We start from the raw sequence: 142034 nt of genomic DNA, 5'->3' as shown, positions 1-142034 counted from the left end.
TTGATCACTTCATGGGATTGTATCTTGATAAGATTTCATCCACATGCATTTACACATGGTAGTCAAATGCGTCTCTGGTTAGTCAGACTGAAATCTGATTGAATGTGGACTGGAATATGCAAATCCACTTGTTGCATGACAGTTATTATTGGTGTTTTGGTTGTACTGGGAGGGGTTTCGGTCGACGAATGAGTGTTGGAGAGACGGATGCATTTACACTGCTATATCATGTGGCTCCATTGTGTCTCAGACTGCTTCCTGTAGTGGTTTCAATGATGCGTTTACACTTGCGGTGGCTTGTGGCTTGGCCTTATCCAGATATAATCCAGATATAATCTTGATATTCAAGATACATGAAGTGACCAGGTGTAAACAGCAATGAAATGCAATAAAAAATGTCACGGCCATCAAGTTTATATTTTAAGTGCATGCCACTCCACTCTCTACCATCTCATATAAACCTGAATCTTTACGTTTGACCCACCTGATAGGATCACAGTTATTATACATCATAATTTACTGACGGCCACACCACTGACCAAATAAGGAGGTTGTATAGATTGTGACTCACAAATATTAAAGGATCTGTTTTAAAGGGTTTCAATCGTGGAAAACTGGAGTTCCCCTGCTTTATTTAAACTGATGTTAAATAAAGTTTGAAGTAGCATGTAATCATTATTCAAGTTTTCGAACACACCATTCACTCCCCATTCCGTACAGTCTGTATATGGACACTAAGCTGTAAAAACAGCTTTGGAATTCACTGTTTCTCTAATGTCGCAACAACCAGCTCATTTACAGATCTCCGCCTATTTCCACCATTTAGCCGCACCTATTCATATTGCAGTTCTCCGGAGTGTTTCAGCTCTGAGTGTCCAGGCACAGGACCACCAATCAGAATAGAGCTCATTTAAATATACGATTAATAAGGGTATAGTAACATGAAACAGTCATGTCAAGTTTAAACCTAAGTTTAGATGAATTGGGAAAACCGTGTAAAAATGAATGATTTGAAACATAAAGCTACATAAACATAAAGCAGCATTATGTAGCATCTTAAGCTTAAAATAACAGCTAAAATGATTGTGATGCTCCACTGACCTGTAATAGGCAGAGTAGCACCATTATCGTTGCTACTCCAGGAACAGCATGCCAGAAACTGGGGAAGCGGGCAGGGTAATGCATGTAAGAACTGTGGAAGACTGTGAAACCCGAGTCATATTTGTGTAAAATTCTGTAATATTACTCTACTTGCATCAGTCCACATGCTTCTTTCACTTTCAGTGATGGTTCCCTCAGAAATGTGTGTCCTTTAGTGGGGGCTCGAAGTGTGAATTGCACTGTAGGGGAGCCCAGGACCTGCTTTTAAAGTGGACAAGAAAAAACAGGATATGGGCCTAAAATGATTACTATAGATGAGATGTATTATAAATAAGAAAGGGGCTGTCATGGGTGTATCGTCGGGTCAGTACTTATGTGAGAGGCCCAATAAAGAACCCCCACTTTCAAATAATTGATAGGGAGCTGCAATGAAAAATATTAGGCCATGTCCAGACTGAGCTGTAGATGATTCCAAAATGACTTGTATATACAATAACACGGCTTATCTATATAACAAGTGATTCCAAACTTTTGAACAGTAGTATATTATAGAAATCAATGACCAGATGCAGAAATACCTTCCCATCAAATGGGTTGTCAGTCTACTGTTTTTTAACTGTTTTCTGCAAAGAAACACACTAAATGGGTTGTCCCTGCTAATGGACCGTGTGCCACAGATGCGGTGGATGGATATTAGGCTGAAAAGCACTGGAGCATTCCTTTAAATATAAGTCATGGATCTCAAAGTAGCAGCTAATATTTTGAGGCTGTCCACAGTTTTATTTATTTATTTATTTATTTATTTATTTATGTATTGTGGGTGGGAGCACACTCAAATCCAAATGATGGAATAGCTTTGTTTTCTTAGCATTTTGTTGAGTCATGTGCAGCTGCGTTTGTGGGGAAGGTTGCTCCGAGCAGAAAGGGACAATTACATGTTTGAGGCTCTGGGGACTGTTACTAACACAAAATTACAGTGTAACGTCCTTTTGTGTGCATGTTCCGACCTACAACCACATACCAACAGCTGTAAATACTTTTATTCTGGTAGCAAAGGCTGATCATCTCCACAAACGAGTTCAGAATCGTACAATCACTGCAAAGCTTGTGAATGCAACACCCATATAGACTTGTACAGTCTAACGTAACCTTTAACCTCATACAGGACATGTGTAAAACATGATGATATATTCTTCTTAACGTATTTATATTTTTTAGTGTACTTTATCCATTCGAGACCATACTTTTGAGGTTACACTGAGGTTGCAGCAGAGCACCAGTGATGCAGGATCAGCTGCTGGTCCTTCTTTTAAGGCACTGGTAATGAAATGAACCACGTGGGGGCGCAACAGACTACTGTAAGGCGAAAGGACTATTTTGTAGGTCCAGGCTGAAGATTTCGTGGCCTATTTGCAATATCCGATGAAATACATGTCAGTTTATTCTTCATTTTGTACAGCTCGTTCTACACAGACCTTTTATGCATGTCTTTCTACTCTTTCTCTCTCTGTTATTATAAGTCGTAACACGAACCACTGTTTTTAAAAACTGTATAATGTGCGTCCTAATCAGTAGTAGAATCAGGCTAACTTCAGGAAGCTAACCAAGACAACCCTCCTCCTTTGTTTCCTGTGATGTTCGTACATCCTACACGTTTGGTCAATGTTTCCTTTTCTCCCGCTTTATTTCGTTATTATAAATATCAGATATAATACCATTGTAATTTTATGAGCTGTATAGTTATGTATTATACTCTTCCCCAAAACGGAAAGGAATTTCTAAGTGTACCAGCCTCGCTTCTGTGTTCTGTACCTCTAACGTCCTCTTTACGACTATTTTGTCTTGGTGATGTGAATAAATACTCTTCCAAGCTACTTTTGCACTCTTTCTGCCAAGAATTCAATAAAAAAAAAAAGGTAGACTGTATCATATTGGCATTATTTTGTGTGCTGTTCCTGACTTGACAAGACTTCGTCCCCACGTTGCCTGCGTCCCAAACCACACACCATCAGTACTGAACCCATGTCTATGTATCATATAGTAGTTTGTGCTTCTGGACGCAATCTTAGGCTTTAAAGCTGTTTTTCTTAAACATGCTACTGACAAGATTTTAAAGTGTGCAAAAAAAAAAAAAGTAGACTTAGCAAATTTGGTAATACCGAGTGGGCCAATTCAGGACCCCCCCACACACCACCAACATTTTTACGCACCAGCAGCGCATGTCTATTTTAATGTATGAAACATGTACATATATGAAATACATATAGTTTAAGGGCCCAGTGCAGCCTCATAGCATCCAAATCATCGTCAGGAAACTGACACGTCCTGAATGAGCAGCAGATTATTCCCAAATGACACTGACCGGCCAAACTGCACAAAGGTACATTAGAGGTGCCTCTTCGTGCTCCATCTGCGCTCTAATATGGCAAGGAAAACGCTGGATGTGCCATACGTTCGGTTTTGGCGCTGTGGGTGTGTCTTTCACCGCATGTGAAGTCGTGTTTACAACCATCTGGGTTTGTACAAGCTTCCGAGGGGCTGCAGAAGTCAACATTACACAACAAACAAACTCAAAAATGGAGCTTTCTCGCACTGCGTTTCCCGCCGTGCATAGCGCCAATGCAAACTACGGGACTACGGGCGAGCTTATTTCAAGACACGCGGGGGTGTTTGCAATAGTTCCAGAAATATTTGAGCCCTTTTACACCACGTTTTTAATGTAAAACAGGTGCAGTCTCATTTCTTGACTCTAATATAACCTGTAGAATTCGCGCTTTTGAAGATATCGACGCCCGTTGAGTGATAAATCGACGTGTGCTTCGTGCGGACACCTCGTACAGTCTGCCGCTCCTGACTCAAACTCTGCACATGTTGCTGCTCCGCTCGTGAACAACTGAAGAATAGAAGTGAGCCCTTCTCGCGCTCAGAGCTGTTAACGGTAGCGGTAACGGTGCGGTCGGTGGCCGGTCAGGCGTCAGTCCGTCTTCTCAGATTGGAAAGTCTAGGAGCTCCCGCCTCTTCGATACATTGATCCTTTAACGGTTCGACTAGTTGTTTTTGCCTTTTTGTCGCCTGAAAAGTATTTCTGTGTTCAGTACCGTGGAAAGGCCCCGGTAATATCGGATGTGGTGAGTTCTGCATACTTATGTGCCTGGCTAATGCTAACTAGCTAGCTAACGCGTACATAAGAATAGATCTGGGCATCTTGCTCGCTTGCTAGTTAGCTAGCTAGCGCGCTAACTAACTAACCAACTAGCTAGCTAGCTACCTCAGTAAGTACGTGCTTCAGAGACTTGCCTGTAAATGTACGTAGCGTTACTTAGCTGGCTAGCTAGCTACCTGTTTTGAACCCTAGCCCACTGTTTCCACAGGGCAGTGCATTATTCTGTGTCTCCAGGATTAAGATCCTTTAACTTAGCTATCTAGCTAGCTAAAGTCATTCTCTAGAACTAAGTTGACAACTCCTGTATTATGATTTGTGGTGAACATCTAGATATCTATACTTTCTGAGGTGGATAAGTAGGCTAAGCTTACCCAGTAAGTCTTTTTTTTTAGTGACGAAGGCTTCAGTACTGACTGTGGAGCCCGCTGTACTACATGTAGCTGTTCAGCTATAGCTAACAGGCTACTGCAAGGCATGCTTTGCTTCCCTTGTTGCGCTCGCGCATCGTTTGGCAGCTATTAGCTCGGTTAGCTAGCGCTGCGAATTTCTCCAGCAACCCAGTGAGTCTTAGCTATCTAAATGGTTAGCCACCGGGTGTCTCTTCTGGTCTACGGGAGCTAAAGCTACATCGGTTAGGGTTATTTTAATCAGCGGAATGTGAATGAAATTGGATAAACGTTGGAGGGGGGGAAAGAGTCAGCAGGATTGCACCATTGACTGTATTCTTAGAGATAAGCAACCAGCCGTGCTACACATTATTGCCATCATTCGCGCCACTGGTTTGTGCTGGTGGTCTGATATTGTGGTAGATAGCAAGCTAAATGTGTCGCCCATTTTTCGACTACAGTAGCTAGCTCCAAGGCTAGCACGCCGCTGTTTATTTTGTCTTCCTAAGTGGCAGAGCTGGCTCTCTGGCTTGGCAGTTCACAACGAGCGAATCAATATTCGCCCATTAACGCGCAGATGCTGGGGATACCTGTGCAGAGCAGCGGTGTGAGGTGTGAGGTGTGGAAGTTGCACATATCGTTTACTCGGGGGGAGAAAGCCGGTAACAGCGAGAGAGTGTGAGCTCCAGTCTTGGCCTCAATTCCCCCACACAACCAAGAATAAACGGCCCTCTTGGGCCTTTGTCACAAGGCATCACCCCCTCCCCCCAACGTTTATTCGCTTTATGTATTTCATATTATTTCTAGAGTGTGAAGCCATCAAATGCTTTGTTGGGAGTCAAAACCACTCATCATGTAGTCTTTCGTTTTTGCACTGAGGGCAGGTTTGATGAAGCTGTGAATTTTAGGTTCAGGCTTGCTGAAACCCACCAGAGACAGTTAGGTGGTTGTGCAAACTGGATTCTGGAAGGAGTCTTTAGAGCAACTTATATGCTCGCAAATAAAACAAGAAAATGCTTAGACTAATTTCACATGCAGTTGTCATGTGGTATCAGTTTCTTTTGTTTTGTGGGATTCTTGCCTTTAAAACCCCAGTCATTCATTCTTGTCATTGGGAAAAAAAAAATTTTCTTTACATGGTGAAAGTAGGCTGCTTGCTTAAACATATTTCTCTAATGTTGGTATGTTGTATAAAAGTGTTGGTGAAATCAAACAAGCCATCTTGGCATTAACTGATGCCAAGGCAAGTCAGTGCACAATATCTTATAAAACAGCTTAAGTAATGTTGATCAGTATTTCTCCTAGTTTAGAGTTTAACTAACAGTTTTTATCCCCCTCTGAAACTATTCAGTTGTATCTAAGCTCTTTTAATGCATATATGTCCTAAAAGTTCAGTAGTTACTCTCAGTTTGCATGAACAGAGCAAGGAAACCTCTCTATGGGACAGATTGTCAGTAGTAAAGTTTTTGTGAAGTGGTCCAGTCTTACATTTGTTTAGTGAATAAAACAAACTTGGGAGACATTAGATGTGTTTTCAATAGAAATATGAATTAATTTTTTAAATCATAGGAGTACATAGCTCCCTGAATGAAACTGAACATTTGACCGTGCTGTATCGTGTTGCTTTTTGTGTTGAGTAGAGCAGGAATGGTCATTCCTGAAACTGTAGCTCCGCCACATTGAAGTGTTCAGATTTAACACGTCTGATACATCCAATATTTAGATGCCCTTAAGGCTGTCTTTACCTGGATCAGGTGTGTGTTTATATTAGGGTTGATGCGAGACCAGGATTGAGGCAATGCACAACTCTTTATATAGCTAAATGTGCAACTTTGCTATAGTAGTCGTCAGTCTAGTGTTTAAAAAAAAAAATCCAATTCATTCTTAAACATGTGTGGCTTCACATTTACCCAAATGTAGCTTATTAGGGATTTGCAAACATAACACCTGTTTTATGGATTGACTGCACACTCTTCTATTGTACTATTTTCTGAGCAGCTGTTTTGGGTCACATTTTAGTCTAAGCTCTAGTAGGCTTAACTCTTTAAAGAATCAACATTGGGCAGATGTTGAGGTTTGACCAATACTTGATGTGTATTGTTCTGCTCCTCTGGAATTTAATGTTTAGGGTAGTCTATGTTGATGTTGTCCCAATTTACGTCTCTTATAAATGTTTTGTATTTGCATCTGCAGGTATGGGGGGGGGGGCTCCCCATTTCCCACATCTCCCATATGCCTGTTTAATACTGCAGATCAAACCCCAGATGAAAAGGTTAACCTTATACTGCCAATTTGAGCTGCTATCACTTTGTGACCATTAAATATGTTGTTATTCATCTTTATTCTTTAGCTCAATCTGGGGTTTGTATTCATTTATTTAGGGACTGCTGTTTGACCTGCAGTAAGTGTTTAGAGCTCTTCGAGACATTTTTATTAATAATTAAAATCTAGGTTTCATTACTGGATTTAATTGCTGGTCACAGTCCTAAACTGAATCAAGAGAGAGCCTTGTTGAAAAGTTGAACTTGTTAAGGTAAGCATTTGAGACTTTGAAAAAGCTTATGTCAGCATGGGCCACATGGGCCAATCCAATTTTGTTCAGTGCCATTAGGGCTAAAGTCAGTTCTCTTTGAGCAAATACTTAAATATATTAGCACTGACTCTAAAACGTGCTCTAGCGTGCTTTTAGTATTTATTAAAAAAAAAAAAAAACTTTGACCGACGGTATAACCATAAGGATGAAACTTGCAAAGCTTTTCGATACATGGGAATGTAGCACAACAGCCATGAATAAATAAATGGACAGTTAAAATGCAGGGAGAATCTACTTGGCATGTCTGTGTTTGATAGATGTATTGTAATTAGTTGTTCTGGGTTTAGTGTCTACTGTTTCTGTTTTGTGTGTAATTTTGATTTGTGTGTATCTTTTTAGTAGAGGGCTTTAGTGGAGCTGCTTTATGCTTTACTAATGCTGTGCTAATGCTTTTTTTTTTAAATAATGCTTTTTTTGGGGGGGGGGTCTCCAGGTCACTACTACTCTGCAGTAGTCTGAGTGTGTTGGTCTGGTCGACTGCTTTTGTTCTCCATCAGTAATAAAATAGCCTAACCCCTGCTTGTTCTCTCTCTCTCTCGCGCGCGCGCGCACACACACACATGCACAAACTCCCAGAGGTTCTCACGTGAACTCCCAGCAATCAGTCTGTGGTGCCAGCAGATTATCAGCCTCTCTACTTTCCTACTTTTTGTAGGACAGTGTGCAGCTCCCGGTGTGTACGAGTGTCTGCACTTTCAGAGGCGGGTATTTCCGCAGGTTCCGAACTGATGGCCAATGAGTGAACGGCTGGCCGGCAAGCGCTGAGTCCTCCTTTTCCTGTTGAATATATGAGCAGCTCCGCCCCTGCGCTGCAGCTGCCATTTTGGTTTTGTTCCGTGCGCTGTAGCGAAACCCTGAAGGCTGCGAGTGCGGGGCGCAGGGCGGACCACAGTGACTCGGCAGGATAGCGAGGGGGTGCTTTTCCTCACAGCGTCTCCTAAGGCAGCGGGACCGTCGCGCTTTGTCGCTTCTCCCCTTTCTCCCCCTCTCCGTAATCTGATTCACCTGCCCGCGATTCGCTCTGTCGACGTTTGAAGTTTGTTTCGCACGAGGGAGCGGTTTGCCGACACTGAGAGAGTGGACAGAGAAGGGTTATTGGTAAGAGCGAAACCTCGTAACTCCACAGCCCACCTCGCTAATAGGACCCCTCAGTCCAGCCTCTTCATTTATTCGCTTGTGTGCTGATTTCTCCGGCTGCGGTGCTGCTGCTGCTGCCGCCGCCGCCGCCGCTCATTGAGATGCAGCTCGGTCTCGCGGATGGCTCGGAGTAGGCCACCTGGAATAGCTGGAGGATTGGTGTCTTTAACTGGGAAACTGTAGCTAACGAAACGCTTTCGTTTTCATTATTGTGGCTAACAGTCAGCAGGTCGCTGGCTAATCCGGTTACTGTAAGTGAGCGAGCTAGGCCTCAGACCAGGGGCACAGAACTGCATGTAGCTATCCCAAACGTAAGGGGCTAGCTAGCTTAGCCAGCGCTTTTATCGGTCCATTGGCGAAACGGAAATCAAAACCACTAATGTTCAATCCGATCAGCTGGCTAGCTTTCCGCGATCTGGTTAACTTTAACACAGGCTCGTGTCTGATGTCTGATTTTTATAGCTAGCGCTAATAAACGCCAGCCTGCGGATTATCACAGAGTCTCACTGTGACAAGGAAGTGCTCGGCAGGAGTCGTTAAAATGAAAATTACGAGGTTTAGCAGAAGAAATGTCGCTATAGCAGGTGTAATGAATGCTGTGCGACTATGTTTTTACTCTGGATTGACAGATTTCATGTTCACTTTTGTTGGTTTAAAAAAATAAATAAATAAATCGGCAGCTAATCCAAGCTAGCCTCGTGATGAACAGTAGCTGTCTTTTCTCCCACAATCTGCTTTTGTGCTGATCTCTGTATCGTTGGTCTAATCGACACATTGACTGACTCTCTCCTCTCCTTGTTTTGTCGCTCGAGGGTTTTCCGCTGTGGTGACAGCGCGGTGCCGCACGCTACCCCTGTAGCTAGCTGGCTAGTGGCGCCCGGACCGAAGGCGAAAGCCACTCATTTCCAGTTGTGTCGAAAGATAATCAGCAGATACTCAGACGCCCGTGTAAGACTTTATAAATAGATTCCCGGATCGCGCAACTCTGAATTTTCTCCGGTTTATGAAAGGCAGCTGAGAGACGGGCTGCGGGGCAGCTGTCGTGAAGTTCAAGTGAGTGGAGCAGTTTTAATGAATCAGCGTTTTTTTGTGCGGCAGAAAGGGCGAGCCGGAGCAATAAACAAAGCGTTTGTGTCCCCGAGCTATTTATAGCGGACCGGTTACCTACAGCTTGCGGCAGAAATGCAGGACCTGCCCATGCTGTGTTGAAGCGAGTGCGCTCGGGTTATAGTCCATGTACTGATTAAATGTCCTTGTGTTATTCTGAAGACCAAGAGTAGGCATTTGGCATTATCATGTCATTGTATAGTTCAAATGTATAAATTAGATGGACTTTGCTGGGCAACGTGGTTGATCACTAAATGATTGGTTGATTAATTTGTTGCTGTTCTCTTTGCCTGTGCCGTACCTTTCTGATATGCCCAAAAAAAAAAAACACACATTGACACCCGTTTCTCCTTCTCTACTCTGATTTCTGCTTGCTTTGTTCATGCTGGCAGTCTAGTCCTAGTTAAAGCCTATCCAACATGGGGATGGCCCTCTATTCTAGGAACTGTCCAGTGCTGAAACCCAATCTGTAGAGGTCTGGATTTTTCTGATTTATGTAGCAAATATGCCTTGTCCCAGATTAGATAGTCACCGCCGTTTGAGAAGATAAATTCAAGTTTGTTAAAGCCTTCGGCACTGTTTCAGTCTTGATGGGGAGGAGGGGGAAAGACTGCTGATATCAGGATCAGTATGCTGATGTTCAAAGCTATGCCATCTGATTAGATTTGTGATTTAAGATTAGCCGATTAGCCTTCTGTAACCTTTTCATTAAATATAAGGATGGTCATTTTGAAAACATCATCCTGTCATCAGGTTTTGCGTTTTAGTGTTGTGGTGCGTGTGTGTTTTCTGCCTTGTTTGCTAGTGTCATCGCTTTTTATACCTAACCTTGATTTTTAGCATGATGCATTAAATGAATTTGGACGAGCTTTGTTACTGACATGTTATTTGAGTGCTAAACCAGACTTTTATTGGAGATTGCGTTCTTTGATACGTTTCTTATGAGGTATTTGGGAAGCTCTCTGTACCTATTGTTTTTCAGTTTTGTCCTGAATAAGTAACCATGAAAATGTGAAACGTGCCTGTTTTGTGGTGGTAGTTCCTAAACATGGCATAAGATAATGTCATGTTTTATTATGGCTTATGTTGCTAAGCAGCCTTTAAGTCTGATGTGATTTTTCTGTAGATGTCCAGCTCGCCGCTGTCCAAGAAGCGCCGCGTGTCCGGATCAGAGACGAAGACGGGATCCCATTGCTCCTCCTCAAACTCTGTCAGAACTGAACTATCCCACACACCAGCTAACGTAAGTACCAGACTTGGTGAGCAGACCTGGTCAATGTTGCCAGCTTCATTCAATTCACATAAATACATTGTTTGTTTGTTTTTTTGTTTTTTTTTTTTGTTTTTTTAAATTTGGTCACAGTGCTTTAAAGCTGTTAATCTATAGATAACTCGGTGGCAGATCGTTGCAATGCAAACTAGGCAATGTTTATACAGCAAGCTCTATGCTAAAAACAGGGTTGTTCTTTGCTTTATATGAGCTGTATGCTTATGATTTCCTAAAATATAATACTAAATGCATAGTAATTTAGTAAGGGAAAGTTAAATCTTAAGATGGTAAAATAGCCTGTGGTAAATGTCAGATTTCAGTGTTTGCAACTCTAAAGGCTAACCCATTTGGATTGGGTAGAGAAGCAGAAGGTGGCAGCCTGGTGTAACAGAGTCTAATTTGGCCAGTTCAGTATATGGTGCACTAACTGCTGTGTTGTATTCCCACAGGGCATGGCTAAGAATGGAAATGATGCTGAAATTGATGAGGGCCTGTACTCCAGACAGCTGTAAGTTCTGACACTGAATTTTTTATAGTTTGGTTCATTTTTGTCCTCCTGACACATCCTCAGTACTTTTGATGGAAAGAAGGGGGGGGACTGTACTGCTGTATTAAGGCTAAATGTAGCAGTTTTGAATAAAACTAAATTATGACTGAAACCGGGTCTCTGAGGATCAGGTTCATCTTGTGAAAAATGTTCTTGGTTCAGCTCTGCTCTATTTGAAAACATGTGGAAGTTGCAGTACAAAATCCGTACAGATTATTATTTTTTTCAACTGTTTGATGTATGTCTTGCTCCAGTGTAGTTGTATTAGGTGTACATGTTGGTTAGGGGGAGTCAATAAAACAATCTGTCGTTTACCAGGTACGTTTTGGGTCATGATGCAATGAAACGCATGCAGAGCTCCAATGTGCTGATATCAGGACTGCGTGGCCTTGGTGTGGAGATTGCTAAGAATGTCATCTTGGGTGGGGTCAAGAGTGTCACTCTGCATGACCAGGGTGTTGCTGAATGGCAAGACCTCTCCTCACAGGTCAGTGAGCAACTCTCACCTAAATTGTAGTTTAACCAAGCACAATGTGTTTAGAATATGTTGTATACAGGCAGTGACCGAGCTAAGCACGGTTAGAAAGGGGGTCTTGTCTGTGGTTGTGAATAGTTGTGGATATTTTGTCCAGGCATAACAAACATGCAGAGGGAAGGAAGCTATTAAGTGGAATATGAAACTGATGGAAATGTTTTGCTTGTTGTAGTTTTATCTACGTGAAGAAGACCTTGGAAAGAACCGTGCTGAGGTCAGTCAAGGGCGGCTGGCAGAACTTAACAGCTACGTGCCTGTCACGGCCTACACTGGAGATCTCACCAATGACTACCTGACAGATTTTCAGGTACTGCATAATGCTTTCTTAATCAAAGTTCTGTGTAGACCCCGCTTGCTTCATGGTAGATTCTAATTGTGGATGCATTGTGCTAACATTTGGGCTGTGATGTGGTGGTAGCAGTGTTGATGAATGATGTGGTCAAAGCTTAATATTTGCTAATCTTGTTTCACTTTCTCGTTCATTAAATGTATGTGCATTTATTGTAAACCCTGCATCTGCTTTTAAGATATGAAATCATATGGGGATGGTCTAATCATCAGGATATTCTTTTGTGAATGGCAAAATGGCCATAGCTTAACTGTTTAAGCAGCACTTTTCATATAATCACTGAAGTGCAGCAGTAACCACACAGTTTGATAAAGGGTTAAATGTGGCACTATCAGTGTAGCAGTATTCAAATCAATTTCAAAATGATATATTTATCCATCTTTTGAAATGAACGTTCTGGTTGTTAGCTGACAAAATATCCACGGTTTTTCAATGTGTCTATTTGTGCTGGTTCAGGTTGTGGTGTTGACCGGTTCCACACTTGATGAGCAAACCCGCATTGGTGACTTCTGCCACAGCAAGGGCATCAAACTGATCATTGCTGACACGCGTGGACTGTTTGGGTGAGTGTGGGAGGAATAGCATGCATTTGATTGCGTTCCTGACATTTTTTTTTTTTTGTCAGTTTTGCCGATTTACACTTTGACCTTAACAGTTGGCCTTTCCTTTAAGCTTTCATGATGGCTCAATAGAAATGATCCAAAATTATTCAGAACGCACTTAAGAATTTTTGTTCTTCTGTATAGTCGTCCGACATCAGTGTGACCATGACATTGTGTTTGTGGGCTTTTTTTATATCATAACACAATGTTTTGTTTCTGGGCAGGCAACTTTTCTGTGATTTTGGGGATGAGATGATTGTATACGACACCAATGGAGAGCAGCCTCTAAGTGCCATGATCTCCATGATCACCAAGGTAACCACTGACTGCTTGATTCATTAATGCCACGCAATAAGCAGCATACATATTTTGGAATAGTTCGTCTGATATGTGCCGTATCATTAGTGTGGTGTGTTTTTTTTTTTTTTTTTTTTTTTTTTTTTTTTTTTTTTTGTTATTATTATTTTTGTATAAGTTGTCAAGCATTCTTTACAGGTTCAGTTTGTTTAGTGACTGATTTTGTGGCTGTATGTTAACAGGACAGTGCTGGTGTTGTGACCTGTCTCGATGAGGTGAGGCATGGCTTTGAGACGGGAGACTTTGTCACCTTCACAGAGGTGCAGGGTATGACCGAGCTTAACGGCTGCCAGCCAGTTGAAATCAAAGCCCTTGGTGAGTCTGCATCCACTCAACACATCTTGTTAGTGAATTTTTAAAAACACTGTGCATAATTTATGATAATGAAGGGGTTTAATTATAGCTAATGGCAGGAAACGTCCTGCACATAGTGGAATGTTGAAATGCTGCTAGAATTTTAATGGGTTTATCTTGACAGATGTAACCTCCTGGTTAAAAATTGCCATGTCTTTCTGCAGGACCCTATACCTTCAGTATCTGTGACACCACATCTTTCTCTGACTATGTGAGAGGAGGTATTGTGACGCAAGTCAAGATGCCTAAGAAAGTTGCCTTTGTAAGTGCAATTCAGTTAATATTGTACAATAAACTAAAAGGGACCATGGGTCATAGTAAGAAATCCATCATTTAATTTTTCATGTTTTCTCCCTTTTTACAGAAATCTTTTCCCTCCTCGTTATCTGAGCCTGAGTTTCTGCTGACCGATTTTGCCAAGTTTGATCGTCCCGGCCAGCTACACGTGGGCTTCCAGGCTCTGCATGCCTTTAAGAAGAAACACAGTCGTTCCCCCAAGCCATGGAATCAGGTTAGCCTGCTATTCATAAAGTCACCCAGTACATTTATGTATTTGTTTTCTATTGATTGAGAATGTGATCATTTATACAACTCTGCATGATTGAAGCTTGTTTGGTGCACTTCCTGTTGGCTTCTGTTTGAGTCTGAGTGTGCTGCGGTGTGCCTTACTGACTCAGCAGTGTTGTCCTCTGTTCGCTCTGTACCGCAGTCGGATGCTGACGAGCTGGTGACTCTGGCCACTGAGGTGAACGCAGCACAGTCTGGCTCTGCCAAGCAGGAGGAGCTGGACCAAGGACTTCTTAAAAAGCTCTCCTACGTAGCCGCAGGAGACCTGGCCCCAGTCAATGCCTTTATCGGTGGGCTAGCTGCCCAGGAGGTTATGAAGGTAAACATTTTCCATTGTCTTGTTTTATATGCACTACTGCAGGAGAAAATTGTGTCTAACGTGATAAACTAGTATCTTTACCATGCCAAAGTGTGTGTGAGTGTGTCTGCTTGGCACAGCCTGTTTCTAATCCCCGTGTCTCTGCATTTCAGGCATGCACAGGCAAGTTCATGCCCATCATGCAGTGGCTGTACTTTGATGCTCTGGAGTGCTTACCTGAAGCTGAGGATGCAGTTCCCACAGAGGAGGATTGTGCTCCTGTAAGTTTTATTCCTGAATATTTTGCCATACGTTCCAGTTGTCACTCTTTTCAGTAGAGAAACATCTGTTACTTTTTTATAAAACTCTGACTTGTCTTTCCTTTCTCAGAAAAGCTGTCGTTACGATGGACAGATTGCCGTTTTTGGGTCCAAAATGCAAGAACTGTTAGCCAAGCAGCGCTATTTTTTGGTGAGATTTTCTTTGGATGTTTTTCAGTGCCCTCGTTTTCTCATCTTCCATATGGCCATTTTTATAAAGGCACCAACAGTCTTACAAGTGCTGAAACTGTGCCACCTTTTTTTGTTTCTCTATAGTTCTCTATAGTAACTGTGGTTACTTTCAGGTTGGTGCAGGAGCCATTGGGTGTGAGCTGCTTAAGAACTTTGCTATGATGGGTCTGGCCAGCGGGGAGGGAGAGGTCATTGTCACGGACATGGACACTATAGAAAAATCGAACCTCAACCGTCAGTTCCTCTTCAGGCCATGGGATGTCACGGTAAGTGCAAGTGCTAATTTGCAAGTCCTGCTAATTTATAATTTTTTTTTGTCTACACAAATTACTTTTGCTTTCATTTGTTCAGATATACATTTAGTTGTCTCTTCAGTACCTTTCTCAGAAGTTTAAGTTTTGAGAGAGAGCTCTCTTGTGTAAATGTACAAAGAAATGCTTTAGAGCTGTAGTGCATAGCCTGTGGGTTGTTTTTATTATCCAAAATAAGATGCTGTGCTGGAGTGCTTGGGATTTGATTGTAATTGTAATGTTATAGCTGGTTTTGCTGAACTGCCAGAGTGGGGATATTCCTCTGATTATGTGGAGACACATTGCTGTACACATATGCCCTGAAGCTTTCCCTGCTTCATGTGAAATGGAAAGTCAGTGTTTTATAGGGCTTTGAACTGTTACTTTGAAAGTGTGAACTACAGGGAACTGTGACGGTAGGTGATGATGGGCTCTTATGTGTCATTTCCTCCTGATGAGCAGAAGATGAAGAGTGAGACTGCTGCTGCTGCCGTGAAGCAGATGAATCCATCTGTCCGTATCACAGGCCACCAGAACCGTGTCGGCCCTGACACAGAGAAAGTCTATGATGATGACTTCTTTGAGAGCTTGGATGGAGTGGCTAATGCCCTGGACAATGTTGATGCACGTGAGTAAAAATTCTAATTTGGAGAATGTTAAACGCAAGTGTTTTAGCTATGTTAAGGTTGTTTATGTTGCACATGGCAGTAGTTTTCTTTTAGTTGGCATTTATTTGGGGGGAAAAAAAATAAAACATTTCCCCCCCTTTCAATGGAGTGACTTGTTACATGTCTGGATCAATTTGTTCGTCTTCCTCAGGTATGTATATGGACCGTAGATGTGTTTACTACCGGAAGCCGTTGCTGGAGTCTGGAACTCTTGGCACTAAAGGGAACGTACAGGTAGTCATCCCCTTCCTCACAGAGTCCTACAGCTCCAGTCAAGATCCCCCAGAGAAATCCATCCCAATTTGTACCTTGAAGAACTTTCCTAATGCCATTGAACACACACTCCAGGTGAGGGTTTTATGCCTTAATTCAAGTCTAATTGTGGATTTTGTGCATGTGCGCATACACATGGTTTTATTGCTGGCCTTTTTGTGCTCAGTTTAAATGCTTCCTCTTACTACTTTTTGTTAGTGGGCACGTGACGAGTTTGAAGGACTTTTCAAACAGCCTGCTGAGAATGCCATGCAGTATCTGACGTAAGACATTTGTGCATTTTCTTTATCTATATTTCTTACTTTGCCATGATTTCAGTTGCCCTTGATGCTGAAATTGGATAATGCTTTTATTAATAGAATGATTTCTTATTTGTTTTTTGTTAACTGATCCATGTTCAGAGACCCTAAGTTCATGGAGCGCACTCTGAAACTGCCTGGTGCCCAGCCTCTGGAAGTCCTTGAAGCAGTGTATAAGAGTCTGGTGACTGACTGCCCTCGCAACTGGGAGGACTGCGTAACCTGGGCCCGCAATCATTGGCAGTGCCAATACAATAACAACATCCGCCAGTTGCTGCACAACTTTCCTCCTGACCAGGTAAGATGTGTCTACTTATTTCTGTAATTTTCTTTTATGCGTGTACCTGGCAGTCGTGAGGTTTAATACATTTCATAATTACACATTTCTATTTCCATTGAAATTATTCTTTCCATTATTAAAATATCCCATCCCTATTGTACTGTTCGTCTTTGTCTGACATGATTACTGTAGAGAAGAATGTTAATTTAATCCTGTTTTCTCTTTATTCCTCTTTAAGCTCACAAGCTCCGGGGCTCCATTCTGGTCAGGTCCCAAAAGATGTCCTCATCCACTAGAATTTAGCACGAGCACTGTGAGTATTATTTTGTTGCATAATGAGCTAACCTAGAATTTCAAAGCATGCCATGCCTTTCGTGCAGAGTAGCACTAACCATTTTTCTTTTGTTTATTGTGTTTCTCATGATCCTTAGGATCTGCACATGGACTACATTTTGGCTGCAGCCAACTTGTATGCCCTGACATATGGCTTGCAAGGCTCCACTGACCGTGCAGCTCTGGCCAAGCTGTTGCAGGATATCAAAGTACCAGAGTTTACTCCCAAATCAGGAGTTAAAATCCATGTCTCTGATCAGGAGCTGCAGAGTGCCAATGCTTCTGTTGGTAAGGAACTTCAGCTTTTCAGTCATTAGTAAAGATAATGCAGACAATGCTGAACCATAATGCAGTGCATCTGTGATTTATACCAGACATTTTGTATGTTCACTAATGTAGTGAGCACTATATGTTGAATGTGTTTTATTGTAGATGACTCTAGACTTGAAGAACTGAAGACCCTTCTGCCTGCTGTGGAAGCTGCATCCCAGTTCAAACTCTGCTCAATAGACTTTGAAAAGGTAGGGTTTTTTTTGTTTTGTCTTTTGTGGTTTTCTTCAGGTTTTAGAAAGCTTTTTTTATTGTGTAAGCTTGATACTTAAACCTTTTCTTCTTCAGGATGATGACACTAACTTCCACATGGACTTCATAGTAGCAGCATCCAATCTGCGAGCAGAGAATTATGACATTCCTCCAGCAGACAGACATAAGGTAAGCGCTCATTATTAGCTGCTTACTGGAAGCTCTCGGTTTCAACTAGCAAATGGTTACTTAATTTCTGAATTGGGTATTGTATTTGATTTCTACTACAGAGCAAACTTATTGCTGGTAAGATCATTCCTGCCATAGCCACAACAACAGCTGCTGTAGTGGGCCTGGTGTGTCTGGAGCTGCTCAAGATCGTTCAGGGCCACAAGAAGTTGGAGGCATACAAGAACGGCTTCATGAACCTTGCCCTGCCTTTCTTTGCTTTCTCTGAACCTATTGCAGCTCCCAAGCACAAGGTATGTTCTTTGAATCCTCTTCAGTTACAATATCCGTGACTGGTAAGGAGTTTGTCAATGTTCTTTTACTTATTTATGATTATTTTATACAGTACTATGAGATTGACTGGACACTATGGGACCGCTTTGAAGTAAAGGGTATTCAGCCAAGCGGGGAGGAGATGACACTCAGACAGTTTTTGGACTACTTCAAGGTATGCAGTTATGGGGTTTCAAAGCCTTGCCTCATGATAATTGGCACTACTAAGTTTTGGTGTATTAAGTCCCTCTCATTCTTTGCTTTCCTCAGAATGAACACAAGCTGGAGATCACAATGCTCTCTCAGGGTGTCTCAATGCTTTACTCTTTCTTCATGCCTGCTGCCAAGCTCAAAGAAAGACTGGAGCTGCCGTGAGTATCTAATGTACATGCTAATAAGTATGGTTTAATTGGTTGAAGGGCAGCACATTTTGAACCAATTATGGGATAGTATTTGAGTAGTAGTTTGAGTAATCTTGCTACTATCTATCCATGGCAGTGAGGACACGGAGTGGTGGACAGCGATGTCTGTGCCTAGTTAGCACTTTTGGGGTTAGGTGCCTCGCTCAAGGGTACTTTTGCCATAAGTTTTGACTCAGACTGTCCTTCTCTCTCTCCCCCCCCCCCTCCTCTCTTTCAGGATGACTGAGATTGTGACCAAGGTGTCAAAGAAGAAGCTTGGGAAGCATGTTAAAGCACTAGTGTTTGAACTCTGCTGCAATGACCTGACTGATGAGGATGTGGAGGTGCCCTATGTCAGATACACCATTCGCTGAGAAGACATCCAGGGGCTACAGGGTCAGGGGTTTTTGGGGGAGGGGGGGCACTAGGGGTTTCAAGAGGTGGGGGAAAACAAGATGGCACTTGAAGCAATGAGAGAGCCCAAAGTTTAAATAAAGATGGTAATAAAACAAAAATAAATGATCACACTGGGGGTTGGTTATTGGCTCCAGAAATCTGTCTCTTTAAACCCTGCTTGACACCAGAGGTCCATACTCCCACATTTTAGATGTCTTAGGCCTGTTGGGCAGTGGGATGAGTAAGTGGGATTTGGAGGGGGTGCAGGTAACTGGGACCTTTTGACCGTAGCTGTTTATTTAAAACTGGTTGTACTGAAGCCTCTGTGTAATGAATTTATCCGTATGCTCATCAGCCCTCTCCCTGTGTAAAAACACGGCCCTCACCTTTTTACAAGTGTTTTTGTTCCTCTCCACTGCACTCTCTCCCTTTCCCTCTATGATGGGCAGTCTTGCTTCACGTATCTTTTTAGCCGGTTTGTAATCGCGACTTCAACATGACAAAACCATTGAATGATGCCAAAAAAACAAACAAACTTGAGATGAAAGTAACATTTAGACATTTTGGTCAGAGTTCCTATTTGTTGACACCATTTGATAAACGTCATGGTCTCGACTTGAAGTACGTGTCCACTATATGATAGTGGTACCTTGCACATGCCAATAAGGGAAGCTGTGGGTGTTACTTCTGGTCAAGGTCTCAAAGTGAGTTGGTCCCCCACACGTTGAACCCCTTCTCTTCATTGAGCCCAATGGGATTGTCCTTCTGCCTCTCCGGCTTCTTTGGGTTGGGGTTGGGGAACCTGCACATAACTTGAGGGTGTGATTTTTGTCTTTTTGTTTTGGGTTTTTTTTTTTGTTTGTTTTAATTTTTACTTTTTCCCCTTTTATTTTCTTTTGGACTTGCACACACCTTGTAGAACATGCTCTTTATTCTTTCTACTTTGTTAAACTCCAGGAAACATTACAGTGGGGAAAAACAAATGATTTTACTCTGTAATGGGAGTGCTTAGTGTGATAGTGAATAAAGTTATAAAAGCTTCCTTGCCTATTTTTGTTTTTGTTTCCATTGTGAATATTAATGAGTGCCTTTTGAACTGCAAGTCAGTATGGTTTTTAGAGCAAAATTACAGTAAACGGGCCACACCCACTTGCTTGTTTTCTCGCTGAAATAAGCCTGTGGGTCATGAGTTGAAGCTGATTATCAAAGATGCTGCTGTGTGTGTGAAACAAGCTTTCAAACCTCAACAACGTTTACAAACCCTTCCATGGTGTTTGGGTTTAAAATGTTTTAATGTATCTTAAAGCTACCTCATATGATGCCAGTGCAAACTGAGGTGTTTGGGTTGTTTTGATGGAAGGAGCTTTTGACCTTTTAAACTTTTTTTTTTAATTATTTTTTTTTTTTTTTTTAATTAAATAATTAAGTAATTAAATTAAAACCTGTGTGGTGTAGTGCAGAGATGGATTGCTACCAAGGAGAGGAAGAGCAGCTTAGGTGTCAAATTACATAAGCATTACACAAAATGTTATTTGGAAAAAAATATTGAATCTGAAAATAACATCTGTATGTGTGTATATATTTATTTATTTATTTCAAAAAAATCGAATGAGTTTTCAAGTTATTGTACAAAAAAATGACCCACTTATACAATTGGTCAGTGGCGGAACTGTAGGCTACCAAATAGGCTTGATTGTCTTTATTTATTTTTTTATTTTTTTAATATTTTTTTTTTTTTTTATAGACCACATGACAGATTGAACTTGTGCTTGGCTTAAGTCACAGTAAAATAGCATCACTGAGCAGCATAGATGATATTTAAGTATTTTATTAAGTATTTTATTAAGTATTTAAACACTGATTTTTCTATCTCAACATTTATATAGATTGAAAGTTGATTAAACCAATTGAATGTCTTCTTTCATGACCCCTTATAACAAAATACTCTAATGTCTCATAACTTCTATGCAGTTTTTTAGCTACATAGTTTACATGTTTAGTTACACAATATACACACAATACAAGTTTTTGGTTCATACAATATGTTATAAGATTTTTATTTCAGAATAGTGACCTCATATCTCATAATGAAAACATGTTAAAGCTGAACATGCTTCTTTTGGTTTTGCAATAGCAATAAACCTAAATAGTGCAGGGGGGCCTTGTAAGGCAAAATAGTCCCTAAAGAACATTTTTGGATTCACCACAAGTTTAGCATTAAAATCACATCTAAAATTTCAGTCAACACTGGTGATATCAGACAGTAATAAAACCCCTTATTTCTGCCGGTGAAGAATTCTGAGTTGCCCAGTTTCTACAGTGAACCATTATGCACCAAACCACTCTGAATGACTGCTTACATCTTAACCACAGAATAAAGCAGAAATTAGTGTTGAATTCTGTATAATTAGTTGACAGGGCGGAAGTCCTCTTTAATGAGTGTGCAAACGAAGTCTTATATAGGTTAAATTCTGCCTGATTTGGGCTGAGAGTTGGTGTTTAGCCAGTGCTTGCTGCCACATTGCATTTTGTCACAGTGCATCATGTGAACAGTCCTTATTTGCCCTTGTTAGCTTGAGTAATGTTAGGTTTGGGTATCCCTACAACACAGTATGTGCATTATTAGCCAAAAGTAAGTAAGTATATATTAAATATTTAGTAGGACTGTCCACAAAACTGTACTCCCTCAGCTGGTCCCTTGTTTCTTTTGGTTTTGTATTGGATTAAATATCTGAATTCCTAAAAGCAAAAATGTGACTAAATGTCATTTTAATGTCCTGCTCAATTACTTTACCTGTGCAGCTTACAGTATATGGACAAAAGTATTGGGACATCTGCTCATTCATTGTTTCTTTCAAAAATGAAGAATGAAAACTGTCTCTGCTGTCCAGGTGAAGGCTTTCTACTAGATTTTGGATTCCCCAACACCCCAACTCATCCCTAAAGTATTGGATGGAGCACCCTTATTGCAGAGAACACAGTTCCACTGCTCCACAGCTCAGGCCTTTCTAACCCTCTAGCTCATGCCTGGCATTAGGCGTGGTGCCAATAGGTACATGTTTATCTGCTCCAGAGAGTCCTATTGTATTGGCAGTACTTTTCTATGGGAACAAGCTGTGTCAGCAATTCTTCAGAAGGGGTGTCCACCACATTTGGACATATAGTGTAAATAGTGTTAGGTAAAAGATCCAGCAAGCTTGCAGTTGCTTTGACAGTTGCTGTAACTGTTTAAACTTTTAAAAACCTCTGTATTGTTTTCTTCGGGTCTTTGAAGTTCACGTTGGACTGATCATTTTGAGCGGTTGTGTAATTTCAGCAAAATGGGTCAGTAGGTTTTAACTTCCTGTTCAGTTTACTCGCCGTTGCTTGTGAACGTATTTTAAAGGCAAGGCTTCATCACAGGCTTGGGACCAGAGAGAGCTAAATTAGTTAGTGTGCTAACAGGAAGCAAGAACTTTTTCACATACAGGATGTGGGTTTCAGACATGCAAGTGTAAGAGGAAGAGAGGAGGGGTAGAGAGTGAGGGTGCACCTCAAAATTCTGCTGTCTTCTACTTTCCACAAAGAGGTGGGACAGGTGCTTTTGAGGGGACCAGACCAACAGATTGCCTAAGTTGTCTTTTATCGTCTCGTTGGGATTTGCTGGTGTGTAGATTGTTACGCCTGAAGATGATATGAAAGAGACAAAGATGGAGCCTGAAGAGACAGAGGCTGATTCATCGCTGTCCTGGTAAAAGATTTTTTTCTTTTTTTTTTTGGATCTGAGTTCATGTAGCGGTTCCTTGGTTTATTCAGTATAATCCTTTCCTTAGATTTGAGCTTTTGAATTAACGACAGTTGCTAATACTTGCAAGCCTGATGTAGTTGGTCTCTTAATTGACTGACACTTTCATCTTCGTTCCCTGAGCTCTTTCTCTTTGGCCCTAATGACAGTGATTTCTTCTCTTAGTAACATTGGGCTATGTTTGAAAGGAGAAATCTGACACTGCTGACCTCTAACTAGTATCTTCTTGTATCTTCTGGATTTCCTAAGGTCTCCCATACAGAGAGATAGACTCCTCACATATGCCAACCTTTCAGACATTGCAGGGGTAAGTCTCTTTTCTACACACACACTCACACAAACCTTAACTGGCAAACTGTGAGGAGTAGGCCTAAAGTGTCTGCTCTTTTGAGGCAACTCACAATGTTGTCTGTTGCTTTCTGAGCAGAAGAAAAGGAAACAGGACCCAAGCAGTGATGCTGAAATTTCAGCCCGAGCCTCAGACGACTATGTGAGTTCTTATGAGTGTAGAATTTCAGTAAATCTGCTGAAATGGCTGGGGAGACTTGATCCAATTCACCTCTTTAACTTGTGAACTACGTTGCAAGTGTATTACAAAAGCATGTCCTTTGTTAGAAGGGTGATTTCCAGATTCCCAGTGCTTCTTAATTCATGTTTAATCCCACTAATCACCAATCCCTGTTTGATGCAGTGACTCTTCCTCCCTGTCAGTTACTCTGCCTCCTTGTTTCGCCTCATTTTGCCTCATTTTGCCTCATTTTGCCTCCTTTTGCCTTTTGCTTTCGGCAACCTCTGCTTTGTAACGGAAACCCAGGCCACAGGTTTTGCTGTTGAGAGCAGGTGTGTGCGTGATTCACAGCACAAGCCGTGGTTTTCACAGTCCTCCTTAGACACCATTTGAATACACCATCAAAGAGTCAAATTACTTAGGAAGAGTGTGTGCTTAATCTGGAATAATCTGCAGCAACAAATCAAGCCATTCTTGCTCATTTATGGCTCTGAAACCTGACATTTTACAACTCTGTTTCCTGTATCATACCGGAAGGAGGCCTCTCTCCATGCACACAGTTATCTGCTCTGCCTCTTGCTTTGTCTCTGCCAGTTTTTTACGCTCTCTCTCACCCTACCATTTTGACTGCCACACCAACACCCATTAGGCTCTGTCATGCTTTTTTTTTTTAACCATAATTACATTGACTAGCGCTTTCACACTGGTCTGTCTGAGTATTAACATCAAGGGTTTTAAGGCATTGTTTGTTTCTGTTAATTAAATCGAATTTTGTTGCTGTCCAAGAAAAAAAAACACCCCCTTCACAATCCCACAATCCCAACAAATTTATTATTTGAACACAGCATTTCTTTTTTTAATGTAACAGTAAAAATCCTGTAGTTCATATTTTAGATATAAATGTTTTGTTTTTGTTTGTTTTTTTCTTGGACAGTTGGCAATGAGTTTGATCCGTCTTTGATCTTGTCTTGTCTCGTAGTTGTTATTGTGTTTGACTTCTCCATCAGCAGATTTACCCCTGATTATGTGTGTGACCCCTTGTGTAATCTCCAGTATCTATCCATGCTCATGTTTATGCTTTGCCATTGACTTTCAGGATGAAGATGACTTTCCCTGTGACCACCTGCAAGACTCTGAGGTACAGTAAGGCTGAAGAGTGTTATGGTCAATGGTTACTGAAGTGTATACAGGTTGACCTTTATCTGAGACAAATCAGCATGTATAGCATGAAGAAATTATATAATTATAAGAAATTTTTATCACATAAAATATGGAACATCTGAGCTTCTTTTTATCACTCAGATAAATCAGTCACTATAGTAGATTTCTACTAGTTGAGAATATTGCTGACATTAGGCCTAGGAGTGATGCAGAGAAACCTGTCCATGCATCTTTGCAGCAGAACTGATTAGGGACTTGTACAAGTCATGTTAAAAAAAAAACTGCACTGGTTACCTGCATCTACTAGGACAGATATTAAGACACAGTTATTTTATTTGCTTTTAAGTTTGAATGACTGTCTTGTTTGTCTGTTCCAACATGTGATCTGAGATCTGCAGAAAGCAGCCTTCTATAGTCATGTCAAAGCAATTAAGACACCCCATGAAACTCATATGCATCTACAAGCTTCTTTCTGAAGGCATTTAGAGGGCTCTTTGGATCTCGCCATGATGATACCACTAACTATTAAAAAGTCTGAGGTTTAAGTAAGACAGGCTCCTCCAAAATCCCCTCTAATGATGTTCTAATCATCTGCAGCTGATGTGCTGCACCTGATTCTTATTGAAGTAGTAATAAATGTGGGGCTGTTCTAGCATTTTCTATTTTTTATATTTCTTAAGCTGTATGTGTTTAGTTATATTACCTCTATGTCTCAATATTATTCATGTGAAAATCAAATGTCCAGAGGTTTGGGGTGTCCAATTTTTTTCACATGACTGTACAGATTCTCTCCATAAATTACAGAATTGTGGAGGAGCCTCTTTGTATTATTAGGCGGAGGCGACTAATGGGGAGTTCGATTTCACCTTTTTCATTAAAAGTTACAGCCTAAAGCACATTATGCAGCTAACCTATGTGAAACATTTCTATAAGCTGCTTATTATTGTACTTCTTATTGTCGTTCTTATTACTGTTCAGTTTTTTTTTTTTTATAGACCTGAGTGTTGTGGTGGTGATCTTTATCTTGTGTTATTGCTTTCATGGCAGGGGCCTTGTAACAAAAGAGTTAAACCAGTGGACAGAAGTGGTGAAGTAACAGGCATTATAACACCCGTGAAGACCCCTGCACTGAAACGCTTGGGACAGTCTATCCAGGTAAGGCTTCCCTGGCCTTGCAACAAAATTTGTTATTAATTTGTCACATTAAAACCTTGTTTCTCAACAACAGCAAATTCACAGTAGAAGGAAAAAAACGTTCAATTATTAAAAATCAATGGAAGTCAGTGTAAAAAGATATTTATTACAATTTATTTATATAATTTATATAACGCACTGGCGCATTTCTATTGGTCCACTCATCATAAAATTTGATAATATACAGATATTATAAATAACTGCACGATTCACATCATGTCAAAAATGGAAAAACAACAGAAACTGAGATACAAGACATTTTTGCATGACAGTGACTTGAATGTAACTTCCATCTCCTTTGAAATCTCCAGCGGTCCATCAGCTTTCGTACGGAAGCCCGCCCGTTGCCCCCCATGCCAATCCGCACACGTCAGAAGGCCTCCTCATTCCCCCGGCGCCGCAGCAGTCAGCTGTGGAGCGACACAGTGGACAGCCTGAGCCAGGACATGAGTGCCAGAGAGATTAAGAGACAAGAGGTATGGCAGGGCTGCTTCTATGGATTAGCACCTAACAGCATGCAACCAGGACCAGCACTTCATAAAGAAGGCCCCTTCACTCTAAATACTACGCTAAGGCCATGAGACTGAGGGAGTGATGAGTTGTTTGTCAGGCGCTCGCTCACTTTACAGCCTTTGTGCGTTATGAAACAGGAAGTGAGCTGGCTTAGGGGCCATGTTCTCTTTTTCAGATTTCATCAGACAAAAGCTCCACCACAGCAGACACAGCACTTGGCACTGCTTATTGTAAAAGTTCACAGCTTTTTAAATGGCCTTTAAAAGTGCTGGCTCAAGGCATAAACATGGCCCAAAAGTTTGGGGACATCTCACCTTCTTTTAAAATGAGGAATGCTCGGTTTTGACAGTTTATTCTGTTAAATAAGGAACAGTATTTACAAAAGGGTTGTTACCATAAAACAGCTGTTTGCTAAGACTTTGGGTGTATTTTGCAACTGCCAACTTCATGTTCATCAAAGTGGATTCCTTGGCATCGGTAGAAGGTTAATAAATAGGTAAATATTGAGACTTTTGCTAAAGTCAGAAAAACTGAATTTCTTTGTCAGTAAATGAGAATAATTGTAAAGCTGGTGTGCTAGGTATGCCCAAATGTTTGGCGGACAGGGTATGATTTTTCGCTGCCCTGAATGCCAGGTTTCTCAACTGCTGAGAGGCAGTTTATGAAATTAACCAGAATATAAACACAACCGCAACTATAGTCAGCTTTTCTCAAAACCAAGTTGTCGTCCATCTGAATCAAGCCATGCCCTCACATGACACACACACACACACTAGCCAGGAAGCCACTGCTAAGATGAAAACAAAACAAAATGCAATACATAAAGACTTTTTTTTTCTTAAACAACCCATGCATTTTGATCATACTGCAATCAATCACAGTATTAAATACAGTATACATACACTTACCAAGCTCCTGGAATGCTGTATTAATACTGGGTGGGGCCTCCTGACGAATACGTGCACCTTTATCCTTTATCCTTTATCCTTATCCTTGCATTCAGATCTGTCTCAGTTCTTCCACAAGATGTTGGAAAAATCCCTTTGAGATTCTGATCTGTGTTTGCATAATGGCGTCACACCATTTCTGCAAATTTCATTAGGTCAGTAGAGCACCTGTTCTACTACATTCCCAAAGATCTCATCTATTATGGAGTGTTAGTCTTGACCACACCGAAGGCAAGGGCCCACTGTTGTTACTTAACCACCTAAAAACTAAACACTCCATCATAAGACCTTCACTCCCATCAGGTAACAGTGGAGTGTGTTACTTCACTGCATCTTTGTCTTGCAGATTTCAGGAGCGGTGTTCGTGTTTTAGAGTTTTTGGGAAATTAGTCTTTCTTCCAGTTGGTGATGGAATTGTATAGAAGACATAATATGGACAAAAGTATTGGGACATATACACGTTACACCCACAAGCCACCGAAATGATATCCCATTCTAAATCTATTGGCATTAATATGGAGTTGGTCTCCCCTTAGCTGCTCTAACAGCAGGTTTGGAGACTCTGCAGATAACGAGTCAGCAGAGTGTTGATGACGTTTATGTGCCCACCACACTCGACGACCCTGCTCTTCAACTTTACGTGGTCTGCCACTTTGTGTTGCTGCAGTACGCAAATGTTTCCACAGTTGATGGTGGAATATCTACAGTGTTACTGTTTATTTCATTTGTAAGTTTGCTTTCAAATCTCATGCAAGTGCTTATACTGTAACCTTATGTTTTAAAGTTCCTGATTTGTGTTGTCCTGCAGGTGATATATGAATTGACCCAGGGAGAAAAACAGCTGATAGAAGACCTCAGTTTAGTCAAGAAGGTATGCTGAATATCATCTTTCACAGGAAACATCATTCCTGTTCTTCTGTTTAACATGGTAAACTCCTCTGCTGTTGCAGGTTTACTATGAGCCAATGTTGAAATTGGACATCATGACTGAAAGTGAACTGGGGCAGATATTTGGAACTCTAGATTCTTTGATTCCTCTCCACGAAGGTAAGCATCAGTAGCTACATCTAATAGCAACAAAAAATTCTGAACTTCCTGATGAAACAGAAACAGAAATTTCTAAATGATTGTATTTTTTTTTTTTTTATCTGCTGGCTCACATCTACGTGCAGATTTTTTGGCACGTCTGGAGGGGCTGCGAGGATCGGAGAAGACTGTGGGGGAGGTGGGACCAACCCTGCTGGATTGGGTGAGTGTTTCCAGGGAAACGCTAAAACGTGAAGATATGATACTTTCAAAAAAACAGACCTTGAAAGAAAAAGCTGTTATATTTAGATCATGTTGTTATAGATGGAAAAAAACCTTGAATCTTTGAGACTTTATAGAAGGTTAAACATTTATAAATTGTCAGATGTAACTTAAACCCAAAAGATTTGCTTTTTTATTTTTCTGTTGGTCCAGTGGTCAGTTTTCAAAAGGCTTCAAGTTAAAGATGAAGGTCTCAGACCTTCTTCTTAGGTTAAGACTGAAGCTTGTTCACAATCATGAAGCCTTAAACACAATCATAAAAGCATTAAACCTTTTCCCAGCAGTCAGCAGCCATGGGCTCCTCTTTCTCAGAGAACTGCAGGTAGAATTTCTAGATTCACCTGACTATAGAGTGGCGGCGCACTGGAAAATTATAGGAAATTTAGCGTCAGCGATTTTCAAAGGAAGATCTGAACAAGCCTAATGAATTTGGAAACAAGTCCTGTGGACTGATAAATTCAACAATAAAACATTTTAGCCACAGTGAGCAAAATTATGTTTGGAGAAAAGGGGTCACAATTGTAAGTAGTATTTTACTAATTTAATCATAATAGCAGAACATTTTGACATGGGATGGCCAAACTTTTGCATGTCATTGTATAAAACAGGCTGATAGCTAATCTGAGCCCAGTTCCCCAAAAGCTCCATTGTATTAAATGCAGGATAGAGTATTTAATGATTCTTGCTTTCCCATTTAACAATGGTAGTGCTAAGAGGCCTCTATTAAAACCTAGCCCAGTTCAGTCTGGATATTGAGAAATGCAATCTGTATATGTTATGTATTCTATATGTTTTAATACCACTCTGTGGTATTCCCCATTAATTCCCCATTACTAGTTTCCTTGCCTGGAGGCCTACATCACCTACTGCTGTAACCAGGTGGGTGCTAAAGCTCTGCTGGACCAGAAGAAACAGGTGCGCCGCGTGGAGGAGTTCCTGCGCCTGTGCCAGGAGTCGTCCTTCAGCAGAAAACTGGACTTGTGGAACTTTCTGGACCTGCCCCGCAGTCGCCTGGTGAAGTACCCTCTGCTGCTGAAGGAGATTCAGAAGACCACTCCACCCGACCATCCTGATGAGGACACATTGCCACAGGCTGTGAGTTCCACCCTGACTCATTCCCAGCAGCCAAAGGAAAATGGACAGACTGCTCACTCTGCTGTTTTAGTGTCCATTAAGTCTCTTCATGTTCCATATCGATCACCGAAGTAGATCAGTTTTGTGCACTCGCTAAGTAAGTGTCCTCCGCATTTCACTGTCTGCAGATGGAGCTGATCCAGAGCATTATTACTGAGGTAAACCAGAAGACTGGGGAGGCTGAGTGTCAGTTTTACAGACGAGGGCTGAGCTACCCAGAAGAAGGCCAGAGAGTTCCTGAGATTCAGGCTTCACGCTTCCTCTACTGCCATGGGGAACTCAAGAACACCAAAGGACAGGTGAATTCACACACTCATAGTGCCTGTTATACACTTGTTATCAGTGTTTGATGCTGTCATAAGACAAGCATTAAAATTGAGCTAGAGGTATAGCTATAGCTACCTGGCTGTCTAGACACCTCAGGTTCGCTTGTTTTTTCTAGCTTAGGGTAAAAATAAAATCCAGTACACAAGCCAGGTGATCTGGCCTTAGCATTTGCCTCTTCATATCTTCTACATCCAGGTATACCGCACTCCAGAGTCATTCTGTGTCTTTAATGACAAAAATGACTTATTCGATACCTAAGCTTAATAAGTAAGTATTTATTCATCTACACATTAGTAGCTAGGCTAGCATTCAGTATTGGTTGAGCACTGCAGGGACTGTTATGTGATGTTTTGCATAATGCATGTAGTTTATTGTTGCAAGCATGAAAACCTATAAACCTGTGAATTCTTTCACACCAGTAACACTGAAGGATATAATATAATGCTACAGGAAGCTGCATAATGCAAAAAGTAACATATTAAACTAGCGTTAGGTCAGAACACCCCTTTAATACCTATTGGTCTCAACTTTAAAGGGCTTATAGATGTATCCTACATATTTCCTACAACAATAATTCATTTTTACACAACCATTTTCCAACCTCTCTGCATCCCTTAGAATAACACAGGCTATTTTTGGTTGCTGCACTTCTAAGACAGGTATAAAATAATTAAACTCCGTTCCGATTGGTTGGTCTGGAGTCAAAAGCCTCTCTTCAATTGCAGTATCAGTTGACTGGGCTAAACTGTGAAAGGCTGAATAGGTGGAGATATGTAACTGAGTTGGTTCTTGTGAAACCAACAGTAAATTCAGTACAGGTTGTTTTTGCAGCTTATTTCCACAAATAGAATGGGAGTGAATTCTTCATTTTTTAGTGTTTTTAAATGTAATAATATAATTTATGGACAAAAGTATTGGGACACCTGTTCATACATTGTTTCTACTGCTATAAGGAGTAAATGGACTTTATCCTGCTTTTGTTAGAGTGACTGTCTCTAATGGAAGGCTTACTTTTCAGATTTTGGAGCATTGCTGTAAAGAATCGATTGCATTTAACGACAAGAGCACTAATGAGGACAGGATGTTGGATGTTTACACCCCACCTCATCCTTAACACCCCAAAAGTATTGAATGGAGCACCATCATTCCAGAGACCACTGCTTAACTGCTCCACAGATCAATGCTGGGGGACTTTTTACCCTTCTAGCCCATGCCTGGCATTAGGCATGGTGCCAACAGATTAAATTAGGTTCTATTCTATTTGCAGTACTTTTCTACAGGGACTCGATAAGCTGTGTGTGCAAATTTGCATATCTCTGTCAGCTATGGGTGCAACCTCAGAAAGTGGAATGCGTTTATTTGAAGGGGTATCCAGAAACATTTGGACATGTAGTGTATTTACATACTGCTTAAAACTTCTCTTTACAACAAAGTGAGGGAAATTCAGTCTTGTTTTTTGCTTTCCTCTTATACAGAAGCTGCATGTGTTCTTGTTCGAGTTGGTGCTGGTGTTGACCCGGCCCGTAATGCAGGACAAGGACGGCATGGTCCAATTCCAGGTTTACCGTCAGCCTCTGCCTGCTGCCCACCTTTTACTGGAAGACTTGCCGGATGGAGAGCCCAGTAGCTCTGGATCTTTCCGTGGCGCCTTTACTGGCAATGACAAAGGTAATGAAGTCAACTTGGCTATAAATGAAACTCGGCCCTGTCCACCATAGGCTTTTTGAAAGACTGTCATTTTGTTTGAGTGTCCACACATGTAGTGTGAATGCACTTTTACTCTTAGTGTAAAAATAACAGCATAGCAGAATACTCATGAATACTCATACTGCCATATGTGATGGAATGTGTCTACTGTCACAGAGGTCGTCTACACCTTGTGTTAGCATGTGTTTTCACTGGATCTTTTTGTTTGAAAAACCAGGTGTAAACACATCTAGGATTCACTGTTACCTAGGATTACGAATGGATCAATTCAGCCATATTTGAAGCTTGGCCACTTTCAACACAAGTAAAAATTGATGTGTCCACATGCAGCTGACATACACAAGAGTGAAACCAGGGAGAATTTCTCACCCCAAGCTTGACTTCTCTTTCATGTCATGGTTCTGCTGCATGTGTACGAGTACGTTAGCTTAAGCTTCTCCTTTTCCTCCATTGATGCAGACAATCTTGGCCGCGAATAATACACTTGTACTGATGGGTGAGCAGTAGGTTACCGGAAGTAAAAACAACCATGTTATCAGCCATAATATTAAAACCACTGAATAGTGAAGTAAATAACACTGATTATCTTCATCTACATGGCATCTTTCAAGAGGTAGGATATATTAGGCAGCAAGTAAACAGTCAGTTCTTACAGTTGATGTGTTGGAAGCAGGTGAGGATCTGAAGGAGTTTGGCAAGGGCCAAATTGTTGTGACCGAGAGCATCTCCAAACCAGCAGAACCTGTGAGGTATTCCTGGTATATAGTGGTCAATATGTACCAAAAGTGCTTCAAGTTTGGACAACAGGTGAACCAGTCACAGGTTCTTAGGTGCCCAAGGCTCATTGTTGCGATCAGTGTAGCCCTATCTCACAACTCAAAGGACTTAAAGGTCCTATACAAGAAGGACCTAAACAATATTAGGCAGGGTCCACGTTTGTCAATCTACTTATAGTAAGGTTGCTGGGTAAGTGTGTGCCTTGTACGTAGCACTCAGTACGCCTGATTTGAGATTAGATCTAGTCATGCTGGTTGCCCATTTTGGTCGCATATATTCAGGTATGAATCAGACACCAAAGACATTAATGCAAGGTGTAAACAATGGGTGACAATTTGTAAGTTGTCAAGTATTGGAATGTGAAATGCGGAATACAGGAATGCGGAATTAAAAAAAAAAAACAACAATGCAAGAAAACCAACTTGTAACCTCTTACTCTCTGTTCCTCCCCTACTCAGTGAAGAACTGCTTCCGTGTGAGCAGCAGAGGGCGCTCCAAGGCCCAGTCGCACAGCCTGCAGGCCAACGACTCTTTCAACAAGCAGCAGTGGATTTCCTGCTTACGCCAAGCCATCGTCCAATCACGAGACAGATACTCTCAATCCAGCCAATCCAAAGCCTCAGCCCAACTAAACCCCGACCCTGCCCTCGATCACATTGCTGAACTGAGCCTGAATTCTGATGTGGAAATGCCAGACACATAGGCCTGGTCTATCAGACCACAAAAATAACTTTATGAGGACAAAGTGATTTTTACATTTCACACACACACACACACACACACACACACACACACACACACACACCATCATATGAACTGGTACCATTTGCATTTTGCATACATTTTTCCTGAAAGTGAAAAATATTTATATGAATGTTTGTTCTGGGATCTTCTTGGAACAGATCACCCTCATGATGAGTGTGTTCGATGTGTGCTCTGAGCCTAAACCAGTAGAGCTTGCTGCAATTAGTCACAACTGAAGAATGAATGTCTTACATTCTGGTTTGAGCTGGCTGAGTGTGTGAATGAGTGTTTAGTTAGATAATAAGACCGGGTGCTCACACCTGTACTGTATGATCCTTCTGCACCTCCACTGGTTTAATGTGATGCAGTTTAAATTGTGCATAAATGATCATTCAGACGGGTGACAAAGGAAGGGTACGCCCTGAATAAACGGGTGGAGAAAGATAACATTCCAAATATAATTATAATATAATAAAATATAATTTGGAGATAATATCTCCAAAAACCTTGTATCTCCAAAAATGGCCAATGTAAAATATGTAATTACACACCATTTTGAAGCATTTCTAATGGTCCATTTTACACCATGTAAAAAATAAATGAATGCCTGATTCAGATTATGCCAAAAAGTTAAAAACCCCAAAAATGGAGCTATAAAGTTTTTGTTTGATAGTGATGATAAAAACTATTGATGCTTCCAGACAGGAATAATGCATTATACATGTAAACCAGTAGAGGTACCATTTAAGCTAGGTACCATTCTACCACACTTGATGCTGATATGCAAACTTCTTAGTGGACCCACCTGACCTCATTTGGACCAAGAAGGTTTTTCTTTGGAGAGCTTCAGTCACAAAGACTGCTTAGCTGACTAGTGTTTTAACAAGAGCAGAGACTAAAGTAGCATCTGTATTTAGATCAGCAGAAAAAGCATCAGTAAACAGGTTTTAAAATTGAGGTTAAAACCCCCATTCGGTGACCATAGTGCTCATGCAGCAGTGTTATATAAAAGGAAAAATTAGCATAAGTGTTCCTCTACAGGCTCTACAGAGATGTAGAAACAGGTGATCTGGTCAGATAAATCATCCTTCATTGTGGACAAGTGGACAAGTTGATTTGTGGCATTCCCTAAGGGAAATGTTTCACCCCTACAACGATGGTGGGGTTTGGGCTGGCATGGGTTGGATATGTCAGTGCATTTTATTCAGAATAATTATTTCTATATTGGTGTAACAGTGTAAGCCAAATGCTATGGCCTTTGCCATCACCAGAACTCAGCCCAGTTGAACACCTATGGAAGATTTTGGGCCAATGTGTCAGACAGCACTTAGAACTCGAGCTGGGGGGAAATCTTTTAGTTGAATGGTGTTCCATCCCTCCAGAGACTTACAGACTCTATGCCAGGGTGCACTGAAGCTGTTCTGATGGTTCGCAACACCCTAAAAGTGCAACACCCACTTTTATGTCGGTTTCTCCTTCTCTTTTTGTCACCCGTCTGCAATGAATGTGTGACATTTGAGGTCTGATTGTATTGACTGTTGTATTGTATCATAAACCGGAAGGAAGTGAACATAAATATTTTATTATAGAATTCTTTTCTTTTTGTTTGTGATGAACTGACAGTTTGTGTGTAGACCAATGCAGTTCTGAAGCCAATATGAAAAAGTAGCAGAGAATATGAGATATTAAGTTTTTGTTGATATACCCTGTAATCCACTGTTGTTATTGTGTAGCCTATATACATACAGTATAACTGAACTGATTTCTATATAAAAACTGTGCATAATGTGTCTATCCATTTGTTTGTTGATTTACACATGGGCCGGCCACTGCCAGGGTTATAGGGACTAACTCACCAGTTTAAGCTGCTCCAGCTATGGTGAGAAGCCTTGGCTAAGTATAGACAGTTGTACAGGGAGAGAGGAAAGATTAGGGATGATTAAGGGTCACTCTCTGCACGGTGAGTAAGGTGAGTAGCAGCCTGAAGTGAAAGTGGGAACATCTAGTGACAAAAAAAAAAAACAGGATCCTCGTTCAGAATTCTTCTACGCAGATGTTGGATAACTGACTTTCTACCTCTACTGGACCTCAAGTGGAACCTGAGCACGGGAGCCAAAGTTGTGTGAGTAAAGACAAAGACCTCTTTTTCTCCAAACAACTCACGAAATCAAATCAATTATCCTTTAAAATGAATGTATTTATTTTTCTTTTTTTGTTCTTTTTTAACTGTAGTTGGAATACTCTCTATTCTAGCGGTTGTGGTCATGCTTAAAGACATTACATTACAAAATTGAAAAAGAATTCCATGTTTAAAAGCTTATAAAATGACTCATATTGCCACATAGTTACTGTGTCGCCAAAAGACATTTAATAGAACTTCCAGCTAACTCAAGTTTTGTGGCAGAATATACTCATTTATGAAAACGTTTAAGGTGGTTGGAGGGTTCAGTTAACCCTGACAGTGAGAACTGCATAGGATTTGCTTATGCTGTATAAAATACAAACTTTTTAGTTATAATGATTTTTGATTTATATAGAAAATAACATACTTTTAATAAACAGAATGTGGAAATTGGCAATTTTAAAACATAACTATATATGTAGGTCCAGAGACATAACAAATATTCTTACATACATTAGTTTTTTCATTAAGTAAAATTCAGATTTATCAATATTCTTACATTACATAAAACACAAGGCTTTTTTTCCACTTCTTGACATAATTTAAATTGGACAGTTATTCTTTACATTGTGTTTGTCAGTGATGATTCTATTAAAAGTTAAGAAGGTTTTTTCCTTCTCTTGTAGCGTTGCCATTTTGGAGTTTTTTTGCATGACAGTGAAGATATGTTAGTCCGATTAAACATTTTAGCATATATGATTGTTAGGTAGCTACAAATCTGTAATAAAAAAATTTTTTATTTACAAAAGTCTCCAGAATAATGAAAGGAGCTGTTGGAGATGATGCGGCAGCTGTATAACACCAAGAATAAAGTTATTAATCAATTAATATACAGAAGTGATTTATTTATATTGATCGCATTATAAGGGCGGCACATTGTGGGGCCTGGGCTTGTGGGTTTGATCTTTGATCCAGTTCTGTCTGTGAGGAGTTTGCTGTGTCCTCCCTGTGTTTGCATTGGTTTCCTCCCAACACATAGTAGGGGATTTGGCATGCCAAATTTTCACATAGCACCACTGACCAGGAAAAAACATAAAAAATGAATGAATATTGTAATTAAATTAAATAATACAATTCTGTCTGTATGTAACAGTATGTAATGTATCAGTAATAAGCTCTTGTTGATCTAAAAGTACTTATTCAATGCAACACTAGACACAGTGAAACAACTATACACACCAGTCTAGCTTTAAAAAGTGATTGTGAAATTTTTAGTGTACAAAAATCCCCTTTCCTGTTTTTAAAAATGATAAAAACGTAAGAATGTAATGTTGAATTAATGTTTCTAAATATAAACGTTTAATCTTTTTAATCTTATAAACTTATTGGATGTTTGCTCACAGGTCATTCAGGCTGGTTCTACACTGCTGCCTCCATTCATACTCATCTCTCTTCGATCTGCCTGGCGTAAGTTCACCCCGTAATAGGGCCAAATGCCGAGAGCCGCCTCCAACCACATGGATAACTCCTGCCGGGCCCTGTGCCGCTCTCTGCTGAGCCAGAATGGCCTCCAGCCCGATGGCACAGACATCTCCCAGTCAGTGCTCTACACGTCCCTCATGGGCCTGCTGCTGGTGGCCGACAGGGAGGTGAGACATGCAGAGCTTTGCTGTAAATGTGTCTGTACAGGAGTAGAGTGTGTTAGATAGTCTTATCAAAAGTCATATTTCTATTCCTTTTTATTGCTCATGCAAAAATTGTACATTTTGCACACACTGTAAAATGGCCTTCACATGTACAGACACCTTTAGGAGATCCCTAGGCCTCCCTCCCACTGCCAGATAAACGCCTTTGCTCTTGACCCCAGTGATGTCTAAGATTGTGTCTTCCCTGTCTGAGATAATGGGATCAGAGATCCATAAATGGAAACATCCTAGACAGGCTGCACTACAGGGTGCGTTCCAGGAGAGGTAGAGCTTGAGGGGATATTTTAAGATGGTGTAAAAATATATCATATATCCTGCCATTAAGATTCTGTGATGTACAAGTCATTTTTTATTCAGAAAACATTACACAGTCATAAAGGCTGTGCAATACTGCCACTTTTTTCAATAAAGAATGGTTGGAAATCATTGTACACAAATGTACACAAATGACATATGTCAATCCTCACTAATGTCATAAGTTTTGGTGGGTCAGAGCCAAGCACAGTTTGTTTATTTGGAAACCTGGTAATTTACTGATAAGAGAATTTAGAGTGCAAGAATTTGGCCCTTTACTGGGGTATTTAGAGGTACTGGAGTATTATACCATGTTGGAAAAGTTTTTTTTGTTTTTTCCAAATTCTGAACAGTTATTCCAGATATTGAACAGTTATTCCAAACTATGAACAGTTATTCCAAACTATGAACAGTTATTCTAAATATTGAACAGTTATTACAAACTATGAACAGCTATTCCAGATATTGAACAGTTCTTCCAAACTATGAACAGTTATTCCAGATATTGAACAGTTATTCCAAACTATGAACAGTTATTCCAAACTATGAACAGTTATTCCAGATATTGAACAGTTATTCCAAAATATGAACAGTTATTACAAACTATGAACAGTTATTCCAGATATTGAACAGTTCTTCCAAACTATGAACAGTTATTCCAGATATTGAACAGTTATTCCAAACTATGAACAGTTATTCCAGATATTGAACAGTTATTCCAAACTATGAACAGTTATTACAAACTATGAACAGCTATTCCAGATATTGAACAGTTATTCCAAACTATGAACAGTTATTCCATATTTTGAACAGTTATTCCAAATTCTGTATTCCAGACTTTGAGTAGCTTTACAGATTTAGAACAGCTTTACAGATTTAGAACAGTAGTGTAGGCATTAGGGGATGCTTAGAGCAATAGTATAGGCCCCAGCACAGCTATTACACTACTGTACTGGTGGTAGTTATTCCACTGATTGGAATAATGGTCACATTGGGAAGCTCATTGCACAATGTCTGTTCCACAGAGAGAGCTACCTTTGGGCAGTGGACAAGTTGGACTGAGGAATGTGGGAAATACAGTATGTTACATTACAATAATATGTTTATCACTTCAGGAAATATGTTAAATGTTTTTCCTAGGTATGTTTAATTATCTATTATGTGACTGAAATTCTCTTGATCTTGTTCTCTCTCTTCTTACACACACACACACACACTAATGCATGCTTTCACTTGCAGTGTTTCCTCAACGCCATTGTGCAGTGTCTCTCACACACCCGCAGTCTTAGAGATTACTGTCTGACTAAGACCTACCTCCAGGACATGTGCTCAAGCCAGGAGCCAGAGCTGATGAATGGTGAGCCTATATCTACACTAATCCACTCAGTCCACTCCAATTTAACAAACCTATAAGGAACGGCATCACTTCATAAACTGCACAACCTCTTTTATTACCCGCTGGGTTGTGTGGTTGAAGTGACCTCATACCTAATACCTAAGCATACCGAGGTTTCACCTGTAACTGAATTCCCTTCTTCAGCTCTTTTGTGTCTGTGTTTTTTTTTTCTACTGTAGAAAATCTCCATCATAACATTTCAACTGTTTTGCAGAATTCACTAAAGTTCTGGAAGGTCTGTGGGACAGGGAAGGAGGAGACCTTACAGTCAATCCTGGGAAGTTCTACCGTGTCTTTAAAGAGGCAGTGCCTTACTTCAGTGGTTACAGGTGTGTACAGTGCAAACACTTGTACGCTAGTCTGGTGCCCATTAAATTTGCAGACACGTGATTCAGAGGGTCAAAAAATACCTCATTAACAGGACTCATTTAAAGCTGCGTTAAAGCAACATTTTAAGGCATTTTATCCCTAATCTTTTAACAGGCATTGTAACCACACAGTAGTTCAAATTTCATTTGCTGTTTGATCATATTCACCTCACTGAGTAGAGTGCTGATTATATCCACTGGGTGGCAATGTCGTAAGTGTACAGCTCTTCAGAAGTTTACTTTTAGCTACACAGAAAATTGATGTAAATAAAAAGTATTGAATTTCATCTTTTTCACCCCTAACAATGATATTTTTGTTGAATGGCAGAAACGTGACAGTTATCTGTGAAGCTAAAGTTATCTCTGCACAAACAAGTACAAATGTGGCAGAACATAATGGAGAACAGGCCTTTTATTAATGATGAAATGGTTGTGTGGAATGCAGCTGCATTGTACGAACATCATAGTTTGCAAACAACTACCACCAACGTCTCTCCCTAAATTTCACTCTCGCAGTCAGCAGGATGCTCAGGAGTTCTTGCGTTTCCTTTTGGATCAGCTGCATACAGAAATAAACCGCCGGCCTGCTCAGCGTCCCTCCATCACTACCACTCCTGAGACCACCTTCACCCGGTTCAGGTACACAACAACAAGGCACCTATCTGAACAGAACTCAACCATTCACCCTTACAAAATCATTCACTGCCTACATCACTAATTTCCACTAGGATTTCGGAGGAGGCCTGTGCTATGTGGAAGAAACATCTTGACAGAGATGACAGTGTGATTGTAGGTAAGCACTGTTTGTCAGGATGTCAGGTTATGTTTATTTAAAGATGAACTGAGGCAAGATCTTGGATGGTTCAGTTGTTTATACTGATATGATACATATTGGCATATTTGTGTCTGTATGTCTGTAATGTGGAGATACAAGCTTACTGGTCAGTATTTTTAGCTGACGGAAAATGTATGTATGGGTTCTGTGGTTCAAGGGCTGTTTCAGTTATACTGAAAGTCTTCACCCATCTCATTAATAATAATAACAACAACAACAACAACAACAACAATAATAATAATAATAATGTTCACATATGAATAAATATTTAATTGTAATCTATGATATAAAACTACTTAAAAACATAAAAATATGTAAAAGCTGAAATAAGCACATACACTATATGGACAAAGGTATTGGGACACCTGCTTATTCAATGTTTCTTCAGTTCATCCTGCTTTTGTTGAAGTACCTGTCTCTACTGTCCAGGGAAGGCTTTTAGTTAGATTTTGGAGCATTGCTGTGAGAATTTGATTGCATTTATCATTGATTTAGTAATGTATAACTCTTGTAATTATATCAAGTTAATCACAATGCTAGGATTTTGTCTGTACTGTGCAGTTCCAATTTTATTACATTTACATTTACGGCATTTAGCTGACACTCTTATCCAGAGTGACTTACAAGGTTACTTGTATTACAAAGGTGGGTCAGTGTAGTGTTACAAGTCTTGCCCAAGGATTGGTGTAGCACAGCATAGTCATCCAGATCGGGAATCGAACCCCAGTCTCCCACATGGTGTGATAGCTCACTGGCAGGTATTGGTGTTATCTTTTGCACCACACAAAACACCAATTTTATCAAACCAAAAGGATAAACTGCATTGCGTTTGTAGCCAGACCACATGGGGGAAAATGGTCCTGAGAGCTTGCAGCTACCAGGTGTCAGAAGAACATTTTCAGTTCATTTACACTGCAAGTGTCTGGAATCTGCAGAATATTTTCATTCCCCATATTCCACCTTCCTTCTCTCACAGCTTGGCAGCGCTTTCACTCACAGTTTCTCTCTGTTCTCACAGATCTGTTCTCAGGGCAGCTGCGCAGCTCCCTGCACTGCTCTGTCTGCTCCCACTACTCCAATACGTTTGATGTCTTCTGCGATCTGTCACTGCCGATCCCAAAGGTAACTCGCACTCCTTGCTCTTTCAGGCCCAGGCTGAGGAATGTCCCAACCTGCTCTCATCTGCTTTCATCTCTGCTGTTTCAGAGGGCTGACCCCAGGGCAGCAGTCACGCTGAGAGAGTGTTTGGATTTGTTCTCGCAAGAGGAGAAACTGGAACAGGAGAATTCACCCGTACGTATGAGAACGAGTTCAGACTGCAGGTTTAAGTGCATGTGTTGTACTGTGTAAATATGTGGTCATTTACTCTGTTTTGTGTGCTTTTAGATGTGTGAGAGGTGTAACCGCCGCACAGAGAGCACGAAAAGGTTGTCCATCCAGAGATTCCCCAGAATACTGGTCATACGTATCCTTCACACTTTAAAGGATGGTAGCGGTGATGTGCACCCATTAGGGGTGTAAATCAGCATTCACAACAATGCAGCACATTTTGAAATCTCAGATTACACTGATTCATTTGGTTATTTCAGCATCATTTGAAATTATTTACACTGAATAAACACATGTGACTGGAGGAACTACAATATATGTCCAAATGTTTGTGGACACCAGTTCTAATGAATGCATTCAGCCACTTATAGATAATTATTGCCAATACAAAAGGACTTACAAAAGGAGCAGATAAACATGAGCCTGATGGCACCATGCCTAATGTCCGGTGTGGGCTAGATGAGTTTAAAGCCCCAAAGCTGCGGAGCAGTGGAGCTGTGTTCTCTTGAATGATGGATGATGCTCCTTGTTTGGGTTGAGTTGGGGAGTTGGGGATGATGCCGGGTGGTGATCACCCAACATCCAGTCCTCAGTAATGCTCTTGTTGCTGAATGCAATCAAACCCTCACAGCACTGTGCATCAATATTACATTTCAGAAGTAACTAGGAATGAGCAGGTCTCCCAATACTTTTGTCCATGTACTGTATTTACACCATAGTGGAAAAGATGTATATGAAAATAGCCCACATATCACTATGGCCTAAACTGAGTCAGTACAGTAAATTCTGTTAATAATTGTCTAATAATTGTAAGCATGCTGTGTCTATGCTTAGTACTCATGACTAAATGCTCTTGTTAGATTGGTAACTTAACTAACTGTCTCAGACCTAAACCGCTTCACCATGACGAGGTTCTCATTCTGTAAAAGCACAGTGCCAGTGTCATTCCCTCTTACGGATCTGGACTTGGGACCTTTCGGACCAGCTGACTGTGGTGGGTAGGGTGTATGGGTAGGGCTGACACAGCAAGAAATAAAATTCAGCCTAACCACTTCCTGCCTTTCCCCAGATGTGGGGGAGAGCCTAATTACACAGCCCAATTGAACACTTTTTGGATTTTGCTAAATAATTGTATGAAATAATAATAACAACAATAATAAAAAAAATAGTAATAAATAATAATAATAATAATAATAATAATAATGTGAATGTGAGCAGAGGTGTGTTATTGTGTGTGCAGGTCCAGTGCTGTATGATCTGTATGCTCTGTGCAACCATGCGGGCACAGTGAACATGGGACACTACACAGCTGCATGTCGAGAGGAGGAGGGCTGGTGCTGCTATAATGACTCGTGGTGAGTGTGGCCCTTTTTCTGCAGCCATGCTGTGCACTGCTCTACAGAACTGATCATGCTCTTTGATGGTATTTTAACAGCTATTGCTGCTTTGTAATGTCACGTCATGAAATGTCATGTGTTATGAAACATTTTACATTTACCTTTTTTATGACACTACTACACTGCATGTACACATTTTTGTGGAAACAAATGTACATTTGCAGCACTGAGTTGTGAAGCAGTAAAACTTTGTTCGCTGAATCAATGACACGCTATCCAATACTTTTGGGATGAGGTGGGGAGTTTGGGATGAGGTGAGGTGGTAATCATCCAACATTCTGAACTCACTTAATGCAATGCTTCAAAATCTAGTAGAAAGCCATCTCTGGACAGGTTACTTCAACAAAACAGTATACTCGTTTTTAATACACTTGATTTTGAAAGAAACATTGACTCAGCAGGGTCCCAACACTTTTGTCCATCTAGTGTATAATTACATAAAGGACTATTAAAGTCCAATGTTTAATTTTAAGGCAAGTTGCTGTGTAGATAAGCTCTTTTGTGCTCTTACTCTTTTGCAGTGTTACCCAGATACCTGAAGACCAACTTCAGTCCAGTCAAGCATATGTTCTCTTTTACCAACTTAAAAACTGCATGGCCTCCCGGAAATGAATCCGCCTCACAACATGAGCAGATACAAAGCATCTGGTTCATTTGATCCGATCAATCACCTCGACTCTCTGTTTAATGTTAATTCTACTTTTTATTGAATGTTTTTCAAGTTCATTTAAGGTTTAAGTTTTCTACTAGAACACAGTCATTGCTTACCTGTCAAAAAAAAGACAATTGCAGATGTTGTAAGCAAGCGGTGACTCTGACTTCTATCTTAACAGATGTCTATTTTCATCAGATACTGTAGTAAACAGTATGTCAGCTAATGCAGTGCATTATAGATATCAGACATTTTGGAGTTCTTTGTATGCAACATATTTAAAATAAATCTTTATTTATATACAGCATGTCTGACTTGTATTGCTTGGACAAATGCTTGGATGAATATCTTAAGGAAAGCATGGTCCTCTCAGCAGTCTGGTGTTGAATAAAACCATATTTTGAAACCATATTTTAATTTTTTTAATGTTTTGTAAGGATTTTATTTAATTACGTTTCTATATACTGATGAGTCACATGTGGAATTTCTTTTGGAAACAGGGATGTCATTACATCTGGTGTAAGGCTGACTCAGCACTGCACAATTCGAATGTCAGACCAACAGTCAAACATGGTGGTGGTAGTGTAATGGAGTGGTAATGCTTTGCTTTGTCAGGGCCTGTGCAACTCACCATAATTGATGGAATCGTGAATTCTGCTCTCTACCAGAAAATCCTGCAGAACCCAGTCGCCAGTTTTTCAGTTGGGTTATGAATGGCTCAAAAGGAACACAAAGAAGTATTTGGAGTGGCATTATATAAGTCCTGACTTCATTAAGATGCTGAGGCAAGGCCTTCCACTGGACAGTTTATGTTCATGTTCAGCAAGTTTGGTGTAGATGAACTTGACTGGACTGAGTCCTCACCTCAACCCGACAGAAAACCTTTGGGATGAATTAGTGCAGAGACGGCGAGCCAGGCCTTCTCGTCCAACATCAGTGTCTGACCTCACAAATGCGCTTCAGGAAGAATGCTGAACAATTCCCATAAACACTAAACTCCTACACCTTGTGGAAAGCCTTCCTAGAAGAGTGGAAGATGTTTTAGCTGTAAAGGGACGACATCATATTAATCCCTATGGATTAAGAAGAGGATGTCACTCATAAGGGTGCAAAGAAAAGAGAGCCAAAACCTTTGCCAATATAGTGCATGAGCAGAAATACATGAAATATAAAAACGCACTATTTGCACAAATACCCACTAAATGAGTAAACACATGTCTACCTGAAACGCCCAGGCCAGAGCTCAGACCATTATTACAACAGTTGTAGACAAAAACAAGCATGTGACCACATCTCAGATGTCGATTAGTTTCAATACATTAATCTAATAGATTGATCTGCTGGTTTAATAATATAGGCTGACCTGGAGGATTTACAGGACAACCTCTGATTAATACTTTCCCATTGGCTCCTCAGTGGCACCATCTATCTGCATCCAGGGTGTGTCCTCCAGTCACTGGCACTCACCCTCAATGTGTTGTAGTGTCCCCTGCGTTACCTTCACTTGGGAGCGATTTTTCTTATTATTCTTATCATTATTGTTATTGTTGTTATTATGATTAGAAAGAAGTTAATTTTATTCGTGTCTTTTGTTAGGTTATGCTAGTCCTGTTTTGCTACTGTAGTATATCAGAAATGATAAAGTAGGGTTTTGCAATTTACATTTGCTGTTCCATCAGTGAAAGTCTTTGCTGTGTTAGCTAGCTTGCTAACATTTTTGTAGTCTTTACAGGTACAGATACTAATGGTCTAATCAAGTCCTCAGATAGTTATTTGGTCTCATGATGGTAAGCTTAACATTACACTAACCTCCAATAGTCATCTTCTCCCATAACTTCATCTGTGTGCCTTTGCGTGTGTGAAGGAGAAATGGTGACTGCAGTAAGTAGCTAGATGAGTAGATACTAGTTTGTGATAACCTGATCAGGGACTACTGATGAAAATGAGCTTATTAGCTAACTCTCTACATTTATATTTATGTTGATTAATGTTTATTGTCCCTGATAAACAAACAACTAAATAAATAAAAAAGACACAGACTACAAACAAGTTGAGAACAGAATGATATAATATCATTTTATTTCATTTTAAAGACATTTGCCATCATCAAATCTCTGCACGGGGAAGACTCAACTACGCTTAGTTCATATAACAGCAGTCATCGTCCCTTAACAGTCTGAAAAGTAATCCGGGTCAAGACCCCTACTGAGCAAGCCAGAGGCAACAGTGGCAAGGAAAAACTCCCTACATGAGTTCGGAAGAAACCTTGAGAGGAACCAAGACTCAGAAGGGGAACCCATCCTCCTCAGGTCGACACCGGATAGTGAAATGACAGCAGGAAGAGGAATTATCCACTTATAATCCTGATCCTCAAGAAACATGATGTGACCAGGGGTAGACGGGGTCACAGAGAGTCTCAGGATATGAACTGCAGATGATTTTTACGTTAAATTTATTAATAGCAGCTAGAATTAACAGTTTCCGTACTGTATTCATGTGCTCAACTTAAAAAACTGCTAGATCCATTTCAGATTCGTTGTGATTACGTTCAGCTAAGATGATTGGCTGAGGCATTGCTTGAATCCATTGTAAAACTCTGGACACTGATTTCAGCATTAGTGCAGTGTGAAATCCTTCAGTAATGGATCAGTAACAGAACTTTAATCAGTAACAGAAAATTAAGGGGAAGCAGTAAATGCAGGGTAAATATGTCCAAGTCAATTTGTGGCTTTCTTACTTATCTCGGGTTCAGGTAAGTGCTGACATCTGTTACATTAACATATTAAACCCTGTATTTTTGTTCTATTTATGTGGTTTTTTTTTTGTTTATTTATATATTTATGTTTTATCAATTTCTATCTAACTTTATTTTAGGTCTGTGGGGTATTCTAGTTTATTTGTATAGTATATCTAGTTACTGAAGGCCTCGTCAATACAGATTTTGCCAGGAATGGTCTAGTTACTGAAGGCCTCGTCAATACAGATTTTGCCAGGGAAGGTCTAGTTACTGAAGGCCTCGTCAATACAGATTTTGCCAGGGAAAGTCTAATTACTGAAGGCCTCGTCACTTCAGATTTTGAAAGGGTAGGTCTAGTTACTGAAGGCCTCGTCAATACAGATTTTGCCAGGGAAGGTCTAATTACTGAAGGCCTCGTCACTTCAGATTTTGAAAGGGAAGGTCTAGTTACTGAAGGCCTCGTCAATACAGATTTTGCTAGGGAAGGTCTAGTTACTGAAGGCCTCGTCAATACAGATTTTGCCAGGGAAGGTCTAATTACTGAAGGCCTCATCACTTCAGATTTTGAAAGGGAAGGTCTAGTTACTGAAGGCCTCATCACTTCAGATGTTGTGAAAATAGGTCTAGTTTCTGAAGGCCTCATCACTTCAGATTTTGCCAGGGAAGGTCTAGTCACGGAAGGCCTCGTCAATTCAGATTTTGCAAGGGAAGGTCTAGTTTCTGAAGGCCTCGTCACTTCAGATTTTTTCTTTGTAGGTCTAGCTACTGAAGGCCTCGTCACTTCAGATTTTGCTAGGAATGATCGAATTACTGAAGGCCTCGTCACTTCAGATTTTGCCAGAAATGGTCTAGTTACTGAAGGCCTCGTCACTTCAGATTTTGTCAGGGAATGTCTAGTTACTGAAGGCCTTGTCAATACAGATTTTACCAGGGAATGTCTAGTTACTGAAGGCCTCATCAATTCAGATTTTGCCAGGGTAGGTCTAGTTACTGAAGGCCTCGTCACTTCAGATTTTGCCAGCAATGGTCTAGTTACTGAAGGCCTCGTTACTTCAGATATTGTCAAAATAGTTCTAGTTACTGAAGGCCTCGTCACTTCAGATTTTGCCAGGAATGGTCTAGTTACTGAAGGCCTCATCACTTCAGATTTTGTCAGTGTAGGTCTAGTTACTGAAGGCCTCGTCAATTCAGATTTTGCCAGGGAAGGTCTAGTTACTGAAGGCCTCGTCAATACAGATTTTGCTAGGGAAGGTCTAGTTACTGAAGGCCTCGTCAATACAGATTTTGCCAGGGAAGGTCTAGTTACTGAAGGCCTCGTCAATACAGATTTTGCTAGGGAAGGTCTAGTTACTGAAGGCCTCGTCAATACAGATTTTGCCAGGGAAGGTCTAATTACTGAAGGCCTCGTCACTTCAGATTTTGCCAGGAATGGTCTAGTTACTGAAGGCCTCATCACTTCAGATGTTGTGAAAATAGGTCTAGTTTCTGAAGGCCTCATCACTTCAGATTTTGCCAGGGAAGGTCTAGTCACGGAAGGCCTCGTCAATTCAGATTTTGCAAGGGAAGGTCTAGTTTCTGAAGGCCTCGTCACTTCAGATTTTTTCTTTGTAGGTCTAGCTACTGAAGGCCTCGTCACTTCAGATTTTGCTAGGAATGGTCAAATTACTGAAGGCCTCGTCACTTCAGATTTTGCCAGAAATGGTCTAGTTACTGAAGGCCTCGTCACTTCAGATTTTGCCAGCAATGGTCTAGTTACTGAAGGCCTCGTCACTTCAGATTTTGCCAGGGAATGTCTAGTTACTGAAGGCCTCGTCACTTCAGATTTTGCCAGGAATGGTCTAGTTACTGAAGGCCTCATCACTTCAGATTTTGTCAGTGTAGGTCTAGTTACTGAAGGCCTCGTCAATTCAGATTTTGCCAGGGAATGTCTAGTTACTGAAGGCCTCGTCACTTCAGATTTTGCCAGGAATGGTCTAGTTACTGAAGGCCTCGTCACTTCAGATTTTGTCAGGGAAGGTCGAGTTACTGAAGGCCTCGTCACTTCAGATTTTTTCTTTATAGGTGTAGTAACTGAAGGCCTCGTCACTTCAGATTTTGCCAGGGAAGGTCAAGTTACTGAAGGCCTCGTCACTTCAGATATTGTCAAAATAGTTCTAGTTACTGAAGGCCTCGTCACTTCAGATTTTGTCAGTGAAGGTCTAGTTACTGAAGGCCTCGTCACTTCAGATTTGTTCATGGTAGGTCTAGTTACTGAAGGCCTCGTCACTTCAGATTTTGCCAGGGAAAGTCTAGCTACTGAAGGCCTCGTCACTTCAGATTTTGCCAGGGAAGGCCTAGTTACTGAAGGCCTCATCATTTCAGATTTTGCAAGGGAAGGTCTAGTTTCTGAAGGCCTCGTCACTTCAGATTTTTCTTTGTTGGTCTAGTTACTGAAGGCCTCATCATTTCAGATTTTGCAAGGGAAGGTCTAGTTTCTGAAGGCCTCGTCACTTTCTGATTTTTTCTTTGTAGGTCTAGTTACTGAAGGCCTCATCACTTCAGATTTTGTCAAGTTAGGTCTAGTTACTGAAGGCCACGTCACTTCAGATTTTGCCAGGGAAGGTCTAGTTTCTGAAGGCCTCGTCACTTCAGATTTTGCCAGGGAAGGCCTAGTTACTGAAGGCCTCATCATTTCAGATTTTGTCAGTGAAGGTCTAGTTACTGAAGGCCACGTCACTTCAGATTTTGCCAGGGAAGGTCTAGTTTCTGAAGGCCTCGTCACTTCAGATTTTGCCAGGGAAGGCCTAGTTACTGAAGGCCTCAGCATTTCAGATTTTGCAAGGGAAGGTCTAGTTTCGGAAGGCCTCGTCACTTCAGATTTTCTCAGGGAAGGTCTAGTTACTGAAGGCCTCGTCACTTCAGATTTTCTCAGGGAAGGTCTAGTTACTGAAGGCCTCGTCACTTCAGATATTGTCAAAATAGTTCTAGTTACTGAAGGCCTCGTCACTTCAGATTTTGTCATGGTAGGTCTAGTTTCTGAAGGCCTAGTCACTTCAGATTTTGCCAGGGAAGGTCTAGTCACGGAAGGCCTCGTCAATTCAGATTTTGTAAGGGAAGGTCTAGTTTCTGAAGGCCTCGTCACTTCAGATTTTGCCAGGAACGGTCTAGTTACTGAAGGCCTGTCACTTCAGATTTTGTAATGGAATGTCTAGTTACTGAAGGCCTCGTCACTTCAGATTTTGTAAGGGAATGTATACTTACTGAAGGCCTCGTCACTTCAGATTTTTTCTTTGTAGGTCTAGTTACTGAAGGCCTCGTCACTTCAGATTTTGCCAGGGAAGGTCTAGTTACTGAAGGCCTCATCACTTCAGATATTGCCAGGAATGGTCTAGTTACTGAAGGCCTAGTCACTTCAGATGTTGTCAAAATAGGTCTAGTTACTGAAGGCCTCGTCACTTCAGATTTTCTCAGGAAAGGTCTAGTTAGTGAAGGCCTCGTCAATTCAGATTTTGTCAAAGGAAGGTCTAGTTACTGAAGGCCTCGTCAATTCAGATTTTGTCAAAGGAAGGTCTAGTTAAGATAAGATAGTCCTTTATTAGTCCCGCAGTGGGGCCTTACTGAAGGCCTCGTCACTTTAGATTTTGTCATGGTAGGTCTAGACACTGAAGGCCTCATCACTATTACGAATTAGATTTCGACTGCTAATTTATATAGGGAATAGAAGGCTATGCAGAGCAGACACGGGAGAGGCTTTGGGGAATGGAAAATACACTTCACTTCACTACTTTACACTTCACTACTTTACACTTCACTTCACTTCACTACTTTACACTTCACTTCACTTCACTACTTTACACTTCACTTCACTACTTTACACTTCACTTCACTTCACTACTTTACACTTCACTTCACTACTTTACACTTCACTTTACTTCACTTCACTACTTTACACTTCACTTTACTTCACTTCACTACTTTACACTTCACTTCACTACTTTACACTTCACTTCACTACTTTACACTTCACTTTACTTCACTTCACTACTTTACACTTCACTTTACTTCACTTCACTACTTTACACTTCACTTCACTACTTTACACTTCACTTCACTACTTTACACTTCACTTCACTTCACTACTTTACACTTCACTACTTTACACTTCACTTTACTTCACTTCACTTCACTACTTTACACTTTACTTCACTTCACTTCACTTCACTACTTTACACTTCATTTCACTTCACTACTTTACACTTCACTTCACTACTTTACACTTCACTTCACTTCACTTCACTACTTTACACTTCATTTCAGCACTGTTTGAAGAACGATTGCACCACTTAGACACTCGAGGGAAGTTGGTTCCACTTCTTCGGTGCTACGATAGAAAAAGGTCTTTTCTTCGGTGGATCTTGAAGGATGGAGGGTCAAACCGATCCGTACCTGAAGCTGGAAGAGTTCATGGTCCGTTCTTGGCTTTGTAGGCCAGCGTCAGGGTTTGGAGTCCTCTGCAGGCAGCAGCTGCAGGAAGCCAGTGTGGAGAGCATAGAGGAGTTACTTGGCTGAACTTAGAGGCGTTGAAGACGATCCGTGCCGCTGCGTTCTGGATCAAATGCAGGGACCTCATGGTGCGCAAAGGAAGACCAGCCAGAAGTGCAGCAGATGGGTAAGAACGCTCTACATGAGTAAGAAATATGAGTACAAAAGTAGCAGGAGGGTAAAACAACATACCAACTGTTATTTGAAGAATTATGCTAATAATTACAAATCACATTAATTTTTTTTTTTACATGAATAAGACTTATCATTTATACAGTACTTTCTGATTTCTTACGTTACATTTAATCTTTTGTAAAATAATTTATTGTATTTGTTTTTTAACATGTGGGTAATTATGTAAAGTTTTATGTGCGTACTAATCATTTTTGTTTTATTATTTAGTTTTATTCTATTTTCACAGTTAATTAATACATGAATAAATGGAAAACTGTGAAAATACTGGCAACAATATCTACAAGACCAAATAAAAGCCTACTATCCTAATTCAACATCAGCAGAAATAAATACATTTGAAAATCAACACTCTTCCAACTTATTTTTGTTTGTAGTCAAAACGTTTCATTAAAGCTAAAATCAGACAACACTCTCACTCGATTAGACACAAGCTAGTAACTTGCCCTTCCAACTAATTACTCTGAGACCGGCCAGTCAACCCTTTTTAGACGGAATCTTCTACACCACACACTGATGGTTAGTGAGGAGGAAGACACGCCCACGTCCAAGTGATTGGTGCCAGGAGCCAATGGGAAAGGTGGGCGTTGCTGAATAACAGAAACTGCACTGATGTTCGATGAAGTCGTTTCTGAACACACTCCAAGTAACTGACTTAACTGTGCTGCTTTAATAATATAGACTGATCTGTACAGTAAAACTTTCCTATTGGCTCCTCATCTTTTTTCTGACCAGCAAGTCGGTCCTAAACGTGTAGAAACGCACAATATGAGTAAAAGATATGATCAAAAATTCATGAAATATAAAAACGCACGAAATAAACAGTAAATTCGTAAATCCTCACCAGACGCTCTTCCTCAAACGCCCAGACCAGAGCTCAGACTAGAATTACAACAGCTGTATAGAAAACCAAGCAGTGACCACATCTCAGATGTCGATTGATTTCAATATATTAATATGACTCTTTGATTTGAATTCTCTCACCCTGGACAGTATAGGGTCACTGGTGTTTTAACAACCAGGCAATGAAGAAGTCAGCCAAGGAAATAATCAGCAGCAGTTGATGACAGAAGCATTGTGAGAGAGTGAAGAGTGAAGATCACTTCAAATGTCTGAAGTAGTTTTTCTTTTTTTCACTTCTGTACAAAAACCCCGAACATTTAAAGTCATTATCTGTGAATAAACACACCAGCTGTTATTTGAAGTATCATGCCAATAATTACAAATTACATTTGTTTATTTATTTATTTTACAGAAAAACTCTAATACTCTAATATTTATACAGTATTTTTCTGCTTTGCAACATTAGATTTAATCTTTTATTCAATTACAGTAATTATCTGTAATTAAACATGTGGTAAATTATGTAGAGGTTTATGTCCTTAATAAGAATATACGTTTTATTCTTTTCATTTTCACTGTGAATAAAAAAAACAGAATATATATATATATATATATATATATATATATATATATATATATATATATATAATAAAGTTGTTAAATTACTGGAAGAAAATTCTGCAAGACCGAAAAAAGCCTACTATCATAATTCACAATAAGTGGAATATCAATACATCAGCAGAATTGCTCATTAAAGTCTCCACAGAGAAACTCTATCAACTTAAGGCTGATCCCTGAGTCATTACAAACAAACGTTTTCAAATGAATCTAAAATCAGACAGCAAACAGTCCCACTCTATAAGACCTGATTTATACTTTCCCATTGGCTCATCTGTGGCACCATCTATCTGCATCCAGGGTGTGTCCTCCAGTCACTGGCACTCACCGTCACTGTGTTGTAGTGTCCCCAGGGTTTCCTTCTCCTGGGTGACTAACATTATTTCGTTTAAGACAGATCAGTGTTGTCAGTATTTGTAAAAGATCTTTGGAGTAATGTTGTATTTCCGCAGAACTCTCGTTGTCACGATTTCATAAGATATTCGTGCCATTAACTGGGAAAAAACATTTTTAAGTGATTAATGTTTTATTATAGAACCTTTTTAGGAACACGATGCAACAGAAAGAGACAGGAAAACCATCAATCATTGAGTATACTTCACTGAAACGAAGCAGACCATTAAATATGAGTAAAAAATATCATAAAAATTCATGAAATATAAAAACGCACCAGTCGCGCAATTACGCACGAAATGCGTAAATACGCACCAGACGCGCTATTACGCACGAAATGCGTAAATACGCAACAAACGCGCAATTACGCACGAAATGCATAAATACGCACCAGACGCGCAATTACGCACAAAATGCGTAAATACGCACCAGTCGCGCAATTACGCACGAAATGCGTAAATACGCACCAGACGCGCAATTACGCACGAAATGCGTAAATACGCACCAGACGCGCAATTACGCACAAAATGCGTAAATACGCACCAGTCGCGCAATTACGCACGAAATGCGTAAATACGCACCAGACGCGCTATTACGCACGAAATGCGTAAATACGCAACAAACGCGCAATTACGCACGAAATGCGTAAATACGCACCAGATGCGCAATTACGCACGAAATGCGTAAATACGCACTAAACGCGAAATGCGTAAATAAGCAGGAAAATCGTGAATACTCACAAGAGGCGCAAATACGCGCTAAACGCGTAAATACACGCCCGTCTTCTTCAAACGCCCAGACCAAAGCTCAGACTATAATTACAACAGCTGTATAGAAAAACAAGCAGTGACCACATCTCAGATGTCGATTAGTTTTAATATATTAATATGGTATCTGCAGGTTTAATAATATAGGCTGACCTGTAGCGTTTATTTGTGCAATACAACCGCTGAGTAAAACTTTTTCATTGGTTCCTCAGTGTCTTTGCGCCCAGGGTGTGTCCTCCGGTCACTGGCACCCACCGTCACTGTGTTGCTGTGTCCCCAGGATTCCCTTCTCTTGGGAAAATAGCAATCTTTTTTTTGCAATAACTTCTGTGTTGTCAGTGTTTCGAATGTGAGTGTTCTAGTTCACCAACCGTCTGTGGAGTAGTGGTGTTTTTAAGGAATTTAATGTCATGCTTTAGAAACAATCTAAAGAACAGTGATGTTTTTCCAAAAGCTTTTAATGAAATCAGCACATTACAGCACGAAGACACGAATAGAGCATTTATCATTTATTAAACTTCAGTTAAAAGCAGCAGACCAGTAAATAGGTACCAGATGCGTAGAACTGTACTATATGAGTAAACATATGAGCAGAAATGTTAAAACGCGCCAGACGCGCAATTACGCAAGAAATGCGTCATTTCTGAACACACTCCATGTAACTGACTTAACAGTGCTGGTTTAATAATATAGACTGACCTATACAGTTCATTTGTGCAAAACAACCTCTGATTAATACTTTCCCATTGGCTCCTCAGTGGCACCATCTATCTGCATCCAGGGTGTGTCCTCCAGTCACTGGCACTCACTCTCAATGTGTTGTAGTGTCCCCAGGGTTTCCTTCTCTTGGGTAAATAACGGTATTTATCTACAGGAATTTCTGTTTAATGAGTGTTTAAAAAGTGTTTGTAATAACTCACCAAGATTATTTTGGGCAGTGGCGTTTTTCTGCAGTTCTACTGGTAGGACGGTTTTTTGGGTGTTTTGTGCAACAATTTAAGAAAAAAACTGAAGAGCAGTGATGTTTCTCCAAAAGCTTTTAATGAAAGCAGCCCATTACATCACGAAGAGGTGGAAAGAGCATTTGTCATTCAGTACACTTCAGTTAAAAGCAGCAGACCAGTAAATGGGTACCAGATGCGTAAAAATGGACAGATTTTAACATCCCGACAATGAAGAACTCAGTTGATGACAGAAGCATTGTGAGAGAGTGAAGATCACTTCAAATGTCTAAAGTAGTTTTTCTTTTTTTTTTTACTTCTGTACAAAACCCCGAAAATTTAAAGTCATTATCTGTGAATAAACACACCAGCTGTTATTTGAAGCATCATGCCAATAATTATGAATCACATTTATTTATTATTTCATTCATTGTTGTACAAGTACAGTAATTATCTGTAATTAAAATACAATTAAGTTTATGCCTGTGGTATTAATTTGAGCTTATTTATTTTTATTTTTATTACAAACTCAGTGGAAAAACAATATATCTGCAGAAATGTTCTACAGAGAAACTCAACCAACTTAAAGACTTTTCCCAAAACATTCTTTCTCTTCTAGCTGACAACACTGAGACCAGCCAGTCAACCCTTTTTAAATAGAATCGTGTACACAACACACTGATGGTGAGTGAGGGGGAAGACCCGCCCAATACGTATCCAAATGTTTGGTGCCACTAGCCAATAGGAAAGGTGTGAGTTACTGAATAACAGAAACTGCACGGATGTTGGATGAAGTCATTTCTGAACAAACTCCATGTAACTAACCTAACTGTGCTGGTTTAATTATATAGGCTGAACTGTAGAGTCTATTTATGCAAAACAACCTCTAAGTAAAACTTTCCCATTGGTTCCTCAGTGGCACCATCTATTTCCAATCAGTTATAATAATTGAGAATAAAATTTCTTTGTAGAACATCTATTAAAACACAATACAGCAAAAAGAGACAAAAAAAAACATTTATCTTTGTCTGTGCTTCACTTAAACAAAGCAGATCAGTAACTACATCATAGGTGGGTAGAAATGCACTAAATGAGAAAAAAATATGATCAGAAATGCATAAAATATGAAAACGCACCAGGAGCACAAATACTCCAGTCACTGATACTCACCATCAATGTGTTGTAGTGTCCCCAGGGTTTCCTTCTCTTGGGTAAATAACAATATTTATTTTCTTTCTTTCTGTGTTATCAGGGTGCTTGTAATTACTCATGAAGCGATGGTCATATTTTTTCTGCAGAGCTTTTGGTGAGATGTTTGGTATAATTTTGAATGAGTGGAATGTTCTTTTATATTTTACGTTTCCAGCAGACAACTGTAGTTTTAACAACCCAACAAAGACATAGTCAGCCAAGGAAGTCAGCACCAGACGCATAAATACATCCTCTAACGCCCAGGCCAGAGCTCAGACCATAATTACAACAGCTGTATAGAAAAACAAGCAGTGACCACATCTCAGATGTTAATCTAATTGATTGATCTGCTGGTTTAATAATATAGGCTGACCTGGAGGATTTACAGTACAACCTCTGATTAATACTTTCCCATTGGCTCCTCAGTGGTACCATCTATTTGCATCCAGAGTGTGTCCTCCAGTCACTGGCACTCACCCTCAATGTGTTGTAGTGTCCCCAGGGTTTCCTTTTCCTTGGTGCAAGTGTTTGTTTGTTTGTTACTATTATTATAAAAAAAAGTGAATATTATTTAAGCTTTTTCTGTTATGTTATGTGTGTGAAGGAGAAATGGTGCATGCATTAAGTAGCTAGATGAGTAGATACTAGTTTGTGATAACCTGATCAGGGACTACTGATGAAAATGAGCTTATTAGCTAACTCTCTACATTTATATTTATGTTGATTAATGTTTATTGTCCCTGATAAACAAACAACTAAATAAATAAAAAAGACACAGACTACAAACAAGTTGAGAACAGAATGATATAATATCATTTTATTTCATTTTAAAGACATTTGCAAATCTCTGCACGGGGAAGACTCAACTACGCTTAGTTCATATAACAGCAGTCATCGTCCCTTAACAGTCTGAAAAGTAATCCGGGTCAAGACCCCTACTGAGCAAGCCAGAGGCAACAGTGGCAAGGAAAAACTCCCTACATGAGTTCGGAAGAAACCTTGAGAGGACCCAAGACTCAGAAGGGGAATCCATCCTCCTCAGGTCGACACCGGATAGTGAAATGACAGCAGGAAGAGGAATTATCCACTTATAATCCTGATACTCTAGAAGCATGATGTGACCGGGGTAGACGGGGTCTAGTTACTGAAGGCCTCATCACTTCAGATTTTTTCAGGGAAGGTCTACTTACTGAAGGCGATGTCACTTTAGATTTCATCTGGGAAGGTATAGTTACTGAAGGCCTTGTCACTTCAGATTTTGTTATTGTAGGTCTAGTTACTGAAGGCCTCGTAACTTCAGATTTTATCTGGGAAGGTCTAGTTACTGAAGGTCTCGTCACTTCAGATTTTGTCAGTGAAGGTCTAGTTACTGAAGGCCACGTCACTTCAGATTTTGCCAGGGAAGGTCTAGTTTCTGAAGGCCTCGTCACTTCAGATTTTGCCAGGGAAGGCCTAGTTAATGAAGGCCTCAGCATTTCAGATTTTGCAAGGGAAGGTCTAGTTTCGGAAGGCCTCGTCACTTCAGATTTTCTCAGGGAAGGTCTAGTTACTGAAGGCCTCGTCACTTCAGATTTTCTCAGGGAAGGTCTAGTTACTGAAGGCCTCGTCACTTCAGATATTGTCAAAATAGTTCTAGTTACTGAAGGCCTCGTCACTTCAGATTTTGTCATGGTAGGTCTAGTTTCTGAAGGCCTAGTCACTTCAGATTTTGCCAGGGAAGGTCTAGTCACGGAAGGCCTCGTCAATTCAGATTTTGCAAGGGAAGGTCTAGTTTCTGAAGGCCTCGTCACTTCAGATTTTGCCAGGAACGGTCTAGTTACTGAAGGCCTGTCACTTCAGATTTTGTAATGGAATGTCTAGTTACTGAAGGCCTCGTCACTTCAGATTTTGTAAGGGAATGTCTAGTTACTGAAGGCCTCGTCACTTCAGATTTTTTCTTTGTAGGTCTAGTTACTGAAGGCCTCGTCACTTCAGATTTTGCCAGGGAAGGTCTAGTTACTGAAGGCCTCATCACTTCAGATATTGCCAGGAATGGTCTAGTTACTGAAGGCCTAGTCACTTCAGATGTTGTCAAAATAGGTCTAGTTACTGAAGGCCTCGTCACTTCAGATTTTGCCAGGAAAGGTCTAGTTACTGCAGGCCTCATCACTTCAGATTTTGCCAGGAATGGTCTAGTTACTGAAGGCCTAGTCACTTCAGATGTTGTCAAAATAGGTCTAGTTACTGAAGGCCTCGTCACTTCAGATTTTGCCAGGAAAGGTCTAGTTACTGAAGGCCTCATCACTTCAGATTTTGCCAGGGAAGGTCTAGTTACTGAAGAACTCGTGACTTCAGATTTTGTCAGGGAAGGTCTAGTTACTGAAGGCTTCATCAATACAGATTTTGCCAGGGAATGTCTAGTTACTGAAGGCCTCATCATTTCAGATTTTGCAAGGGAAGGTCTAGTTTCTGAAGGCCTCGTCACTTCAGATTTTGTCATGGTAGGTCTAGTTACTGAAGGCCTCATCATTTCAGATTTTGCAAGGGAAGGTCTAGTTTCTGAAGGCCTCGTCACTTTCTGATTTTGTCATGGTAGGTCTAGTTACTGAAGGCCTCATCATTTCAGATTTTGCAAGGGAAGGTCTAGTTTCTGAAGGCCTCGTCCCTTCAGATTTTGTCATGGTAGGTCTAGTTACTGAAGGCCTCATCATTTCAGATTTTGCAAGGGAAGGTCTAGTTACTGAAGGCCTCGTCACTTCAGATTTTGCTAGGAATGGTCTAGTTTCTAAAGGCCTCGTCACTTCAGATGTTGTCATGGGAAGGTCTAGGTACTGAAGGCCTCGTCACTTCAGATTTTCTCAGGGAAGGTCTAGTTACTGAAGGCCTCGTCAATTCAGATTTTGCCAGGAATGGTCTAGTTTCTGAAGGCCTCGTCACTTCAGATTTTGCCAGAAATGGTCTAGTTACTGAAGGCCTCGTCACTTCAGATTTTGTCAGGGAAGGTCTAGTTACTGAAGGCCTCGTCACTTCAGATTTTCTCAGGGAAGGTCTAGTTACTGAAGGCCTCGTCACTTCAGATTTTCTCAGGAAAGGTCTAGTTAGTGAAGGCCTCGTCAATTCAGATTTTGTCAAAGGAAGGTCTAGTTACTGAAGGCCTCGTCAATTCAGATTTTGTCAAAGGAAGGTCTAGTTAAGATAAGATAAGATAGTCCTTTATTAGTCCCGCAGTGGGGCCTTACTGAAGGCCTCGTCACTTTAGATTTTGTCATGGTAGGTCTAGACACTGAAGGCCTCATCACTATTACGAATTAGATTTCGACTGCTAATTTATATAGGGAATAGAAGGCTATGCAGAGCAGACACGGGAGAGGCTTTGGGGAATGGAAAATACACTTCACTTCACTACTTTACACTTCACTACTTTACACTTCACTTCACTTCACTACTTTACACTTCACTTCACTTCACTACTTTACACTTCACTTCACTACTTTACACTTCACTTCACTTCACTACTTTACACTTCACTTCACTACTTTACACTTCACTTCACTACTTTACACTTCACTTTACTTCACTACTTTACACTTCACTTTACTTCACTTCACTACTTTACACTTCACTTCACTACTTTACACTTCACTTCACTACTTTACACTTCACTTTACTTCACTACTTTACACTTCACTACTTTACACTTCACTTCACTTCACTACTTTACACTTCACTTCACTTCACTACTTTACACTTCACTTCACTACTTTACACTTCACTTCACTACTTTACACTTCACTACTTTACACTTCACTTCACTTCACTACTTTACACTTCACTTCACTACTTTACACTTCACTTTACTTCACTACTTTACACTTCACTTTACTTCACTTCACTACTTTACACTTCACTTCACTACTTTACACTTCACTTCACTTCACTACTTTACACTTCACTTTACTTCACTACTTTACACTTCACTTCACTTCACTACTTTACACTTTACTTCACTTCACTTCACTACTTTACACTTCATTTCACTTCACTACTTTACACTTCACTTCACTACTTTACACTTCACTTCACTTCACTTCACTACTTTACACTTCATTTCAGCACTGTTTGAAGAACGATTGCACCACTTAGACACTCGAGGGAAGTTGGTTCCACTTCTTCGGTGCTACGATAGAAAAAGGTCTTTTCTTCGGTGGATCTTGAAGGATGGAGGGTCAAACCGATCCGTACCTGAAGCTGGAAGAGTTCATGGTCCGTTCTTGGCTTTGTAGGCCAGCGTCAGGGTTTGGAGTCCTCTGCAGGCAGCAGCTGCAGGAAGCCAGTGTGGAGAGCATAGAGGAGTTACTTGGCTGAACTTAGAGGCGTTGAAGACGATCCGTGCCGCTGCGTTCTGGATCAAATGCAGGGACCTCATGGTGCGCAAAGGAAGACCAGCCAGAAGTGCAGCAGATGGGTAAGAACGCTCTACATGAGTAAGAAATATGAGTACAAAAGTAGCAGGAGGGTAAAACAACATACCAACTGTTATTTGAAGAATTATGCTAATAATTACAAATCACATTAATTTATTTTTTTACATGAATAAGACTTATCATTTATACAGTACTTTCTGATTTCTTACGTTACATTTAATCTTTTGTAAAATAATTTATTGTATTTGTTTTTTAACATGTGGGTAATTATGTAAAGTTTTATGTGCGTACTAATCATTTTTGTTTTATTATTTAGTTTTATTCTATTTTCACAGTTAATTAATACATGAATAAATGGAAAACTGTGAAAATACTGGCAACAATATCTACAAGACCAAATAAAAGCCTACTATCCTAATTCAACATCAGCAGAAATAAATACATTTGAAAATCAACACTCTTCCAACTTATTTTTGTTTGTAGTCAAAACTTTTCATTAAAGCTAAAATCAGACAACACTCTCACTCGATTAGACACAAGCTAGTAACTTGCCCTTCCAACTAACTACTCTGAGACCGGCCAGTCAACCCTTTTAGACGGAAACTTCTACACCACACACTGATGGTTAGTGAGGAGGAAGACACGCCCACGTTCAAGTGATTGGTGCCAGGAGCCAATGGGAAAGGTGGGCGTTGCTGAATAACAGAAACTGCACTGATGTTCGATGAAGTCGTTTCTGAACACACTCCAAGTAACTGACTTAACTGTGCTGCTTTAATAATATAGACTGAACTGTACAGTAAAACTTTCCTATTGGCTCCTCATCTTTTTTCTGACCAGCAAGTCGGTCCTAAACGTGTAGAAACGCACAATATGAGTAAAAGATATGATCAAAAATTCATGAAATATAAAAACGCACGAAATGGGCAAATAAACAGTAAATTCGTAAATCCTCACCAGACGCTCTTCCTCAAACGCCCAGACCAGAGCTCAGACTAGAATTACAACAGCTGTATAGAAAACCAAGCAGTGACCACATCTCAGATGTCGATTGATTTCAATATATTAATATGACTCTTTGATTTGAATTCTCTCACCCTGGACAGTATAGGGTCACTGGTGTTTTAACAACCAGGCAATGAAGAAGTCAGCCAAGGAAATAATCAGCAGCAGTTGATGACAGAAGCATTGTGAGAGAGTGAAGAGTGAAGATCACTTCAAATGTCTGAAGTAGTTTTTCTTTTTTTCACTTCTGTACAAAAACCCCGAACATTTAAAGTCATTATCTGTGAATAAACACACCAGCTGTTATTTGAAGTATCATGCCAATAATTACAAATTACATTTGTTTATTTATTTATTTTACAGAAAAACTCTAATACTCTAATATTTATACAGTATTTTTCTGCTTTGCAACATTAGATTTAATCTTTTATTCAATTACAGTAATTATCTGTAAGTAAACATGTGGTAAATTATGTAGAGGTTTATGTCCTTAATAAGAATATACGTTTTATTCTTTTCATTTTCACTGTGAATAAAAAAAACAGAATATATATATATAATGTTGTTAAATTACTGGAAGAAAATTCTGCAAGACCGAAAAAAGCCTACTATCATAATTCACAATAAGTGGAATATCAATACATCAGCAGAATTGCTCATTAAAGTCTCCACAGAGAAACTCTATCAACTTAAGGCTGATTCCTGAGTCATTACAAACAAACGTTTTCAAATGAATCTAAAATCAGACAGCAAACAGTCCCACTCTATAAGACCTGATTTATACTTTCCCATTGGCTCATCTGTGGCACCATCCATCTGCATCCAGGGTGTGTCCTCCAGTCACTGGCACTCACCGTCACTGTGTTGTAGTGTCCCCAGGGTTTCCTTCTCCTGGGTGACTAACATTATTTCGTTAAAGACAGATCAGTGTTGTCAGTATTTGTAAAAGATCTTTGGAGTAATGTTGTATTTCCGCAGAACTCTCGTTGTCACGATTTCATAAGATATTCGCTCCATTAACTGAGAAAAAACATAAGTAATAATGTTTTATTGTAGAACCTTTTTAGGAACACGATGCAACAGAAAGAGACAGGAAAACCATCAATCATTGAGTATACTTCACTGAAACGAAGCAGACCATTAAATATGAGTAAAAAATATCATAAAAATTCATGAAATATAAAAACGCACCAGTCGCGCAATTACGCACGAAATGCGTAAATACGCACCAGACGCGCAATTACGCACGAAATGCGTAAACACGCACCAGTCGCGCAATTACGCACGAAATGCGTAAATACGCACCAGACGCGCTATTACGCACGAAATGCGTAAATACGCAACAAACGCGCAATTACGCACGAAATGCGTAAATACGCACTAAACGCGAAATGCGTAAATAAGCAGGAAAATCGTGAATACTCACAAGAGGCGCAAATACGCGCTAAACGCGTAAATACACGCCCGTCTTCTTCAAACGCCCAGACCAAAGCTCAGACTATAATTACAACAGCTGTATAGAAAAACAAGCAGTGACCACATCTCAGATGTCGATTAGTTTTAATATATTAATATGGTATCTGCAGGTTTAATAATATAGGCTGACCTGTAGCGTTTATTTGTGCAATACAACCGCTGAGTAAAACCTTTTCATTGGTTCCTCAGTGTCTTTGCGCCCAGGGTGTGTCCTCCGGTCACTGGCACCCACCGTCACTGTGTTGCTGTGTCCCCAGGATTCCCTTCTCTTGGGAAAATAGCAATCTTTTTTTTGCAATAACTTCTGTGTTGTCAGTGTTTCGAATGTGAGTGTTCTAGTTCACCAACCGTCTGTGGAGTAGTGGTGTTTTTAAGGAATTTAATGTCATGCTTTAGGAACAATCTAAAGAACAGTGATGTTTTTCCAAAAGCTTTTAATGAAATCAGCACATTACAGCACGAAAAGACGAATAGAGCATTTATCATTTATTAAACTTCAGTTAAAAGCAGCAGACCAGTAAATAGGTACCAGATGCGTAGAACTGTACTATATGAGTAAACATATGAGCAGAAATGTTAAAACGCGCCAGACGCGCAATTACGCAAGAAATGCGTCATTTCTGAACACACTCCATGTAACTGACTTAACAGTGCTGGTTTAATAATATAGACTGACCTATACAGTTCATTTGTGCAAAACAACCTCTGATTAATACTTTCCCATTGGCTCCTCAGTGGCACCATCTATCTGCATCCAGGGTGTGTCCTCCAGTCACTGGCACTCACCGTCAATGTGGTGTAGTGTCCCCAGGTTTCCTTCTCTTGGGTAAATAACGGTATGTATCTACAGGAATATCTGTTTAATGAGTGTTTAAAAAGTGTTTGTAATAACTCACCAAGATTATTTTGGGCAGTGGCGTTTTTCTGCAGTTCTACTGGTAGGACGGTTTTTTGGGTGTTTTGTGCAACAATTTAAGAAAAAAACTGAAGAGCAGTGATGTTTCTCCAAAAGCTTTTAATGAAAGCAGCCCATTACATCACGAAGAGGTGGAAAGAGCATTTGTCATTCAGTACACTTCAGTTAAAAGCAGCAGACCAGTAAATGGGTACCAGATGCGTAAAAATGGACAGAATTTAACATCCCGACAATGAAGAACTAAGTTGATGACAGAAGCATTGTGAGAGAGTGAAGATCACTTCAAATGTCTAAAGTAGTTTTTCTTTTTTTTTTTTTACTTCTGTACAAAACCCCGAAAATTTAAAGTCATTATCTGTGAATAAACACACCAGCTGTTATTTGAAGCATCATGCCAATAATTATGAATCACATTTATTTATTATTTCATTCATTGTTGTACAAGTACAGTAATTATCTGTAATTAAAATACAATTAAGTTTATGCCTGTGGTATTAATTTGAGCTTATTTATTTTTATTTTTATTACAAACTCAGTGGAAAAACAATATATCTGCAGAAATGTTCTACAGAGAAACTCAACCAACTTAAAGACTTTTCCCAAAACATTCTTTCTCTTCTAGCTGACAACACTGAGACCAGCCAGTCAACCCTTTTTAAATAGAATCGTGTACACAACACACTGATGGTGAGTGAGGGGGAAGACCCGCCCAATACGTATCCAAATGTTTGGTGCCACTAGCCAATAGGAAAGGTGTGAGTTACTGAATAACAGAAACTGCACGGATGTTGGATGAAGTCATTTCTGAACAAACTCCATGTAACTAACCTAACTGTGCTGGTTTAATTATATAGGCTGAACTGTAGAGTCTATTTATGCAAAACAACCTCTAAGTAAAACTTTCCCATTGGTTCCTCAGTGGCACCATCTATTTCCAATCAGTTATAATAATTGAGAATAAAATTTCTTTGTAGAACATCTATTAAAACACAATACAGCAAAAAGAGACAGAAAAAAACATTTATCTTTGTCTGTGCTTCACTTAAACAAAGCAGATCAGTAACTACATCATAGGTGGGTAGAAATGCACTAAATGAGAAAAAAATATGATCAGAAATGCATAAAATATGAAAACGCACCAGGAGCACAAATACTCCAGCCACTGATACTCACCATCAATGTGTTGTAGTGTCCCCAGGGTTTCCTTCTCTTGGGTAAAAAACAATATTTATTTTCTTTCTTTCTGTGTTATCAGGGTGCTTGTAATTACTCATGAAGCGATGGTCATATTTTTTCTGCAGAGCTTTTGGTGAGATTTTTGGTATAATTTTGAATGAGTGGAATGTTCTTTTATATTTTACGTTTCCAGCAGACAACTGTAGTTTTAACAACCCAACAAAGACATAGTCAGCCAAGGAAGTCAGCACCAGACGCATAAATACATCCTCTAACGCCCAGGCCAGAGCTCAGACTATAATTACAACAGCTGTATAGAAAAACAAGCAGTGACCACATCTCAGATGTTAATCTAATTGATTGATCTGCTGGTTTAATAATATAGGCTGACCTGGAGGATTTACAGTACAACCTCTGATTAATACTTTCCCATTGGCTCCTCAGTGGTACCATCTATTTGCATCCAGAGTGTGTCCTCCAGTCACTGGCACTCACCCTCAATGTGTTGTAGTGTCCCCAGGGTTTCCTTTTCCTTGGTGCAAGTGTTTGTTTGTTTGTTACTATTATTATAAAAAAAAGTGAATATTATTTAAGCTTTTTCTGTTATGTTATGTGTGTGAAGGAGAAATGGTGCATGCATTAAGTAGCTAGATGAGTAGATACTAGTTTGTGATAACCTGATCAGGGACTACTGATGAAAATGAGCTTATTAGCTAACTCTCTACATTTATATTTATGTTGATTAATGTTTATTGTCCCTGATAAACAAACAACTAAATAAATAAAAAAGACACAGACTACAAACAAGTTGAGAACAGAATGATATAATATCATTTTATTTCATTTTAAAGACATTTGCCATCATCAAATCTCTGCACGGGGAAGACTCAACTACGCTTAGTTCATATAACAGCAGTCATCGTCCCTTAACAGTCTGAAAAGTAATCTGGGTCAAGACCCCTACTGAGCAAGCCAGAGGCAACAGTGGCAAGGAAAAACTCCCTACATGAGTTCGGAAGAAACCTTGAGAGGAACCAAGACTCAGAAGGGGAACCCATCCTCCTCAGGTCGACACCGGATAGTGAAATGACAGCAGGAAGAGGAATTATCCACTTATAATCCTGATACTCTAGAAGCATGATGTGACCGGGGTAGACGGGGTCTAGTTACTGAAGGCCTCATCACTTCAGATTTTTTCAGGGAAGGTCTACTTACTGAAGGCGATGTCACTTTAGATTTCATCTGGGAAGGTATAGTTACTGAAGGCCTTGTCACTTCAGATTTTGTTATTGTAGGTCTAGTTACTGAAGGCCTCGTAACTTCAGATTTTATCTGGGAAGGTCTAGTTACTGAAGGTCTCGTCACTTCAGATTTTGTCATGGTGGGTCTAGTTACTGAAGGCCTCATCACTTCAGATTTTGCCAGGAAAGGTCTAGTTTCTGAAGGCCTCATCACTTCAGATTTTGACATGGTAGGTCTAGTTACTGAAGGCCTCGTAACTTCAAATTTTATCTGGGAAGGTCAAGTTACTGAAGCCTCGTCACCTCAGATGTTGCCAAAACAGGTCTAGTTACTGAAGGCCTCATCACTTCAGATTTTGTCATGGTAGGTCTTGTTACTGAAGGCCTCGTCACTTCTGATATTGCCAGGGAAGGTCTAGTTATTGAAGGCCTCGTCACTTCAGATATTGCCTGGGAGGGTCTAGTTACTATAGCCACGTCACTTCAGATATTGCCAGGGAGGGTCTAGTTACTGAAGGCTTCTTCGCTTTAGCTTTTGTCAAGGTAGGTCTTGGTACTGAGAGCCTTGTAACTTCAGATTTTGCCAGAGAGGGTCTAGTTAATGAAGGCCTTGTCACTTCAGATTTTGTCATGGAAGGTCTAGTTACTGAAGGCCTCGTCACTTCAGATTTTGTCAAGGTAGGTCTTGGTACTGAGGGCCTTGTAACTTCAGATTTTATAAGGGAAGGCCGAGTTACTGAAGGCCTCGTCACCTCAGATGTTGCCATGGAAGGTCTAGTTACTGAAGGCCTCGTCACTTCAGATTTTGTCATGGTAGGTCTAGTTACTGAAGGCCTCATCACTTCAGATTTTGTCATGGTAGGTCTAGTTACTGAAGGCCTCGTCACTTCAGATTTTGTCATGGTAGGTCTAGTTACTGAAGGCCTCGTCACTTCAGATTTTGTCATGGTAGGTCTAGTTACTGAAGGCCTCATCACTTCAGATTTTGTCATGGTAGGTCTAGTTACTGAAGGCCACGTCACTTCAGATATTGCCAGGGAAGGTCTAGTTACTGAGGGCCTCGTCACCTCAGATGTTGCCAAAACAGGCCTAGTTACTGAAGGCCTCGTAACATCAGATTTTATCTGGGAAGGTCTAGTTACTTAAGGTCTCGTCACTTCAGATTTTGTCATGGTGGGTCTAGTTACTGAAGGCCTCGTCACTTCAGATTTTGCCAGAGAAGGTATTGTTACTGAAGGCCTCGTCACTTCAGATTTTACAAGGGAAGGTCTAGTTACTGAAGGCCTCGTCACTTCAGATATTGCCAGGGAGGGTCTAGTTACTGAAGGCCTCGTCAGTTAAGATTTTCCCAGGAAAAGTCTACTTACTGAAGGCCTTGTCACTTCAGATTTTGCCAGGGAAGGTCTAGTTACTGAAGGCCTCGTCACTTCAGATTTTGTCATGGTAGGTCTAGTTACTGAAGGCCTCGTCACTTCAGATTTTGTCATGGTAGGTCTAGTTACTGAAGGCCTCGTCACTTCAGATTTTGTCATGGTAGGTCTAGTTACTGAAGGCCTCGTCACTTCAGATTTTGTCATGGTAGGTCTAGTTACTGAAGGCCTCGTCACTTCAGATTTTGCCTAGGAAGGTCTTAGTACTGAAGGCCTCAACACAGGGATAATACCTGATCAGAGATTGAAAAGGGCAATAGAACTCCTACTTTTCTCCCATAGTCGATCCTTTCTTCACCAGGACTCTGTGATACTGACATCTGCGTAGCTGAGTTTGTCTTTAAACATTGATTAAAACGGAAATAATATAAATTATATTTTCATGTGAGAAAAAAGGGGGCTCTAACTATTATATTCACAGGAATATTCCAAGTCTATTAATTTCATTTTATAAATAATGATTAAATATGTTTTTTTCAGTTGGATGTGTTTAGTGAGATTATCTTCACCTCGCAATGTTGTTCAAGTGAAGATCAAATATCCAAGTGTTTAAATAATGACTATGCAGAGTGTGCAAATGTTTTTTTTTTTTTGCTTTTTTTATTTGTTATTTTAAAATTTCAAAATTAAAATTGTGTAATGTTGAAGAAAAAATCTTTCTCTGTATAATTAATAAATTCAACAAATTGCAGCACAAAGTGACAGAAAGAACATTTACCATTTAGTAAACTTCACTTAAACGCAACAGACTAGTAAATGGGTGTCATTTAGATGCCTAAAAATGAACTATATGGATAACAAATATGGGCAGAAAGTCATGAAATGTAGAAACGCACCAGGCATGCAATTTCACACAAAATGCGTACATATGCATGAAACGCGTGAATAAGCAGCAGGTGTGCAAAATCACTGGCAGCAAAGTTTGCGTACTGGCTGCTTTGCAATGTGTCATTTTGTGTGCTGAATGGAGCGCCAGCTGCTTTAAAAAGTGCCAGACACAGATGAAATTTGTCCTCTGCCTTTAACCTATTCATGCAGTAAACACACTCATACACTCTAGTGATCAAACACACGCAATGACATTGAGCACACGTGTCCGGAGCAGTGGGCAGCCATCACTGCAGCGCCCATGGGACAGAGAGTGCCTCGCTCAAGGGCCCACACCTACTGTAGTTGTTTCATTTGCATAACAAAATAAATGTAAGGAATGACTCCTTTTATTCGTCTAACAACAATGACAACAAAAAATTGACTAAGAATTAAATTCCTTCTGCATTACACACACAGCAACAGGACACGGCAAGACAACCATATTCACCCTTTGTGTTGGACACCGCCTGGGTCTCCGCCTTAAACCTATCCATACAGTGAACACACACATACACACTAGTGAGCAAACACACAGTGATAGTGAACACACATGGCCGGAACAGTGGGCAGCCATCACTAGCAGAGAGGGTGAAGGGCCTAACTCAAGGGGCCCAATGGTGGCAGCTGTTGACATAGATCCACTTCAGTGCCAGATCATATGGATTCAATGACTGTATGGTATTTTCCCTCCTCTTTTCATACTCATGCAAATGCTCTCAAATACACTTTTTGTATGTCAATTTGTTATGGTTCCCCCTGTAGAAACGACAGCGCGTATTTGCCGTTGGTATACCTAGCTAGTGACTGCGTTTTTCAGTCAGTATTGGTACAGGTGTAGATATTAAAACTGCTGCAGCTCCATCTGTTGGACATTCCTGTTGGACTCCCCCTCCAGACAGACATGATGGTTTATCCCGTTACCAAGGAGCTCGGCCCAAGCTCCTCACAAACTATGCAGTAGGCCGCCGCGAGCCGTCTTCAGTGTTTACAATCATATTCCGGAGTTTTCGTCAGAAATTAAACCATTTTTTGCTAGACTTTGCTGATTAACTGAATGTTTAGGCCGACGGCTGCGTACTTTTTCACATTTGTAAGTTACACGGTCGTACTGAACAGCTAGAAAGCTAACGGGAACTTTTGCTAGCGAACGCGTTGGCTGGAAGTGGCGAGTTGGCTAGCGCGCTAGTTGCCTCAGGCTAGTCTCTGAAATTAACGTGCGTTAGCATGAATAGCATGAAGCGGCAGTTCCTCACAGATATGAACGGACATGCTTTAGAAGTATGACTAATGTTAATGTTAGCAAATCAGCTAGCTTGCTATCTAAGTAAAGACCTTGGTTTAAGGCTGTGTTTTGTAACGGAGCGTCTCGCATTCTTGCTTGAGTCCTTAGCTAGCTAACGCACTAGTAACGTCGAGTGATACGCAGCTCAGCGGCTCAACAGTTGCTGTAGCTAAATGCATGGAAGGAGGGCTTTTGGACTGGTTTGGATCTGTGAAGGAGGTGTATGGTATGCCAAAGTGTCGCCCTTGCCGTAGTGGACTCTCCCATAAAGGAATTTGCGTGTTTGTGTGTGCGCCATAGAAGGGATGATGATTAGGAGCGTACATGGCCGGTGTGTTTTGGTAGCCAAATGTTGGAGGCCACCTGTCCAACTTTACTGTCGTCGGGACAGTGAGGTTATTTGCAAGTGATGCAAGGAGTGCTGTTCAGCTTCACTGGGCCATGGAGCAAAGAGAGGTAAGAAGTGCCTCAGTCTTGTTTGTACTTTTTTGGCACAACAGCTCAGTTCATACATTATATGGATAAAAGTGTTGGGGCTCATTGTTTGATCTGAAATCAATGGGTATTAAAAAAAGAGTTGATCCTGCTTTTGTTGGAGTAACTGTCTTGCTACTCTCCAGGGAAGGCTTTCTACTAGATTTTGGAGCATTTCTGTAAGGGTTTGATCACATTCAGCGACACAAGCGTTAGGTAGGTCAGGGTATTGGATGATCACCACCCTACCTAATCCCCAACTCATCCCAAAAATATTGAATGGAGCACCGTCATTCCAGAGAACACAGTTCTGCTGCTCCACAGATCACTGCTGGAGGGCTTTATACCCCTCTAGTCCACTCTGGCGTTAGGCATGGCGCCAATAGGTTCATGTTTATCTGTTTCAGAGAGTCCTAATCTTTTGGCAGTACTTCTTTCACATAGACTAGACAAGCTGCGTGTGTGTGTGCGCGCATTTGCACACCTGTGTCCGCAATGGGCGCAACTTAAAGTATTTGAATGCATTCATTAGACCTGTTATTCATTAGAAATATTTAGGCATACTGTCAATCATATAAGGAAGCGATAAGCTCATTTATGATTTCTATATTATATATGGAACATGCAAGCCACAACTTACTTTACTTAAATTTGTGGATTTTCTTGGTAAACCATTTCTAAACTGAGGTTCTGTCTTACTGTCTTCACGCCAAGCATTTAGTCAGTATTTTGAATAGTGTTTAAATAACAAGTCGTTTAAAAGTCCCACTATGTTCAGTGCTATTATTTATTATCTTTTATTTATGTCTTGTTAAGGAAAAAGATGAGCTGCAGGAGCTCTCTCTGCGCTTGCAGAAGGATGGCGTGCCCACTGAGGCTTCAGCAGATGAGCGACAATGTCACCTGTGGCGTCTGCTTCAGTGCAGTGAAGGCAGCCTGGTTTCTGCCACTGAGGAGCTGCAGACGCTGCGCTCACAGCAGGCCAGCGAGATGAGAGAGGTGAGACTCCAGATGGCAAGCTGAGGGAGCCTCTCTAAAGCATAGCTAATGATCGCCTCTTTCATCAACATTTTATCATGACCACACAGTCTCTCAACAAAGAGGTGTTTTTTTTACTGACTGCTAAACTTGTCTGTAATTATTATTGATATTTTTTTAATAGTGTGATGGCAAAGTCTCTGACATTACCCTTTTATTTAGGTGGAGAATTATGTGGAGCACATTCGAAACATGCTGGAGGAGCGCGAATGTCTGACAGCTGAATACGAACGGGACAATGAGCAGCTTCGCGCTGAGCTCGCACAGATGAAGCATCAGCAAGGTAAGCTTATGAAATATGATAATCTCATGATCTCATTGGTTCTAGCGAAATTATCTTGGGTACCCATCATGTTCTCAATGTGTATTCATCAGAAATTAGTCTTGTACATAAAAAACGGCTGTATCAGCCTCAAATTATGTTGTCCTAACTGCTGATAAATCATTACTTGTATGTGTTCCAGAGTGCCAGTGTAAGGAGGTGATGGAGATGTTGGACCAAGAAGGTCTAGCTGAGATAAGTCACAGCAGTGCCAGCGAGCAGGTGGCCTATCTGCTCGTGGAGAGAGTTACTCTACTGGAGAGGTTGGAGGCTGCAGAAAGGAAGCTTGATACGCAGACCCTGACGGGCAGCCTCAGAGAGGTCCATCTTCAGGTATTACTCCACTTATATATCACAGACTAGGTAATGCCAACAGGCTGTGTAAAGGCTACCATGAACATATGATGGAAAAAAATCTTGCAAAAACAGGCAACATTTAGCTCACCCATTTACAATTGAAGGGATAAAGGGTCTTGCTACTGCTGACACTGACATTCTACCCTGTGTGAATCATTGGACTGGAAGATGCTGTGCTTTTCCTGGCTGTCAGTAAGCAAAAGTTTCATTGCAGCCTTCCAAAGAATCCACCCTTCTGAAAGTAGAGGCCGGACCTTTTTTCCCCAAACTTTTGGATTTTAAAGGTTTTTAGAATAAGTGAAATTTTTTTTTAAGACAGTTCAGTCTGGACTGCTTATTAAATGTTGTGAACCACATTTCACATGAGGCCAGCCAATCATAACAGAGATTATTTACATATATTTTAGCTCTAAGCTTTTAAACATTTTAGTAGCTTTTGGTATTTTGGTATATTGAACTGCTGAGAAGACTACACACTACCCAGGGTACAATGTCATTTTCATCAGGAGTCAAAATGTATTATTTTGTAACTAGCTCTTATGTAAGCAGATATTAACATAATCAAGTGATTTGTGTTTGAAGTTGAATAACTTTTTCAATAAGCCCAGCTTTAGGAGTGCTTTCTCTGTGCACTGTGTTCTTCTGTACCTTGACGGTTCTTAACCAGGTTTTGTGTCAGTTAGAGATAGTCACACCTGCAGCCAGCATTGTCCAGGGACAGATAGGCACTCCCTACTTTTAGTTAGTTCATGCTCATTAACTTTCAGAACATACCAAAAATACAGGTTTAAACATGCAATAATCAACCTCTCTTGGATTTTGCAATCTCAAGAATTTATGTAAATTCAACCAAGCCTTCCAGTATTTGCCAGACCTCGCAAATGTGTCTTGTCACTGCATTATTTTGGCATTAAACATGTACTTCTGTTATACATGTACTTTAACAGTGGTGTACTTGTTTTACATTTAGCAGATGCTCTTATCCAGAGCGACTTACAGTAGTGCTTCACTGTTTACTCAGAATATATCCTTATCTAGGTTGTATAGGCTAGAATCCAAAAGCTACCTTAAGCTAGATGCTGCCAAATACAAATGTCAGCATGGATACCTAGATACACAATACTCAACATACACTATACTTTGCCTAAGGAAAAGATGGGATTTCTGTCTGGGTTTGAAGAAGCATGAAGGGCTCTTGGTACAGATCGGATTGGGACTGGTCCATTCTAGGCCAGTGTTATGGTTTTAAATCTGTAAAGAGAATGCAGCAGAGGAGTAACATGGCTGAACTTTGAATCATTGAAGAGACACACAAGTTGTACTGGTGTGTTCTAGATCAATTGCAAGGGCCTAATGGTACACATAGGAAGACCAACCAGAAGGGAGTTGCAGTCGTCAAGTCTTAAAATGACAAGAGACTGAACAAGCACCTGGGTAGCCTCTCTAGAGAGGAAAGGTAGAATTCTCTGGTTGTTGAAAAGGAGGAATCTGCATGACCGAGTCAGATTTGCAACATGAGTTGAGAGCGATAACTGGTCATCCATCACTACACCAAGCCTTCATGAGTTCTCGAAGGAGATGACAAGATCATGGTGAAGTCCAGTAGTTCCAGGGATGTACTTCAGCTTACTGGGGGTTAAGTTTATGGTGATGAGCTGCCATCCAAGACGCGATGTTAAGTTGCGAGCTGAAACCTGGGTTTTCAGAAGGTGGCAAAGAAAGGATGGGTTGAGTGTCATCAGCATAGCAGAACCTGTGAGAGGAAATTACTTCACCAAGACAGTGGGTGCAGAGTAAGATTTTGCATGTTATTAATAATGGTATTGTTGAACATAACCATACTATCCTCCTCATTTAAGATAAGTTGCCACCGTTGTCACAGTTTTGTCAATTGTAAATGCAATTTCGCTCATGTCTGATGGGTAACTGGGGTGCTGTGACCTAGCCTTTTAAAAATTATATTGTAACAATACTACTTAAAAATGTGCAGCTTCAGGCACTAGAGTAATATAAATATATACAAGATATGGACTGAAATCATTGGTAAAATGTACAAATTAAAAGCTTGCTGGTCATTATTTTAAATTAGGAAGAACTGGACCATATCAGGCACACTTTGGAGGAGGAGCTTAAGCAGCAAAGGGAAACCATGCGCCACGCCAAAGAGAGCATGAACAAGGTGAGATTATCTCAGGAGGTCTCCCAGGTTTGCTGGGCCAATGCAAATACATACATTGAAACTTTTGCTCATACACATGTATATTGGAGACTTTTGTTATCCTATACCCTTCATGACTTTAAAATCCCTGGTTTGTATCCCAAGGGACAGGAATCTCCAACACAGAGCCCCTGGAGGAAACTCTTTGGTGTGCGCAAGGCTACACAAAGGGCACAAAGCCTTGCTCCTGTATGTTCCTGAACCTGCCATATGTACTTTTCACCAGTTGTCATGTTGGGACTTTTCACTAGTTAAGAATAAGTAATCAGTGTACAACAGAGCAGTACTTTGCTTTCAGTGTGCTTGAGATTATCTCCTTAGAACGGATTAGACATCCTTCCCCTACCCCCATGTGCGTATCTTACTGATCAGATGGTCTCAAGTAGCAAAATACGTTTACTTCTGTATGCACAGCTTCTGGCAGCTTCTGGCAGCTTCTGGCAGCTTCTGGCATGACCATTCTAACATTGCAGGTTCCTCAAGTCTAATCATGCAAACTTTGGTTTTAAGAACATACTAATGTTAGCCACGTTTATTCTTGTGATGGGTCTCTTTTTTTGGAAGTATTGACCAGTAGTGGTGAACACATGCACTGTTCACTCTAGAGCATGTTTCCCTATTCCCTATTCAGCTTTACTCAAAATCCTCAATGTGGCACATGCATGGTAAACACAAGCATGCACACTGGCCTGAATCCTACCAGCTACACTTTTTTCAAAGATAAGATATTTCGTGTTTTCTCCTGCAGGCCCACGGTGAAGTTTTGGCTAAAGAGCGCACAGAGCGGCAAAAGCTGGAGAGGGACCTGGAGGAGGCTTCTAGCAGGCTGTCAATGGCTCATAAAGAGATTCGCAACCTGACTGATGAGCTAGATCTTGCCCGAAAGGCCAAGGCCATTTGTGGTGAGTGTAGAATCAAAATAAATGGATTAATACTGATCTAAATACCTGATTGTAGTTCTTGAACATTAAAAATTTGTATATATTTAAGGGCCTGACCTGCAGACAACAGGAGAAGAAGTGGCACGGCTGAAACAAGAAGTAGAAAATCTGAAACAGTGTGGTAAATACATTTTATACACTACTTTACTGTCTAAAACTGTCTAAAATGAGCAGGATGCTTGAACCCATTGGTCTGAAGGCCCTTTTACTCGGGTATTAATAAAAAAAGGTCTGTTATTTTTTTTTATTATTATTATTGCTGTTAATGGCTTTCTTATCTAATTTCTTAATGCTAGTTGTTGTTCTTGTAATAGTTTATATTAACAATAATATAACCAGTTATAAAACTAATATGTCAGTTGCTGTAAGTTGTATAGTTAGGGCAACTAAGGGCTGGGGCCTCAAAATATAAAAGCTGAAAAAAAAAGCTGCTTCTAAACAGTTGATGTTTGGCAGATATGGTGGAGCTACAGAAGGCCAAAGAACGCAATGAAAGACTTGACACAGAGATTCGGGTGCTGAGGGATAGAGTACGTGCTTTGGACACTGAGAGGAAGACTCTTTTGAAAGTGGTGGGTTTTATATTTGAGTACTTTGAGCTCCCCTACCTTTCAGATGTTGCTTAGAGACCACATATTCCCATATCTCACTTGTTTTCATCTTAGAAAAACAGATGTTCACACACACGCACACATTCTTTTGTCATTTCTTGCCACAAGCATGGCAGAATGCATACACTGAAGCAACAAAAATGGTCTTAATACTTAAAAACTTCCTATCTCTACTGCAGATTGAAAATTCCAAGATATGTTCCAGTCACGGAGGCGCAGAACAGTCCTCAGATCACTCTGCACAGGTGAAATAGCTATAATATAACTACAATGCGCTGACTCTAATAACATTCCCCTCTATTTTGTGCTCAGAGAACGCAGTGAAATGCTCTTCAACAGTAGCCTTGCATAAACATTGTTCCAACTAGCTGGTGTCTTTCTCAGGTTGATGGAAACGACAATCCAGAACCCTCAGATAGACCACTAAATGGTGATGAAGAGCAGCTACATAAAAGGTATAGAACATGAGTTTTAAATTTGGTTTAAAACATTGGTTGTTTTGCATAGATTGATTTTTGTCGGTTAGATAAGATGTGCAGAATGTGTATGATGTGTGCTCTGTGTATGTGGTTGTGTGTATGGGAGCAGGTGTCGAAGGGAGTCTGAGGATAAGGACTGTCGTCTGCGGGAGCTGCAGAGGAGGCTGCAGAAACAGCAGCAGGAGCACGAGGAGCTGGTAGAGAGGAACGAGGAGCTGGAGGCACTTTTGGGAGAGGTGCAGAACAAGGCAAAAGAGGAGCGAGAACTCCATGAGTGTGAGATGGAGGGCTTGCAACGAAAGGTTAGGCTTCACAGTGCTGTGAACCTGTTCCAGCTCTTCTGTCCAGATTTTTTCTCTTGTGATCTGTTCTCTTTTGTTGAAGTGTCACAAGTTTAATCTAATCCCATTGTATTTACCATCTGTTCTGATTGTAAGTTAAAACCATGGATTGCTTTCACAGATTAAAAATATGGAGATACAGCAGATCCAGGATATGAAGAGCGCTCATAAACCTGAGAAAAATGAGGATCAGATGAAAGAGTCTGTGTCTGAGGTAACCACCCTTAGTCTACTCTGAGTTCTGGTATTTGTGTGTTGTATATGATAATATACAATATATAAGATATATAGGATTTAATATAATATCCTACATAAAGGTAATATTAGACTGAATTGATGTGCCACTTAGGTTGTAAGAAAATATCGATATGTGGGATTATCATGATATTATGTTTTGCAATACTGTATCCATTTGTGTCAGACTGTCCTTCATTTTGTGTTGTGTTTAAGCCCTGGCTGCTAGATAGTAGTGTTCTACTACTTTTACCCCACTGTTCTAGGTAATGTTACCGCTAAGTTTCTGCCAATACAAAGCCCTAGTGCCAAAAGCAGTGGAAATACTTTTAATGTAGGATTCGGCTTAGTCTGGGAAACCTGCATATGTGTTGTAAGGTTTTGTAATACATTTTAACCCAAAGATAAAAGATGGTGGTATTCAAGAGAGGCTGACATTTCTTGAGAATCGTCTTGCGGAAGAGAAGGACTGGAGAAAACAGTTGGAGGTGGACTTAGCTGTAGCCCAATCTTCTCTCAAAAAAGAGAAACAGGTATAGCATTTACAGTACACATTTTGTTAACATTTGAACATTTTTAATTCTATACTGTAATTATGTGCTGGCATGTGTCATTGTCATCTAGAGCCTCTGACAATGAAGTATATTAAGACTGTGGGCCTCCCATTCTTAGATAATGCTCAGAGACCATGAGGAGCTGAAGAGATTGCGTATAGAAGTGCAGAGCTTGCAGGCTGCGTGTGCACAGGAGAAATCTCTTAACAAGAGCATCACACAAATTAAAGGAGAAAAAGGAATTTTGGAAGAAAAGGTGATAAAAATGAATGTGCATGGGGATCTAATGTGTGGCTAAATATTGTAATTTCTTGAAATGTTGTAAGTTCTTCATTTTCAATCCTGGAGGGCACTGTTTGCACGTTCTGGTGTTCAGCACTGTTTGATGATTTCTCTTATTTGTTAATTGTCAGATTTACTAAATGTGTTTCAGGAGGGAAATCCTGTGCTGGACTCTGGCCCTCCAGAACCAGAATTGAAGAACACTTAAAAATTTCAAATGCACTTAGTCAGTATGTAATTTATTTGTTTGTCAATTTGCAGGTGGCCCAGTTGGAGCGAGCTCAAACACGACTTCAGGACAGCCTGGCACAGCAGACGGAGAACAGCAGAGTGCATGGGGACCTGAGAGAGAACAGGGAGCAGGTGACGCAGCTTAAGTCTCAGGTTGAACAGCTAAGATCAGAGCAGTTTGCACTGGAGAAAGAGCACAGCACTCTGAGGTAAGGAGCTCTTTTGAATATAATAAGCCATTTTGAACTATTACCTTACAAGGATCATGTTAAAATATACAGATCAGGTCATTTTGTTGCTATGAAGGTTACCTACTACTAGGTTTGTTCTGTTTTGAATAAATCACTTGCAAAGCATAGATACGTAGCAAAACGTAAAGCCTGTACGCAAGTCACAGTTTGCAGGCCAGGAACTCATTCATCACATAGGTAAAGGTAAAGGTGCACGTATTTGTCACTGTACAGTGTACACTGTACAGCGAAATGTGTCCTCCGCATTTAACCCATCTGTGGTAGTGAACGCACACTCACACACACTAGTGAGCTAGGGGCAGTGAGTACACACACACACACAGTGGTGGGCAGCCAACTTCAGCGCCCGGGGAGCAGAGAGGTTAAAGGGCTTTGCTCAAGGGCCCAACAGTGGCAGCTTGCCAAGCCCGAGAATCGACACAACCCACAACCCTGTTATCGATAACCCGGCGCTCTAACCGCTGAGCCACCACTGCCCCATGTGTAAGATCTGGGAAAAAAAAAACTGATAAGACTGATAAGGGACTGTAATGCAGTGGAGGATTTACTTTTGTTTTTTAGGGATGAGCTCGTAGAGAAACGCAAGCAGGTTATGGAGCTGCAGACTGAGCTAAGCATCAGAGCCCATGATAGGCTGCAGACCGAAGGCCAGATGGAGCGGCTCAGTCTGGAACTGCAGCGCGTAAAGGAGCAGCTCCATGCTGCAAATCAGGAGAAAGCACTTGACCTTAATCCTAAACCTCTTGCAGAAGAGAACGAGGGACTCAGCCAGGTAAGACTCTGATGCTGTGTCTGAGGAAATTGTTCATCCCATGGGAATATATATAACACTTTTTGTAAAGCAACACTTAATTAGTTGTAAAAATAACTAAAAAGGACACAGTAAACTCTTTGTTTACCCCTTTGTTTATCCCTTTAAAATCATGTTGATGCTAATGTTCTCTGACTGTGATAGGCAGAATAGAATCTCTGTCATTGCCACCCTGGGCTGAACTGCTGCTACTGCACTGTCACTAATGTAACTTTAATGGAGCATGCTCACAAGAACTGCATCATGTTTTGTGTAATATCCTGTAATATTACTCTAGCTTGTCAGTCCACATTTTCACTTCAGGTGCTGGTTCTTTATGTCTCAGCTTGTCAACAAATGCACATATACCCATGTACCACTGGTCCACAAGCTCAAAAGCGTGATTTGTTTTTATAGCAGCGAGGCAAAAGTTAATTACACTCCTCAGCTGTAGAGAAAGCCCAAGAGCAAAAAATTATAATTTTGCATAATGCTGCTTATGAGCATGAATCATCAAAATTTACATTAGTGTATAATTGGCAATATATTAAAAGTTTGATGTGGATTGCTTTAGGACTAATGAAAGTTTAAGAAGTCATTATAACTTCAAGATATGTTCTGTTTTATAAAAAACAGGTTTAGTTATTACTAATTAGGGGCTAAATATGCTTTTCAGTTTTCAATAGTCAGTTTCAATCACCAATTCTATTTCCTGCCTACTCATAATGTTATGATTTATAAAATGTTTAAGAAAATGCTTACAAAGTCTCCATATAAAAAGTATATGGGTTGCAAGTAACTAATGTTGTGTATTCACAGCTTTTGCATTTTTCTGGCTACCAAAAAGCCAAGAGATGATCTTTAATTGTATATAATATTATGTAAATTGATGTGTTGAAAACTTGTTCAACAACTCTTTTAGCTGTAATTACTGATGACTGGTGATCTGTTTTAGAATATGGGACACATTCTGAAGTAAAAGTGACTTCTTAGGTGCTCATTAAATCTTAAGCAGGACACTATAGAAGTTACCTGAACTACCAAGAACATTTGATGAAATCTAAAATAATTATACACTAATAATATATGCACTTTGATGATTATTTTATATTAATTTCTTTTGTATTAATTTTATTTTTTGTGACATTAATTATTTAGTGATCTTGAATCATGAATTTTATAGGTCATCTACACATCAAACAAGTTCAGGTCACAATGAATACATTTTAATGCATAGTGAAAACACCATGTAGAACACTATTTAAGACTTAAGATGCCTAATATGTTCCTGAAAATGAAGTGCTATTGGAATATACAGTTAAATATTATGACCACCTGGTTAACATGCTGTTGGTCTGCTGTGTGCTGCCAGAAAAGCTCTGACACATCAAGCCAGGCATGCTACAAGGCTGAGATGTTAGCAACAGATCCTGTAAGGTGGAGTTGTAAGTGTTCGCATGCCAACTGCGGAGTGCTTTCAATAGTGGACAGGTGTTAGCATGGGCAGTCTCACTGGTCTGCAGCAACGCTGACCCATACGAAGTACAGTGTGAGGCAGCATTCCTTTTATCATCCATCATCTGCCGACTATCATTGAAGATTTCTGAAACCCATGGCACATGAGCCTTTCTGTCAGTTCAGACCAGATGGCATAGCCTTGGGTGCTTCAGTAAAAAACAACTGTCAGTGTGTCAATAAATTATGCCAATTAGGGGAAAAAGGCAAAATTGGAGATAAAAGATTTTTGCGTGGCAGTGACCGTAACTTAACACACTTAACACACTTAACACTCACATTTGGTAAATAATACTTAAAGTTTCAGTCTGTATTTGTTGTTGATCAGCTGGTGTGTAGCTTTGTACTGATATGTGTTTCTCTTCCAGGTGGTGTGTGTGAGGTCAGAGATGAGCATACTGCACTCCACCCTAGAAGAGGAGAGACAGCTGGCCAGCCAGCACCAGCTGGCCCTGCAGGCTCAGATCAGCGAGGCCCAGGCCCGGGCCAAGGTCAACCATTTTATATATACACAAACACACACCACAGATGCACATACACACAGGCAAACTGGACAATTACTTTAGAATATGACTTATGTTACAGATAGAACTATTCTAATATTATCAAAATGCTGAGAGCAAGTATTACAATTATTTAATTAAAATTATTTCATTATTTAGACTTAGCAAGCAACGTTTACTTTTTTGCGGTAAGTGCAACCACTGTGTGTGCATGTCCACAGGCACAAGACTCTGTCCTGCAGCAGAAGGGAGAGGAGAATAAGCAGCTTAAGCAAGACCTCCAAAGGACGCATCACCTTTTCACTTCAGCTGAGCGAGAGCTGCGCTATGAGAGGGAGAAAAACCTCGACCTTAAGAGACACAATGCACTTTTAGACCAGGAGAAGATGAAGGTATTTTTTAAATAAATTAATTGCATAGGTTATTCATATTAAACATGTTTAACAGTTGTCTTAAACATCTACTTAACATCAACTTTAAGGTATTGGCTTTATGTTATGTTATGTCCCTCAGCCAGCCAGTGTTTTGATTAATATTAACAGTGCTGTGCTCTTTAGCTATGTGCAGAGCTCAAGCAGGCCCAGGCTAAACTGGCTCAGTTGGATGCCAGTACCACAGGACAGGCTGCAGAACTGGAGCATCTGCATCAGAGAACCAGAGAGCTGGAGCTGGAGCTAGCCAGGAGCAGCCAGAACAAACAAACCAGTAGCAGTCTCAGGGAGGAGCTCAGTGCAGAAAGAGCCCGTGTCATCTCCGCTGATAAGAAGGTGAGTGTTGAGTGCTGGAGCCATTGTATATGCAAGCTCATCAGGCCCAGGCTGATGTTTCACAGTGAATTTAAATACCTTGCAGGAACAGGAAGGTGTCATTTTGTAAACATCTGCTGTGAAGACCATAGATATATGGTCTGTGGTATGTTTAAACAAATATTTTTTTTCTGATAATAGGGTTGGGTACAATTCCAGTTAATCCAACAGTCTTCAGCAATCAAAATGTTTTTTTTTCTGGTAATTAACTGATGATCTGTGTGAAATTATTTTGTAAGTGACAAACCAAGCTTGCCAAAATCTGGCACAGCTGCATAAGGCTTGAAATAGAACTTTAATTAAACACACTTTTACCAACTTTTAATCATTGCTTCGTAATTAAAAAGGTGTTGGTGCTAAATAATTTTCTGTATTGATGCTTAATATTTTGGCTTTTTTTAATATATATTAATTAAAAAAAAAAATTTCTTCCAAATTATTACATGATGTGGAGCTGATTGGCACTTTTATCTTATATAAACAATAACTATGTTATGCTGGTTTGGAGGTCTTGGAGCTTCAGCAGCAGTTGAAGAACACTCTGCATCAATTACGTCTGGAGGAAGCCAGAGCAGGAGAGACCAGCAAGCTGGAGAGAGACACCAGAGATATGTCTGATAACCTGTCTGCTCTTCGAGCCAAACTGCAGGAGGAACAACTCCAGAGGTGAGCTCACATTATGCATCATTACACACTTACTGCATATGAGTCACCCTCACTCAAATTGAGACTGGCTGACTAGCCATATTATAGTGAAATTGAGATGTAGAAGATGAGTTGTTATGTAAGACCAATTGTTTCTCACCCTTTGCTTATAGGAAGTTGCTGGAGCAGAGAGAGGATGAACTGCAGCAGCAGGTGCGCTCCCTGCGCATGAAGGAGGCCACTCTCAGCCGAACTAACTCAGAGCTCTCTCACCGTTCTCAGCAACTGGACACAAGGCTGGAGGTGTTGGAGAACGAGCTGAGTGCCTCCAGAGAGCAGGTTGGTATTCAGGCTTCCACTTACTGTTCTACTGGAAATAGGGGCTTAATGGTTTTTAACAGGAATCTTGACATCTTCTTGAAACTGGTTATAGTAAATCCCAGGGTGCTAGATGTGAATTATTTAAGTCACAGTTTTTATTGCCGGCTTTTGGCATCTCCCGTAGCAGAGGCACAGTCAGAAGAGCTGCCATGATCTGGAAGAGCAACTCATGTCTTCTCATCAGGAGTCTGAAAGACTGCAGGAAGAGCTGCAGCAGGCCCTCCACCAGCTCGACATTAACATCAGGTAGATACATTATAACCATTTCTATTAATCAAACTTACATTTCTATTGAGTCAAATTGACCGTGTCTGTTGAATTTAGGAGATACAATGAAAAGCAGTCTCTGCACAAAACCAAGCTGCGCAGAGCAAAGCAACTGTTCTTAAAAGCAACCACCCAGCGAGACCTGAGAATTCAGAAGCTGGAAAGTGATCTGGCCCTTGCAACGAGTCTGTCAGAGAAAGTGAGATGCCTCTGCTTTTAAACGTTAGATTTAAAATGCATAAAAAAAAACAAAAGCAAGCTTTGACTTCTAACTGCCTTTATAATGATTTGGAAAGGAAAAAGACTGGATCAGGACTGTGACAGAGGAGAATGACCAGCTCCTGCTAGAGAGGCGAGAGTTGCTGAAGAGAATGACTGAGGCTGAGGAGATGGGGAACAATGGAATGAGAACAGCTACCACCACACAGCAGAGGTATGGATGTGTCACCACACAGCAGTGCAAACCAAGAAACACAGCTGTAAATCTGTTTTATTTTACCAATGTGTCTCTTAGGGTTAAGTTCCTGGAAATGGAGAATAAGCAGCTTCAGGACAAAACCCTGAAGCTGGCCAATCAGATTGGAGTTTTGGAACGTGCACTTAGAAATCTTCAGTCAGTTTGTACTGTTGAGGTAAATGTGAATTATCGATTGCTCTTTTGTCCAGTTTTTCTTACCTTTCATACTTTTATTATTATTATTATTATTATTCATTTAGTCAAGTGATTGTGTGACTGATTTCTAAATGTCTGTCACAGGAGGTAAAGAAAATCTTTCCTTCCGGAATGCATGCAGATGGCATGCTGAGAACATCAACTCCAAGGTATACTGCAACCTTTAAAATGACATTTTTGTGGTATAAACATTGTAAATGTTATAAAGTGAATTTGCACAATTATGTGCTATAATATACAAAGTGCAAATTGCATCATTCTTTGTTTTTGAAATCTTGTAGTCCAAAGCCAGGGCTGTGTGACTCGTGGGGAATATTGGATGCCATCCGCAGGGTTAAAGTTGGGGAGCATGCCAAAAGCCTGGAGTCCTCTCTCTCCTTGCCGAACTCCCAGCCTTCTGAGATTGGCTATCTGAACGTAAGCTCTCCTATGGCCCCCAATGCCACGCTGGATCAAGAGGAGAACAACAGCACAGCCAGTGAAGATGCCTGAGGGACATGCACCATCTTCATTATTTTATTACAGAGATTGCCTGTCCTCCTCAGATTCATAGTCTCGTAGATTCAAGGCCATAAAGTGATTAAATTACTGGGTCAGACGTTTCACCAGGGCTGTGAAATTGCCTAATTTCACAGTGGAAATGGGATGAGCAATGTTAGAAGACTCGCAGAATGAACTCGCAGTAAGAAAGAAAAGGACTGACGTTTTCCCCAAAATGCTTCCTTTCCACTACAATTTAGGGCAGAGTTAATGCAGTGCTGTTGTCTTTCTTATCTCGAAATCTGATCGCTCGCCAGATCATGTAGACAAGCCTTTAAAGAGAGGTGGCCCCTTGCAGCGTAAATGGCACTGTGATTGAAATTATAGATATTTTAAGATTCTTTCTCTTTTTTAAATGTTCATTTAATGAACCATGTTTGTCCATGCTTTTTACTCAGGGCCATTACTGAGTTTATTGCCTTTGCCGGCCAAGGCCATTCGATCTGTGGTCTTCATTCTAGTCCTTGCAGACAACCAGATCAATTTTTCTTTTATTCCAGCTACCCACATACCTGAGACAGTCAAAAAATCTCATATTGCTTTTGATCTCACTCTGGTATGGTTGGTGCTGGAAAAGTTCAAAGGAATGGACTGGGATTCTGTGGGACCAAAGTGAGAACCTCCTGTAGAGCATGGAGATGAAAGGACTCCATGTAATTATTCATAGTTCCATGCCTTTTGCTGCTCTGCCCCCTACAGACTGCATAGAGTAGAGGATTGATCGAGCTGGACTGACGCAAAGGCAGAACAAAACACTTGAGGTTGTGAGACATCTGCAAGCAATATACTTCAATGGATACCAAGGCCAAAGTAGAATGTGCAGCCTTATAAAAGCTGGGGGAAAACTGAGGTACATTTGTTGTGATATAGCTGTTACATGCCATGTATGTATGTATGTATGTGTGTGTGTGTCTGTGTTTGTGTGTGTATGTGTTGTTTTTTTTCTTCTTTTTTCTTTTTTTAAAATACTGACAATCCACGAAGGGAGAAATGGTACTAAAAACAGGGATTAGAGTGAGCACTTTTATTTGGTTAGAGATTTTATTGTGAAGATGTTTACAACAGAAAAAAACATGATTGCCTTGGTGAATGAATGCCACCAGATTATAAATATAATATAATGACTAAAATGCTTTTACCAGTTAATTCACTGTATGTATGCCTAAATGTTCATGCTTTTAGGGACATGGGATTAACAATCAGAGTTTATTCAAGTCTTATTTAGGCTGTGTTCGAAACAGAAGGCAGTTGCCTCGATGGCTTACTGCAGATGCTGTCTCATAAGTCAGTACCTCTCATAAGATGGCACTTCGCAGGCAGCAAAATGTCATGAGGTTGCCAGGATGCCAACAGCTACTGTCAGCTGGTAACTAATTAAAATTATGATTTTAGACATTAAATAAGGCCAAAATTCCTCTGTTACACTGAAAATAGTCGCAGACTACTTTTTCTGAGGATCATGGGATATGCAAAGCAGCGAAGGACACATCTATGCTGCTTTCATAAATCCGCAAGATGAAGTTACCTTAGCAGGCAGCGTTTTATACAATGTTTTAATTCTGACATGACTGGTTTTGGACACAGCCTTAGTGTCATAATATCTTTGTCGTGTCCTACATTGCATACTACCATACTAAACAGTATGTCAAAAATACTGTAAGTACACTACTGTTTGAAGTGCATTAATTAGTGTAGCCTGTTTAGTATAGCCATATGTGGTTTAGGATGGAGCCAATACCATATTTCACCTTTAACAATATTTTGTAGCCCAGTGAGAGTCTCATTCTCAGACCATTACAGGACTGCTGGATGTTTTAGACCTGCATTCCCTAATATTGGTTCTTGATCTTGGCCACAAGACTAGGATAAAAAGTAGGAATTTAAAATTCCACTGGTGAGTGTTGCTTTTCACCCGCAAACCTTTTTACATTTTAGACAATTTAGGAGTGAAGTTTGCATAGATTGGGAACTAAATGGATTCAACAAATTAGGATTCCAAAAGTCATTTGGGGTATTGTATGTAAAAATGCATTCTTTCATTGATCTAAACAGCCTTACAGTGTTGTCTGACAGGTACAGAATGATATCTACTGCATTTTAAGCAGAACGATGGGTACTAGGATTTTGTGGTGTCATATTTTGTGCAAATTATCTTACACATCCTCTTGATAGTTCTCTTGATAGTTACATGGTAGACAATAGTATACAGGCGTTTTATGTATTGAACTGCACTAACCACTTGAGACTAATTTCTTAAATGAAAAGGATGTTTAAATTAAAATGCTTGTTTTAATATAAATACATTATGATTACTTGCAGTGTAAAATCAGTCACCTGCACATTTTGACAATGACGAATGGTGAAGCCATTTATGTCCTGCTGCTGATCAACTTTATTTCACTGTGTTGTCATTTTCACATATGCTATTCAAATAAGCACTATGTGAAAACAGAACCCTATGAACGATTAAACATCAGTTTATATGTAACAAATGAACCAAAATATGTATTTTCTTATTAAACAACTATTTTCATTGTACAATTCTGTGGTTTGTCAGAGACTGATACATTTGATTACATATTTCATTTGTAAAATTAAAATAGCAAAAGCACCACAAAATTCCTAAGTGTAACTTAAGCTTCGACTGACATACTTGACAATAGTATTCATAAAATAATAAGTTCCAAGAGTCTTTCTCTGTAAAACTGTGGTAATTGCTGATTATGGATTTTTAAGGACGCATGATTACACATGTTCAAATATTTGATTGTACATTGTATAGCAGGGCTTCCTTATGTTAGTCTTGCACTCCCACCATGCTTGACCTGGCTAGTTACGGAGTTAAAATGTGTGCATAGCATGGGGTCTCCAATACAGATTTTTAAAACCCCTGATGTAAAGGATAGAATATTGAAAAGATCAACAGACACCACAGCTTTTGTGATAGTTGTTACAGCATTTAGTTCATATAGCCTAGCCTGTAAAACTTTTTTTTTTTTTTAAGGAAAAGGAAAAAAAAACTGGGCACATATATAACAGTCTGAGTTTATTAAACAAGATAAAGATACAAAGTGTCCTCAACATTGATATTTTCTAAATTCATTTTGCTGTATTGTCTGTGCATATTGAGCCAAATCTTGGAGACCATAATGCAAGACAAATGAAGAAAAGAAAAGGAACAATTTCTAGACATATATAACAATGCCATACATAATATATGTTAACAGTTAATAACGATTACGGTCAGGGAATTCCATGCGGAAAAATGAAAAAAGGTTTAACAGACAGAATACTGAAAACATCAACATGGAAGAAATAAAATGAAATACACCTCTCAGTCAATGATAGTAAAATTAAGGCTTACAAATAAATGAGATAAAGGATGGATATTAAAAACAACAATCAGTACTTACAGAGAAAATTATTAATAACTGGAAATACAGATACAAAAATGAACAAAGTACAGTATCTTAACCTTTTATTTTGCACTATTAATGAATACATGGTATATTTTATAGTAAATGTACACATTTGATTTAGGGAGATTTAGCAAGTAAATAGGTTGGGTCAGCTCAACGTGTATTGTTTCCAGACAAGTGCTCAACTGGCTAATCTGGGGAATCTGGAGGTTTAAAGCCCCAGTTGTATTGTTAAAAAAAATCATAAATTAAATTGATGGCAACCTACTAAAAACATTGAAAAAGAAAAAACAACCTTTACCAGTCTGTGAAAACAAGCACCCCAAACATCTAAACTGGGGCTCTGATATGTAAACATACTTGAGTTCCATCATCTAGCTTTCTGCTAGTGACACACACTGCAAGGCTTAAACTATAATTCAATGTAGATTCAGTTACAATGAAGGAACTCCAGTCTGCCCTCTCCTTTACAATTAAGGAAAACGAGGGTGTAACAGAAAGAAACTGGAACATCAGTCATTTGCTGAGTTGTTTTTTTAATATATAAATATATATATAAGCACCAAGAAAACCGCTGAAACAGATAAGAGCAACATTGGGCTAATTGAAGGTAACACCTTGGTCACGTTTACAAATGTTTAAAAATGTGTATGAATCAGTAAACCATTGCTGTACAAATCATTATTTAGGGCAATGTATATGGGAAGTATAAGGGAACAACAACTGATGGTCCTATAAAAACAAAAGTAGAACAATTACAGTAATAACAAGTTAATAAAAATCTGGCAGTTTCTTAAATGTTCATGAATGAAACCGTATGAGCTTAACAAGTGACTGGTATGGTGTGACCGAAGACAAAACAACAATGGAAGTGAAGTAGCTGCTGTGTTGTCTGACAACATACAAAACAAATCTGACAAGCTGACAATTCAAAAGACTAGTTATACTGCACTGCATTGTTTAATGCAATAGTTAAAAAGAGTTGGTCTGGTTTCGTTAAATGTGTTCAATTGAGAGAGCTATACATATAAAGATGAATTTAAACAAATTTAAGTGTAGAACGTCATTACCAGTAAGCACCTGCACATTCATTTGCTAACAGGCTGTTTGGGCCCACCTTCAGGGGAGTTTATCCAAAATACTGGATACTAATAACTTCACACTAACTATACTGTATACTGCATCACACGAGAAAAACAAAACATACTACAATCTAAACATGGAAATCTTGAAACTCACCTCACTTATATTTGCTGCCATAACTGCACTGATTTGGATTACATCAGTGAGGCCACATGGAGCATAAGGCTAGACGCAAAGCACTAGAGAACCACAAGGTCCCTTGTTTTTACTTTCAGTGAAATTGAAAATAATAAAAAAATAAGTTGTTAACACTTTTGAGAGGGAAATTTTTCTATGTAAATTTGATCATAATATTTTAATCAAGCATACACAATAGTGTAAAGTGAGTCAGTACCGTTTTTGTCCGGGGCTTTATTAGCGCCCTTAGTCACATTTAGCTGTAAATATTTTTTTTTCCCCCCCAAAAAAATAATGTTTCCCTTTTAATACTGTCAGATGCATTTTTTATGCTACAATACTTTCTGATTCAAAGTACTTTAACAGCTAAATGACTGAAGTAGGGTTGTGGTCTCTAAAGCCACAATGAAGAAGGATCTGCAGAGCCACTTGTGTACACCACAATATTATCCCACAGTGAGCCAGACGAGAACATTTCAACACGCCATGCAAATCACCATGAGCTGTTATACAAGGTTCTGTGTAATCAGCTTTTTCTTTTTTAATAAAAGTGCCATATTTCTGCTGTCACCATACTAAAAAATGGTGTCCGAAATTTGAAAGAAAAAAGGCCCAACAGAATACAGGACACCTCACAGCTTGGCCAGGGCACGTGGTTCTGGTTATGACATTTCACACTGAACTAGCACCGCTGTTTTATTGCACTGACCAATTTAATGGACAATGGAACAATGCAATTAGTATGATCGTCAAGTGCTACAAAAGTTAGGAAAGAATGTTTTGTCATTCAAGAAAGAAAGAGGGAAAAAAAGGGGGGGGGGGGTTGACCTTATGTATGGGAGAGCAGAGGAAATCTAATCGATTTCCAGAACATTGCACAAAAAGATACACAAATACATCTGTGATGTAATTAATGCAAGCAGTTATTTTAGAGAGCGCCCAGTCAGAGGGACGCTCTTTGCACAATTTCTGTGGAGCCTTCAGAGCCTCCGAGTTCTTTTAAATTTAAATGTCTTTTGAGACAATATAAAAATAAAGGAGCTCTTACAACACAGTCTTGGCTCGCGAGATCTGCTTTCTACAATCCATGGGAGCCGGCCGTACACAATTTAACGTTTAGAATGTGGATATGATTCGGAAGAAAGCTAAAAATGTAGCGCAATGTATTGTCTGATGACGATCCTGTTCTTCTGCACATATTCAACCATGCCCACACTTTAAACTATTTCATATTCTTGGTTTCCTCCCAGGATCCACATATCTTCTGAACTGACCTACCCAAAATGTTACTCATCACGATGATGTTGCATCCGACCACTGATTCATACATTACTTTTCATTTTTATCCCATTTTCATGATTTATCTGTAAATCAAAAACGGAAAAAGCTTAAAGAAGTGGAGGAATTTATGTCCACACTAAAACTAAACACACTACCCTGTAAAACCAGATGGTGCTGTAACAAAGGGGGACAAAATGGAGACAGAAAATGACAAACAGCCATTCTACTTTCTAAAGCATAATTAGCCCCAATGCTAAGGCCTTTCTTCCCCTCTGAAAACAATTCAAACTTCTGAGCTGAAACCCCAAGACTGGAAAGTGCTTAAAGTTTATCTTTGGATGTCTCCCTAACACACCCTTGATAACAATGTGGAACAAGTAAGTAGGAAAGAGCCTTTGTTCTGTTTTTTGGGATGCATTTCTAGATTCCTGTTTAGACTGGTGACTGGTGCTGACAGACCTCGGACACCAGGTGAGGAGACTGTAGCCAGTCAAGCAGCTACATCAGTTATTACTAAATGGCTAAAATATTAAAGAATATAGCAGACACAGTGTCCTTTGAGAACTGGGGTGCTGCATATTCCTTTTCTGTCTTCTAATTTCTCAATAGAAGAGCAGCCTGGCACACAAACAACAAAACAAAAATAAAACAACCTTTTTGAAAGGAAGAGGAGGTAAAGAGAAGAGCATACGGAAGCTCAGATGAGAGAGACGCGTATGGGGATACTGGGAGATTCTGTCCTCTGCGGCGAATGGTGGCTAACGAGATGCTCAACCACTGTGTGTTTGGACATGTGCTTCATAAGGTAGGTCTCCTGTAAATGAGAACAAGAAAATGTGGTAGATTATCAAGATGTTTACAGCTGTACTAAATTAACTTGGTAATAAAGCATAGCATTATTTGATGGTTCGTGATGGTTTTAAGCATTTAAAATGTACAGAAAAGGCAAACAGCTGGATGGGGCAGGTGGGTAGAAGGTGGCAAAACTTCTATGTAAATGTATTTAGTCATTTCAGTTGCTCTTCTTTTTGCAGATCTTTGCGAAGTTACCTTTTAAGAACAGGCATGCCTTGTCTTGAACTGTAGTGTTCAAATGTGAATGTGCTATTTACAGTTTCAATGTGTTCACTGTACATTTTCAGAATTAAAATGTTTAATGGATTGAGGTTGTTTAAACTCATTATAACTATATCTGTGATGCTTAGTCCATCTCCCTTCACGAAAAGGTAAGAGGGTAGGAAGGCCAGTACTCACTGATGTGTACGCACGACCACACATACTGCAGCAATAGGCTTTAGCATTCTTCACAGCATGTGCCGACAAGTGGATCTGTAGGGAGGCCGAGTCTGTGTAGGCACGGTAGCAGTTCGGACACTTGTACGGTTTGTCTTTGTTGTGCTGCCTCTGATGGGACTAAGACACAAAAGGAAAGTTGTTACTTTGCTGAATTCCGGCACTTGAGTGAGATGAATACTAACCTGTCAAAGGTTAATGTAAGAAAAAAAAAGGTAATAAAAACACTGATAATAATCTGTGAAACATGATGGAGGTTGCATCATGGCTTGGTGTGTACTCGTTCTCAATGAATGAGAAGATATCAAACCTCTGGTGAGGTCTACTGGTTGCAGACCTCAGGCGGTCATTATTTAGCAGCTAAAGGCTAACGTTAATTATGGATTGTAGTGGTTCTAAAGCTCCTTAAAAACAGAGGGGCAATGCTTCCTATATGGTTCAGCCTCAAATTAGATGACATTCTGCAACTTAAATTCATGGTTGTTTCCTTTCAAATCTGACATCCTGTACAAAGCCAAACCCTAGGTTGATGTCTCACACTAAACACTTTTTGTGTGTTGTACGTACCTGTAAATTTGATAGCTGTGTGAATGCTTTTTCACATCCAGGTTGAGCACACTTATATGGTCTATCCCCAGTATGAATCCTGCAAGAATAAAATTAAAGGTAAATAAAAAATAAACCAGCACATCCCCATGGCGCATCGGGCAAAACACTGTTCATCATTTATGGTTCAGATGAGCAAGAGCAGGGGTAACCAATCTGAAGGGCAAAGGGCCAGCACAGGTGCAGGTTTTCCAACCAAGCAGGAGCTCACCTCACCCAACTAATCGCCTGAAGGCTAACAGATTAAACAAGTGGAATCAGGCATGCACCACCTTAAGTGGAATGAAAACCTGCAGTCACACCGAACCTTAACGGATAAGATTGGTGACCCCTGCTTAAGAGGCATTAGAGGCACTGACCTGGTGTGCTGTTGCAGGTGAGACAGCTGGCGGAAGGAGTTCTCACAGTAGGAGCAGTGGTAAGGCTTGATCCCTAAGTGAATTCGGAGGTGCTGCGCTAGATATGAAGCGTTGGCAAAAGACTTTGAACAGTGAGGACACTTATGCGGTTTGGCCTCTGTGTGGGATTTGGAATGAATCTGCATCTCTGACTTGTTGAAGAAGGTGAGTGGACATACTTTACACCTGCACACAATACACAAATCCTGATGTCAAAACAATGCTGTACACACATGGCTAGACATGGTTCTCGTGCTATATAAATGAATGCAGAAACACAACTTGATTATCACTAATCACTGCAGCCTTACTGTAAAGTCACATGTATTATGGAGGCTATTTAAGACTAAAAATCTACAACCCTCAACTGAACATTTAGCATTCACACCTGTATGTTTTCCCTTCTTTGGCGATGGTAACTGATTGGTCAGGGCCCGAGGCCAAGATTGGGTAGGGTACCACCAGCAAGGGGCCGGTGTTGTTTTCTGCTTTGATCTTCTTACGGCCACGTGGGGCTTTTGGCTGTGGCCCAAGCATCCCTGCCAAGCTCCCGCTTTTCACTTGGTCCATACCAGGAGCACTAGCCAGGCCCGAGATCACGTTCAAGGAGGGGGCTCCTCCTAGCCGGTTTTGACTGCTGGACGTGGGGGTGGTGGGGGTCATGGCCTCTGAGGTGCTGTGACTGTCTGTGCGAGAAGATGGTGCCAGACCTGAATTTGGAAAAAGTGGAATATAATCATGTACTAGACAAAGACAAACACAACCACCATTTGTGTTGGACACAGTTTATCTCCCATTATAGTTTATTAATAGATTTAAATATTAAAGATCATTTAACCTCATAGGGGGTTGTAAATGGGCCTACACTTTAATTCATGACCTATAACTGCATATCTTCCATATTACCTTACCATAATTGTCAGCAAATAATTCACACTAACTAAATAATATGCCTTATATTACTTATTTCTAAACCTACAATGTAAAGGCTTGATTTCACATTAAATTATGCAACATGACCATTATTTAATCTTTTTTACATATTAAAAGTTCATTTATGGGTAATATGTAAAAGCTATAAGTACTGTTAACAGTAAAGGAAGTGCATGTGTGTCTGCCTATTAAAGTTCTTTGAGGAAAGTGCTGTAATGCAGTATCCAACCATCAATGTTTTTTTTTTTTTGGGTTACCTGATCGATGGTTCGCTCTAGCCTGGTCTACAGCTTGACGCATGTGCCAGTCTTCCCATAATCCTTTAGCTTTCACAGCTGACTTGTCATCCATGTTCAGCTCTGCATCATCACAAATAGATTATTACCATTCCTGGTAATGTAGCTCAAAGTCTTAAACCCATACTTAAACTGCCAACTCTCATAATGACATAGTAGCTTCTAGTACTGAAATACTGAGTAATTATTTAGTTGGCTAATGTAGCAAACAATGCTTATATTGGCAGTCATGCAAACTGTATCACATGCTTGCTTAACTGCGTTAAGTTAGTATGTAATCTTCATCACATACAGTTCTACAAACAAAAATACAAAACAAATGTCCAGTAGCCATCTTAAAGCCTGAATTTTATTTATATGTTTATCCAATTATTATTATTATTTATTTATTTATTTTTTTAAACAGAGGTTCTAAATGTACCTGCCACCGTGCTGGAGGCCGGGCGGGCGTGCAGGGCGATGTCCGGCTGGGAGGAGTTGTGGGCCTGAAGCCCCGGCACCTGCTGCAGCTTAGGGATGGACATCACATGCTGGCCAGCATCCGAGGGCGGCGAGGCCACCAGCAGGGTCTGCTGAGAGGGAACAGTGGTGGGTGGCAAATGCGGAGGTCTGATCTTTTCTGCCATCAGCTGCTCTTTGATCTTGTTGATTAGAACCAGGTTATCCAGCTGTAAGAATCATTAGTTATGCTCAACTGGGGACATGGACATTACTTGGAATGAGCGGTCTATGGTCACAGGGTAGAGGGCTTTGTACCAATTGTGCACGGAGCCCATTCTAGAAATACGGGTACATTTTATCATTTAGTAAAATTTAAATGGGAGATTCCCACTGTCTTCCACAGGTTGCCTGACTGTGGGTGACGTTTTTTTGGAACTGTTTGTACATTTTATGCATTTTTAAATCAGATGTAACAGAGTTGACCAGAACATAAACTGTATGTTCTGCAAAAAATATTCCAAGATAGTCTATGCAATCGACTTCAAACTCTTAGGAGTGAGCACAAAAAAATAAACTTTTTTCATGTAAAATTAAAGTTAATTACATTAATCAGGAGGCAAAGACAATACTGTGTGGGCTGGGAGTCGTTCAGTTAATAGTTTGTCTATTTATTGTGCCTAAAATATACATCTAGCATTAATAATAGTGAACCATTATTGTAATTATTATTATTATTTAAAACTGATTCAATAAATATTAACAAATGGTATCTGAAATATATAAATGTATATGAAATGTACCCCCAATTCTAGAATGACCCACATGTAAACCACTTGTAAGGAAATGTACATATATTTGGCAATAACTGTTCTCCATCACCACAGAAAATATGAATGTGTCAACAGTAGATAGGCTAATGGCAGGATAAAATAAGACCCTAAACAAATACGCAGGTATTCAGTACATAATGTACAAATTAGGAATTTGAGATTATTTATTCAAACTTATGTGGCTCCCTCTAGTGATGAGATTTATAAGAAACAGTTACAATAACAAGACTGATATCTACTAGTATGTAATAGGTAGTTTGTAACATAAGTAAGAGAGCTAATAAAACCTTCCTATATATAAAATCTGCGCAAGAAGTTGTGGATGTCTGACCTCTGACTTGGCAAAAGACATTCTGAAACATCAGAAAGAAGTAGTGCTTGTTTGAACAAACACTGCACCCTAATTTGTCAGAAATGTAGGGGTGAACTCACCTGACCAGGCATAGAGGGAGGCGGTGGCCAGAAGTAAGGGTTATTGAATCGAGGCTCTGCCATCCCTTCAATAAAAACAAAAACAAACCGGTTTAAAACAAGTTAAACATCAGAGTGCAGCTACATATTAAAATGCTTTTACATTACTTCATAATACAATGTGTGATATATGTATATATGAGTGAAAAACAGCAATGGCTTGTTCAAAGTTATCAGTAGGAAAGGCAATTCAAAACTTTATAAATTCTCCGATTTCTCAAGACAGCAGCCATTGGCCCTTCCCTCCCATCTGCTGAGCACTCTGAAAATTTATGCTTACAAAGCAGGAAAAAGGTACAAGATAGCAAAAGTTTCAGGTTTGTAAAGTAATTAATTAGTGGTTGTTAACAGAAACTGTGGAGCTCATGCAAACAAGACTTCTTCAACTGTTAACCAAGAGGGTGGCCTGTGTTGCAGTCAAATTAATTGATAAAATATATAAAAGAGGCACAAGCTGAATGTTTTGGCATGGCCCTCATGACCTAAACCTATGACCTAAACCTCAAACCCCAAAAAACTTGGGAATAGACCTCAAAAGAGATGGTCCTAAACTCTAAACAGAACTAGGAGCCTTTCCAAAATCTTAAGCTTGCATTTCTTGAAGTAGTTCATGGTGGATTTTGGGGTATGTTTTGGACCATTGTCCTGTTGTAGAAGCCAGACTTCTTACAGCTTCAGTGTTGTTTTTAGTATCTGCTATCTAACATGATCCAATCATCTAGTCATCTAGAGTTTCCTGTGCCACAGAAGCCAAAAAGCACTATATATCTACACCAACAGATGACAGGGGGTTCTTTTTATCAAATGGCTCAGTTTTTTTTCTACATATATTCCATTGTGGCCAAGGCCCAGTTCTCTCTTGGTTTTATTGGTCCGATCTTGGTCAGATCTTGCCTTCCCAGTTGCCATTTCATTAAAACATTTTAGGGCTTTTTTTACCTGTACTTTTCAGTCTGGTTAAATTGTATTCATTGGACCAATGGTGGGATTCGTTTGGGCAGATGTGAATACTCAGACTTGGCTACAGACTAAACTGCTTTCTTGAGCGAATGTAGTCTCTGTTCGGTCCCAAACAAAAACTCTGGAGCGGCTCGTTTGTGGTAAGAAAGTGATCTGACCTTGACCTGGACCACATTTTAGGTGTTCTCTACAAATTTGAGCCAATAGCAGCTCTTGTAGCCTTTACTACAGCTGTGAACAAATACCATCTCTGATGCTGCTCCATGTTAAATTGCATAAAAATATGCACTAGTCTGGAACACAGGGCCTTCTTCCTGTATTCCCTTTTTGCTCCCGTCCCAGACAGGTCCGACCAATAAGCAGAGACAATGTTCTCCCTACCAAGGGGAACGCGCTCCAACTTTACAAACTCATTAACTGACCAGCGCAGAACAAAACCAACTATATGTGTAAAAACAGTGACCTTCGGCAGTGGAAACTGAGAGCTGGAAACATCTTCAGCCTTCCCCTGCTTCTTAGGCATTTTTAGGCATAGTATTTTTTATTAATATGTCCTTTGAGGAGAAATCTCCATTTTAGCATGTTTTTGCCATGATATGTACGAAAGTCGTTTAAAATTTTTAAAAAAACTAAATATTACTGAAATAATAATATTAAAAATGATAAATTCTCTTTGTAGTTCAATATTTTAAAATGTATCTGAGCCAAACTAGCTGGTATACTACATATGTACAGCACTGTAGTATCATCCAGACATCTGTGATGTATAGGACAGAAAAAAACACCTATCTAACTAAATCTTGGTGGTTGGTGTGGCGCAACAGATAACACCACTACCTGCCAGTGAGCTAACACACCATGTGGGAGACTGGGGTTCGATTCCTGCTCTGGGTGACTATGCTGCGCTACACCAATAAGAGTCCTTGGGCAAGACTCCTAACACTACATTGGCCCACCTCTGTAATACCAGTAACCTTGTAAGTCGCTCTGGATAAGAGCGTCTGCTAAATGCCATAAATGTAAATGTAAATCTTGACCTCATACCAAAATCATATTGAACCCAAGAATAAACAAGCAGATCCACTCGTCTCTGGTACCAACGGGTACTAAAGGGATGGAAGAGGGCCGACGCGAAATCTGCCACAGTTGTTCAACCGGGTTAAGATCTGGTGACGGCACATGTCACATAACATTGTTTACATCGGCTTAATTCTCATCAAACCATGCAGCGACCCCTCAGTAGAGGCACAGTCATCCTAGAAAGGACCAACCGTGCCGAACGGTTACATTTTACACCAGTTTCTCCAAAAAATACCTTTGCTCATCATAGCCATAAAGATCAGTTTTACCCTGGGTTGAGATCTGGTCACCGCGAAGGCCACAGCATATCATTTACATCATTAAGATGAAGGTGATAGTCTTTAGATAGATTTGTAGTCACTTAATGTGGCCATGACAAAACCACTGGACTCCCCCATCCCACACTTGAGGGGTTTGGAGGCCTGTACCACTCTTCTGGTGTATGCTACAAATGTGGACATGGTAAAGGATGACTCATCGGACCAGGTCACTTGTTTCCACATCTGTGTAAGGCCAGGGCCTGTGGTTTTCACACCACTGAACTCTCAAACAGTCTTTCGTCTATGTAGCTAACAGGTTCACTAGAATCTCCCACTCTATGCATTTGTGGACAGACACTATTATCTGAGGTCCTTTCCATAGAGCTAAATGCACATCACCTGTAGCTGTGGTTCCTATTGAACCCCTGGCCAGGTGTGCTCGCTGTAACTCCTTTTATCCGCCCTGATAAGAAACCCACTTTCACAGACACTTCCAACTTTTCTTTTTCTCAAAATCGAGGTCAGCTGGGTCTGTTTTGTGGTTTTATACCCAGCACACAGCACAGTCTCATCAGCCCAGACTCATTTACTGGCTCAGGCTTTTCCTTTCATTTGTCCCACGTCTATAAGTGTGTGGTTACAGCCCTATAATAACTTCATTATACGATACGAGAAAACAGCAACGTCCTCAAAATAAACGAATCAAGCTAAAAAAATTAAAAAATAAATAATAATAATAATAATAAATAAGGAATACTCTTTCTCTAGACGAGGACACAAAAGTTGCCTAACTTTCCCCTCTTTCCTCCAGTCCACTCATCAGTGAGGAAGAGGAGAAAGACAGCTCTGCCGCCTGCGCTGAAGAGTGAAGTCAGTCTCACTCAGCACCTCCTGCCAATTCCCTGGTTTCAGCGAAAAAAACCGCTTCAGACAAAAGAAGGCAAAAAGAGAGAAAACAACTAAAATGGCAGCCTGTCTTTATTTTCATAAGGAAGGGCGCCATATTCTGCAGAGCCCAAATTTTGCCCCACGGTTCCTGTTGGACGGGGCCGAAAACCGCAGGAGTGGACGTGTGCGTATGTGTGTGTGTGTGGGAATGTGGCTGTTTGTTTATGAAGAGGAATTGCACCTTTGAATTGCCCGGCCCCTCTGGAAAAAAAAATGACACTTCCTACAACAATCCTGCCGTGCAAAAGCACTCCGCTCCGCTCCGCTCCGCTCGGCTCCGCTCGGCTCGGCTGCTACTCGCCGCTCGGCTCCACCATTGCTTTCGCAGCGTCGCTCTCTGCAGCAGCGATGTGGCGAATTTACCCAGCAAATAAAGCTTTCACTGCAAACCAGCCGTCCTCCCCCACGTCCTCCCCCTAATGATATTTTTGGGGGAGATATTTAACCTCCTACGCGCGTTAAACACAACCCGTATCGGACCTACAAACATGCGCTGCGATGAGACCCTCGCATCGCGCTGGGATGAAGGAGTGAAAATGTGGCGGACAGACCTTTTATCCCGGCTGCAGTTTTTTCCCTCGCAGAATAAAAAGCTAAAAGCTCTTGATGGGCTTTCTGTGCGCCTCCACCTTTCACCGCTTCCGGGTCGCGGCTCGTTCACTTCTGGGTTTTTTCCCCCTCCCTCTCTTTCTCTCTCTCTCTCTATCTCTCTCTATCTCTCTCTCTCTCTCTCTCTCGCTTTCTGCCCCTCTCTCTCTTTTACACATGGAGCTCAAGATCACAAAGAGATTTATTTTGGACATCAGTCAGGAGAGGAATAACACTGCCTCCATGCTGCAGCTACAGCGGGGTGGGGGTGCTTAGCCTTCAGCTAACGGCTGAAGCCAGTCCTAAACTCAGCGCAGCAGCAGCAGTAAAGAGAGCGAGGAGGAGGGTTTGGGAGTAGCTGTCATATCTCTAGCTAGATGTATTGCTAGCTAACGCTGTAAGATCTGAATACGTCTGGGTTTTAGGGATGGTTTTACAAGCGCAGAATAGTCAAGCGTTCATTTTGTTAGTGGCTGATCTGTCGCTCGCCGCTAGATGTCGCTGTCGGTCTTGCGGATTAATGAAGCCGCTGTACAGAAACGTGTCGAGTCAGAGCCGTGTTCCAGTCACAGCGGCGGTGAATGGAGGACCGCTTAACCCCGCTCATGAATCTGACTACCTCACAAGACGTTATTACCACGAAATGGTTGAGAATATATACCCCATGAGTCGTTAGACCTCGTTTTGCGATAGTGTCGATATAATCTTATGGTCTAAAATATTATGAAGGTTTTTGAATCTACGGCGGAGGGTTACGCGCGGGGTGTTCTGACCTAAAATAGTGCCTCCAATAGACATTTTTACTTTTCTTTTTTTTCCCTAGTCGTGTCTGTGTTTTAGCATCATCAGAATTACATATTAAAACTAATCTGGGTAATCAAAATTAAAAAAAAAACAAACAAACAAAAAAAACTATTGTATTGTAGACAATTGTAGCAACCACTGCTTCCCATCACCGCCACTTCTGCAAGTTTCGGTAGTTGATCATTTCTCAGGAAATGTCTCTAAATGACTTTGTTTACTTCTGAACCACTGAATTCGGTAGAAATGTTGACAATTCTTTGGAATTTCCCCCTAAGGTGTGGGCAGAAAGCCTTATGTAATTTAAGGTTAATGTAAATTTGATGGATAGTAACGTGGTGCTTCGCCACTGCTTGCTGCTTACCTTACTGCATTGTCACAGTGCTTTTGGAAGATGGTCCTCATTTGCCCTTCATAACTTACATGTTTGGATAAGGTTGGATGTCCCTATGGTTCAGTTCAGCATATTTGCATTGTTGGTCAAATAAATGTAGTGTGGGGCTTTTCTAAATCTGAATTCTAGTATTCCCTCAGGTTGGAGGTCATAGATTTATCTCGGGTTTTATTCCCACTTTTTTCTTTTTCCTTTTATGACATTTTTGTGGACAAAGTATCATTTGTCAAATTCAGTTTTTTCTGTCAATTACCATCCTTTTTTTGTCTACTATTTTTTTATTATTGTTTTTTCTTGTGCCTTTACCCTGTACGTGTTTATAAAGCAGGCTGAATCACCCCTTGCAACCTAAAGGGTTCATATCATTTAAAATGTCCCACTGTCAGTTGTCCATTTATGGAAACTAATCTGCCCAAAAAAAGAATCTGTTTAGAAGTTTGTGACGTCACTAAGACGCATTGACATATAAGCCCCATGTTCAACCTTCCTCTTCACCCGTGGCAAACTTATAAGGGGTGTCTTAGGCTGGACTGCTATTTAAATTAGACATACCGGCAGGCAGCCAATCAGAACAGCTGTCCTTTACATAAGTCAGTCTTAAAGACGGAGTTAAAAAGAAACAGTGTGTTTAATTTTAAGGGAGGAACAGAGGTCGGGAAATGGTAAAATCGACTGTAATTCAGTTTCTATATCAGACATTTCTGTAATTAAATGTTGCAAGGACCAGGAGGAGTGGGCAGACATTGCTCCCTGGCGTTGTAAGACACAAATTAACTACAGAAATGACCTACGGAAAACACACGGTTGCAGTTATGTACACTGTATGTCCAAATGTTTGTGGACACCCGTTCAAATGAACAAATTTAGCTACTGTAAGTTGCACCCATTGCTGACACGGATCTGCAAATGTATACACACCCACAGCTTGCCTAGTAGTGAGGCACTGCCAAAAGAATAGGACTTTCTGGAGTAGATAAACACAAACCTATTGGCACCATGTCTAATGCCAGGCATGGGCTGGAGGAGTACTGAGCTGTGGGTGGTGCTCCATCCAAGACTTTTAGGATGAGTTGGGGAGTTGGGGATGAGGTGGATGAAATTTTCAGAGCAGTGCTACAAAATAGAAGCATAAACATCTAAACCTTTTTAATACCTTAAAAAAAAAAAAACCTTTTTAATACATTTTAAAAGAAACAGTGTATAAGCTGGTGTCCCAAAACTTTTGGTCCAAGTGTATCTGTTTACACAGGGAAATTGGGTGTTCTGTATCTTTTCTTAACAAACTCATAAAATGTCTGTTACTTTGCTCTGTCTTTTGTTCCTTCAGGAGCTTTCATATGCATTCTAGGGGGGTTTTGTTCAATGTGCACAAAGCGTGCTCACTTTTTCACAGCACTGTTATCGTCATATCCCATATTACCATAAAACTCCCTGTTCTGTAGTACAAGTTCACCTCACATCACTGAGGCCCTTTGGACGTTTATTAAAGGAAAACGTGCACTGTTCCCCTTATAGAGGAACTTAAGCATTGTAGGCTGTGCCTAAAGACTTCCTCTGTGATGTACAAACCTAACCTACCATCCCAGCCTAAAAGGCAGGTTGGTTAGCTGACGTATTTTCCTGTCTCACAGTTCTGAGTGCTGAGTGCTTTTGCATTTCCACCACATAAAAAGAGTCGGGTTGTTTCAACACTGTTTGCTCTTTTGTGGAGAATCACAACTACGAATGCGTGCGTCAAGGGCTACAATGTAGGCTAGCAAAGTAAACTAGTTGTTTTGGATATTAACTGTTCTTTATTTATTTGTTTGTTATAATATTCAGATGTCTATGTCTATGTTCCTGTTCACGGTCACTTAAACATTTAAAATGACCGTGTCTGCTGTTTTTCTTGTTTTGGTAAGTAAGATAATACTTCTGATCTCTTCACCTGCTGCTGATTTGTTAAATTAGATCTGTTGTTAAAATGTTGTTTTTTTTGTGGGTTTTTTTAAGTACAAGTTGATCTGATTGTTGATTTGTCTTCATTTGGGTGGTTCAATACTTTTGTAATGTAGACATATTTGGGCCTCTTCACTTTTGAGATAAATGATTGATTATCTTGCATCTACAGATTAAACCATTGCACAGTTACCACAGGTACAGTCTGTGGGTTTCATTGTTACATGATAGTCACTTAACCAAACCAATAATAACGAGTGTATACTATGTTGTTTATAAACGTATCATTTATACATATAGTCACTGTGTGTGTGGTGTGTGTTGATGCGTTTTTTTTTTTTTTTTTTTAAGTCTTTTGGACACAGCAGCTAATTTTTTAGCTTTTTATGGTAAATGGACCAATAGTAATGCTCTAAAATTACTTGGAGACATTTAGCATTTTGACCATTTTAGTGTAACTAATAGAGCCATTGACAAGTCATTTCCTCACATCTTAGTTCCACAGAAGAATGACCAAATCATTCGAGGTAGTAGTTACTGGATAACAAGCCTTAAGATTACTAACAGAATAATTAAGCTGGAGCTTAAAGGGTTAATTTGTGGTCATATCAAACCACAATTTACCCACAATGATTCACTGTCAGTATGATTCCATTTCACCCTATTGGGAAACATTCCAGATTGACTAAGATCTATAATCTTATGTCTTGTTTAAAACTGACTAAACGATTATATTTAATACCTATGGCTTTGTGCCTAATTTTATGTGCTTTTTTGTTGAATAATTGAATATTGTTGATGCCCTGCTGTTGAACTGTAATATTATGTTGGATCTAGTGAAAATAAGTGTTTTGTATATACTTTTCTATTATAGCTTCAAAAGTCGGGCTGGAATTTCGATTATATTTGCAGTAACATTATATTTCCTATGTTATACAAAGGTAAATTATGTAATATTTACCTGTTGTAATCATTATATCAACCTCGATTCTTGATTAATCACTTTTATTTAAAGCGTACCAACTGTGGATTTCAGATAAGAACATTATTATGTAAATTTAGTTAAATTCCATAAAGTGATTCTTACATTATGAACTGTAGCAACGTGTATATTGTTGCTGCCAGGTAAAAACCTTATATCCCATTTTTTCTCCAGTATTTCACATAATTTAAATCTGATATTTGTCTTTTACATTAATCCATAAATGTCATGATAAATGGACCAATAGAAACTGTCCAAAATGACAAAATGAAAGATAAGAAGGTTTTTCCCTTTTCTATTAAACAGCCATTTTGGATTTTGCATTATGGTAATGATATGCTATGTATTATGATGTCCATCTTTTATTGTTTTGGTGCTGATCAATTGTGTGTGTGTGTGTGTTTTATTGCAGGCACTGCCTCTGATAGCAGCCTCTCAGTGCCAGACAAGAAATGGCACTAATGAATGTCAAAGACCATTGCCGCCTGACAAACTACTGGTGGCGAAATCACAAAAGTGTCCAGCAGGTAAACAAAGTCTCTCATCTTGGCGTAAACAGTATTCAGGTTTAAAATCATTGAATATTTGAACATCATTAAACATGAACATTTTCTTTGGCTGAAGTTTTTACAAAACCTGGTTCGGGTTGCCTGAGTGTTTTCACACGGAAACCATGCCATGACATTTAGGACAGTTACCTGAGACTGCAACACCTGCAAGCAAATTCCATATTTTAAAGCAGCATTATGTGAGAATTATTTGAGGTAGTAGTTACTGGATAACAAGCCTTAAGATTACTAACAGAATAATTAAGCTGGAGTTTAAAAAGTTAATTTGTGGTCATATCAAACCACAATTTACCTTATGATTTCATTTTACTCTGTTCCATATTTTAAAGCAGCATTGTGCGAGAATTGGCATTTCTTGCTTCTGGGCTCCCCTACAGTCAGGAAGGGTAATTCACACTATGAGCCACCTCTGAAATGCATGCTCCACACAGCGTTTTTGGGCAAGTAAAGGAGTGAAAGAAGCATGTGGACTGAGGTGGCAGAGGAATATTACAGGATTTTCACATGAATGTGGCTCTGATTCCGCAGCGTTCAGCATTTCTTGTGAACATTATCTTGCCCGCTTCACCAACGCCACACAGTGCAGTTGGCAGCGAGCCTGGAGTAGTAAGAGACACTATTCTCTCAGTAACAGTCAGTGGAACATCACATTGATTTTAAAGCTGTGTCTTTAGGTCAGATTGGTACATCATGTTGCTTTAGGGTTTTCACTGTGACAGATTCTCCATCTTCATCACATGATCGTAAAGCCAATTTGAAGAGAAAGACTTGAAAGGGCTTCTAATAGAGGAAACATTTATAATGCTGGAGATGCTTAAACTTTAGTCCCCTTTCCAATTTGTGCTTTTACATTTTTATTGTTGATGTCTTAAACCACAGCACAGTATATGACTTGTGTTGCATGTGATGCATCTGCTTTATTTCTGATCATTCAGGCTATATCAAAAAATGTAACTGCCCTGGGAAAGAGCATTTTATCTGTCAGATGTGCCGTAACGAGAGCTACATCAAATTTGAGAATACAGCACAAAGGTGTCAAGACTGCAGTCTGTGTGATCCTGGGTGTAAGTAAAACATAGTAGCTTGCAGTTACTCATGGATGTTATTCCTTGATGTAAAAGGTTTTAATTGCATATTATGGTTTTACAGTGAAACAGATTGTTAAGAGTGAGTGTACACATCAAAAGGACCGGGAATGTGGCTGCGGAAATGGCTTTTATAAAGCAGTAACCCAATACCCCGACTTTACCTGTAAGGCCTGCGCAGACTGCACAAACTGCAGCACATGTAAGTCATCAGAGCTAGCTTTTATAGTTTCATACAGTTAGATTTAGAATGTAGACTAGATTGTCCAGTCAGAAACACATTGTTGATTTGTTTTTTTTGGTTTCTATACTTTTCAAGCTTTGTGTGAGAAAGATGTAAAACTTACCAATTGTTCTGTTCATTAGCATGTTGTAAGTTCACCATCTTCCATTTCTCATGCATCCTCAGGCCCTGAATGTAAGGATATGTGCAAAGAGCCTTGTGAGCATGGTCAGTACTGGGATATGGGGAAATGTCAGTCATGTGCCAAGTAAGAACCTTTATGAAATTATTCTCTAGCTTTCCTCCTCCTCCTCAATGGTTTGGTCAGCTTCTGTTTAAGACCATTGCCTTTTAAAACTGTTGTAGTAATTTCAGGCTCATGCAGATGGCGTTGCTCAGGCATGATTGGGCTATAAATACCTGTGGGGTGTGCGACGAGATGCATACCTGCTTGAGAAGAGGTGGGACAGTGCAGTGAATGTGTTGTGTCGATGTGTGGAAAGGCCATAGTGTGAAGGAAGTAGCTGAATTTGCAGGTGCATTGAAGTGTACGCTCACACATGTCTACCAGCAGTGGCAAAAATCCCAGTCTACAGGAAATTCTTGGCAAAATTGTGGCTGAAAAACGAAACTGACAGACAGGGACAACTGACGGGATGACTGGGATTTTTGCCATTGTTGGCAGACTCATACGATCATACGCTTTATTACACAGTTGATTCAGCTACTTCCTTCACACTATGGTCTTTGGTTATACAAAATGCATTCATTCCTTTTTGCCAATCTTTTAAATCTGCTTTGTGACTAATTTCCCCCTCCTGCATCATCCTCATGCAATGCCATCTACTGGAGCCTGAAGTTACTACTACCTTAAACACACAGCTGACTAATATTGTGGCCAAGGAACTTTTATAAAACCATGTTGACCAGGTAAACATTTATTTAAAAATATCAGTTGGGAGTGTACTTTGGCTACTTAAGCCGAATATTTGAGTTTCAGAGAGTGAATTTCAGTTCAGTTTACTTTTAAACCCTGAGGTGTTTTGTTTGAACTTTAGCTCTTTGCTTTTCACTTTCACAACTCAACTAACGTCGGATAATGACTGAACATTTAGAGCTGTGGCCACTTCAAAAGTTCAGAGGCATTTGTGAAAATGTTTCAGATTCTGTTTGATTCTTCAAAGTGGAATCTCGAAGCATATAGGTTAGTGGGTTGTGGGTTTCCTGTATACAGAAGCAAGAATTTCCTGCCATTTTACAAAGTTCTGCTAATCAGCTCTCCTGAGGAAATGTCACAATCATAACATCTGGACAGTACACACAGTGACACGTTTATTAGATCCACCTAATCCACTGCTGTGCCTAATAGGTTATCGTACATTTTAAAGAGGTGGCTCAAAGTTTTAGCCACACTTTTTCATCACCACTGTTCTCCTCAGGGATAGCCTGACAGACTGTACTGTTCTGTACTAGACTGCTGTGTCAAACTTCTGTTAGCTTCTTTCATGAGTGGTGCAAAATATGCACCATGCTTTGTAACAGGCTGTTTATGTAAATATAGTTGGAGCTCAAGCAGAAGTGAAAAAGAGTGGGCTCATTATTAGATAAGTCTCCTCTTTCCATTAAAGATCTCTTAGTCCGTGATACAAGGTGTGTAGGTTTTCTTACAGATGCTTACAGATGGAGTGTATGACCGCATACTCTGCATTCTCTCATGGTTCTCTGAATGTAGTCTCTGCCAGCAGAGGGGTGAGAATCTTCTGTTTTTCCACATCAGCATAAGATCTACCCTGAGCACCTCCAATCACCACAAAGAGTGAAGAGAGTTTCACAGTAAAATGCTTTGTACTAGAAGCACAAATGGACATGAAACACATTATATTGAGTCTACTACAGTCTTACGCTTCAGCTTATCAATTTTACGATGTGTTAGAAGAGCATCGAGCTGGACAACTCTGAATGTGTCCATTAAAAGTGACTGACGATTCTTTAATTGAGCACATTGCTGCACTTGTATCTCAATGTCCAGTATCTCAACGGCCAAACGGAAGCTCTGATGTTCTTCTGAACCAACCTGAAAAGCAGTGTTCAGTAAGATAACCACCGTGTAAAATGCTTGTGAACTGTCCCTGAAAAAATCATCCAAATGACAAGCAAGATTGCCAACAACATTGCCATGTGCGACCCACTGCTTTCTTTGACCCTCAATGTGATTTATCAGTTCTGCATTCACTCTAAAAATATATTCTCCCTTGGTCGATGTGTTGATGCACCAGGCTTTTCACAGTTGCCCTCTGTATCATTATTTTCAGTGACATAGTCCATCACAGTTGACTCATCGTCCGGCAACATGGTCAGATCCACATTGACCTGGTTCGTAGGACCCATTTTAGCCTGTGATGTGTAAGAAGTATCAGTACATTTCTGATCCTGGATGGATGTAGGTGCCCCCATGCCTTGCTGGTATGACTGCCCCATCCCAGTTAATGACCACAATAAGACCCTTTCATTGAACATGCTTGAATTATACCTTGCCCACAGTCTCATAAGTAGTGTCTGAGTAAATAATTATCTAGGAAGTGCTCTTCAGAGCAAGTAGCTTAGTACTGCAGCATTTTGTGACATTAAAGGCCAATTTGAGAAAATCCTATTTCCTTCTGCCTGTCAGTGGCTCAGTGAGTATAACCACATATACCAGTCTCTGGTTTTTACTGGTTCAATGTTCTAAACGTTTCTGCCCGTTGATTTGTCTCATTTTCTTATTTTCATTTACCTATTTACTATTCAGTGGCTTCTGCATTGAAATTTTGCTCTCTGGTGTCAACTAGAGGATGACTTGCCTTTAGCCTTTGGCTTACTCACCAGGGGCTTACACCTGGATCTCTGTAAAGTTGCTGTGTGACACCAGCAGTTGCTGTCTAAATACTTTTGAGTTGGTTATCTGATTGTGCCTCTCTAAAAGGCAGTTTCCTCCCTGGCCTACAGTGGATGGCTGCAGTAGGAGATTTTGTAGTTTCCAGAAGCCAGAAGAAATTTTATGACTAAAATGTCCACACAGGATATGATTAATCTGTGCCAGCAAAAAAAGTCTCCATAAAGTGAGTATTTTAGCTTTGCTATGCTTTGGCAGGCATATTGCTGGTGTGTTTTGGGTCTACTTATCCTCATAGAAGGAATTGTCACTTCCAGTCCATGCAAAGACATTCTGACTGATCACTTCCATTCTATGACGAAACACCCTGATCTATCCTGATGTATGTGGTCTCCTCGTAGATAACAGAGGCAGTATGGTTGCTAAGTGGTTTGCAAAGTATGAAAATGATGTAAATCATACACTATGCGTACAAAAGTATCCGGACACTCCTTTTAATGAGTGAGTTCAGATACTTTATGGTGCACCCATTACTGACACAGACGTTTAATTGCACATGCACATCGCTATAGAAAAGCATAGCCAATGTAACAGGATACTTTGGAGCAGCTACGCATGAGACTAAAGTTACCATGCCCAATGCCACCCTAAAGATAGAGGGGTATAAAGCCCTGCAGCACTGGGCTGTAAAGCAGTGGAACTGACTTCTCTAGAGTGCTGGAGCTCCAGCCAAAGCTTCTGGGAATCATTTGAGTGGCATTTTTGATCTATAACTAATCATCCATTGTCAATACCTCACCTCACTAATGCTTTCATGGTCGAATGCCATCAAATCCTCACAGCAGTGTTACAAAATCTATTGTAAGTTCTTTGCAGAAGAATATAGGTAGTTACTGCAGCAAATGGAAAACAAATCCTCTATTATTAACATTCAATTTAAAAGCAGCTCTGGAGGAACAGATGTCTACATACTTTTGGATATATACTGTATGTTATGGCCTTCACAGTCACCAAATCTCAACCCAATTACATACCCATGGAAAATTTTAGACCGACTGCTCTCAAACTCCACCATCAAAAATGTTATCATCCAACATGAGGTCATTCAAGATTCCATCAGCCAACCAACCGACATCAATTAACATTTGATGGGCCCATATCCTATATTTTTCTTATGTAATTATGCGGTAAGCATGTTAAAGAAGCAGCATTATGTATTTTATTTTAAAATAACAGCTGCAAAATCACTGTGAAGCTCTGCAGACCTGTAATAAATAGAATAGTGTCACTGTTGTTGCTACTCCAGGCTTGGCATGCTGCTGACTGCACTATGTGACTTTTTCAGGCAGGAGATCGCTTATGAGAACTGCGTAACACTGAGTAACCTGTGTCATATTTGTGTAAAATCTGGTAATATAATATAACATAAAAATACCCTGACAATCCATATGCTTCCTTCACTTTCACTGATGGTCCTGTATCACTCAGCTTGTCCAGAAAAACGTGTCCTTTAGGGGTGGCTCCAAACACCAATTACACTTCCTGACTGCAGGGGGAGCCCGGGAGCAAGAAAGGCCAATTTCTTTACTTTTTTTTTTACTCTTTACAGTTAAGGGTAGTATGGGCCTAGCCATACAATTGCCTTACAATTACACATTTTATTATTATTATTACTGTGCCTTTAACACTGATCTATAAAAACAATCTCTATGCGGATTGGCTCTCCTATATTGTGCCTCGAAAAGCAGTCTGGGCTGTTTCAGTGTGAATGGGTAGTGCTAAACTGCTGTATGCTGGATAATTGTATAAATACACACTTTCATGGCATTCATTTTCAACTTAGTTTCCAAATAGGAAATGTATGGACTTTGAAGTGAATGATATGCTTTATTTATATACTACACCAAACTCTTTTATTAATAAAAAGCAAGAAAAAAGCACAGTTTGAATGAGTATGGGCCTTTTTAAATAAACCTCAGTCAGTTTATTAAAGGTGGTCCTAAAAATGGTGGCAAAAAGTGTGGATTACAACTTCTTTTACAAATTTGTTTTGTATAGAAGCCTGTTGGCATTGGTGAGACACTCTTATCTAGAACTTGCTACAAGTTCATGCTACAAAAGTAGGTAAATGTTGAAAGACTTGCCCTAGGACTCTATTGGCACAGCATGTTGTTCCATTAAGCTGCTGTAGGGTATATGTACCTAATAAAGTGGTCCATGAGTGTTGAACATTTACAATATTTTTCTCTTTCATTATTATCTCAGCAACTTCTGCACCGACAAAGCCTGTAAATCTTTTTGTGCAAAAGGTAAGATTACACACTTACAGTCGCACTTTGTGATACATTGCATCATATTCGTCTCATATCCTCACATACCTTCATTTGTTCTGTAGAGAGCACTGTAATGGTTTGTTTTTAATGTGTGTACATATGCACCCTATTTATAGTACTGAAATAGAATTAAGAAAATCCTATTCTGGGCAGGGAGTGTTTATTTTGCTCAGTAAAACACTAATATTAGAACAAACACAAATAACATTTATATATGAAGTAGTGCTGTAGGTCTCCTCATGGGAGTCCAGTATTATTTACAGTTCTCATCCAACACCTGGTTCAGTGAATCAGCATTTGATGATGTTAATGTTAGTGAGCTGGTGATGGAATTGAGCAATTCCACGCTGGCCGGCTGGAAGTGTCCAGGAGAAATCTGGAACCAAGCTTAGATATTCAAACTAGCTCAGCTACTTCCTTCTTGTTTCTTGGTGTGTTTTACCAGCAAAAACACTCTCACTGCTGACATGAATGGTTTTAAAAAATGTGGTTAGGTCCCTAAAACGTGGGCACGGTACTGTACACTCTTAAAATAAAGGTGCTACAACGATGAACGATGCCAGAGCACCACATTTGTAAAAGAAATATGAATAAGAAGAACCTTTTAAAAATTCAGAGAAATGGAAGTAAAGGCTCTCTACCTATTCAGAGATTCTTCTCACTCACGTGGCATCACTCCAAGAACCCTTAGCGGCATCTTTATATGTAACAGTGTTCATAGTTATGTCTGGTAGAGTATATGTTTTGTGTTTCTATAATATAACTAATGTTTATATGTTATAACATGAATATCTTGGCTTGTTTAGAACAGCCTGGAGTTTGGAAGCTGGTGCTTGTGATCATTCTGCCAATGTTGCTGCTGGTGCTTTTTGTTGTCCTCCTTGTTTGCTGGAACCGTAGGAAGAAAAAGTTTTGCCTCAGGGAACATCCTTACAGTGATGTACAGATACCTGGTAAATGTTTATTAATTTGCTTGTGTTTCGGTATTAAGTAAAGTTAAAGAAAAGTCATAACTTGGTATAGGTTTTATTCAGGTACTGATTGAATGTATTTTGAATATGTACATTTTTAGAAGTTCCTGGAGAGACCTTTGTTTCTTTGGTTTTTTAATTTATAACTGTGGTGGAACCTCTTAAGGTGCTTTGAGGAATCTTTAAGAAAGGTTTTTAGAAGAAGAAGGTTCCTTGAAGGTTCCTCCATGGTTTCAAACTGAAGAACCTTCAGAAGGGCCGTATACTTTTAACAGTGTGGACGGATACTAATATTTCACTTTGTCTTTTGTTTGACCAGTTCAGCATGATGAACACTCTCAGACGTCCCAGGTTGGTATTGCTTTGAGCACTCTATCTGTCACTGTTTCAGTGTCCTTAAAACTTGAAAACTAATGTTTATTTCTCTGTTTTTAAAGAATATAAATGTACACCCCTTCAGAGATTCAGAGACCAGACTAGCACAGAGGCTTCTCAGCCTAAACTTCACATCTATTGTAAATGGTGACAAAGGTGATTTTTCTTTTATTTTTCATACTATTTTGGATTAATAGAAAAGGTTGACATTGAATAATTGTGGTTATATGAAATACAATCTCTTAAAAAACATTTCCTTCCTCTCATAAAGGTCCCATTAGTTAGATAAGAGGTGCAGCAACATGTATCACAGGCCTTACACTCTTTGAGCGATGCAATAGAAGAACCACCTTTGGTTTTATAGAGTACCATGTTTGTAGAGGAGCGTGTGAAGAACTTTTTAATATGTTAAGAAGTGAAGTAAAGATTATTTAGACCTTTGAAAGATTTATTAAGGGTTTAGGGTTAAGTGTTTTTCTGTGGCATCACTTTAAGAAATTAGAAAATATTTTTAAGAGTGTATAGAAACTGCCAGTACAATTCCTATGTCTGAATAAAATAAAAAAAGTAAAATGATGGTCTACTGATTTAGAGCGTATACCCCCACTTATTCTAATTGATTAGTCACTCTTCTCTGTAATTGTTCTGTGAGCGTACATGATGTTTAGTCACAATCCCAAAATATACACATATTTTTTTGGTGTAGCAAATTGAGAAATTATATGAGAAAACACACCCTTTCCTGTTAGCTCTGAGGCTTATCCAGAATCAATCAGGTGGGTGTTTGTGAGTGTGTCAGCTAAGCTAGAGGCATAGTGATGAAAGTGATAGAAGGACTACAGAAAAGCTGATACATCAGATTGGACAGCACACATCGTTCTGCCCTATGTCTCTCACACTTCCTGTGGCCTCTGTACACAGTTCTATTATCACAGTTTTATTATCGGTCTATCTAATAACCTTCTGCAGAAAAGCATGAGCCTGCTTTTCCCAGACAGGCCTCTGTATGAGTGTCTTTAGCACTGCTGGAAATTATTTAGCTTATTATTAGATAGCTTATTATTCAGGTGACAGGTGACGAAGGTATACTTAATGTATACAGCAGTGGTTCGTTTTAAAGGGATAAAAAGTGCTTGAGTAACATTTTCCAAACCATCCGTACAGCCATGTATCTTTTTGTTTTTTTTATTACTGATCTGTTTATAAGAGAACCACAGGTTACGGCACCTATTCTATCTGATATTAAATTAACAGACTTAGCACAAACACTGTTTCACTTTCTGGGTGGATGACACACAAGTGTCTCCTGGCTTGTTTTGGAGAAAGGAAGTGAAGTAAAAAATACACTGTAATTTTCCTCAGCAACAGTGCTGATCTTCGAAAGTTCACACTTCCTTGCTTCATACTCTTTACTAGATAACTCCTACTGGTTTCTTGATAATAAGCCCTAAGAATATAAACTGAAAAATAAGCCTACGGTTTGAGAGGTTAACATAGCTTAAAGATCTATTTTACTGGGAAGAAATATGGACAAAGAACCTTATGTGTTAAAGGTGATAGTAATTTCAGTCTCTTGCAGATGCACAAGGATGATCGGACTATAAATTCCTGCATTGGTGGGAATTCATAGATTGAGGTGGTGCAGTGCAGTAAATGTCTGGAAAAAAAGAAATGATTGCATTTGGTCTGATAGAACCATATGACTATAGGCTTTAATACACCTAATAATTCTGCTATTTCCTTCACAATATTAGAATCAGAAATACTTTATTATTTCCAGAAGGGGAATTGCAGTTATTACAGTTGCAACCGTTTGTGTAAGAATAAATCTCTTAGTTTTTTTTTTATTTAAACAAAAAGAGAAAAAATGTAATTATATGAATAGAGTAAAGTGGCAGAGCCGCAATAACTGTTATAATAAATATGGAACATTCTGTATAAAGCAGTTCAAATTATTGCACACTAAGTACTATGTACCATGCAAGGTGTCCAAACATTTGCTTCAGGCCATTGTTCTTTTCTTTAAAAAAAAGTGTTACTCTTAACTCTTTAATGATTTTTTTTATTTAAACAAAAAGAGAAAAAAAAATTATATGAATACAGTAAAGTGGCATAGCGGCAATAACTGTTATAATAAATATGGAATATACTGTATAAAGCAGTTCAAATTACTGCACACATATTAAAATAGAGATATTTACCTCTTAAACCAGTCTAATTACACTTTCTATTACAGTGTTTATTAAGCACTTACGGTATCCTCGATATGCTTAGCATATTGTTATTACGATAACACAATTAATCACAATATGATAAAATATCGGCATATTGTCCAGCTCTATATATAAGGTACTTTGTGTATCTTTGATCAGTTGGATTTCCCTCTTTATCTTAGGATCTTACAACTGAGTCACATTGCGTGCATGTCCTCACGATTAATGCCACAGTTGACTAACGATTTTAGCCTTAAGTTCCAACTCATCTGGTGAAATGAAACAATGGAGTTTTCAGCGGAATACGTCTGAGCATCACTCTACAATGCATCTATAACTTCTAAGCCATGCACTGTTTAATGGTTATTAATCCATTTCATTCATGTTTGGTCGAGGATAAGAGCGCTGAATTGATCTTGCTGCTTGCCTTGTTGGTCAATTGTTGGTCCAAACTAACAGAACAATGAATGTAATGTAATATGAGTTTGAAACCAGCTTTGTGATTTCATTGCATTATAGCGGTCAGTGCTGCAGTCAGGCAGTGATGGATGGGGAATGTTGATGGGTCAGGTGAAGAATGGTATAAAGTGGCATGCAAAAGTTTGGGCACCCTTGCTAAGAAGTTCTGTTACTGTGTAACAGACACGTAAAAAAAGCCTTAAATAACAAACGGCATCATAAAAGAGTTAAGAGTAACTCTTTTATGGAAAGAAAAAGGAAAGAAAAGAACAATGGCCTGAAGCAAAAGTTTGGACACTTTGCATGGGACATAGTACTACTAGTAACGCCCCCTTTGACACAGCTTGTATCACAGCTTGTGAACGCTCTTTGTACCTATTTCAGAGTCTTTCAGTTCTTGTTTGAGGGATTTTCAGCCATTCTTGGGCTGTCTTGTATGTATTGCTCTTTTGAGGTCTGTCCACAGATTTTTGATGATGTTTAGAGGATTAGTCAGGGGATTAGTAGGGCCATGGCAAATCCGTCAGCGACAGCAAGGCAATTTATCCTGATGTAGAATGACTAGATGTGGGTTTTCTTATTTGATCTTTAGCTTTTTAGCAGACGACATGATGTTTGCTAGTATATAACTATATATATACTATATATATATATATAAGTATATATATTCATCTATCTACCTGTGAAATGTTCCCTGCCACTGGCTGAAAGCTAAGATAAGCTAAGCTAAGATAATCCTTTATTAGTCCCACAGTGGGGAAATTCTCAGTGTCACAGCAGAAAAGGGATAGCAAGACACTCAGATGCAAAAACGTAGATAAATTACACTATATAAACAAATAAATAATAGAAGTAAAAAAGCAATAACAATATTATTTACAGATAATATTGTTTTTGAAACCTTGCCTTTGGAGAGTAGTTTGTCTTCTAATGACTTAACTATTGACAGTAACAGAAATTATGACCAGAGTGGCCCAACTTTAACACGGCACTGTCAGTAACATTCTAAAAATGACCATGTTTGTAAACTGCTTTATCTCATCTCTTTGGATGAGAATGAACTGGGCTTCACAGCCATGAGGTTCTCATAGATGCCTTTAACGGGTAGCCTGTTAAAATCACAAGTGCTCCACATAGAACATACATTTACCCAGTTCAGATCTTCATACTGGTTGCACAAGAAGAAAATACATTACTTCTACGCGAATGCTTACAGTAATTCTTCATTGAATTGATATGCTCTTTCACCAGGGCTGAACAGGTATGAGGTGCAGAAGGACACATGGCCAGCTCAGGTTCTGTATACCGTCATCAAAGAAGTTCCTGTGCGTCGCTGGAAAGAGTTCTTGCGACTGCTCTCAGTTTCTGACGATCAGATGGACAGAGTGGAGATGGAGGCCGGACCCTCGTATATGGAGCAACAGTACCAGATGCTTCGGCTGTGGAGCCAGAGAAGCAGGGTGGATCTGGAGGACATCTACTCTGCACTACACTGCATGGACCTATTAGGCTGTGCCCAGGGTCTGCGGGAGAAACTCCAGCAGCTGGAGGTTCTGAAAGCCGACGCGGACTTAGTCTAGATAGATAAAACCTGTGGTTCTCGTTTCTCACAAGGTCCTGCCCTTTCAGAAATGTTCTCAAGAAAGTCCAAGTGCTGGTAGTTGGTTGAGTTCATTAAACGGTCAGCAGGAAGCAGTTGGCTGTACTCAGCTTGCATCAGTTCAAAGATCTCGGCTTACTAAAGAAAATAAAGAGGCGACCCAAATTAGTATATTTATATTATATTAGAATAATTCAAGTTTCCTAATTGTGTTGTGTTATTTTGAACACAACACAATGTGTTACCGCAGCAGTGAGCTCACACGCATAACAAAGTGTCCGGAATCGAATTCTGTTCTTTACAACAGTGCTCAATATAGTGTTCGGGATAGTGAATAGGGGACAGTTTAGGACACAGCTTGTGAAATGTGTAGGACAGGGGGTTCTTCAGGAGCAGGGTGGTAAACTTGAATGAATATCTTTAAATCATTTCTGCTTATTTTAGTGCACAATTTGTGCTTTAAACTTTGTACTTGCCACAGTTTGTGTGTTTTTGATAAACATGTAATTAGACCAGGGGTGCCATACATTTGCATACAACTGTATTTTGTGTAAACTAAATTTTGTAGTTTATCATTTTTTACAGTGTATCGTAAGAGTGAATGACTAAGTAACAGTATAGTGTAGCTCATACTTTATGTTTGATTAATCTTAACCAATATTATGTGAAGTGTGGGTAACACTTTATTTCAATAGGATGCTTTAGGTGCATTTATAACTTTTTTTTTAACACTCAACTCACACAACTGAATAATTATTCAATTCACCTTCATTTTTCCAAACCCTAAACCCTAAGCCTCATATAACCTTGGTCTGATAGTTTCACAATTGGAACATGTGTAGATAATGTACAGTATCCTATCCAAATATTTTTCATTATATTTGGGTTTTGATTGTAAATGAATCTGTTGCTTCACAGTTGAACTGATATAAGGACTTTGTAACAGTATGTAACTATGCTACATTAGGCTATATTTATTATCACAAGCATGGGGTGTCCCACCATTCAGATCTAACCAAAGTGAGTAGTGGGAAGCTATAGGATTGCAGTCCGCCATCTGTAATGTAGTGATACCAGTGTTGCTGTTCACCAGCAAAACTATGCGTTTAAGAAATGACTCAGGGTTATCAGAGTTGTGCATCTGCTGCCACAAATGCTGGGCTGTGGGTGAAGTACAGTATTTGACATTTCAAAAAGTCAAGCTAGCACTTTTGTGCTTTTACTGCACGTTGTCTTTCACATGTCTTTCTCTTGATCATTCATTACAGTACTGTTTTGTTTTGTTTGTTTTGTTTTTTCTTCCCGTTCACGTGTCTTGTGCTACAGTACAGAGTTTATGTAGGACCATTCGTGTCTACTCGGTGTTAGTCAGGATTTGATCCGATCTACAGTGTAGGACTCTCCAGTGCACACATTCAGAAGTCCCCACAAGCAGGACAGTGTATTCACTGGGCAATGTGGTTGATGAGCAGCTCAAAAGGAAATCCCCACCCCTTCTTCTGTGAAGATCAATATCATGCACATGAAATTCGCTCTTCGTAGGCACATTCCCCGCCCAGCTCACCACAAGAACAGTAAGTAGTGCAGTACAGGACGTCAGTGAAGCGCGTAACTGAAGAGGAGCCGTTTTCCATTCAACTCTTTGATCTGACGTGTGCCTTGGAGTCGTGCTGTAGATCTCAGTGACTCACTTGACAGCATTTTCCCTTGGTCTCTTTTTCAGTTTGTAGCTAAATGCTGCCCTTTCGATTAGATCAGCGGCTCCAGACCGAACAATCGAACAACAACAACAAGCTTCCCTCTTATTTTCCTAATGTATGTCTGTATATGTGTTTGTTCTCTGGCTTCGGGCTGTACAACAGTCTGTGAAATGTTCTCAGTAATAAAATACAGTCCTGATCGGGCGCCTGGCCTCGGTTTCCCTTGCTTTATCGCTATAGCTAACTCTTTGGGCTGTTTGTTGAATCTGCAGCGCTGAGGACGGTTTGCGGTTTCCATAACAACCAGGAGACGCGCGCGCGTGTGTAGCTAGTGAGGGGGACGAGGGTGCTAAGCTAACGGTGACGCTTAAAAAAATAGGGCTAGCTAAGAGGCAACGCAGCATATTAAGGGCCAACTTTGTGTTTTTCAGCCATCTTAATAACTTTATAAAATAAATGTATGTTAAATTTATCAGCTACTAGCGCAGAAAGCACAGCCGGCTGCTGTTCAAGTTGCCCGGCTCGCTCTCCTCTAGAGAAACAGGAGCTCCTCTGAACAGGTGAGCGACACACCACACAAACTTTCTTCAGCTAGCTAGCTGAGGTAGCTAGCTCATATTTATGCCTTTTTAGCTACATAAATACCCTTCTCTTCAACTCTTTTTTACTCTTAGCTAGGTTACATTTATCTGCGCTAGTCTAGCGAGCTAAGTTTTAGCTAACTAGCTAGCTAGCTATCTATCATTTGTCTTCCTATTGGGTTTCCATCATGGGAACAGCATATAGTGTTTCTGTTAGCTAGCTATAACTAGTTAGCACTAGCTACTGTCATAAAACTTGTACAACGTTAATCAGTAAAAATCGGGGATGCCAGAGTTTTTCTTTTTCAACCCACACCGACGGTCAACCCGAATGGCAGGTAATGCCGTATAGTACAAGGGATTTTTTAAAGTACCGCAGAAGCAGCATAACGTGGAAATTCACCGTGTGTAAGTCGATACCCTCTGTAACCTTTAGCCCTTGTCGTCTGGGATGCTGCCTGTCTGTCACTGCTGGTTATTTCCCACTGATCTGCTGCTCGGTGACGCTGTGTTTTTAGAAACAGTTGAACAAAGACGAGAAGGAAGCTCTTATTTAGGCCGATGGGCTTTTTGATGTACTGTAAATAGGTGTGTTATTCAGCAGGTTTTCAAGCAGGTTTCTGGGACCTGTATTAAGCCTGAGGAGTTGCAAATTCAGTACAACTCAAAATGTGCTACTTCGGATCATTGACTGAGTAGTAAACTCCACTAAGATCTCCAAAAGATCTACCAATACCAAAGATGAAATATTAATACGTTTTAATATGTTAAGCAAGATGTATTGTATTAATGTATTATTCTAGTTTGGTACAATTTCAGAGCAAAGAAAGAAAGAAAGAGCACCAGGCAAATGTTTGGGCACCCCAAGAGATTCAAGCTCTCAGACCATAATTGGCTTGTTTCAGCTATGACCTGTTCAAAATCACGGTTAGATGTTCGATGATGCAAATGTCAAAGCTGTATAAGTACTCAAGGACTCAGCAATCCTTGTCCCAGCATAGCTGTGCACCCCCACATTTTACTGTAAAAGACCTTCAGGAAGATTTTGCACGCAGAAGTGGTGTTGTACTGTTGTACCATGCAGCGACACATACTATCTTCATGAGAGTCATCAGAAAAAAAACTTTTTCTGTATCCTCACCACAAAATCCTGCGTCAGAGGTTTTCAAAGAAACATCTGAACAGGCCTGATGCATGAAAAAAAAAGATTGATGAAGTTTGAATAGGGCTTTATGGCTGCAATGAGCAAATGTATGTTAGGAGAAAAAAACACTTCTCCAACTCAAAAACACAGGGATTTACTATGGCCATCACTATTTAGTCCCGTGACCTAAACACAATTAATAAAATGTGCACAGACCTCAAAAATGCAGTACATGCATGGCAGCCTAAGAATGTCACAGAACTAAAAGCTTTCTGCAAGGCAGAACATCTGCCCATATAATTTGATGTAAACATTCACTTTCAAATGAACGCAATTTCCGGTCCACAGTCCATACTAGAAACTAAGCTGCAGAATCGCCCCGTTTTGTAATGCTGCCGACACTGGGAGGGTGAGGACCGGCACATACCTTTTTCTGACTCTTTTCAAACTGCCGCAGATGCAACGTTACCAGACAACCAGAGCTCTAAAAGCTGTCATGTGCTGGTGTTAGAAATCCGGCATGCAGGAGGCAGATTCAGGAGACTGGATCTTTAGCGTTGGAGTTTATTCACGTGCAGACAGAAAAATCATACACTGGCACAGTTTAGTTGATCACAGACAGTCCAGTCTAGTCCGACCATGTCCAGTCCATTCCAGGCCAGTCCGACCCAGACTAGTCTGATCTGATCCAGTCTAATCAAATCCAGTCTAATTGATCCAGTCTGGTTAGGGATATTTCGATAGGACCTTATATACATTGGGAACTGTGGGAGGGGAAAGGATGATATAGAAGAGGGATTTAAGGAGGTGTATGTGGGGGATGAAGGTGAGGGTGAAGAAGGGGAGTTTAAGGAGGAGTAGGAGGGGGGTGAAGGTGAGAGGGTTGATGATCATCACACAACAAAGGTCATCGGTATGACCACTTGATTGCTGTCACCTTTTGAGGGTTAATTGAATTACCATATGCAAAGAAGGGGAGTGACCGCTTCAGGCCGGCAGACGAAGGGTAATCGCCATAGAGACAAAGGAGTAAGATAACCATTTGCTAAGTTGAAACCATATGAAAGTAATGTTTTCATGGGGCATATTTTCTCTCACCGGACAGGATTACACTAAAGTGATGTAGAGAAAGAAAGAAAGGTCAATCATGCTCTTTTGAGCTCCGGCTGTTGATGGCAGGCAGCATGATACAGGATTTGGACCAGCGATCCTTGGATCATGGTGGCAGTGCCTTAGTCCTGATGAGTTTGGAAAAGGGTCATGTGAAATGAATTACACAATGTATGTCCTGTGAAAACGTTAACGTGCAAAACAAGCACTAACGCCCAAGAAACATATATAGTGTGCAAGGTGTTAAGATAAAAGTACAAATGCAAATTTTTACCAATTACAACAGTCTTCATTTAAACCTAATTTTTTTGACAGATGCGATGCCATGTGAACATTACAACAGTGTCAAGAGCACTGGAGGAGATGGATGGGTTCCCTGAGGGTTTAGGAGCTGGGAAGCTGTGCAGAGATGGAGACAAAATCCTCTTGGCTGGAGATGTGTGGAGAGCAGCAGCTCTGTATACCCGAGCATTTGGGAGTCATGCGGGATCCACTGTGACACATATGCGCAGTTTGGACAGGTCCTATTTAGACCAAGTGATTTCCTCTCTGGAGGCTTGGCTTGATGGACGTGGATTGACACAGAGCTCGATGGAGGGCCTCAACAAAGGCCTTGCCGCAGTGTTCCTGTCAACTTTGTGCCCCAATAATGTTTCCGCCTCCCTTTATAAAATGGAATCAGTCCTGCTTGGGACTGGCCAGGGCTCAGAAGAAATCTTTACTCGATGTTCGGCTCTTCTGGAAGGAAAAAGAATGCCTCGTCCTGAGGGTCCTACACGTTTAATTCTGGAGTTAACTCGAGCTCTGGCTTGTTTGCTTTCTGATCCGTCAAACCCTAAGGGTCCTCTGCTCTATCTGCAGGCTTTCCTTGGAAATCGATCAGAGACGGTACGGTTGCTAAAGAGTCGGCAAGTGGAGCATCTGCCTCGAATAGTCAAAGCTTTCTTTGAGCAGATGTCTCACAAGTTTCCCATCCTCCAACCTGGATGCCAATTGGAGAGTGCTGTAAATTGTAAACTAAGGCCTGATGAACTTTCTCCCTCAGAATCAGTTGAATTTCTTGTGGCTCTTTCACCTGACAATTCTTTGGTAAGGGAGCTTCAAGCAGCTGTCTTGTTTTTCCTCAGAAAGTTTGAAGAAAGTGCTGAGGCCTTGTCCCTGGCTTTGCGATTATCTGGATCGCAGAGTGACTCAGGAGGAAGTCTGGACCTGGCTGTGCAGGGAACAACACCAGAAAGGAAAGCTAGTCTATTAGTGGGCAGAGCGGCTGCCTATTTCTCCACTGGTGGGCGTGCAAGAGAGGCTTGCTTAGACCTTGGTGAAGGGTTTGCTGTTCACCCTGCGACGGCTAGGTTACAGTTCCAGAGATTGTTCTCCGAAAGCGGTGCGGGTGCGGCAGCCCGTGTCCAGCTGCGACAGCAGGCCGAAAGAGGCCTGACAGGCTTCAGGGAGACTGTTCTGGTCAGGCCTGATCTGCGTTCCTCCGAAGGCTTGGAGTTACTGGACCCTGTCATTGCACAGTTGCGAGCTCTGTGCCACCTGGAACCGGATGGAGGGGGCAGGGAACTGCGGGTACGGCTTGCAGACTGCCTGCTCCTGCGTGGGGAGTTTAGAGAAGCCCTGTCCATCAGCAGCCAGCTAGCTGCTGCTGCTCCGGCCCAGCAGAGCTATCAGAACACAGTGCAGGTGCTGCGTGGCTTTTCCCGTCTGCTCTGCGAGGACCATAAAGGAGCACTGGAGGATTTTCAGGCTGTAATCGAGCACAGCGCTCCTCACCCTCCGAGTTGTGTCCGTGCACTCTGCGGCAGAGGCCTGTTGCGGATGATGGCCAGCTCAAACTACCTGACTGCCTTGGACTACATCACAGCAAGCCGGCTTCAGCATCAGGACACGGCACTGACTGTGAGATGTCTGGTGCCGTGGAACTACAGAGGGCTGCTGTGCACTGTGTTGCTGGAGCAGGGCAGGGCTATGCTGGAAGAGGTTGGAGAGCAGAGTAGCAGTTCAGGTGCCAGTTCAGTCCAGGATCATCAATCAAGCAACCAGCAAACATCTACGGAGACAAGAGAGAGTTATGCCCTCAACAAGGAAGGGTACTGTATTACTGCATAGTAGAGGGGGTGTGGCACAACCTAACACTTAATGTTTTTTGCTAAATAACATTAACGATATTTGAGCAATTAATTATATTTTATAAACAATTCAGCAGTTTGTAAAAAAATGTCTTAAAACTAACCCCACCATATAGAGGATGTTTTGTAGCTTGAGTAACTCTCTGAAGGGGGTCAAAGTTTACTGATGACTTTGTAAAGAGAAAATGTGAAGTTTTATTTTATAAAAACTATGTTTTAAACTGTGTTAGTTTGTGCTTGCTCCCCCCTACTTTCATTTTTTTGCAGTAGATAATAATCGACTGTAAGGGCAATTTTACACATATACTTTTTTAGTCTGGCTAATTGGACTTGTTAGTTTTTACACTTGGTGTGGTTCGTTTGGGCATGTCGACCCAACTATCAGGTGTACTTCACAAGTTTGAGCTATTCAGCTTTGCAGGTGCAGTTAAACCTGGTATGTTGCCTAGATAATTACTACAGCTGTGCATAAAGGCCAGCTCTGCTGTTGCTCCATGTTAAACTGCACAGAAAAGTGCAAAGTCCAGAATACAGGACCTTCTCCCTTTATTTACTTTCTTGTTTCCTTGCTCAGACAGGTCTGACTAATAAGCAGAGAGAACGTTCTCACATGGTTTGTTGTGATGCATTATTTGCATTTGCACTTTTTTCCCTGTGTCAAACCAAACTAAACCAAGGGGAAAACGCTTAAGTACTACAAACTCGTAACCAAAGCAAACAAACTGTAGGTGTGAAAACGCCGTAATACTTCAAAATCAATGCTGTTGAATCACCCGCACTGCCAGGCACTGATTAGGGCTCGGATGAAATCTTTGTTTGATATTTTGCTCTTCTTTAGGGTAAAGAACACCTAAAGAACGGTGTTCCTTGGAAAAAAGATTAAAGACTATAAGGCCGGGTGAACAACAGATTAATCTGAAGGTGGTGATCCAAATGCTTTAATTTTGAATTGTTTTTTATTGTCTTCATTCCTCTACTATGTTAAAAGTGCCTACTATTGTAGCAAATTAATTCAGTAGAATTGTGGTGAAATCTGAGAATTCATGATGTATTTAAAAAAAGTGAGAGATTTACACCTCTAATGTGTAGACATGAAAATGCTCCCAGACAACACAGACTAAACCAAAAAAAAATTTTATAAAAAAAAAGTTTAAAAGTTCTTAGTAGGTCTTTTTTTATGTAGAGTTTCAGAATGATGTAGTTGTCAAAGCCAGTGTGCCACGTGGTATGACTGGCCATATGCACTTTAGCTAGATTTCCATTATTAGGAAATGGCACTATTGAACCGCTTCGCACTTGCATAATTTGCCAGTGTGTTTTAGGTACACAGTCAGTATCATCACATATGAGGAAACGGGTGCTGAATAAATAGTTTAAGAAATAAGAGAAGTGTAAATAAGGTAGGGGAAGTTTCCATGAACCTCCATCTTTGCACTTCTGACATTTTCTCATTATGTGCACTTCTTTACAGTCATACTGATTTCCTGTGGATTGTAGATTATAAAGTGTAGTTAGGGAAAAATTATAATATATTCTCATAAATACAATGCCTTTTCAACTAAAAAGGAAAATGTCTACTTAATAAATGAGCAGATCAACTAGAAAGGCCACAGGTATTTTAGTCAGTTGTTTTAAGAGTTATTTTTTTGCAGCTGCAGTAGAATATTGACTCACTGCTATGGAACTAAATGTTCTGCGACTGGAATTATGTATTTGTTTGCTTTTTTGTGAAAAACATTTTTGTGATTTGTGATTGTGTTCAGAATGGCTGTAGGTGTACATGCTCTTGGTGTTCTCCTGATGGAGTTGCAGCCAGGTGTAGATGCCCCCCAGATCTTATCTGCAGATGCTCTGTACCAGCTGGATCGTGTCGAGGAGGCGTACCGTCTTCTCTTGCGCATAGAGCACTCGTCCTCACGCTCACCCATCCTTGTCCGGCTGGCCCTGCTCCAACTGCATCGAGGCTTTCTGTATGATGCCAACCAGGTACCCCTTGACTCCTCCACTGCCTTCAAATAATTCTGCTTACGGTTGTAACAATTTACTGCAACTGTGATCTTTCCGTGCGATGTGGTTTACAGCTGCTAAAGAAGCTCATCCATTGTGGGGACACCAGCTGCCTACGCCCTCTGCTCTCTGTAGCATCCTCAAAGGATAGGATACTGCTGAAGAACCACTGTCATAGTGCATCCAAACGCATTCTGGATAGCCAACAGGAGGAAGGTGCCATCAGAGAGGCTGTGGCCTATCTGTCCATTGCCATTATGGCTTCAGGTGGGCTTAAGCTTAAGGCCAAACCATGCCTCTCGTTTGCTTTGTGACTCAAATAGTAAATAACCACAGCGGTTACCATTACTAAGGGACCTATTTTGTCAGATGTGTCCAATGGTGTCAGTGGAGGAAAGTATTTGTTTGACTGGCTAGGAAAAGCTGCTCTGTGGTACTCGGAGGAAGTGACTGTACTGATAATAGACTGTGTGACGTAGAGTGCTTCCTATAATATTGGCTCTTTAGAAAACCCGAATGTAATGAAGTCCAGGCAACTGAATGTTGTATATTTGCACTTGTATAAGTGCTATTTATATTGTTTGCTTATTCATTTGTAAACTTGTCACTAACTCTCATTTTGCAAACTTAATGCAAAATCTCTAAGCTGCTTTTTAAAATGATTAATTCTAGGCTCACTCTGATCCTTTAGGTGGTGAGGCAATAGACTCGTTGTTGGAGAGAGCAAGATGTTATGCTCTACTGGGCCAAAGAAAGACTGCCATATTTGATTTTACCACCATACTTAAGGAGCACCCAAATCATGTCAAAGCCTTGTGTGGGAGAGGGTTTACCTATCTCATGGTAAACCAGCAGAAGGTGTGGTATCAAACATTTTTAGAACTTCAGATCTTTATCTGTTTTATGTTTTGTGTGTCATCATTTTACTTGTCTGGAACATGTCATCACTGTCATGCAAAAAACCTTGTATCTCCATTTTTCTATTTTTCACTTTTTGACATAATGTGAATAATTTGTTATCATGTTATCATGTTATCATGTTCTTTATATTGGTCAAAATGAAAAACGTTTTATTAAAAAAAGAGCAAAGATTTTTCTTGTAAATTTGCCATTGTGGAGGTACAAGGTTTTTGGATCAGTGCAGCTTACCAACAAGACTACAGGGGTAATTATTTGAATTGTTTTTTTTTTCTAGGTGATACTGCCCCCTGTAGTTGTCAGTGGGAGTTACTTCAACCTTAACTTTTGTCTTTATCTGACTTAATAATGTGTTAAATGCTAAATAAAGGTATCATGTTCATGAGAAAATAAGTGCAGAATGAATTGTGATACATTTGACTTATAAGACTTCTGCATGCTCTGTTTTTATGTGAGCTGAAGTACCAAAAACAGAGTTAATTCATATTTACATTTTTAATGTTTTACCTACCTTTACCACTTAGAACTAAAAAGCATTTCCAAACCTGTTCCTATTCATACTAGGTTAAACACTCATGCTACCAGTTGCAATTTGTTTACAATGATTTTAACACCAAAATGTGAAAAATACAAAGCTGATGTTGGATTGAATTATTTCTCACAAGTTGTTGTTTCTCAACAAGAATGTAGAACTGAGTCAGCTGTGCTGTTTTAGTAATATACAGTGGGTTTGAGTGTGCAACATTTGCATATTGGACGTGGCCACATCCCCTTCGCTCACTGTCAGTGTGCACCCCAGGCTATATTCTCTTGGGTGTACATTTATATTTTATATAATGATTGATTGCCTAACCTGATTTTTTTTACAGTGTATGTATATTTTTCATAGTAATGTACTGTAAACAAAACAGCACTTGAATATAAAATGTATGATTGCCAAAAAAGCATACTGTAATATCTATGACTATATTTTAATATGAAATTCTGGCAACCACAGCTACTGGTATTTTATCTTAGATTTTGCTATTTTTTGCAGTGTGATTTTGCAGCATAGTTTCGGAAACTGTATGTACTGGAGAATAAATAGTACAGCCTGTAACTTTAACAATGTTTGCACACTACATCAAACACATCTAAAGTTTTTTTAACTGTATTGAACTGCAATCAAGCACTCTCCTTTCTGCTGTTTCCAGGAAACCACACAAGACATACTGGCAGCTCTTCAGGTTGATGCAGAACAAGTCACTCAGAGTATTCTGTCCCTGAAGGACAAGGCCCGGAAGCTTGTTTGTGAGTGGCTACAGCAGCACTGTCGTGCCAGTCTTTCCACAATTCTGTCGACTAACCCTGTAGCCTGCAGAGAGCTATGTCTAAGAGAAGCCTTTCTGATTAGTGGAGTGCTGATGAAAACCGACTGCAGGGATTCCAGGTGGCATCTACTCTACATAGACACACTGCTTGCTCGAGGTGAAGTTTCTGTCCTACCCCAGCTCTTTTCTCTCCCCAGTGAAACACCAAAAAAGTACCGGGGTTATAGATGTGTCAAAACCTCTAACTGTTTGTAACTTTGTCTCAGGGGAGGTGAAGGCAGCAGGTATGCATCTCCGACAGGTCTTTGGACAGGAGCCTCGTGATGCAGCAGCCCAGGCCAGGTGGGGAGTGGTGGAGAGCTCTCAACAGAGCTACAGATTGGCAGCCAAATGTTTGAGTGTTTTGTCTGAGAAAGATCCCTCAGCGCTAGACTTCCTTCTGGCTCTCATTCAGCCCCAACAAAAGAAAAGATTGGCACAGGTAATGTAGCAAAACTACTGTATAAGCTGTGTTTTCATATCTTTGCAAGGCCTGAATAATATGTGGTCATTATACGTGTAAATCTCTGATCTCAATTATGATGCACTTTTACTCCTCCAGATGTCATGTAGTACCTGAGTGTCCAGGTAAAGGGCTCTCCTCTCTTTCTCACTCTTAGGCAGCATCTCAGGAGGCCAGCAGTGTCTCTGAGAGTGGACAGTGGGAGCGTGCCCTGGCTTTGCTGACAGTTGCCGTGCAAGCAGTGGGTGGCACAAAACTCCAGCACCTGCGGCAGCGTGCAGCATGCCTGGCCCAGCTGGGTCTTCATGAGCGGGCAGTGTCAGACCTGGACCGAGTCATCTGCTGTCACAGTTCGGACAGCAGTGAGGAGCCTGCCGTGTGGACGGAGGACCTGTGCCGACGTGGCCGCAGCCTGTTGCTCTGCTCCCGGGATGAATTTGCTCTGCATGACTTTTCTCAGGCTCTGGAGCTGCACCTGGAGCAGACACTGCTGTGTGTGGACGCTGGGCCGGGCAGACCCCAACTGGCTGAGGTCTTCCTGCGCTTTGCCTTACAACGTTATGGAGAGCAACAGTTGGACAAGGCCTGGTGCCTGACAGAGAGCGGCCTGAAGGTGGACAGCAGCCACACAGAGTTGCGGCGACTCAGGGCCAGAATAAAGCGAGAGGTCTCTAGTCCATGTATTGTGCATTGAAAGCAATACTGAACTTGGAGTCCTTGAGTAACAAGTTATTTTGATGATTAATCATGGGTGTTTTTAAAGGCCATTCAATAGAAATTTACTTAACTGAGAAATAACAAATCATGCATCATAGCTTTTCAAAGATTAAAAATTATAGTAATTTTTTACTGTTTCCTTTGATGATTTTTTGTGATCAAGTTTAATTGAGTAATTGTGATTTCAAAAATGATGTGATTTCGTCTATATAAGCTTCGACATGGGCAGTCTTAACTGTACTGTAAAAGTACTGTTTTTATAAGAAGTAAAAAATTTTTTCCCATAAAATCACTTAGTGATTGTAGTAGTAATACAAAAGTAGCATAAGTGAGTAACTGCAGCAGACCAATCAGATAACAGTACAGATGCGGTTTTGGAATCAGTAACTAAATGTTAAATTAAATAAAACTAAATCGAATATGAAGTTCTGGTTACAATTTGCCATTCAGACTGAGGAAATCACTGCTGATGAGTTATCTGTTTCAGTGTTCCTGGGCTCTGTTAAAGAATGAGGTATTTTGTGGAATAATGTTTCACACAAGTACATGATTTTTAATAAATTCCTAAACAGGAATGCCTGTACAAAGGTAAAAATGTTATTGTCCAAATACTTATGGACCTGACATTTAAAATAGGTTACACTATACAAATGTTTGTGGACACCCTTTCTAATAAATGCACTCAGCAACTCCCATTCCATCTATTGATTATACAGATGCACAAATGCACACACACAGCTTGTATAGAAGTACTGCCAATAGAAAAGGACTCTCTGGAGCACATGAACCCACCTACTGGCACCATGCCTAATGCCAAGAAAAGCATTGTATGGTGGTACTGTGTTCTCCAGAATGATGGTGATCATCCAATAGCCGGGCCTCATTAATGCTTTTGTCGCTGAATGCAATAGTAGAAAGCCTTCCGTGGATAGTAGGGACAGTTGCTCCAACAAAGGCTGGATAAACTCTTTTAATACCCTTGGTTTAATAAGAAACGATGAATGAGCCGGTGTCCCAATCCCCGAAAAAGTGTACATGCAAAAGGAACAGGGCTGTCGTGATTAGAGTAGGGAAACTGACCTTGAGCACATTGAGTTATTAGCTTAGGTGTAAAGAGGGACTCTAGACCTTTCCTATTTCACTCAGTCTTTATTATTTATGCTCATGCTGTTCTGCACTGCATTTTCTTTCTGTCACATACTCTCTGCTTAAAATAGCCTACACGCCTCCTTTCTTTTTTTAGGACTTGCATATTTCTTGGAATTTGTTCACTCTGAAGTTACAGTATTTACTTAATCCTGTTTAATCAGGCTAATCTGACTTTTGCTCTTTTGTGGAACTGCACACAGTATAATGTGCTGTGGTACAGAACACAGTGGTGATACTGTAACAGTAAGTTAGGCTAACCACAGGCTTGTGGACTACACAGCGCACAGCTCTCTCTCTCTGTTTGCTCTGAATGGCATCGGAGTCAGCAGTCACTCCCACGGGTTTGGTTATGAGCCAAGGACAAAGTTAAGCTCTCAGCATCTCTCTTAATGAAGAGGAAAAGTGGAGGCGACAGGCCACGCGACAGCATGAACGACAGAAACCTAAGAAAGGAGCGATGGACTGTGAGAGAGGTGGGACTGGCTGCGCTGCTGTTGGCGGTGAGCTGTGCGTTAGCGGGACTCAGCGCTGTTTACGTGGCCGCAGTGAAAGGTGAGGGCATTCCTGTGAGTTTCACGAGGAAAGCTGCTAAGCTAACTAAACTACACTAAACTAAACACGTGGTGTAAAAACAGCAACATATAATAATATTTATTTAAAGTATTTTTTTATTAAGCCTAATGTTAAATGCTAAAAAGCCTTACAGTACTTTAATAACGTTAGTCTTATTATTATTATTATTATTATTATTATAGCTAGATATTTTACACACGTTCAGCCACATCTGATATCATAACTTAATTTTAGTATTTTATTATTGTTGTATTTAACTGCTAATATGTTGCTTTATCAAGTGTAAAATCTATTGTGGTATATATGCCACAATATTCAATTACTATATAAAAAAAAAGCTGTACTAACAGTTACTGCATTACTGTACAGTCATTTTATAGTAGTAATTATTGTAGGGGTACTGTAGCTACTAGAGTTAGAAATGACTGTAGACATGTTCACATTTACTCATATTATTTAGAAATTACTATATAATGTATGTCCTATAATATAGTGAAATTCCTACAATCACTGTATTTAATACAGTAAAAGTCCTATTGTACAAATCTAAACTCTGTAGCGTTTACTATAAAAATTTACTTAAGTTTATTGCTCTATTTGTGTGTGTGTGTGTGTGTGTGTGTGTGTGTGTTGAGTGTTCTTACAATGACATGTTCTCCTTTCCTGAAAGGTCAATTTGGTAGAGCACCAAGGAGCACGAAATTCTTAGAAGGTAAGTCTTTTGGCTGAGAGCCCAGTGATTCCATACAACAGTCCATCTGCACCCTGTAGTTTGGTAAAGGTCTTGATCATTACTAATCTTGTGATTCCACACACCATCCTGCGTCCTGCAGGTGGACTACACGGCTGGAGCTGGAAAACACTGGCTGCTACTATCCATTACCATTTTTTATATATATAAAGTAGAATTTGACATTATATAACGTGCAGTTTTGGATGCAGCCACTGAGTTATCCTTTGGGAAATATGTCTGTTTGTCTTAGGTTTACTATAAATATTCCACAGTCCATAACCTGGACGTAGACTGTTTCTTATATTTCTTGTTGTTGAGCTTTTCTGTAGGTTTTCATCATCTGTAATCTGCTGTTTCATCACCCATGCTGCCAACAGAGGCTATAATAACAGGGCTGACACAGCTGAATTCCAGCAACACACAGCCACCAGCCAGCAGGCCTCCCCTGGACTAATGTGCAAAAAAAAAAAAAAAAAAACAACAACAACAAAACAACAACAGTGCATTAGACTCCTGTATGATTCTGTTCAGTAGACAATTTAATAACCTGCAAAAGATCAAAAGTTCAGTTATTTTTGTGCTTACAGGATGTCCAAGCTCCAAGAGTGTGTGCACCACTCCTGCTTGTGTTACTGCTGGTGAGTTAAATTCATTCCCAATGAGTTAGACTTAATACTTTTAACTGCATATGAATAGTCATAACTTAGTAAGACCTAACTGAAATGTATGAGATTTGTGTTATGGTATGTGCACTGTGTGTCCAAGTGTTTATGGACACCCCTTCTATGGAATACATTCAATTACTTGAACTTTCTGGCACCATGCCTAATGCCAGGCATTGACTAAAGGGGTATAAAGCCACCCCCAGTATTAATCTGTGGAGCAGTGGAACTGTGTTCTCTGGAATGATGGTGCTCCATTCAATACTTTTGGGATAAGTTGGGGAGTTAGTGATGAGGTAGGATGGTGATCCAACATCCTGACCTCACTAAAGCTTTTGTAGCTGAAGGCAATTACATATTCACAGCAATGCTCCAGATTTGAGTAGAAAGCTTTTCCTGTCTGGACAATTGAAACAGTTACTCCAACAAAAGCATGATACACTTTTTTAATACCCTTGAATTTGGAAGTAACAATAAATGAGCAGGTGTCCCAATACTTTTGTCCATATATATATATATATATATATATATATATATATATATATACACACATACATTATTTTTGGTTTCCCTCTGTGTTTCTGTGTCAGCTGCACGACTTCTTCAGAACATGGACCAAGAAGTGGAGCCCTGTCAGAACTTCTACAGATTTGCTTGTGGTGGCTGGTTGGACCGCCATGTGATCCCAGAGACCAGCTCTCGCTACAGTGTCTTTGACATCCTCAGAGATGAGCTGGAAACCATCCTCAAAGGTCAGAGCTTCAATATGATCATCCTGATCAGGGATTCCTCAATGCGGCACAAAACCAAGCTCAAGTACAAGAGCACAAGTAACCAAGACTCCACAAATTGCAATAAAAAGACGCGTTTAGTATTGCAGTATAATACTAAAATAATAAGTGGTGGATCCGCGGTTAGAGCTCCAGGCTGTTAATGGCAGGGTTGTGGGTTCGATATCCGGGCTCGGCAAGCTGCCACTGTTGGGCACTTGAGCAAGGCCCTTCACCCTTTCTGCTCCCCGGGTGCTGGAGTTGGCCGCCCACTGCTCTGGGTGTGTGTGTGCTCACTGCCCCTATTTCACTAGTGTGTGTTCACTACCACAGATGGGTCAAATGTGGAGGACACGTTTCACTGTACATAGTACAGTGACAAATGCTTGCACCATACAATAATCAAGCACATTACCTTAAAATACAATACAATAAATCTAGAGTAGTTTATAACTTGAATATAGCCCAACAAATAAACATACCACCATAAATATTGTGCAATATTGTACATAAAGATAATGTATAATATGTGTATATGTATAGTAAAAGTTAATGTGTAAATGTTTAGTATTTCTATTTACCTGTGTAATGTGATGCTACAATAAAAGTGATTTGATATACCGGACATGCCAGGCTCAACTATTATATATACATATATAATAAGGGAGACTGATGTCTTCTGATGATCTGTCTTCTCTTTTAGGACTTTTGGAGACTGATAAAGAGCTGGACAGAGAGGCTTTCCGAAAGGCAAAGGTTCTCTATGCTTCTTGCATGAATGAGAGTGAGTTCTGCATTATTGTGCAAAGCTAGAACTATTATTACTGCCAATACTATCATTGACTAATGGTATATATTAATGATTGTTTATGATATAGATTGTTATTGTTTTTTCTCCTGTACTTTGCAAGTACTGCTGCTCTGTGCTGTCTTTTGTGGAATACTGTTTTCAGATTTAATTGAGAAGCGAGGTGCTCAGCCTTTGCTGGACCTTATTGATTATGTTGGAGGCTGGCCTGTAGCGTCTGATGACTGGAATGGTACTGTGGGTAAATCCTCATCCACACATCATTTGTGTTCTGTTCTAGATGCTAAAGGGCATCATTAGCTAGATTATTCTTTTAATTATCCAAGTTGTTTGCACTGACAAAACTAATGGCTATAATGAGTTGTGTTGTAAAACGCAAATGTCATAGTCACCAATAGGGTTGGGCATTTAGGCCATTTTTTTTCAGACCAATATACTATCTAAGAAATAATCAAAGTAATACCATAGTATTCTGGGGGCTTGGGGAGGGGGGTGTTACATGTAATTGGCTTCCATACAATATCATCCAGCCTTAATTTAAGGTGACAAAGTGAACACTGCACAGCTTTAAAACAATCATTAAATACATATTAAACCATTAATCTGATCAATTACTAATGTAAAACTGCTCTGAATCAGGAGCTGGTTAGCATTAACTTAGTTATGATAAGAGTTTTCCCCCAGGGTTGTGGATCTGTAGCCCACTCGCTAAGCTAGTTTTTTTCTTAACTAGCTTGACTACAGCTCTACCGACTATCAGACAGCTCAGTGCAGCTGATGTTGATTAACTGCTAAACCGAGTTATAGACTAGTCAGCTAGCAGGCTAATAACCACCACAGCACAGACCTTGTTCCAACAAACTGAGGTTCAGATCACATACGTTTAGAGAATAAAGCCTCGTATCTGAGAGTGGAGTGAATGGTCTTAGGAGTGTTTTGGACTGTTTTCAGGCACTTTTAGTAAACTGGTTCATCCAGGTTTGCTTGCTCTGTCTTTCAGTTGAACCCAGCAGTGCTAAACATGCAGCTACACTGTGCTACACTGGGGCTCGTAAATGCACATGGGGGGATGAGCTAATTTGGCCATGAACTAGATAGACACAGAACAGAAATTTGACACATCAGACATTGCCATTTTATATAGCACGGTATACAATATTACCTTATACTGCCCAAGCCTAAAAACACTATTTAACATTAGAATAACCCGAAAACACATAAGTAATACAGTACTCAGTAGTCATATGGCGTTTGTCAGTAAAGGTCTTTATCTGTTCACTAGTTAGAACTACATCTGTTCACTAGTTAGAACAACAGAGGTTTGGTTCCTGACTTCTCTGGGAAACTCCAGTCACAGTTTGGATTTGTTCAGTTCCACCAGCAGCTCGCCTGATGTCCTTAAATAAATAATAGATTAGATAAACTAGGCATTAAATGATTACTTCTCTAAAAGTCATTTTATTGTTCTATATGGAAAGACTTTGAATGGAGTCTGGAGGACACGCTGGCCAAGTTCAACTCCCACTTCCACAAGAGGGTGCTGCTTGACCTGTTTGTGTGGACAGACGATCTGGACTCAAATCAGCACGTCCTCCATGTGCGTTACACTAAACTGAACACATTATTCCCAATCTGAGAAATGCTTGGATACTTTTTCAGCCTGCCTTATGTTCTAAGACAATCACAGACCCAAACTTCACTCCTTTGACAGATTGATCAACCAGGGCAAGGGCTACCCACTCGGGATTACTATTTCAGTGAAGAAGGGGAATATAAAACGGTAATGCACCTCACAGTATTCCTACCAAGCAGTGTAATGTACACTATGCGCCCAAATATTTGTGGACACCCCTTCTAATGAATGCATTCACCTACTTTAAGTTGCACCTGTTGCTGACACAGATGTGCAAATGCGCAAATGCAGCTCGTCTAGACCCTGTAAAGAAGTACTGCCAATAGAATAGGACTCTCTGGAGCAGATAAACATGAACCTTTTGGTGCCAGGCCAAATCTGAGGACTGAGTTGGGGGGTTGGGGATGAGGTGTGGCGGTAATCATCCAACATCCTGAACGCTCTTGATTCTCACAGCAGTGCTCCAAAATCTAGCCTTCCTTTTCTAGACAGTGGGGACAGTTGCTCCAACAAAAGCAGGATACATATATTTTAATTATTATTTTTAATTATTATTATTTAAAAGGAACAATGAATAAGGAGGTATCCCAATACTTTTGTCCACATAACGTATCTCGAGGTTATAATATAAATGTATATTAGTTCTTATATGCATTCTATGTGTCTAACAGGTTCGCAAGGCATACCTAAAGTTCATGATATCAGTAATGCTCATGACACGAGAGGCCAGGAACTTGACAACAGATGAAGCCGTAGTCCGGGAGGATGCACTGCAAGTGATGCAGCTGGAGATGGACATTGCGAATGTAATAGACAAATACAGTGCCTTGTCTAATTCAAATAGAGCTGACTGAGCAGATGAAATCATTTTACTTAGGGACAGCTTTATATTTTGATGCCGTAGTGTATTTCACACAGTTGTGTTGTCATCAGCTTTACATTTTAAAGCGTTGGGTTGTACTGAACATCTCTGCATGGATGCAGCTGCCCTTGTTTTCCTCAGGCAACCAGCCCAGCTCAGGACAGGCAGGATGTTACTTCGCTTTATAACAAGATGACGCTGCGAGATTTACACAGCACATTCTCTCTCAATGTAAGTGCTTTGACTCTTTTCTTCCATTTCAGTAGGAGGGACAAATAAGCTGGTCGTTTTCCTTTTGCAGGGGTTCAACTGGACACGTTTTGTGTCGGGCGTCCTGTCAGACGTGTCTATAACAGTTCAGCCTGATGAGGAGGTCGTAGTGTACTGCCCGCGGTACCTGCAGAAGCTTGGTGAGGTGCTTGCCAAATACAACAACAGGTGATACTGTCACTTACATAGTCTGTTTTCAACTCCATTGTGCTCTGTGGAGAGTGGAGTAGCTGGGTAATGGCTTGTATTTAGCTTCATGCTGTATGTGCTTGTAACTCTTGATCTGTTTCTGGACACTATAGAGCTGCTATCTCCATATATCAAACACAATCGCCAGTCCACTAGATCCGTTTCTGACATTAGTCATTGGTTTTTCTCACAGATCTTTCTGCTGTTGGTTCTGGATGGTTCTTTTACTCCTAAATCTAATATTTTGGGAAAATCTTGCCAAAGATTTTTGAATTCTGAGATGCTTGCCTGAGTGCAAATCTGACAAAATCTTTTAAATTACCATATTTAAATATACCTTTACATTATCATACTAAATTCAGTCTCATTACATTTTGATTACAAAAGTGCTAAAAATGATTTGTAACTATATGTAATTCATTATTATTATTATTATTATTATTATTATTATTATTACTATATACTAGCACTTTAGACCAATCAAAAGAAGGTCTGTAGAATTTTCCTTATTGATACTGAATCAGTTTTTGGACATGAATGGGTTAATCATAATTCTCATGTTCTGTTTTGTTCATTGTAATTATTATATCTGGTGTCAACCAGAGGAGGACATACAGTATGTTGTCCCTGTTGCTGTCCCTTGGCTTGCATATTAAGGCTCTATGAATCTGCTCAACTAGTACTAAGCGATTAAAATGGATTCAAACAGAATTTAAAGCTTTTTTCTGGTTCTGCAGGACTTTGAGGAACTACCTAACCTGGCACCTCGTCATAGACAGAGTCAGCAGCCTGAGCCGTCGATTTAAGGATGCTCGGGCACAGTATAAAAAGGTGAGTGACAGTAACCCAGTACAGTTGGTAATACTAAAGCAGCCTGGTGGAGCTGAACTGTGTTGTTTGCGCTAGGCCTTGTACCGGAACACGATGGCGGATGCACGTTGGAGAGACTGTGTGCGCTACGTCCAGAACACCATGGAGAATGCTGTCGGAGCTCTGTATGTCAAGCAGGCATTTGCAGGAGAGAGCAAACGCATGGTAATAGGATGTTGTTTTGCTATGTTTTTTATTTCTACATAATTCAATTCATAAACAGCATCAGAGCAGCTTGATCTGAAATGCTGTGTTCTAAAGAGTCAGCACTGTTTACGGCAGTTGTATGGCGTAATTCACTCTAAAACTTAGATTTGTTAGAGCTCTGGAGGAGCTGAACCTGGGAGGATGGTAGTTCTCCAAAAGAAAAGCTGAAGACCACAGAGAGCAAATGAATTATTTGGGTGGTAGACATTGCAACCCCCTTCACTACCACTGTAAAATAAAACAGTCAGCAGATTTTTCTCCAGTGCACCATTTAACATGAGCATAAAGTCCTGGGTACAATTCTCCTTTAAGGTGACTCCTCACACCACCCATCATTTTGTCTTCTGATAGGTCCGTGAGCTGATCAGTAGAATTCAGGAGGCCTTTGTAGACACGCTGGAAGAGCTGAGCTGGATGGATGGTCAGTCCAAGAAAATGGCCAGAGATAAGGTGAGATGAAGCCACAGATATGTAGTCCTTTGTCATTTCATGTAGTGGGAATATTATTTTTGGCTTATATTAATAAAAAAAACTAACAATATCAATTAAAAGAGAACATTACAGCTGACCCTGGTACTAATTTGTGTTTTAGGCCATGGCTATAAAAGATCAGATTGGCTACCCTGATTTCATTCTGGAGGAGGAGAATGACAAACTCGATCTGGAATATGAACATGTACTGAGGAAACCCCCAACTCCTGCTATTTCTTCTCCCGTCCCCAACACATCACATCATAGATGAGCTATTAAACACACTTAATGCTGTTGTTACACTGCCAGTACCAGCACACATTTTATATACTGAGGATAAACACACCAAAAACAGTTGCTAAACATTCTGACTGCCTGTGCATTAAGATGAACCTCTTTTAAATGAGCTTTTTGTTCGAGTTACTGCAGACATTACAGATATTCTGTCTGTTCATACAGATTAACTTCAGTAAGGACACGTACTTTGAGAACATGCTGAAGAACCTACATGCAGCAGCTCAGAGGGGCCTGAGGAATCTGAGAGAACCAGTAGACACAGACTAGTGAGTTCCCCTCTAATAAGACCTGTGTTGGAGGGTTTTTACAGTGAACTTGGTGACTGAGTTGATTTCCTGTGAATCAGTAAGACATTTTGTGGCAGTTTGAGAAGCATAACACAGCATCTGTAATTTCAATTCTATGCACTTCCATGCTCTGACAGCTGGATGATAGGAGCAGCAGTGGTGAATGCTTTCTACTCTCCCAACAGAAACCAGATAGGTAAGGGCACATAGCTATGTTTTTGTTTCTCCTGAAATCCTTCTATTCTTTTACAGCAGCGGTGGTTCTAATCCAGCCCACCTGTAGACACGTAGAGATAGTCAAACTCTACAGCATCTCCATTTTAGTTGTGGGTAGGACAGCAGAGAGTCAGGACCAACTCAGTTGCATAACCAATCACCATCTCTGGTTCAGGAATAGGCGGGACCTTTCCCCAAACAGTAACAGTAACTAGTATAGATACACTTGGTCACATTTTCTTTACTTTTGTATATTTTTTGTTGAATTTTCACCCTTTTTTCTCCCAATTTTGGTGCTGGCAATTAACCCACCCGTTCATAACTCCCTCTAGCATGTGTGAGCTCTTGTAGGAGGGTAAGGACTTAACACATGCCTCTTCCGATAGCAATGCTCCCAACACTAGGAGGGTAAGGACCTCATTTCAGGTTGGCTAATCTGAGGTGAAACATGGACTCAAATGTCCATCTTTTCCATTTTTTGGAAATCTGCAATGAGACATTTGCTTTCTGTGAGCCAAGACCACAGATAAATATATTAACATGTGTAAATAGGTTAATGGTTGGGACATCTCAACCGTGATACACTCAAAACAGGCTAGCTGTGCAGCCTAGTATATTGTACATGGACTTTTGCATGCGATGGTCCCTTAAAATGCCAGAAAGTACACAATGCTGCTCATTTCAGACGTCAAAGGTCTTGATTACAGAGAATGTCCTCAGTGAAACAGGGCATTCCTGCCGAGTCACTGTACCTTCACTGACATTGCTCACTTTTCAATCACGCTGACCCAGTCTGTCCAGCTGTCTCTGTGCCCCACAGTGTTCCCTGCTGGGATTCTACAGCCTCCCTTCTACAGTAAGGAGCAGCTCCAGGCCCTTAACTTTGGAGGAATTGGGATGGTTATTGGTCATGAGATCACTCATGGCTTTGATGATAATGGTATGTTAAATTTTAGTTGTGAATCCAGTCTCACAAGCTGTCAAATGTTAGAGCTCTTATTTAATGCGTTTGCACTGTTTTTGATGAAGGACGGAATTTCGACAAAGATGGAAATATGCTGAACTGGTGGAGTAATTTCTCTGCTGAACACTTCCGGGCCCAGTCACAGTGTATGGTGCAGCAGTATGGGAATTTTACATGGGATCTTGCAGGGGGGCAGAATGTAAGTTTGCAAGAATATTGCATTTGGGTGTATGGGTTTCAGCTTATGTAGTCAGCTAGGACACTTCTTCCTTTGGAAGATCTCAACTAATCATCCATCTGGAATGTTGCTCTCTATGGCAGGTGTGTGGCATCAGTACTCTGGGAGAAAATATTGCAGATAATGGAGGAGTTCGACAAGCGTACAAGGTAACATCCAGAACGTACATAGATCCGTATCACAATCCTCTAAATCAGTGGTCATCAGCCCTTCCACTGGACATTTAGTTAATCCACCTTATTTTGTGGAGCCACACCACATTTAGGGAGTTAATAGCTCTCCAGGAGCCGAGTTGGTGATCACTGCTGTAAATAACAGCAATCAAATTCACTACTTTTATGAATGAATGAATGTTTGTTCATGAGGTAAAATTTTTCTACCATCCAGGCCTACAAAAAGTGGTGCGAAACAGAGGGTGAGGAGCCTTACTTACCTGGCCTTGATCTGAATAATGACCAGCTGTTCTTCCTGAACTTTGCACAGGTTAGAGCTGTGGCAGTTAATACTGTAGTAAACCTGGATAATCAGTTTAAAGAGAAAAATTGAGCTTGCCGTTTTGTGGCATGATTATTTTAAATCAGGCTTTTTTTGCAGCTGCATTTTTATAGTTATGGACATGGGAATGTTTACACAGAACATTAAACTCAGTTCATTTATAAAAATTAAAGAAAAAGATTTTTGTCTAAGATATGAGCCAATAATATGTTTAACAGTGCGATAGACCCTTTTTTACCTCTGATATTTGATCTGCTGATATTGACCTGATACCCACACCCATCAATATCAATATTCCATTCCACTCTCTATGATGGAACAACATTATAGATTTAACACACTAAGCGTATTTATTTCTGTCACCATTGTTGTAACAAGAGCATTGTTGAATTATTTCAGGTGTGGTGTGGCACATATCGGGCTGAGTACGCCAGCCAGTCTATCAGGACAGACTCCCACAGCCCCCTGGACTACAGGTACACAACGGCTGTGCTTTTTAGCTGTTGAACGATCATATGGTCTTGTTCTTGTTGTGTCACAGCCACCACCCCTGTATGTTTCTGCTTTCAGAGTACTGGGATCATTGCAGAACTTTGATGCCTTTTCTGAGGCTTTTCACTGCAAACCAGGTAGCCCAATGAATCCACCTGTAAAGTGTCGGGTTTGGTAGGCTTTTTCCGAAGGTCATCAGTAAGAGCGCATTGGTAGATGCTGGTCTCTTTGCTTGTTTATAGATGATACATGGTTTTGACATAAACCAGGCAGAAATGCAGTCACCACACTCTTAATCTTACTAAATGTTTCAGAATTTTACATAAGCTGTGCTGAGCTTTATTTTACCCTTTAGGGTCCATGGGCCATCCACATTACACTTGAACTGAATTCAGTTGGTTTATTTTATGCTGAGTCAGTAGACCTGTAACACTTTGCAGTTAGAATCTGGTTTGCTAATGGCTGCAAACAAGTGCCTAGAAGTTGCATGGAGCCAACTAGGGTTACATATACATTTTGATAGGAGTATTTCTGTATTTACTTTATATACGTCAAGATACAGTGAGTAGGTGCTGTTATGTTCTTTAAGATGCTACACCTAATTCTTCAAGTGTTATTCAGTAAAGGCAGTGAATTATCACTCACTAAACACTTTATTGGAAACTCTTGTTCATTTGTTCAAACAAGCAGTTACCTAATCAGCCAATCATGTGGCAGAAATCCAATGCATAAAATCAAGCAGATGCAAGTCTACATCTTCCAGTAACCTTTACATAAACCATCAGAATGGGGGCAAAATGTGATCACAGTGATTTTGTGATTGCTGGTGTCGAACCGGGAGCTAACTGCTGCAATTCTGGAATATTCAGAACAACAGAGTTTAAATCTGAGTTAATTCTGAGTTCACTCAGAATGGGACGATAAAGATAAAAACTGCAGTGAGCGGCAGTTCTGCAGATGGAAAGGGCTAATTGATGAGAGAGGTAATAACTCAGATAACAGGAAAAAAGCATCTCAGAATTCAAAACACGCTGAACCTTGAGGCGGATAGGCTGCAACAGCTGTAGACCACATCGGGTTCCACTTCTTTCAGTCAAAAACAGAAAGCTGTACAATGAATGAATGACCTGGTCTGATTAATGTGGATTTCTGCTGAGGCACACAGATGATAGGGTCAGAATTTGCCACCAGCAGCATGAATCCATGGACCTAATCCATCACTGTTTGACTGCCACAGCCTATTTGATTACTATTTACCTGTCTTCAAATCGCTATGTCCAGCATGATTAATGCACCATGCCAAGAAAACTGAGGCCTGAGGTTTGAGAACAAAGAGAGGCCTGATAAGGTTCCTAATAAGGTGCTTGGTGAGTGTATATTGAACCATGGCAACTCAAAGAACAATGTCAAAGTTTAATAAATGGTTTGCCTGGTGATTTTCTTTCTTCTATGTGATGGAAAAACATCTTGTAAATAGTTATTTCAAGAATTAAAGAACATTTAACATGTATCTATATTAAAACTGTTTAATATAGATACAAGAATAGTTCCACTATTGAGTCAAATAATTCTTGTTAGTACCAGATAGAGCCATACGACATGAGAGAAAACTGCACACAATCTATTCAGAGGTTCCTTGTTTCTAGTCTAGTTGTCTAGTTTATTACATGGTTAAAGGTGTCATAACACCTAAATGAACAGGTGCTTCATTAAGGCTTCATTAATTTCTCCTACCTGCTGCACATATAAAATGAACACTGTTATTAACTGTTTTATTTACACATTTTTCAAGATGTGGAAAGTTGGACTGGATCTTGTTGTACAGTTGTAAATCAATGATTTTATGTGCAATATTATATACGAGCACTTCTATTATATAGGATATATAATCTGTGTTATTTCTAACACTAACAAAATGTAGACATTTGATGGAAATATTGTGATAAGAGCTGTGCAGATTGCTGAATAGCCTCACTGTGGTTATATGCATATGAATAAAATACAACATTTGTCTCATGTAAATTGTCATATTTGCCTAATTTGAATTTTGAGCGGTCTATATCCATGGACTGTGAGAACGTAAAACAACAAAATAGAGATATGACAAACAGATGGGCTTTTTTTAAATGCGAACAAAAAAATTATGTTCAAAAATATGGAAACCCATTCCCACCACTTTTTTTTTTCATTCAAGAAGCATAAGCGTCTCAAAATAATGGGAAAGGATCTAACAATAATAAGAAATCAAGAAAACATAGTAAGTATCTTAAAATGATGACTTAGCAGCTCAAAATAATGGCATGTTTACTCAATAAAGAACAAGAGTCGGGAATGGGCGTCTGCCCGTCA

At 40.1% G+C, this 142034-nt stretch overlaps 9 protein-coding genes across 20 annotated transcripts in view; 8 read left to right on the top strand and 1 right to left on the bottom strand.

Moving 5' to 3' along the window:
* The window catches only part of camkvl (CaM kinase-like vesicle-associated, like), a 50771-nt gene extending 47761 nt beyond the window's left edge, over positions 1 to 3010 (top strand). The window contains exon 11 of the mRNA XM_072697312.1: positions 1 to 3010. This exon is cut by the window's left edge and continues 1870 nt beyond it. The gene's annotated coding sequence lies outside the window, so the exon portion shown is untranslated.
* Positions 3011 to 4005: 995 nt separating this feature from the next.
* Positions 4006 to 19882, top strand: uba1 (ubiquitin-like modifier activating enzyme 1). Of its 3 annotated transcripts, none has more exons than XM_072696783.1 (26): positions 4006 to 4229; positions 10614 to 10730; positions 11207 to 11265; positions 11623 to 11791; positions 12012 to 12146; positions 12645 to 12751; positions 13015 to 13105; positions 13330 to 13462; positions 13666 to 13763; positions 13866 to 14012; positions 14211 to 14387; positions 14540 to 14647; positions 14757 to 14837; positions 14992 to 15144; positions 15631 to 15796; positions 15988 to 16184; positions 16308 to 16372; positions 16511 to 16706; positions 16927 to 17001; positions 17120 to 17309; positions 17454 to 17542; positions 17640 to 17732; positions 17834 to 18025; positions 18118 to 18219; positions 18315 to 18415; positions 18684 to 19882. In XM_072696783.1, the coding sequence occupies exons 2-26, from the start codon at positions 10614 to 10616 to the stop codon at positions 18817 to 18819; spliced, it is 3177 nt and encodes a 1058-aa protein (XP_072552884.1). In that variant the 5' UTR covers positions 4006 to 4229; the 3' UTR covers positions 18820 to 19882. The 3 variants fall into 3 exon arrangements, with proteins under 3 accessions (XP_072552884.1, XP_072552883.1, XP_072552885.1); XM_072696782.1 differs by lacking the exon at positions 4006 to 4229 and adding an exon at positions 8066 to 8341; XM_072696784.1 differs by lacking the exon at positions 4006 to 4229 and adding an exon at positions 8607 to 8631.
* A 2387-nt stretch (positions 19883 to 22269) lies between these two features.
* Positions 22270 to 34733, top strand: arhgef3l (Rho guanine nucleotide exchange factor (GEF) 3, like). The gene is made up of 13 exons (XM_072697136.1): positions 22270 to 22571; positions 22875 to 22932; positions 23053 to 23115; positions 24230 to 24271; positions 25342 to 25449; positions 25800 to 25964; positions 27757 to 27819; positions 27899 to 27995; positions 28121 to 28197; positions 29094 to 29351; positions 29519 to 29689; positions 31193 to 31385; positions 32660 to 34733. Exons 1-13 carry the CDS (start codon positions 22516 to 22518, stop codon positions 32902 to 32904), a joined length of 1596 nt encoding a protein of 531 aa, XP_072553237.1. The 5' UTR covers positions 22270 to 22515; the 3' UTR covers positions 32905 to 34733.
* Positions 34734 to 36560: 1827 nt separating this feature from the next.
* Positions 36561 to 43057, top strand: usp21 (ubiquitin specific peptidase 21). The gene is made up of 12 exons (XM_072697385.1): positions 36561 to 36716; positions 38093 to 38146; positions 38307 to 38424; positions 38678 to 38792; positions 39348 to 39470; positions 39560 to 39624; positions 40685 to 40788; positions 40873 to 40959; positions 41053 to 41131; positions 41882 to 41989; positions 42236 to 42350; positions 42914 to 43057. The coding sequence occupies exons 1-12, from the start codon at positions 36561 to 36563 to the stop codon at positions 43002 to 43004; spliced, it is 1215 nt and encodes a 404-aa protein (XP_072553486.1). The 3' UTR covers positions 43005 to 43057.
* Positions 43058 to 68693: 25636 nt separating this feature from the next.
* ccdc30 (coiled-coil domain containing 30) lies at positions 68694 to 86040 on the top strand. Of its 3 annotated transcripts, none has more exons than XM_072697319.1 (28): positions 68694 to 69502; positions 70337 to 70519; positions 70721 to 70841; positions 71023 to 71213; positions 73327 to 73416; positions 73561 to 73644; positions 74204 to 74357; positions 74446 to 74517; positions 74853 to 74968; positions 75187 to 75252; positions 75392 to 75462; positions 75596 to 75788; positions 75949 to 76041; positions 76466 to 76594; positions 76734 to 76871; positions 77159 to 77337; positions 77941 to 78151; positions 80053 to 80175; positions 80409 to 80579; positions 80745 to 80954; positions 81502 to 81659; positions 81812 to 81977; positions 82147 to 82265; positions 82344 to 82485; positions 82583 to 82719; positions 82801 to 82918; positions 83044 to 83108; positions 83241 to 86040. In XM_072697319.1, the coding sequence occupies exons 1-28, from the start codon at positions 69488 to 69490 to the stop codon at positions 83449 to 83451; spliced, it is 3726 nt and encodes a 1241-aa protein (XP_072553420.1). In that variant the 5' UTR covers positions 68694 to 69487; the 3' UTR covers positions 83452 to 86040. The 3 variants fall into 3 exon arrangements, with proteins under 3 accessions (XP_072553420.1, XP_072553419.1, XP_072553421.1); XM_072697318.1 differs by having other exon boundaries at positions 82144 to 82265; XM_072697320.1 differs by lacking the exon at positions 73561 to 73644 and having other exon boundaries at positions 82144 to 82265.
* A 490-nt stretch (positions 86041 to 86530) lies between these two features.
* znf362b (zinc finger protein 362b) lies at positions 86531 to 98707 on the bottom strand. Of its 6 annotated transcripts, none has more exons than XM_072697321.1 (9): positions 98157 to 98707; positions 94689 to 94753; positions 93407 to 93653; positions 92947 to 93048; positions 92145 to 92466; positions 91718 to 91942; positions 91320 to 91398; positions 90714 to 90872; positions 86531 to 90273 (listed from the first exon to the last, which is right to left on the bottom strand). In XM_072697321.1, the coding sequence occupies exons 2-9, from the start codon at positions 94749 to 94751 to the stop codon at positions 90157 to 90159; spliced, it is 1314 nt and encodes a 437-aa protein (XP_072553422.1). In that variant the 5' UTR covers positions 94752 to 94753; positions 98157 to 98707; the 3' UTR covers positions 86531 to 90156. The 6 variants fall into 6 exon arrangements, with proteins under 6 accessions (XP_072553422.1, XP_072553423.1, XP_072553425.1 ...); XM_072697322.1 differs by having other exon boundaries at positions 98527 to 98707; XM_072697324.1 differs by having other exon boundaries at positions 93407 to 93557; positions 98527 to 98705.
* On the top strand, positions 98544 to 117282 carry LOC140577372 (tumor necrosis factor receptor superfamily member 1A). 2 transcript variants are annotated; one of them, XM_072697327.1, is made up of 10 exons: positions 98544 to 102637; positions 103091 to 103205; positions 104183 to 104311; positions 104397 to 104534; positions 104742 to 104823; positions 109693 to 109736; positions 110567 to 110713; positions 111051 to 111082; positions 111169 to 111262; positions 115030 to 117282. In XM_072697327.1, exons 1-10 carry the CDS (start codon positions 102521 to 102523, stop codon positions 115356 to 115358), a joined length of 1227 nt encoding a protein of 408 aa, XP_072553428.1. In that variant the 5' UTR covers positions 98544 to 102520; the 3' UTR covers positions 115359 to 117282. The 2 variants fall into 2 exon arrangements, with proteins under 2 accessions (XP_072553428.1, XP_072553429.1); XM_072697328.1 differs by having other exon boundaries at positions 98545 to 101654.
* A 4380-nt stretch (positions 117283 to 121662) lies between these two features.
* On the top strand, positions 121663 to 127527 carry ttc34 (tetratricopeptide repeat domain 34). The gene is made up of 7 exons (XM_072697171.1): positions 121663 to 122006; positions 123809 to 124031; positions 124127 to 124319; positions 124744 to 124910; positions 126164 to 126437; positions 126547 to 126761; positions 126940 to 127527. The coding sequence occupies exons 1-7, from the start codon at positions 121735 to 121737 to the stop codon at positions 127474 to 127476; spliced, it is 1881 nt and encodes a 626-aa protein (XP_072553272.1). The 5' UTR covers positions 121663 to 121734; the 3' UTR covers positions 127477 to 127527.
* A 1549-nt stretch (positions 127528 to 129076) lies between these two features.
* On the top strand, positions 129077 to 139878 carry LOC140577187 (membrane metallo-endopeptidase-like 1). Of its 2 annotated transcripts, XM_072697028.1 has the most exons (23): positions 129077 to 129200; positions 129892 to 129933; positions 130542 to 130592; positions 131207 to 131368; positions 132090 to 132170; positions 132340 to 132435; positions 133673 to 133791; positions 133906 to 133974; positions 134499 to 134633; positions 134831 to 134920; positions 134991 to 135127; positions 135886 to 135979; positions 136055 to 136183; positions 136577 to 136675; positions 136818 to 136901; positions 137156 to 137259; positions 137418 to 137476; positions 138317 to 138436; positions 138526 to 138659; positions 138782 to 138847; positions 139086 to 139181; positions 139593 to 139669; positions 139764 to 139878. In XM_072697028.1, the coding sequence occupies exons 1-23, from the start codon at positions 129077 to 129079 to the stop codon at positions 139861 to 139863; spliced, it is 2268 nt and encodes a 755-aa protein (XP_072553129.1). In that variant the 3' UTR covers positions 139864 to 139878. The 2 variants fall into 2 exon arrangements, with proteins under 2 accessions (XP_072553129.1, XP_072553130.1); XM_072697029.1 differs by lacking the exon at positions 129892 to 129933 and having other exon boundaries at positions 129077 to 129214; positions 130559 to 130592.
* Positions 139879 to 142034: the final 2156 nt, after the last annotated feature.

The sequence above is a fragment of the Salminus brasiliensis genome, chromosome 14 (assembly GCF_030463535.1).
Source record: "Salminus brasiliensis chromosome 14, fSalBra1.hap2, whole genome shotgun sequence".
NCBI lineage: Eukaryota > Metazoa > Chordata > Actinopteri > Characiformes > Bryconidae > Salminus > Salminus brasiliensis.
The sequence above is the reverse complement of the archived record's forward strand: the minus strand, read 5'-3'. Positions and strand labels throughout refer to the sequence as shown.

Bases quoted from the DNA above. Each gene is read 5' to 3' on its own strand.
- uba1 (XM_072696783.1), top strand. From the start codon at position 10,614: ATGTCCAGCTCGCCGCTGTCCAAGAAGCGCCGCGTGTCCGGATCAGAG. The intron at 11,266-11,622 runs GTAAGTTCTGAC...GTCGTTTACCAG, and splicing joins GGCCTGTACTCCAGACAGCT to GTACGTTTTGGGTCATGATG. The intron at 17,310-17,453 runs GTAAGGAACTTC...GTTTTATTGTAG, and splicing joins GAGTGCCAATGCTTCTGTTG to ATGACTCTAGACTTGAAGAA.
- arhgef3l (XM_072697136.1), top strand. From the start codon at position 22,516: ATGAAAGAGACAAAGATGGAGCCTGAAGAGACAGAGGCTGATTCATCG. The intron at 22,933-23,052 runs GTAAGTCTCTTT...CTTTCTGAGCAG, and splicing joins ACCTTTCAGACATTGCAGGG to AAGAAAAGGAAACAGGACCC. The intron at 24,272-25,341 runs GTACAGTAAGGC...CTTTCATGGCAG, and splicing joins ACCACCTGCAAGACTCTGAG to GGGCCTTGTAACAAAAGAGT.
- usp21 (XM_072697385.1), top strand. From the start codon at position 36,561: ATGCCGAGAGCCGCCTCCAACCACATGGATAACTCCTGCCGGGCCCTG. The intron at 41,990-42,235 runs GTGGGTAGGGTG...TTGTGTGTGCAG, and splicing joins TTTCGGACCAGCTGACTGTG to GTCCAGTGCTGTATGATCTG. The intron at 42,351-42,913 runs GTGAGTGTGGCC...ACTCTTTTGCAG, and splicing joins TGCTGCTATAATGACTCGTG to TGTTACCCAGATACCTGAAG.
- ccdc30 (XM_072697318.1), top strand. The intron at 74,358-74,445 runs GTGAGTGTAGAA...TATATATTTAAG, and splicing joins AAAGGCCAAGGCCATTTGTG to GGCCTGACCTGCAGACAACA. The intron at 74,969-75,186 runs GTGGGTTTTATA...TCTCTACTGCAG, and splicing joins GGAAGACTCTTTTGAAAGTG to ATTGAAAATTCCAAGATATG.
- znf362b (XM_072697321.1), bottom strand. From the start codon at position 94,751: ATGGCAGAGCCTCGATTCAATAACCCTTACTTCTGGCCACCGCCTCCC. The intron at 93,654-94,688 runs GTGAGTTCACCC...TGATTCTTACAG, and splicing joins CTCCCTCTATGCCTGGTCAG to CTGGATAACCTGGTTCTAAT. The intron at 93,049-93,406 runs GTACATTTAGAA...GTGATGATGCAG, and splicing joins GGCCTCCAGCACGGTGGCAG to AGCTGAACATGGATGACAAG.
- LOC140577372 (XM_072697327.1), top strand. From the start codon at position 102,521: ATGTTGGATCTAGTGAAAATAAGTGTTTTGTATATACTTTTCTATTAT. The intron at 104,535-104,741 runs GTAAGTCATCAG...ATGCATCCTCAG, and splicing joins CTGCACAAACTGCAGCACAT to GCCCTGAATGTAAGGATATG. The intron at 111,263-115,029 runs GTGATTTTTCTT...CTCTTTCACCAG, and splicing joins TATTGTAAATGGTGACAAAG to GGCTGAACAGGTATGAGGTG.
- ttc34 (XM_072697171.1), top strand. From the start codon at position 121,735: ATGATGGCCAGCTCAAACTACCTGACTGCCTTGGACTACATCACAGCA. The intron at 124,032-124,126 runs GTACCCCTTGAC...TGTGGTTTACAG, and splicing joins TTCTGTATGATGCCAACCAG to CTGCTAAAGAAGCTCATCCA. The intron at 126,438-126,546 runs GTGAAGTTTCTG...ACTTTGTCTCAG, and splicing joins AGACACACTGCTTGCTCGAG to GGGAGGTGAAGGCAGCAGGT.
- LOC140577187 (XM_072697028.1), top strand. From the start codon at position 129,077: ATGAACGACAGAAACCTAAGAAAGGAGCGATGGACTGTGAGAGAGGTG. The intron at 133,792-133,905 runs GTGCGTTACACT...CTCCTTTGACAG, and splicing joins CAAATCAGCACGTCCTCCAT to ATTGATCAACCAGGGCAAGG. The intron at 134,634-134,830 runs GTAATAGACAAA...TGTTTTCCTCAG, and splicing joins TGGAGATGGACATTGCGAAT to GCAACCAGCCCAGCTCAGGA.